Source organism: Epinephelus lanceolatus, chromosome 24, assembly GCF_041903045.1.
Source record: "Epinephelus lanceolatus isolate andai-2023 chromosome 24, ASM4190304v1, whole genome shotgun sequence".
Lineage (NCBI taxonomy): Eukaryota > Metazoa > Chordata > Actinopteri > Perciformes > Serranidae > Epinephelus > Epinephelus lanceolatus.
The window spans coordinates 16,944,329-17,055,550 of record NC_135757.1 but is presented as its reverse complement, the minus strand read 5'-3'; the positions used below and the strand labels follow the sequence as shown (position 1 = coordinate 17,055,550).

General features: G+C 41.7%; 3 protein-coding genes across 5 annotated transcripts; all 3 read left to right on the top strand.

The window, feature by feature from the left end:
* Positions 1-12,539: 12,539 nt before the first annotated feature.
* Positions 12,540-78,645, top strand: LOC117255406 (histone deacetylase 4-like). 3 transcript variants are annotated; one of them, XM_033624286.2, is made up of 26 exons: positions 12,540-12,825; positions 29,393-29,461; positions 39,461-39,771; positions 45,376-45,526; positions 48,948-49,071; positions 52,067-52,185; positions 62,495-62,623; positions 62,730-62,839; positions 63,532-63,666; positions 63,795-63,987; positions 66,628-66,851; positions 70,096-70,314; positions 70,756-70,951; positions 72,125-72,258; positions 72,363-72,465; positions 72,580-72,626; positions 73,700-73,807; positions 74,268-74,323; positions 74,581-74,668; positions 74,768-74,887; positions 74,995-75,092; positions 75,754-75,872; positions 76,072-76,205; positions 77,820-77,904; positions 78,017-78,161; positions 78,406-78,645. In XM_033624286.2, exons 1-26 carry the CDS (start codon positions 12,804-12,806, stop codon positions 78,443-78,445), a joined length of 3,279 nt encoding a protein of 1,092 aa, XP_033480177.1. In that variant the 5' UTR covers positions 12,540-12,803; the 3' UTR covers positions 78,446-78,645. The 3 variants fall into 3 exon arrangements, with proteins under 3 accessions (XP_033480177.1, XP_078021928.1, XP_033480178.1); XM_078165802.1 differs by lacking the exon at positions 12,540-12,825 and having other exon boundaries at positions 29,251-29,461; XM_033624287.2 differs by lacking the exons at positions 12,540-12,825; positions 29,393-29,461 and adding an exon at positions 36,171-36,312.
* A 5,528-nt stretch (positions 78,646-84,173) lies between these two features.
* LOC117255611 (ribose-phosphate pyrophosphokinase 2) lies at positions 84,174-95,131 on the top strand. Its single transcript, XM_033624702.2, has 7 exons — positions 84,174-84,459; positions 89,353-89,536; positions 91,449-91,547; positions 91,876-92,000; positions 92,207-92,380; positions 92,664-92,823; positions 93,911-95,131. Exons 1-7 carry the CDS (start codon positions 84,338-84,340, stop codon positions 94,001-94,003), a joined length of 957 nt encoding a protein of 318 aa, XP_033480593.1. The 5' UTR covers positions 84,174-84,337; the 3' UTR covers positions 94,004-95,131.
* A 6,149-nt stretch (positions 95,132-101,280) lies between these two features.
* On the top strand, positions 101,281-103,692 carry LOC117255705 (thymosin beta-12). Its single transcript, XM_033624849.2, has 3 exons — positions 101,281-101,419; positions 102,506-102,618; positions 102,775-103,692. The coding sequence occupies exons 2-3, from the start codon at positions 102,519-102,521 to the stop codon at positions 102,801-102,803; spliced, it is 129 nt and encodes a 42-aa protein (XP_033480740.1). The 5' UTR covers positions 101,281-101,419; positions 102,506-102,518; the 3' UTR covers positions 102,804-103,692.
* Positions 103,693-111,222: the final 7,530 nt, after the last annotated feature.

Here is a 111,222-nt window from a genome sequence, read left to right as displayed (position 1 = left end):
AATTCTTTTCAGCTTAGCAGCCCTTTAAAGCACTGAGGTTCACAACGGTAAAAATAGGCTTGTCACATCAAGGATACTCAACATGGCTGGATAAAATATGGGATGGCAGATATATATATTCAGGTTTAATCCCAGTCAGAAGCATAGGCTGTATATACAGTCTGGTCAGGAGGAACAGGAAATACCATACATACAATACAGCTGGTTTGACCTCAGAAAACATGTGATTCAGCCCCCAGAGGAACCAGGACATCCCATAAAACATCAGTCATTGGCTGAAAATAAGTTGTTTCAGTCCTTTTAGTTATTTCATATGTGTTTTCCTTTAGAATTTAAATATTTTGTGAGGTTATGGACAAATTTTCAATGTGCCTTTGTATTTTTACTTACAGGAGCAGTGTGGAAGATTTAGGGGGGCTTACTGGCATCTAGTGGTGAGGATTGCAGATTGCAACCAGCTAAAAGTTCTCCCAGGTAGACTTCCTCCAGTGTTCATTGCTCAGGAGGTTTTTACCAGCAGTGGAATTATCTGCAGGGATCTTTTCCTCTCAAAAACAAACAGACCAGGTGATTAAAACAGGTAAAACACTGAAGAAAGCAGCAGCATGTTACAAATCAGTGTTTGATGCTGTTTGGCATTTTGGAGATAGTCTGCTAGCCCATGATGCATGCCACATGCTAACCTATTTTCTCTAATAACTTGAAATCCAGACGTGCAGGAGGTTTTAAAGGGGAGTTGGATTTCTTCTCTCTTTTTCAAAACAAATTACTTAAACCGGTACAAACACAGAATAATGATGTAGAGCCAGTGTTTGCAACGTGCAACATGGTGATCTCCATAGATGAGGACCTGCTCCCTATGTAGATATAAACAGCTCATTCTGAGGAAACATAAACACAATTTTTATTTTCAGGTGATTATACACTGAAGAAAGATTGAAGAAAACATACTTATCATATACATTCCATTTCTGCCAATGTATCCCCTTAAATCCTATGCATCCCAATTCGTCAAATATCGCCACTTTGTTTATGGACTTTCACGCCTACATCTAACACTTCAGGGATCCTCCTGCAACTGTTGTTGACAGACGTTCTGGGACACGTTGGACGTGTCGATTTACGCCTGTTTCATGCAATGTACAGTTTCTGTTGGTTAGATGCATACAGTCTTTTTCAAAATAAACTTACAATGTCAGTAAAACACCTCAGATTTATGTTTATTTCCTTATGCAGCAAAAGCATGTGGTCAGGTTTAGAAAAAACATCATGTTTTGGCTCTACATTCACACAGGAAGTGAACAGCGGGCTCCCGGGTGAAAATCCAGGGTTTGTTGGACCCATTCACCTTCACTCCCGTCCTTTCTATAGGGACTTTCCAGCTCCTTTTATTATGTTGTAACTGGTAGCGTTGCAAACTGCCGCCAGCTGGTGCGTTCCATAATGCTGCAGAAAGTACCTTTGTGCGCTGGTTTCTTACGTGGATGTCCACTGACATAGCACCAGTATTTGACAACTTCGGTTGGTGGCTGCTGCTTCAACAACTGCCTCCACCTGGTTTGTATTATATCGCCGCAAAAGGTACCACTGTGCGTTGGTATCTAACGCCTGGATCTCAGACAAAGTGGTATCTGACGACTTCTGAATGAGAGAAGAATGCTGCTAAATCCTGCAATGGACCTTTAAGTGGAGTGGTGGATCATCCTGTAGGTGACATAGGGGACTGCCTTGGTCATTTCTTTAGACAGTCAAAAGAAATTGAACATGAAGGAGTAAATATGGAGAGCATTCGAGCAACAGAAGATGAAAAGGCACTGCCATCCAGGGCGAGGAAGACTACCTTTGAGAATCTGGACATACTGTATTCTTCAATTGTTTGCCTTTTAATGTCGTTGGTCAGCTAAGTTGTTTATTTGTGTTGATTTCTCAGTAGCACTTGTTCTTTTTCATAAGAAGTACAATACATATAAGGATGATAATATTTGGGGGGTGGGGAGGGTCGCCGAGGGAAGCTTGTCTAGGCCACGAATGTGCTAGGTCAGGCACTGCTTAAGTGGGATTTTTAATGCAGAACTTTCACTTGTAATGGAATATTTTTACATTGCTGTATTGGTTGTACTGGAATAAAAGAAGAGTATTTCTTCCAGTACTGAACATCAGCCCAATTATACTCAAATTTGTGATTCCAATAACACAGACAGGAACTTGATTTTCAATTATAAAAATGTGTTTAGAGAGTCAGGAAATCCTTTTAACCGCAAAAAAACGATGCCCAGCAAACTGGAGGATTGTTCAGCACTACTAGTCAGGTTTTCTCGCTCTGAGTGCTTTCCACTTTGGTTTTGTCTTTTGCCTATTTTTACCCAGACACTCTGGAACAACGCATTGGGTGGGCTTCGCTCTGCCGTCATCAGGACAGCAGAGACCAGGAGCGACCCGTCATAAAAACATTTCTCGGTATATCACTCCAGCAAGCTGGTTTATGTCTGAAAAGCAGGACACTCTGGGGTGCTGTAACTTTACAGGCACACACACATGGAAGCACACACGCTGTCTGACCAGGACACGGAGGCATATTCATCTATTTTGTGTGTGTGTGTGTGTGTGCGTGTGTGTGTGTGTGTGTGTGTGTGTGTGCGTGTGCAGTACATGCACCTTTACACACATGCACGCACACACAAACAGTATCAGTAATAAGGCCTGGGAGCTGTTGCTGTGTGAGAGGTAATTACTCCATGCAGCTCCGCGAGGCTTTGATGGAAAGTTTTAGACTAACTGGCTCGACTGTAAGTAGCCTTGACTCTGCTTCTTTTTAACAAGAACTCTTTATGGCTCCTTTTGCTCTCTTTTCTCTCTTAAACGCTCCAGTTTCATGGCATCCTGGAAAGATTTTATGTCTCATTTTCAAATATAACACAAGAAAAAGGCTTAATTCACGTAATACCATCGATTAATGTCGGAGGCTGTTGTTGCACAGCCCCATCACATGCTGTCAAAAGCACTGAGAGATGTTTAGAAGTGATTTCTTTCTTGCTGGCAAAGCAAAGCTCCTTTATGACGCTGAGGTCTGCCTGCTTTGTCTGCACACTGCGTCTGACTCATGTGGGACTATGTTGGGTGAGATGACGGCTTCCCTTCTCTAACCACTAACAGCCAGTTGTGTGTGTACTGCAAGTGGTCTGGTCCACAGCCTGTGTGTGATGTGTCTGCTGTGGTAGCAGAGCGGTAGTTTGCGCAGGCCGTACACGCTTGCCTGTTGACTTTCTAGCCTGATTGCTGCTCCTTTTTTCAGCCACCGGCCAAAAACATGAAGTATTTTTGGAACATCATCACTCAGGATCTGTGTTTTTAGCCAGAGCCATGTAAGGCACTTTGGTACAGATGCTTTTAAAGGCATCATGCTCTAAATAGAAAGACTTACAGCTACATAAACGGGGTAGAAACATGAAAGGGAAGGAGTTGATGGTGACTCCCCTGGATGCAAAATAGTTAAACTAACATAATCAGCGATTTGGCAACCCGAGTGTGATATTCACTGAATTGCAAATGTGCTGCTCAGGGCAATATAAGCCAATCTAATCCCTGCTTTGACATCACTGCTCTGGACACGCTCACTCACACACACACACACACACACACACACACACACACACACACGTATACACACACATGTATACACACATTTGAGTGTTTTTATGCATGTCTGCGTCAGCAAAAGCCCACAGACAAACAATACAGATGTCCAAGACCAATTTGTGCTCCCTGACAGAAAGGTATAAACTCAGGGCTTTAGTGTCACACTGACGAAAATGTCTTTCAGAATATAATGAGAGGGTGTGTGAGCTGTTTAACAGTTTGCAACTTACCCACAAAGAGTTATATTTGACATAAGTCTTCATATTAATACATGTTCATATTTAAGAGCCTTTTATTATTGGTTATATTGGTTTAATTTAATTTAATTTTTTTAGCCATGCTAATGCTGTTCACTAGACAGACTCAAATTGGATGGATTGACATTAAATTCAGTACGAGCACTCATCAAATATGAAAATAGATTTTTCTTTTGGCCAAAGATCCCCAAAACTAATGACATGCAAATCACTTTCAGCGTATTTACTGCTACTTCTAAAACATGTTAGCATGCTAACACTCTAAACTAAAATGCTATAATGGTAAACATTATAGTCACTAAAAACCAGGGACCAGTTGTACAAAACACCTTAAGTTTCCTCCTTAAGTATGATGCTTACTTTCTCCCTTGCTGAGGGACTTACACAGTTGCACAGAATCCCTTAAAAGATTTCCTTTTTAAGGACAAACGTTAACTCATTTACTGTGTTGAAAGAGATTTTACAGCGGTATTAGTTTCCGTGGAGATTGTTTGTTTGCTTGGACTCACGCTTGTGATGCCTGTAATCATTTAACAAAGTTGGCTTATAGTTAGATAGTAAAAAAAAGGGCAGAGGAAAAGAAGATAAGAAAACCATACTGGTCAGAAGAGGAAGAGATTATACTTCTGGAGGAATGCAATCATACTGCAAAGTAAATTCGATCCTCAAATACCAGAAAACAGAAAATGATTGTTAAGAAGAAATTGCGATAAAAATTAATTCAGTCAACGTGTATCCATTGGGTTCTCCTGGTCGCAGATCACACTTCTCAGGGTGTGTTAGTTTTTTCATTTATTACCATAAACTCTGTCATGTTGCAGTTAAGATAGAGTCAGAGGTACCTTAAGTTTTTTTAACCCTGCTTTGGTTGCTAAGTCCTTTTGTGCAATGGTCTAGGGATCCCTTAAGTATAAGACCAAGAAAACTATAAATACTTTCGTGAACATTTTAAGGAAATCATAAGGGAGAAGACATAAGGGTGTTTTGCGCAACCAGTTTTATTTTGAGGGAAATCTTAATTAGGACCTCAAGAAAAATCTTAACTTAAAGTGATTTGTGCAGCCAGCCCCAGTGTGCTAGCATCGTTACGATGAGCATGTTAGCATGCTGTTAGCATTTAGCTATGTCCAGCCTCACAAAGCTACTAGCATGGCTGCAGTGCCATGCAATGAAACATGAAAGAAGACCAGGATTCAGTTAATAGACAAATATTAATAGTTAAAATTAAAAAAATTAGCATGACCTTTTGTCAGGAGGGTCAGGGGATTCCCCCACTGGCACTTTTTTTTTTTTTAAATAAGCAAGCTGTATTTTTATGCTTACTTAATACACTCTGGCACCTTATTAACCTACAATAAAATAAAATAAAACAAAATAAAAATTCTTGCAGGATTTTATAGGTCCTAAACTATATTCTACACTGAAAACAATGAATGAATTGAGTGGTTGATTGCATAGATGGAATGGGCCCACCGGGCACTGGCCTGAGGGTCCAAAATGTCAGCCCCCCCTTAACCTTCACCTGCAAAAGTTACTCAAATGAACTCATACTGACCAAGGAAAGTATAAAAGAAACAAAAGTATGTGATGTCAGATAGTAGATGAAACAGCACAGATATGGTGGCTTATAGTGAGACTTGCCATGCCTGCCGCAATAACTTCAAAAGAAGTGGCTCCAAACTCTGTCTCCAATGCTGAATTCGAACACTGTCACTGACATCACATCCTTTATTTCTTTTCTAGTTTCTGTGGTACCAGCCAGGAAAAGACTCAAAATGACTGATGAAAACAACATACAAAATTGCCACAAAAAGACACAAAACCATATAAAAAATGATGACTATATAGAGTTGCAAAATAACAACAAAATAATAAATTAGAGAAAAAAGACGTGTATATTGTTCCATGCGTGAGAGGTGGTGGGGCCTTTTGCGTATCTGTGCCCAGGGGCCAATTGCCTCATAATCCAGCCATGGTTGAAAGTGAATATGGTGTCCAGCATGTAAACAGAAGGATTATAAATGAAGCCTGTGCCCTCTGTGATATGTATCTTCTGTTTGTGTTCATAAACAGCACATACAGTGGGAGAAGGTCTGCAGCCATATATATGTAGTTTAGTCCTAAAGAGCTTACTCAAGCACAGCAACATCAGAGATGCCTCCAAGACCGACCACCTTACGTAACCAATGCTCTGTAGCTCATCCACAGAAATTATAATCCTCCGTTGCTATGGATACGGCTGTCCCGACAGGCCTCCCCTGTACTCCAAAAAAGGAGCGACCTCGATTAATAAATGCAAGCACAAAGCTGGGACCGAACTAAAAATAATAATAGTGGGAAGAAAAGGTCTTCTGACAGTAATAAAAGTGGCGAAGTGACGGAGGGAAGGTCAGGGCTCAAGCATGTAAGTGTGCACCTGCTCTGCTGAAGTTCCCCTGAGCAGGGTGGGGAACTGCTGGTGGACCCTGACCTCTGATCTCCCTGTAGAGCAGAGTAAGTGAAAAGACGGTATTTGCCTTTTCACAGAACAAATGATAATGAACAATGTGAATATCAACATTTTAATGATGATAGTGTAATTGTGCTAATTGTGTAATAGAAGATAAAAATAGCTAAAACAGAAGAAAACAGGAGAATACAAATTACAGTGCAGTGCAATATATAAATAAATAGTTAAAATACTTTAAAGTCCAAGCTGAAAATAGTGGGTGATTTGTTGGAAAGTTCAGTTTCTTCCACTCCAAGTAATAGAAGTACAATGCAAACTTGAAAAACTCAAAGAAAATATGAACAGTGAAACTGTATGACTACATTATTGTAACAATATTGTCTTTTTGTCTAGCTTTAAGTAATCCAGTTCAGGTAGGGTGTCGACATCAGACCAAAAGTGAAAGGAAGCACTGAGGTAAAATATACCAACACATTACATTCACACTATATTCTATAAATAGCCACAGGATATTACTATGATACTCCAGCACCTGACCTTTGACCTTCTGAGGGTTTTAAATATGAAGGCAACATTTCACTCAAGCACAAATCTTGGCACTGATGAAGTTAAATCATATTTCAACTACTTCTACTCTTTGGTGGGTTGCCCTGGTCCATTCAGGCCCAGAATCTAATCCAAAATTTCTCTGTGAACTTTCCTGAGCCAAAGGCGCCTGGAGGTATGAGAGGAACCGGTGAGAGCAGAGCAGAGCTGTGTAGTCTACCTGCACTTGGTGAGTAACACCGTCTCTGCCTACAGATGTAACCCGTATAGAAACTGGTTAGCATATTACAGTAATCAAGTCAGCTAAACCAGGCGGTGGTGTTGCAGTTTTGCCTGTGGGTGGCTGCTGAGATGCAAAATCAAATATAAAGTAATGGAAATAAAAGCATATTGGATTAGAGAAGGCAGCGAGGAAGGCGTTTCATGTTGCAATGAGCGAGAATTGGATAAAAACGTTTGTTTCATTTTGCCACTACTGGTTATGGAAAGCGTTGAATAATGGAGGGAGGGTTAGTAATGATGCCTTAGATCTCAAGCAGCAAAGTGCTTTCTATCATTGGCAATTACAACACAAACGCTGTAATAACACAATGTGAAATGTGGAGTCGATGGGCATTATTTGCTCTCTCTCACTACTCTCAGTTTCCCTTAAAATGGCTTGTTTGTTCCTTATACAAATATAGCAAACAGTGGTATGTTAGTAGGAATGCTGCAGAAAAACTACAACTAAATCACATAAGCAGAATGTAGCAGCATTAGTCATAACATAGCAGATAAAAAGACAATATATGTATAGACATAACATAGGAGATACAGACATATATGTATAGTTATAACATAGGAAATATGTAAAGTTATATCATAGCAGATACAAACATACGTTATGTATAGACATAACATATGAGATACAAATATATATGTAAAGTCATGACATGGGAGATACAAACATATATGTAAAGTCATGACATAGGAGACACAAACATAAATGTAAAGTCATGACATGGGAGATACAAACATATATGTAAAGTCATGACATAGGAGACACAAACATAAATGTAAAGTCATGACATATGAGATACAAACATATATGTAAAGTCATGACATAGCAGACACAAACATATATGTAAAGTCATGACATAGGAGACACAAACATAAATGTAAAGTCATGACATAGGAGACACAAACATATATGTAAAGTCATGACATAGCAGACACAAACATAAATGTAAAGTCATGACACAGGAGACACAAACATATATGTAAAGTCATGACATAGCAGACACAAACATATATGTAAAGTCATGACATCCCATCATTTCTTTTGTTCACTATGTTGTCTTCTGCTTGTTCCCCCGTCTGTCACTACCCCTTTTGTGTTACTATGTAAGCGTCTTTGGGTCATTGAAAAGCTCTATACAAATTAAAATGTATTATGACATAGGAGATACAAACATATATGTAAAGTCATGACATAGCACACACAAACATATATGTAAAGTCATGACACAGGAGACACAAACATATATGTAAAGTCATGACATAGCAGATACAAACATATATGTAAAGTCATGACATAGCAGACACAAACATATATGTAAAGTCATGACATAGGAGATACAAACATATAAAGTCATGACATAGGAGATACAAACATATGTAAGGTCATAACATAGGAGATACAAACATATGTAAGGTCATAACATAGGAGATAAACATATATGTAAAGTCATGACATAGGAGATACAAACATATATGTAAAGTCATGACATAGGAGACACAAACATAAATATAAAGGCATGACATAGGAGACACAAACATATACGTAAAGTCATGACATAGGAGATACAAACATATATGTAAAGTCATGACATAGCAGACACAAACATAAATGTAAAGTCATGACACAGGACACACAAAAATATGTGTAAAGTCATGACATAGCAGACACAAACATATATGTAAAGTCATGACAAAGGAGATACAAACATATATGTAAAGTCATGCCATGGGGGATACAAACATATATGTAAAGTCATGACATAGGAGATACAAACATATGTAAGGTCATAACATAGGAGATAAACATATATGTAAAGTCATGACACAGGAGACACAAACATGTATGTAAAGTCATGACATAAGAGATACAAATATATATGTAAAGTCATGACAGGAGATACAAACATATATGCAAAGTCATTTCATAGGAGACACAAACATATGCAAAGTCATGACACAGAAGATGCAAACATACATGTAAAGTCATGACATAGGAGATACAAACATACATGTAAAGTCATGTCATAGGAAATACAAACGTATGTAAAGTCATGGCATAAGAGATGCAAACATATATACGTATTTAAATAAAATAAAAATAAAATTGCTAAAAAATCAGACCAACTATAAATCTATTGGATGACTACAGGGACATTCAAGCAATGTAATAGTGACACCATATTAGATATACCTATCATAAACTAGGATTAGGTAATTAGAAACCGATCTCAACTGTAAGTGACGGCCTATTATGATTATGACAAAGCATATATATTATTTGGTCACTGTAAAATAATCTCGGAGTGACAAAGACACCAATTATTTGTGTAAATATATTATAGGCATGTTTTATGGATAAAAACACTCATCATACTCATCATTGGTACCAAATAAATTCCAATAGGAGTGTTTAGAAACTTTGTTTTAGAGATAAAATACAATAAATAAGGCTAAAGGTCTCATAAAGTCACTATAGTGTGGCACTTAAACACTATAAGAGGCTATAACAATATTCTGGATTATAATAATGATGTAATAGTCTATAAAAATGCCACAATGCAGGGATATGTTATTATTGTGCACCACATACAGACTAATATGTGTGTTATAGAGCAGCTGAAGCATCAGGATAAAGTTATTAAAAACAAAGTATTGACTGAATCATAACTACATGTTGCAGTGATATTTCATACACTATAGGACACGCCCAGAGAATTTTTCCTTATTAATGGCCCTAACCAGCGCATATCAGGCTGTATACTAGTAGATAATCACATTTTCATCAGGCTAAGCCCGCCCCTGGTAAATGCAGGGGCGCTCCATGTGACGCTGGGGCTGTTACAAAAATCCAGTATGGCGGAATCTGTCAGGAGATGAATTTTCTCGTCTCCCCCCTTGCGCGGAGAAAAACCCCGGAGTGTAACATGGGAGAGAAATAAAAGCCGTGCGGGACACATGTTGGGACGACTGGCTTCCTCCTGGCCCGTATAGGTGAGCTGCTGGTACGTTTGTGTGCTCTCGGGATGAGTGTGTAGCCGAGCTGCGCCGCTTTGATGTTGATATTCAGGCAGGGATGCGATGCATAGACAGGATTCATCAAAACAATGTCCGGCTGAAGTTTCCACTCTGCTCCGCTTCGGCGGCGGCTTCCCGGTTATTTTTTCACCGCCTCCCTCGAGCATGAGTCGTATCTACTTGTGGTAGGAGCCATTTCACGTCTTAAAAAAGCATTTAGTGAAACATTTCCATACGGTTTGTGAGACTGTAGCGGGCGGGAAGTGTGAAGGCAGTGAAGGGGGGGGAATGGACAGGCGATGTTTATTATGCCGATTGTTGCTGAGCTATTTTTAGTGCACGGCCGAGCCTTAGGCTTTAATGCAATATACGTAGTGCCAACACGCCTCTATCGCCTTATACTCGTGTTATTGGCGAGAAAAATGCGTAAAATGAAGGTACAGGCCTGCGTAAGTGTGTGTTTGAGTGTGTGTGAATGGTTCGGGATGGGCGGTGGTAATTCTCTGCATGCGTCAATCTTTTTTTTTGTGAATGGGGGCGTACGGGTTGTTGGAGCTGTTAAAGCAACATCAAAGCAGAATATTACGGCTGGTTTAAAGTGTCGTTAAGCAGACTAAATGGTTTGTAGCAGGACATATTAGTCAGAGATGATTAATTTTTGTCGTTACGTGTGTGAGGGAGTTTGAGTTTGGGCTGGAGTGCAGGGTTAGGCCAAGTGAGTGTACCCACCTTCTTTGTGACAGGCAGCTTGTGTGATAATTAATGCATTACATGCTGTTTTTCTGAGAAATGCAGCTAATTTTCTACCATAACTGTGGTTTTAACCCATTTTCCAGGTCTGTGTTTTTATTATTTTCCCACTTTGGGCTTCAGGGCTTGTCTCCCCAGATCTGTCACCCTGCATCAAGCAAGCTCTTTTTAGGGACAATGGCCCAGGACACATACACACACACACACATGAATACCCCTCCCGAGACAGATGAGATGCCCCAGGAGAATGGTGTTGCATGAAGCCCCCCTGGAGTGTCAGCTACTCCCCATGACACACACGTTCGCCTCCCCCTCTGCCCCTCCTCGCCTTTGCTTTTCCATCACAAAGCACTGTGCAGTGACCGACTTTTTTGGGGGGGCAATTTGTCCTGCGGCTGCACTGTCTGGCCCTCTTGTCTTGAGGCCCACCCCCCTTAAATGCACACACACACACACACACATGCATCCATCCTGCTTTAGAGGACCTCTGAGACCTCTGCCAACACACACACAAGGGCGTGAACATGCACACTAACCCCACGCCGCTGCCGCCCCCACCCACCTCGCCCTCGGGCAGTTTACCCCTTCTATTCGTGGTGGTAAAGTCGACTTGATGCTTTGGGCTCAAGCCGTGATTACATCTGACACTCCTGCTCCAGGCTCGAGGAATTCAGGCTACTCTCCGAAAACAAAGAAAAGAACAATCAGTCATTTCCAGAAAAGGCAAAAGGACCGATCACTTCCAGAAAAACATAAGTTACCCCCAAAGCAAATAAAAGAATCAAACGTTTCTGCTAAAATTCACATGTTCATGAGACTAACAGGACTGTTCCACCCGTTTCTACTGTCAAAGTAATACATCATTCTTTTTCCATATTTTTTCTTGATCTTGGAGCGCCCCAGTCAAAAAGAAACTATGTCCGGGACAAGCAATTTATTGCCCGATTGGTTTACAGGTTCTTGCAGTGTAAGCACGAGGTCGAACTTGAGGTCGTATTGAGTTTTTGATGGTGGTCTTGGATCCGAACGGCAACCGTATTTTACTTTAAAAATGACCAGGGGTGTATTTCAAGGAGCGGGATTCCATAATTGGCCCGATTAAAAAAACAGGAAATAAATGTCTCAAAGGTGGCGATAAATTTTAAGTGATACTTTTGCGTATCTACTCCTGCCAATGTCAAAGACAATTTTTTAAAGTCTGTGGTTGCTTATTCAGCATTTCTGTCCTCCTAATAATCCTTAGTTACAGGCCTTGATAATATAATTGCTTTGACGGACATAAAACTTTATTTTATAGAGTTATTTTATCAGTTATAGACAATTAGGCCATATCAGCTCTTTGCTGTAAGTGGAATCCAAGACTTTAGTCAACAGTTGTCATCTCCAAATTAGTGTCACTGAAAGATCAATACTATAAACGACTGAAAATGAGCTTTGTGTGTGTGTGTAAGACTTTTTCTCACCTGATGCTGATTCCCTCAACTCGCACTGATATCAGTGCTCTCTTTTTGCAAATTCAAAATCTGTGTACCTCATGGTCCTTTTTCTCCTCTCTGATAGGTTGGTACCGGTGCTACACAGTGAGTCGCCAAATCAAAAGCCTCATGGGGATTGGCTGCCGTTGCTGGAAGTTTGCTTCCCGTTTCCAGCCTTGAAGGATTCTTGACCAACCGAGTTTTGGATCGGCCTGAGCTCACACACATTCAAACACACTCCCTGGATACTCCACAGTTTTGGCAGGATAACAGCCTCCCAAACGCCAACCTGTAAATCACATTTGCACAAACACACATCTGTTCTACGATACACACACCGAGCCAGGTGCTCACCTGCCATACAGAGTGGACACCCACCTGACCTACCTGTCAGCGATGACATCACACAGCCACCAAGGTATGATCGATGTCGTTACTGTTATACTTCTTGTTTCTTTGTCTGTCAGCATGAATCTGTTTTTGTAGGTGGAAATTAAAAAGCTGTACTCTCTTGTCTTGTGCTAATAACACATACAGTATCTCAGTTTGACTTCGGCTTGCAGCTCTTTGCTGCATGTCATTTCCCCCCGCTCTCTCCCCCCTTCACGCTTGAATGTCCTATCAATTAAAGGCAAAAAGCCCGAAAAAAGAATGTTAAGAAGTTTTTTGGTCTTCTTTCCAACTCATTCAGCAAGGATTTTTTGGAAATTAATTCTGCATCGAAAAGCCTAATGAATCAGTTGGAAAGGTGGAGTCGGTCACCCTGATTTAAGGATCTGCTAATGCCCCTTAAATCAGAGTTTTATTAGACTGACATTTAGTAAAGTTTTTTTGCATTCCAGGACAGTTTAAAGTCTCAGGAAACTTTAAACGCTTGTAATATCTTGACACAAAAAGTGTGCAAATACCAGTGTATGAAACTGATGAAATAATTATGCAACATTTAGCTTAGAAAATTGACAGAAAGGCAGACAGTAGACATCTTCTCTGCCTGTTCACTGACTGTTGTGTGGAGTAATGAGGATATAGCCCCTCCACACAGTCACATTAAGGGAAATCTCTCTGCAGCTGCATCTGCCATATTGATATATATGTGCACGTTTTGATTTTGAGTAAAGACAGAATGCGCCTCGCTAAAATGCAATAAAACATTTTGATCTGGTCTTATGACTGTTAATTGGCTTGATTCAATATGAATGAGCTCCAGAGGGTGAGAGGAAAGTCCAGAGCAGGGGCTCATTAGGAGAGCCTACTTTCCTCTCTGACACCCAATCAAGCTCAGTTTAGAAGCTCGGGTTTTAGTGAGCTGATAAATTATTCGGTAAGCAGCTGGCAGATGAAAAGGTTAGCTCCCTGCCCTGGTCGGTGTGGTACCTGACAGTGTCGACCGTGTTTACTTTTTACACTTGGGAATGTGTGCACTATAAATACCACAGCTGAGGTAACCACCGGGCTCCGAGGGATATGAACGAGCTGCAGCCTCAGCCGGCGCCCTCAGCCCTGCAACATCTCCATCACTGACACATCTGAACACACCGCAGACGGCAGAGCGGATGTTTAGTACTCTGCTGCACATGTGTTTGCTCTTTAAGTTGCATAGAGACGACACTTTGTCCATGGACATCTCGCTGTAGTATCAACTCACTCTCCCCATCCCCGAGTAGAGCCAATCGCATTATATTGTTAGATCAACCTCGGATTAGTGTGGCTCAACACCTACTATTCGACAGCCCGTTCTAATTCCTTTACATGTTCTCTCATCTCCGCTGCAAACAGGGCTGACAAAATTAATACCCTGCTAAGCCTTAGAAATGACTGACACATGCAAAGTGACATGTTAAATGGTCAGAGGTGTGTTCATCACCTTGAAATTAATACATTCAAGTCGGATGACATACTCAGATAATATTCACTCATCTGTTTCTGAGCATGTCCTGAAAAAGTTAATGGTTTACATCAAATCAAATGTCTTAAAGTGGTATTCCTACTAGTATTTTACTTTCATGAAGGGGTATTTTGGGCATGTAAGCATTGTAGCAACATGTCCACAGACAGAGGTTGGACAGTACTTGTATGTGTATGACTGATTTAATGAGACACAAATAAGACAGAAGTGCTAATGAACAGGTTATTATCACAAGCTTCTCAGTGTTTGTAGATGCATACCCAACATCGTAGCCTGATGCTGACGTGCAACTCCCCAGAAATGTAACATCTCGCTGCGACGCAGACCTCCTGTTTTTGTGTACCATTTCCTTCAGTAGTACAGTTTTTTATTTACTTTAATTTCACAGATAAGAAACAATAAATTGTGAAGAAAATACCCCCCCCCCTAAAAAATATATATATATATATATATATATAATTTTAAGTCTTATGTGTGATTTAATCTGGCTTCATATGAGTAGAGGAAAGTCCACTAGCCACTAGGCTAATTTATGCAATAGGGAGTGTCATAGGCTTATGCTAATAACGTTAGCATGTTGTATATGTGGAGAAAACATGTCAAGTTTTGACGATGAAACTTGTGAGTTGGAAAGGAGAGGAGTTTTGTAACGTTACCTTTGTTAAATGTTGCTTTTAACCCTGGCCTCATATGAGTAGATGAAAACTCTGCTAGCTGCCCAGCTAATTTATGCATTGTAAAATGTCATAGACTTATGCTAATATTGTTAGCATGCAGTATTTATGGGGAAAACATGTCCAACAAAAGACAATTGTTTTGTTTGTGTAATGTTGTCGCTATCAGGCCATGTTTTAAGTGTGTTTTAGGGGTTTTAGTTGAATCAATCAAACGTTACAGCAATCACAGAAACTACTGGCCTACTAGCGTTTTTGGCGATGTAATTTCAGAGCGCTACAGATATACCACTGCTAAAGTATAAAAGCTCACAACTGCATCGGCCATGTGTGTAGGCTACGGTGTAGACTCAGTGTAGAGCCTATGTACAACTATAAATCAGTCTTTTGAAGTCGGGGGTTGGTGAGGTTCTTCCCACTTTACTAGTATGAAATGACTTAAGGTTTTGTTCCAGTTGAAATTTCCAACTGAGAATTTCAACTTCCCAGTTCAAATGGAACACACCATTTGTCCCTAATATAGGTATGGCTCCCACATTTCCCATAATGAAACTCAATAGCATCTTACAATAGTTCCCCCTTGCTTTAATAAGTAAACTGAACTTAATAGGTAAAATTGGCAGAAAAAAGCCACCTTTAAGAATTAAATTAAACTATTCATACAGACTTGTGCAGTCTTTTTATAGATCAATAATTGCTTTTATTTTCTACATTTTTCCAAAATCATACCTGCATCATTATTTTATCACAGTATGATTCTGCTGGAAGAAGACAAACAGTAATATTGAATCAATGCCCAGATCTGAACACAGCCAAGGCAGGAAACTTCACTCTTTTCTGGCCAGGGGCTGCAGCAGCTGATAGAGCAGATAAACTAACGAGCTCCTGTCAAAATATAATAAGATTTAGCCGTTTTTAATTTCCCACACTGCCCTCCTCTACCTCTCATCTCCTCCGTTTGCTTCCCACTAGAGGGCCAAACTGGGCTACCCAGAATCTGCCTGTCACCCGTGTTAACTCACCTCTCACCAAAACAAAAATAGCTGTGATCTTATGTGAGTCCAGGGGAGACGATTCATAGCAGCAGCCGCTGTTTCTCACTGTCTTGTTTGCCTCTGAAAAGCCTTCAGAGGAGACGATCTCGGTCCACAGAGTGCTGCCAAGTGTGGGCGTCAATTTGAGGTGTTGCTTCTCTTGTTTGAATGACAGCTTAGAGACACACTTGTTGGATGTTGGTGCACAGAGAGAGACAGAAACAGGCAGTGGAGAGACATTTAAAGATATGAAATGTGAAAAATGTGCAACACTATGGCCTTGTGGCGCTTTCCGGGGCTTCTTTTTTTTCCCACTGAAATGTTTATGGCAGTGATATTTACAGAAGTGAGAATATGCAGGGAAAGGAATCAGTTCTGTTTAAAGAGATGCATCAATTGGACTCCTCTGTTGTAATTGTTCTTTTGAGAAGTACACGTGAGGAAATTGATCATGTAGCTTCAGGTTGCGTCAGGGTTGTCTGCCACTGCCACTGTTAAATTGAATGTGTTTGATATTGAGTGTAATTAAACAACACTGGCTTTGTTCTCGGGGTGAACAATGAGACTTTCAGATCCACGGCTTTGTTGTGCTCTTGTATTTGCAGTGCGATCAAAAGCTGCCAACTTTTTTTCTGAGCTTGCTTTGCACTTATTTCCAGTCATGTACCAGCCCTCTGAGTAAAGCCTTGATTGTGTGTGTGTGTGTGTGTGTGTGTATGTGTGTGTGTGTCCGCATGTTCACAGTTCATGCAGCAGCTCCGGGTGCTTGTGAGCGTGCGTGCCTGCCTGCTTGTGTGCCACTTTTGTAATCTGTAAATGAGCTTACTAGCATGCACGTTTTTGATCCAGGACTTACTCATTTTCTTTATTACAGCAGCAGTGGGATTTTTAGATTAAATATCATTTACCATAAATCTCTTCCTAGAAAAGTGAAATGTAAAACGCTTTGTCGGGTTTATGTTTCCCAGAACAAAAGGGGGTCAGGCTGGTAGGGCCTGTCACATCAGTCTTTTTGCGGGCATATCAGCAAACAGGCTGGAGTGTTTGCACAGGAGTGATTACTCTGTGTGCCGAGAGCTTTAGCACATTAGCCGGCAACATTTGTTCTACACTTGTGCTTAGCAATGAGCTAACATGTTTGGTTGAGCGGGGGGGTTTCTGTAAATGTCACGCTCGGGATGCACTTGTCGATAGCAGTTAGGCTTAATATGGAGGATATTCAATAGGAACTCAAGCTTGCTGCAGCACACACAAACAGAAGCAAAACAGAAGCATGATAATTAACTAGTGCCACCTGCTTGCCAAAATATTAGGCTCAGTCCACTCAGCAAACAATTGCAGAAAACAATTACAATTTTTCAAACACTCTGACTCATTTTGAGAGCTCCAATCATAGCAAGTTAGAGGCTGAGTTGACCAAATCCCCATAACGTGTAGAAAACTGGCAGGTGAACTGTGGAGATAGGTAAAATCGACAAACTTGTAGGCAGCGTTTGCACAGCAGAGTTTGATTTTATGTACGTGACGTGGGGGGTTTCTTTCAGAAAGTTATTTAAACGAACATTGTGATTTGATCAATAGCACATCTGTTAATGTTTCTGTGGTTAACACCCTGTTGAACTTTTGTTTTGAACAGAATCATAAAATGACAAACTTAGAGCAAAATAATTGAAAGCATGTTTTGTCTATTATTGATTGTCTTTGGTTTGTGTAAAGGGCAACTTTGCCGACATTATCCTTTACCCAGACATGTCTGAACTCTCACTGCGTCCAAAATTGCATACCTTGCACTAGATACCCAATATGTGTATTATCGTTCAACATCCTGATGTCACTGTTTTTTATCATTATGTGACTATCCAAATGGTTGGATATTTCAGTCAACGTCAAAGTGATCAAGTGGCCAAATTACATCCCTGTAGCCACACCACAAGTACCCAAAACAAAGCTCAATAATTATGTACTGTGTCATCCATCTGTAATGATAGACCTACCACAATACTTCCTACAGTGTTCCCCTAATTGCACACCGAGCAGTAGTGTCATGACCAAAGTTACTCATCTCTACAGAGGTATTTATCACTTACTGACATTACAGCGCTGCCTCGGTTGCTGTCCGCTGCTATGAACGTTGTCGTCACTACTAGGGTTGGGTATCGGTTGGGTTTTTTCCGATACTGGTGCTAAAATGCTACATCGAAAATAGTACTGGTGCCTAAACGGCGCCTGAACCAATACTTTGAAAAACATAAAGCACAAAACAGCAGATAATAATGACATTAAAGAACATTTTTTATTGCAAAGGCAAATTTAAACTATTCACGTTATATATAAATCCAAACCCAACTACAATAATTGAACACTAAACAACAGTTACAGTCCTAATAACTCAGGAGAAACATGGCAGCCAGACATTTCGCCCTTATCTGTTCAAGAGTGGCTGAGACTATACATTGAGAACAGCTGGTCCACCTTAAAACTCCACCTTAAGTGAGTCTGATCAGGTTCTAGTAGGAGGCTAACCTACAAACTAAATATACCTCACCTACTATATAGTGTGTTAGTATGGAATTTCGGACACAGCCAGGGTTTGTCATCAAGTGTTTCCCATGATTCTCTGGGGCCTCTGCGGTTGTGGTCGCTTGCCAGGCGCCCCTTATCAGTTCCTGGGGACAAGCTGGGTTTCTGTCCAGATAAAGGGGGAGACCACACAAACCACATTCTGGAGAAAAAGATCAATGTATATAACGTAACAGTTAATATTAGAGATGGTGGCCGATACAGTTACCTATAACATTATTTTACAATTGCAAGGCCATCTTTTGTTGCTCATATTTACAGGGAAAGAAAAGGGTTAACCCAAGTTTGTGGTATTTAAATCATTTTATATTCAGTGTTGTTATCCCCCGTTTTTCTTGGAAGGATTGATCCTTAGTCATCACTCATCTCGGTCGTTTACCACCATTAGAAGCCAAGCTGCTTCACCTCAGATGCCTCGTAGTGAAATTGATGCAGGCAGGATGAACTGTAAGTGGAAATGAAGACATAAGTTTTAAAAAGAGCAGGCAGCCTCCTCAGGTGTTACAGTGTCTTATTAAAGAGGGAAGGTGATGCCACTAGCTGGCAACGATTTGTTTTTGTCTTAGTCAGAAGAGCACCGGCTTTCCAGGAAAGTCTGCAGTGTTTACCACTGGAGCAAGAATTGGGTCTGCATATGAGTCATACACACACACACACACACACACACACACACACACACTGAGGCCAGTAAGTGGTTGGTAAGTAAGTGCCAGGTACTGTAAGTGATTATTTGTGAATGAGAGGTTTGAACTTAACATTGTTGTATGCAACAAAATTTAAAATGAACACATTTCCACGAACACTATGAAAAGCACGTCTGCAGCAGGATGCAAACTGTTCAGATTAGATTTTTTACTGCTTTATTTTGCAGGGTCTGCGTGGGCGTGAGCGCCTTTTATGGTTCTGAACCGGTGAACTTGACACAGTGCTCCTTTCCTCGAAGGCTCAGTGGTATCTAGGTTACAAGCGCAACTGTTTTGACGTCTATACAGCCTTGAAACACAACAAAAACAGTCAGGAAGATAAAGTAAAATAAACACTAATGAGTAAGGTCAGAAGATTGCATTGTTTGGGCTGGTACCCAAGATTAGCCTCTCTAGGCTACGGGCGCTGGTAGATTTATTTTATGGACACCGGTTAAAGAGAATACTATGTTTGTACACCCGCCAGCTTCCATTACGATTTCTCAAATGCAAGCAGTTTCTTTACTTGAACATATTTTTTACACAAACTGCCATCCCAGTCAACAGATGCACTAAATCTACTGTATGAAGTGAGAGTAAAGCTTGTATGGCTACGTGTTTATTTTCTGGTAGCAACTTAATTTCTTCCAGAGGGCACCAAGCAGTTGACGGTAATGTGATGAGACACTGATATGAAAACACAAACTCAACTCGTGCCACTGTGAAGTAATAAAGTAGAAATTGTGGAGCTGTTAAAAAAACATGTTTTGAGGCCGGTTTGCCAACTGTGCAACAGATAGCTGTAAATGATCTGTTGTAGAGTTGTTGTAGATGTAGTTGACACATTACAGAATATAGCTCCTCTAACTAGGTGAGAAAGCGAAAAAAATGTTGAACTATTCCTCTAACCATGATAATCTGTTAATTTTCAGAATCCCAATTTCAAACAAGGTCTGCTGCACATTGTGTTTGTGTGTGTAACTGTGAGCGCTCTTTTACTCTTCGGTCAGTGAGGAGTTTTGGCAGGAGTGGCGAGGGACTGTTGCTGACATAAACAGTACTACACACATGGCAGTGACACACATGTATACACCATGGTATAGGGTTGTTCCCTTGCTGGTGCTGGGAAATCGACACAAGGGACACAGAATGCTGTAACATGCTGTACAGTACAAGCATGTAAGCATATGTACTCATGCCACCTTTAAGAAATAGGCCCCAGGGGTGTTGTAGATGTTACAGGGGACCTATTATGCTCATTTTTAGGTTCATACTTGTATTTTGGAATTCTACTAGAACATGTTTACATGCTTTAATGGTCAATAAACATTTTATTTTCCTCATACTGTTGTATGTTGACTGTGTTGTACATGCTATTCGCCCTCTGTCTGAAATGTTCTGTTTTAGCACCTGTCTCTTTAAGCCCCCTCCCGAAAAGCCCAGCCTGCCCTGATTGGTCAGCATTTCCGGGTCTTTCGCATCTTAGCATCCTTGCACCATCATTGCATGACTTAACTAGAGTATAATGGCACTTTCTACCTTGAAAACTTACAAATAAAAGCTTTAAACCAAAATGTTCACAACCAGACATGTTCCTGCAGAAATATGAGCTGAAATCTGGGGAAAATTAACAACATCAGCAGCAAAGATTACATGTTTCCCTGATGTTAGCATGTAGCTACATGTAGCAGTGTACTTGCAGCTGTTGAATGACAGTGTATAGCGGCACTTTCTTCTGTTAAAAATCACAGATAAAAGCTTTTTAATACAACCGGATATGTTCCAGCAGAGATGTGATCCAAAATCTGGTGAAAATTAACATCATCAACAACCAAGATCACGTTTCCCTGATGTTAGCATGTAGCTACATGTAGCAGTGTACTTGTAGCCACTGAATGACTGTGTAAAGGGGCCCTTTCTTCTGTCAAAAATCACAGTTAAAAGCTCCTTAACACAACCGCACATGTTTTAGCATGAATATGATCCAGAATCAGGGAGAAATTAACTACATCAGCAACCAAGATTACATGTCTTTGATGTTTGCATGTAGCTACATGTAGCAGTGTACTTGCAGCTGCTTAATGACTGTGTATAGGGGCACTTTTTTCTGTTTAACATTACAGATTAAAGCTTCTTAACACAACTGGACATGTTCCAGCACGAATGTTATGTGAAATTGTGGGGAAAAAAATCACACCAGCGACCAAAATTACATGTTTCCATGACATTCGCATGTAGCTACATGTAGCCGTGTAGGCTACGCAGTGTAAACACGTGCAGTAGCATGCCTGGAGCAGATGACAATACAAAGAAATCCGTCACAAGTTGACGTCAGCTTGTCTCTAAAGTAGAAAGAAATGTTGGAAACATAGTATTTAGAACGATCTGAGGCCTGGGGTTTTTGCTCGCAGGGATTACGTCACGGATTACATATGTTGACTTCATTGTTTAAAATTTTGGCCACGTTTAATATGAACATCCAACACTGTAACATCATGACAGAAAGTAAGGAAAAGCATAGGCCTAATAAGTCCCCTTTAAATGCTCACACCTTGATGATTGTGACCTCTTGGATTTGCTGGCCCTCTCTCTTTCTCTCTCGGGGTCTCATACTTTGAAGGTTATTGTTGTCATGGCCAAAAACTAATCTTGTAGCTTTATTAGGGTAGGCTCTAATAAAACTCCTGCACCATCACCCTGCTGCAGACAGCCTTGTCGTACACGGCTGGGACAGAAAGAAGGTTTTGCATTACCATTCATTTTGACTTTCAAGTGCATGTTTTTTTTTTGCTTTGTGATTTTGGATTGTTATTTTTGACAACAAGCAGCTTTGGGTGATAATCTCTCCAAAGTAATTTGACGGCCCATCTTTGGGTCTCAGCCCTGTATTTGATAAACACTGCAGTACAGTGCGCTCACAGATCTCTGGATGCCTATAAGTCTATATTATGGATTTGCTTTTTATTACACCTGCCAGATACTATTAATGGGGCAGCAGTGGCATAGAGATTTAAGGAACAGACTTGGGACTAGAAGATCACTGGCTCGTACTGTCTGGTAAATGGAAAAAGTGAATGAAAGTGAGGAAACTCAGGTGCCCTTGAGCAAGACACATAATTCCTAACTGGTCCAGTAGAGCTGCCACAGTATGGCTGTGGTTTCCCTTGGCATATTTCAGATATAAAACTGTTGAGAAGAACCGTGAAAAGGAAGTTTCCTAATCAGTCGTCTTCTCAGAAGTTTAAAATAAGTCAAAGTAAAAGCTTCTCTGCAGAGATATGGATATAAGGCCGAAGTGTATGATAGTTCATGCATTAAATTTACATTTCTCTCATTCTACTCTCCATTCTGGACCCATACAGTGACCCCTTTTTATCCTCTTATTCAAATGCACGCCATCACACATCACACCGCTCAAATCCAGGGGTGAAAGGGTTAAAAGTTTTCTCTGCAATAAAGAGGGCCCGGCTTATCCCTGAGTCTATTTTTAGAAGCACACACACAAGATATGCGCACGTGCACGCATGGCGAACAAACAGTCATTATATTTGGTCTCCCGTGTTGATTCTCCTCTTCACGACTGAGCGGTTTGTTGCCGTGTGTCGTGCTGCTAAAAATGGAGCACGGGACGAGTGCATGCATGACACAACCTGCCTTTTTTGCGCGGCGGTCAGTGTGATATGAGCGTGAGCCTCATCGAGGGTAATTTCAAGCTTTATTGTCACGTTTTGTCTGCCATCCACTTGTGCTGACATGTTTCTCTCCTACAAAAACCAAATTACGAAATTGTGGCAGATTGCAGAATGCACTTTAGTGGCGTGTTCCCACCATTGCTGAACTGAGCTTAGGCTCCTGCCAGCCAGACAGTGCGTCAATTCTGTCCTCCCATGTGCCACCAACTTGGCTGAACATGACTAACAGTCCATCCCAGAACAGACCCAGGGGGGGTCTCTTGTGCAACGACCGACCCCCTACATGCACAAGCTCCGCTTTGTCCTTGTGCAAATGGAGCGCAGCACCCATCTCGTCCTGCCACACCCATCCCCCCGCCACAAAAACAAACACCTAATCACGGCCTTTATGCCTGTTTTTTAATTGATATTAGGACAGGGACAGCAGAGAGGGAACACGAGCTAATGAAAGGAACGGGACGCATCTTTTGTCCCTGTGTCTTTTGTCTCGTCCCAGCTGAGAAACAGGATACACTGTGTTCTGCCAACGAGCTGTCAGCGGCAATTACGGTTTACATTGCCTCCTCGGAGCCCTTTCCTTGTGCCTTTTGACATGTCGCTCCACAGTGCTTGACACAGAGCATGAATGTCTGGCCTGGGCATCAAGGAAATACTTCCGTTACACAAGTGGAGCAAAGTACGATCACTGCTGGGACTAAACACACTAGAAAAAGTCAAGAAAAATATACCAAATATAAAAAATAGTGCACCTGTTACTCTGTATGCATAGTAGCTGCAGAGCAACTGGCATCTCACATATTGTGGGTGTTTGTTGTTGTAAGGCATTAGGCCCAGCTACCAAGGCTTTACAGTTGCATCACAGATCTCCTAGCAACCATGTGTGGCACCATCATGGATGTCCATTAAGGAACCACTGTGTGAAAACAGTCACACAGTATAGTCACACAATATATGAAAAAAATGTGTGTAGTGTATGTTAAAAGCACTGCCTGCAGTCAGTTCAATCATTTATGCATTTATCCTTTTTTCTACCTAATTATTGCTGCTGAATGCACCGGGGCAAAGTCAGAGAAACACCTTTGAGAGATTGACTCATTTGGTTGGAAATGAATTTTTATGCCATTGATGCCCCGGAGCTTTGGACCTCCAATATGGCTGCCTGTTGGTGTGTTACAACACCCTCTACATAGTGTTTTGGCATTATTTAAATATGTTGCAAAGTCACTACCAACATGCTTCATATTAAACCACAAAATCTTTAATTTTTTTTGGATAATTAACACTGAAAAATAAGTTTTTACTGCAGTTTTAGATGTAGGAAACACAGATATCTGATTGTCACCAAGCCTGTTTACACCTGGTATTAACATGCATTTCAGTGACCCAAGTAGACAGCCCTGTTCACTGTTCCCACCTGTGTCTTAATGCGTCTACAGCTGAACACACTGCTTTCACACCTACCCTGTTTGGTTCAGTTCAATCGAACTCCAGTTTGTTTCCCCCCTAAGTGCGGTTTGTTTGGGTATTTGTGAATTCAGCAATCGCATTTGGTGCGCACCGAAACAACCTGACTGAGACCTTCTTGAAGAGGTGGTCTCGGTCTGGTTACAGACAAAGTTTGTTTGTGGTGAGAACGTGTCTTGACCTCGATCTGAACCAACTGCAGTCACATGACACATTGTTTGGGTTAAACATGAGCATGTTACAGTCCTGGAGGATTATTAATGTGCGCCTTCTCCTGTACTGCCTTAATATGCACATTCAGCACATCCAATGCATCAAAACATTGTTTTCTATTTGGAGCTGCGCCTCGTTTTCAAACTGTTTGGTTTGACTAAAATGAACAATGACAGCAATATAGTCCACGATGAGCAGCGCTAAAATCAACCTGCGTAGTTGTCCCTCCATTGTGACATTAGAAAGGGTCACATTTATCTTACAAGTGCACTCTTCTTCAACATTTTGTTTACTTCCTGGATTTTTCCCGCATTGAAATTCTGACCAACCAAGAGCAGGTTTCTTGACCAAGGCATTTGATCTGGTCCGCTTGTAAATGCTGCCGTGAGAACACGAACCAACTCTAGGCAATCATGCAACTTTAGAACAAAATTAGTCCCTGATTCGGACCAAAGGAGACAACTCTACGTCTGAAAGCACCCTTATGTTCAGGTTTTGTTACTGCCTACATCACTTATGCTAGAAGGTCAAAGGGCCCTGCACACACTTATAACATCCACATGTGATTTGTGAAACAGAGGGTTTGGGGGTCCTCCGCAAGAAAACTGAGCCATCAAACACATAGATTTTAGCAATATTTAGATGCCAGACAGCAAGATGGCGCCCATTGGGATGAATAGGCGCCATCTTGCCAGACAGCAAGATGGCGCCTATTCATCCCAATGGAGTTGCTCCCCTGGTGTGTACGCCTAGAAAGTTCCCTAGCTTCTGGGTTTACTTACACGATATGCAGCCTGCTGAATGCGCGCAGTAGTGTTTCTCCTACTGGCTGTACCCGTGAGTTCCCGCTTAACTCATAGACTTTATATAGTGATGACGTCATGGATTTTTAAACTGCTTTTTTCAACGTGAGGAAAGTTTTACAAATGCAGAACCGCCATGGCTCAAAAATTCACAACAGAAAGGGTCATTATTGTCTTTGTTTGCAGTTTGAGGTGTCCTTTCAAAAGTTTTACAGACATGTCTTACGCAGTGTTAACCTATGGGGAAAAGGCTTTTTGGGCTGCAGGGGATTTTTTGCCTGCAATACCACGAGTGGACACTGGGAAAAATTTGCTGCAAGGCTGAGCAGCTTCACTGGGCATCTGATCAAACACTTAATTTCAATTTGGGTGTAAATATCTTTCATTTTGTCAAAATCAATGTCCCATGCCACCTCCGTGTTTTTCATGACACCTTTATGACACCTATGGGTCAAGCAACACTTTGTCCAAATCTTTGTAAAATGGGCAAGGTATAGAGCGATGGCAAGCTGTCACCACAACAACCACCATGTCCTGCATTGGTGATGTAGTCTATGTCAGGGACACATCAAGACGCATTAGTGTTCACACCACAAACAAGCCTCTGCAAGTGGTTGAAGTAATCAGATGTCAATGCGTCTCGATGGTCATTTACACTTACATGCTGTCCACATGTGAGCGGATCGCCCAAGACGTACGGTAATACCAGGTCTAATCATATGCAAAGTTGTATTTCAGTTTGGTTTTACATAAATAAAATATGGTTAGTCAACGGTGAAGAAAAGACAGTCACTCTTATAAAGATGCAGCCTATTCTCATACATCCGCTTCTCTTTGAATTGTAGTTCTAAACTTGCATTCCTAAATTATAAATGAGCGACCAAATGACAAACAAATCGTTATCCAACAGTCACCGTCATATTAAATTCATTTTGAGTTCACTCCTGTGCATGTAATTGTGCCCTGGTCGATGCATTTCTAGCTCCAACGTCTGCAGTTTTCGGTCTCTTCATTGGTCTACTGACCTCATGACTGTAATGCGTTTTGGACGTGCAACAGACACCCGCAGTCTAATTACCGATTCACAGCTAATTTGTGATTTTATTTCAAATGACGGCATTCTCGGAGGAGCACAAAGAAGCACTCAGACACCAAGCCAAATTACATTACCGCTGTGTTTTTCCGACGCTCCCAGCATGAAATGAGGGTCAGATGGTTGCTTCCGACTGTTCACGGGACGCAAACTGTTGGCGGCTCACACAGGGGTCACCCATTCTCTTTTATCAGTCGCCATGACGTCAGCCGGTGCCCTCGGGAAGCAAATTTGCGACCCAGAGGAAAAGGCTCTTCAAGGAGAGGCGTGTTTGATTAATCGTATTGTTCCTGTCTGGTTCACCTTGCTCACTGGAGTCACCCTGGACGAAGCAGCCAGAACGGAAGTGCGCTGAATGTAATGAGGCCGGAGCATCCTTCCTCTCTTTCTCTCTGTCACTGTCTCTCTTTGTAAACGCCACAGTGGCACAGACAGACATCTCATTTCTCCTGCATAACAAAGGCCTCTGTCAACATACAGCATGCAATCCGGGGTCAAGCTCGCCTGCGTCGCTACAGCATGCTGTCACAAAACTACATTTAGCAATGCAGCAGACGGAGCTCTCCACCATTTAGCTCATTATTCCTGCATCCCTCCCCATTCACAGCGCCGATCATAACATGCATGTTTTTCAACGAGCGGTAGCTGCATTAGCTCGAGTTGACTGACTCTCTGCCTGAGGCTAGCTGAGGCTATTTATAGCTCCCTGTCTCCCGATGCGTGCCCAGTGGGACCAAGAAGAGAGGAGGATGGAGAGAAGGAGAGAAAGAAAGAGAAGGAGGGAGGGAGGAGAGAGGGAGCTGGAGGGAGGAGGGGGCTGCTGGGTAACTAGGCTACATTCAAGATTGATGGACCCTGTTGCCAAGGTATAGGGCACTTCTCTGCAAGCGTGGCGGTTGTGTATGTGGTTTGTTGCTCCATCATGTCGCTCTTTCTCCGTGGCTTCTACCTACGGATGTGTGTTTGTACACACCTGCGCTCCCTCTCCACGTGTGTCTCAGGTATCAGCCGCGCGGTCTGGACTGAAAGCTTACACGCTTTGTCTAACCAACCGCAGACAAAGACATCCATCCCCCTAATTCCCTACACTTGAGATGTAAAGCTGGTACCAGCACTTTGCGCAAAAGCCGGCGTAGAATTACTGCGAGCCACAGGTGTCATCACACACCTCATTTACATTGCAAAATCCGCCAGCGTGTGTGTCATTTGAATGGGCTTGTCAAGAGATATCAACTGTCATTGATGTGTTTGTTTTGGAGCAGCAGGGATGTGTGAGGCGGCGTGACCACCTGTCTGTTCTCACAATATTTCCTCACCTTTTACATAAAGTCTGACAGCGTGCATGTATATGAGACCGCACGTTTGACCTGCGCGCCGAGTCCTGCAAAATTTGAATTCAGTAGCACCTGTTTTGAGGTTGTTTTTTTTTTATCTTGATACATCAGGCGGTAAAATCTGGCAGCTACTGGTGAGAGGATTTGGTTTAAATAAACACATGTGCATTGACACTCATTTGAACAGGACCAAACGTGATGAGTCCACACCCAAGTCCTCGCAGGGATTGGTGCATCATGGCTGCAGCCATTCATACAAGGTGGTGCGAGACGAATACACACACATAATCAGCGAACGATGCATCCTCCAGCTTCATGGCTAATTAAGTGTGTGTGTATGTGTGTGTGTGTGTGTGTGCCAGTCTGGTCCAGAGAGAATTCCAGAAATAGATCATGCACAGTGAGACGCTTGCCTGTTTTCCTCTCTTTTATTCCTCCAAAGGGATTTTACATGGGTTTTCATCTCGCATCCAAAGGAATAATTGCATGTTTGTGCGCCTCAGATGTCTCTAAGCCTTGTGCTCAGAATATATATATATATGGATCAGGTGCTTATGATTGCTAAAAATACATACATATATGGAGAACGTGTGTCAGTAGTCACAGATTTGTATGCAGTCGCGATGCATGTCAATTCCATCCTCTCCTCCCTTTTTGCGCCTTTTCGTTGTTTTTCCTCCACCGCCTCATCCTCCTCACCTCCCTCCCCTCTCTCCCCTCCTTACCTCTATCTTCCCCCTCTCCCCCCTATGCCTCCTCCTCCTCTTCCTCCACCTCCTCCTCCTCCACCACCCCTCTCTGTCGCTCTGCTTTTTATAGCCATGTCTTCCCAGGGTTCGGCAGCTACAAAAGCCTTTTCATGTTGCCACTATAATTACAGCCTACACTCTTGCACACACACACACACACACACACACACACACACACCCACGGACACGCATGCACACAAACACAGGAGAGGAGCGCAGCAGCAGCACTGTGTCTTTGTGTCTGCATGTGTGTGCGTTCTCCACATGTGCTGTTATACACAAAAGGGTGAGCTATTTTTACCTCTCTCCCTCCCTCTCCTCCTCTCCATCCCCCCACCACCACCACCACCACCCCCCTCTCCATCCCTCTCTGCTGCTGCTGCCAACCACATTTGCTATGCTGAGCACAGGCAGTATCAGTCGAGCCCCAACATCCCTCCTCTCGCACACTGAACTCACACACAAGCACACAGGAGCCGATGAAGGCTGCTCCCTCGGTATCCCTCAGATTCCGAGCTTATTTTAGAGCACCTCTGCAGCCGAGCATCTCAGCAAATTCACAGCTCTCTCTCTCTCGCTGGTCATGGATCAGGCGGTCGCTCAGGTGGCGGTAGCCGCGGCGTGGCATGCGCTTGCGGCTCTGCAGATGACCTGAAGCCCGCTCACTCATCTTAACTGCCTGATTAGCAGGTTTGTTGCTGGAAGCTTGTCTCAATGTTGCGGACCATATTTGAAGCGGAGTGTGCTCTCTCTCCCACAGAGGGGATCCTGGGAAAGGAGCAGCCGCTGGAGGTTCTGAAGACATCTGCGCTCAACCACATCCCAACAGGTTGGACACTGTGTTTGTTTGTGTGTGTGTGTGTGTGTGTGTGCATGAGCTCCTGTAAACCAAAGCCTGTGTGTGTGTGCACCTACGTGATTTCACTGTTAACCACATCCTGTGTGACTTTGCATGCATAGGTGTTGTGTGTCCAATTGTCATGATTGTTTCTGTCCTGTTATTGTCCTCACTTTAAAGACAATCATCTGTTCTCATGTAGCAGCACTGTGACATCACTAATATGACAGCTAAAAGGTTTTTTACAAGTCTTAAAAGAGTCCATGCTTAGTCCTGTGCGCTTTATTTATGCAGTGCCATTTTGTTGAATGGAAATACAGCAATACAAATGTAGGCGCTCTGTTTGTGAGCTTATGTAAAAATTGTTGTCGGATGTCTCAAGAGAAATGGCTGCCAAAAATATATAGCAAAACAAGCATTTGTGCATATCTTGGTGATGTGTTTGCTGCAAGTTCCTGAGGCAGGTGCTGAGATAGTCCCAAAACAAATCGCCTTTTTTAAGGCTACCTCTTGTGAAACAAAAATATTCGGCTGTGTGTATCCTTTGCTGTGAGTGTACTGTATTTACAATACTCCAGTTCCAGTGAAAATGAAGATAAAAATCAAAGTAAATGAGGAAGAGGAAGGAGCAGAGATGAAGCTGTGTAGAGGGAGGTAAGAGTGCAGAAATGAAAGGGGCACAGATGGAGATGAAGTAATCTGAAGGAGAAATGAGTCTGAGGTAATATATGAATAATGCATTATCTAATTCCATAATGAGGAAGCTTAAATTGTTCTGTGCATTTCATTTTTCACCACAGAGAACAATTTGGATTTAGAAAATAATGGAATAGTAAAAGTGCGATTCATAACTTACTCCCCATGCTGCTCTTTAGCTCTCTGTTTCTGTGATGCCACAGAGCGGCAGTAAGCAGGAAGGTGCTGTTAAACACTCAGCCAGCCTGTTGCTTTGGAAGAACAAATAAATAACAACTATTTCCTCAGTCTGACCCAAAGTATCCTCCTCTTGTCCCAAACCTCACTGAAGCCTCACATGTTGTGTCATGTTGTTGTTGGGGTTATGTTCTGCGTGCCTCTGGCTAGGCTGATAAAATATTGAAATTCACTGGAGTGACTTCATCAGATATTCTCGAAATCTGTTGTCTTGGATACAGAGCTGCCGGGGCCTCCACGTTGGTAGCGTGTTTGACCCGGATTGTTTGGATGTGCTCCTCAAAGGAGAGTGCACCTGTCTAAGAGCATTTATACCACATCCTTCCACTATAGCCTGGAACTGTTTCCTCACAGAAAATGCAAAATGCAGTTGTTGCATTGTTAAAGACTTAAACGCTTTGTCATCTAATCTGTATGTAATCCGAGCCTGATGCATTTAAGCACAGAACATAAAGTGTTTTCTTTTGGGATGCAAAGCAGCGGTTGTAGAACCTGCAGGGAGCATCACAACTCAAAGTAAACACCTGAGTTTGGCTTCTCACAAAGTAGTGCAGGCTGATTTAAATATTTTTTGACACCTTGAACTTGACCCTATGACAAAGAAGGAGAAGCGCTAATAGATGGTTTTTGAAGTTGTGCTGAAACTTCAGTCAGTCAAGAGAAAATTGACAATTATTTTAGTCAGCTGTCTGCTGAATCATTGATCTCATCTATCAAGCAAAAATGCAAAACAGTCACTGGATGGAACCTCTCAGATTTTTCTCTGTTATAACTTTCATATTTTTGGATTTCATTGACTTCAAAATGTAGGGCTACAGCAGGTTAAATGAGTTACTCTGCTTGTAATGGACCTTTCTAGTCATCTAGTGACCACTCAAAGCGCTTTTTACACTACGAGTCACGTTCACCCATTCACACACCGAGGCCGAGGCTACCATACAAGTTTTAACACACTCACACACCGATGGAACAGCCATCGGGAGCAATTTGGGGTTCAGTATCTTGCTCAAGGATACTTCGACATGCAGCCTGGAGGAGCCCAGGATCGAACCGCTGATCTTTTGATTGGTGGACGACCCGCTCTACCTCTGAGCCTCAGCTGCCCCTGCTCTTGATCAGGGATGGGTTAACCGCTAAGAGTATTTTTGACCAGTTAAGCGTATTGGTCAATAGGTTGCTCCTCTTCAGTTTACTGCACTGCAAACCACACAGGTGTGGTAGCAGCTAGCTAGCAGCACCACTCATTTGGTGATTACCGCTACTGATGCTGTCCTGACCCAACAACATTGCTGTTGAAACATTGTGCCCACCCTCCGCTCTCCCCCCAGGTGAGTAAGCAGCTCAACTTTAAGACACAAACCCCCTTTAGCATTGTTAACTGTGTTATTACTGTTAGCGTCGTTAACAGTGTCAGCACAGCTAATGATACTAACATAGTTAAAAATTCTATAAAGGGTCTTCATGGCTCACCAGGGCAACGTGGGGGGAGATCGTAGGGTGGCCATCATGTTAAATCTCACCACCTTTACATGGATAGCACTTTGAAAAAGGCACTAAAGCTCTCTGAGTCAATGGAGCGCCTGACTAAAATCAAAAGCCTCTTTTATTTCACTTAATTTTGCTTTTTTCCTTAAAAATCAACTTGCAGGTTAATGGGTGTTGAGCTGTCGAAAGCAGCATTAACTGAACCTGACATCCTTATTCTTGACTGATCAGTAAAATGTTTGGTCTATAAAATGGCTTTCTGGGGTGCAAAATCCTTTATTAAGTCTGTAAAATGTCAGAAAATTCACAGCTTTCCAAAAACCTTTGGTCTTCAGCTTTTGTCTGACCAATAGTCCAAAACCAAAGTGAGTTTCAGCCATTAACTGTATGTGGTATGAGGATGGGATGTGGTCATAATGCCTATTTAATCTTAAATCTTCATCTGTTTGCACTGATTCAAGATTGGAAACCAACATTTGACTGTGGGGCTCACTGATCACTAAGGCCAAGTATGCTCAAAATACTCATTATATTCTCATAGACTTGAACACGTTCCTGCACGTATTGCACCCCAACCGTCACACGTCGTCCCCCTCTACGTCTCACGTGTTATGTCTCTGCCTCGCATTCACCCGTCTCCTTCCTCTTAAGCTGCCGTGCTGCAGACCGTTGCATGATGTCATTGAGACCGCGACAAGTTGGAGCTTGCTTTTGGCAGAACAAGACTCACTGCACCTCAACACGTCCCTCCGTCACACCCTCCCTGTTCCTTTCCCTTCCCTGTCAAGAGTTCTGTCTCGTTCTTTAGGAGGTCACAGTGATCACAATCAGCCTTTGCTGCAAGCTCATAACCAGGATTATCATCTCCAAGAGTTCGCATGGAGGCAAAACTCTAATTCACAGCAGCTGAGAGAGTCAGCGAGAGAAAGTAACGTAGGCGGATGTTCACGCAACCCACCCTCAGAGACCAATCAGTAAGCCGACCGCAGCTATTTTCCACCATCAACAGATGTGCTACTTGTTGCCTCTCATCTCGCCGTGCTGCTAAATTCACTGTGAAACCTTGTGCAGAATATCTCCTCTTCTTTGTCATCTCTTTGCGTGCTTAAAAAAAAAAGATCTTAGGCACATTTTACTGAGGCCGCTCTAAACAGCTCCGCTCGGCTCAGTATGACATCTATTAAGCTTAACGAGTGTGGAGCTCAGGCAGTCGGACCGTGGGATATACAGTCGGCGAACCGAGTCTCAAATCAGAGACGCCAGCCCTCTGCATTGTCTGGTATAAATAGATCTGCAATTGGAGCCAGAAGAGTTGTGGAGTGCGCCCGAGGGGTTGTAAACAGATTGTGATTTGTTGCGGGTAGATGGAGGGAAGAAGGTGGGAGGGAGCTACTGAGCAGGCAAGGACGCAGAGCAGGGCCAGAGGATAGGGCATGAAGAAGGAGGATGGAGGGATGTGAGGAGAGGAACCTGCAGAGAGGGAAGGTGGTGAAGGAGTAAAGGTTCAGCTGAAGGAAGAAAAAGCTTCCAAGGAGTTGAATAACCTTCAGTAATTACATAAATACACAGTGGAGAAGAGACGCTTTTGCGCTGAGATGTTCAAATCATGAATTATTATTATGCAACAGCCGTGGAGATTCCCTCTCATGCTTAAAAAATGTTCCATATCAAACTGAAGGAAACTTTTAAACGCTCAAAGGAAAGAAGAGAATGGGAACAGACGTGTGAGGTCTCTGCTCTGTTTCTGCTTCAGATTCAGAGGAAACGTTACCTTCAGTTTGACAGACTGGAATTGAACTGAAGTACCTTCTCTTGTCAAACTCGTGTTGATCCGGGTGTCAGTTGTGTAAGATTCCTGGAAGCTCCTCCGCTCTCCCTCGAGACGGCACGTTTGTCTTTGTTTTGGTTTTCTCCGAGTGCCCCCATATTGTCTTCTATCTGGCACACATCAGTGAACTGATGTACGTGTTTGACGTCACAGCTTGTACACAAAGATGTGCTGATATCAAAGTTTATCTTTGTCAAGTGGCAGCCAAGTTAGTCTGGTGGGATTCTCAGTGTTCCTCCATGCACGTCTCTGGGTAGTTCAGCTAGTGTTGTGTGTGCTTTGACCTTTGAGACAGCAGATTTCTCCACAGTCATTCAAGCCAAATAAGGTTTTTAATGAACTACACTGCAACTGCAGTGCATTTTATTGAGCTTGAACTGTGACCTGCTAATGATTATTTTCATTATTGATTAATCTCCTGATTATTTTTACTTGATTACTTGATCAACTGTTTGGTCACAACGCAGTGAAAAATGCATATTCAAGTTGCTTAAATGTGTCAAGCCAACAGTCCAAGACTAGAGCTTTGATCGGGCCCGAAAAATCAGACACAACCCTTCATGAACCTTGAATACTTAATGATCAAGCCCAAACTACGATAGCAGTTCTGGGCACATTTATTACAAGCTAAAGCCAACTTATTGTTTTTAGTTTGGTAACCAATATTTCTGACATAAGATGCGTTTGTAAATAGCTACTCCAAGCACTAGGGTGCACTCTGGCACAAAGTGGACTGTTGATAAATTTGGGGCGCTGTTGGAATATACAGTTCAGTTCAGAGCACCACACTCTTGGAGCAACAGAGCGTACTCTGGAGACAGAGGAGCAAACAGCAGTAAAAGTGAAACTTTAATATTTGCTAATTCATATGGAAATAGGATGGTCTAACACTGGGAGATTAGCGAGAACCCAACTCGATCCAAGTAGGGGGAACATTGAGAAATTACGGCCCAGTCTAAGCCCAACCCGAACCTGCCGTGCCAGGTTGGGCCCATCTGGGTGTGGCCAGAGAATCAAAACTTGATCCAAGACCCAAAGACATTCATTTTGTTATAAATTAAGACAAGAGAAACACGTACTAATCTTTCGCATTTACTGGTTAATTGATTATCAAAAATGACTAATGAATTAAATAACTAACATTTTGTCTCACAGTTATTCTAATTTGATCTGAACGATCTGAAAGTGAAGTAAAAGTTTTCTTGAAATCTTTGCAGCAAAAGATTTGCAACTGCAAACATTTTCTTGAAGGACTTTTCTTTAGAAGTTGTTGCTAAATGGTGACCACCAGGGCTTTAACATGAAGCCAATACAGAAGTGCCAAAAGATGCAGTTCTTTGAATGGCCACTTGAGGCTGACTCTAGAAGCCAGTCAGTCCCCATAGAAATTAACGTGTTTACAGCTTGGTTAAAAAAAAGTCTGTATAGCTGATTTCCCCGTTTTCGACAACTATGGGGGCAATTTTTTACATCACTCACTTGTTTATATTTTATTAAGGCTTAAAGTTATGCACAATTATGGCCGGGCCATTTTGAGTGACAGACTGTCTGTCAATAGTGTCCTCGGCTTCCCAGTCAGATCCACGCCTCACTCCTCCACAGCTCCACCCTCTCGCTCAAATATGGTCACTTCTGGCACCCAAAAACCAAGATGGTAACAGTCAGATGTCGAACTTAAGGCTTCAAAACAGGAGTCCACGAACCAAAGGTGGACATCACGGTGACTATGTCCTTTTATTTTTTTACAGTCTATGATTTGCACACATACACAACAGCATAAAACAAGATAATAGAAATTAAACAGATGTGACAAATAAGCCCAAATTTTATTATGATCCTGCATTATTTAAATATCTGGGGAGCCTCCCTGTGGGGAAAGTCCTTAATCGGCTTCACCTGAAACCATTTTGTGGTTTTATTTGTTTGGGAAATGCTGGCAAATTCCAGGCCAGGAATTTGAGCACACGGTATTAAACCACATGGGAGAGAAAGAGAGAAAGAGACGGTGGTTATTATAAGTAGAGGAGGGGGGGGGGGGGGGGGGGGGGCCAAAGGAGACATGCAGCTGAATGGGACGCCTGCGAGTGAGTGGGAGAAGGAGGCAGAGATATTCGATGCACTACAACCGGCGCAGAGGGTTTTCCTTGGCCTTAGAAGCAAGGAAAGCAGGTCGAGCGGGGAAAAGAGCAGAGAGGGTGAGGAGAGAGACAGTGTGTGTGTGTGTGTGTGTGTGTGTGTGTGTGTGTGTGTGTGTGTGACGTTGGTTCCTGGAAAAGCAGAGGGCTGCAGAATAAACAGGCTGCATGCCTGAGACTGCCCTGTGATGTCACCACTGGGCAAATGAGGGACGAGGGGAGGAGAGAGTGAGGAGCGAGGAGAGAAAGAGGACAGAGACGCCCATCAGGTTAAACAGGAGAGGGGATGAACGGAGAGCAAAAGAGGTAAGGAGCAAGAGGAGAAGACAGATGAGCAGGAGAAGGAGTCCCTCCCTGTAACAGACTGAGAGAAGAAGGAAGGAGAGAGGAGGAGGTGCAGTGATAAGGAGGAGGGGAGGCCGCTGAGAACAGGAGGAGGAGGAGGAGGAGAGCACTGATGGGTACGTTTAACGCCACCACCGATTCCCACCTCTCTATCCCTCTTTTGTGCGGGGAGCAATTAGCACCACTGGCGTGACAGAGATGCCACACAAGTGTGTGCATTTGCGTGTGTCACCGCCAATAAGTGCATGAGGCTGTTTGTGTTTGTGTGAGAGACTCAATATCCGTAGAAGAACATTTTGTACGGTGAGAGTGTGTGTGCACACATTTGTGTGGATGAGTTATGGATTCGCATTAGCCACGATTGGGTCCGCAACGCTTTGACAAGTGCAGCTCTCTGTCATAATCACATCTCTCCTGTCCTGTCTGTCTGTCCTTGTCTAATACCTCTGATGTAAAATGATTGTCCTGCTCTTATGTAAATGATAAAACTAATATTAGATCAGAAAAAAGGGGTGAAAAAGAAGACAAATTAGCCTTTTATTAACAGACGTCAGTGGTCACAGTGCATGTTTACCTTTGACGTCAGCCCTCAACTGACCCTGAAGTCTTAATATGGAGTCCTTGCTACTTTCAGCCTTCAGCCAAGAGTCCTTAATAGTCAGCAAGACATTGACTCAGGTTCTCAGAGTACAAAGTGACTCATGCAGATCTAGGTAAAATCGTGACATAACTGCAAAAAATAAGTTAGTGAGAAAAGCAACTTTAAAAATAAATTAAAAAAAAAAATCTAAATGTCATCATCACCAAGAAGTTTTCTATCATTGTGATTATTTTCAGATCTGACATCAAATGCAAACTTTCTCTACGGAGTGATTCACGATTGTAGGAGTCTGTCTGCGCTAACAAGCCCCCTCTCTGCTTCCCTTCTCGTCTCATCAACTGCCAAACTATAGCCGTCGTCGCCTCTGAAACGAGCAAGGGCCAGAGAACAGCCAAAACTGAGGGCGTCGCCGCATTTAATTAAATACTGGGTACCTTGTTAGTCAGATTCACAAATGCTCGAAGCTCCTTTTCATGGAGGGAAACTAATAGTGGAAGAAAGAGGGAGACTGAGGTGAAAGAGGGGAATGAAAGAAGGCATCTTATAACAGGGAAATGTCAAACCTCATGTCCTGAGGGTTGAAATAGACTAATTTTTCCTTTGGTCGCATTGTAAGTAGATTAGAAGACTGTGCCAGCCACTTACTCACATGTTGTCATCCCCCACATGACAGCAACTCCACAAGGACTCGTTGCATGTTGTTGCTATGTTCTCCTAAGGCATGGATGGCAATAGCCCCAGGGGTGCATTTCACCTGCTACACGAAAACACAAAAGAGGAAGTGGAGTGTTTAAAGGCGCCATATGGCTTTAAAGGCAAGTGAAGCTGTTTGGATGCACAGTTACAGTTCGTCTGCACTTAGAATACTGCTCAGGAGAAGACTGTTTCCAAGCTTATGTCTGCAATCTATTTAAAGGATCTCCTATGAATGCTTTATGGCTTTATTTTTCAAACGTGGCATGTCTCAGAGAACGATGTATCATACATCAAAATGCGGCCCAACAGATGCAGGGTACTCGGCCTCAAAACGTGGAGTAGAAATGAAAAGATATCAGCTATTTTCCAATAAAAGTGCTCCTAGCAAGAAAGATGTGTCTGTTTTTCAGTCTGTTTTTCAGTTTGTCACAGCGAACCATAGAGTGGCTATTTGACAAGTATAGTTTATTTATGATCATTGAAGCCTTCTTGAAGGTTCTTTGACACCTTAATTTGTGTGATTTTGTCAAAGGATTGAGTGCAAGTGTGTGTACAGTGTAAGTGCATCTGTGCGTTTGTTGGGGCATGCGTGTGGCTCTGCTATTAAGTGTGCCAGTGATGGCGTGTTTGCCTCTTTATTAACGCAAAGTTCCAGGCAAGTATCTCTGGCTCACGCCACACTCTCTGTAAACATGTAGGTAAATAATCAGCCAATCGACTCCTATTTATTCAGATTTAATGAGGAGGAAGCCGCGTGATTGGAGGGCTTCCTGTGCAGTGATTTGTGGGTGGCTGGCCCGGCTCAAGGTCTGCACCTCGCCGGGTCAATGCAATCTTTGTCAGGTGTCGCTGGGCTTCACGTGTAACTGTAGCATTAATCATGGGTTGTGTGTATGTGTAGCAGGGTGTCTTTGTTTTTTTTTAAGGCATCAACGTCACTCTTTGTGACGCTTTATCAGTTCCCATGAGAACATTATGTCATCACCTCGTTCACAAAGGGGTCAGAGGTCATAGTTAGCTATTGAAATACGCTCTGCTATGGTTTAAAAAATGGAAGATGGTTACCAGTGTGGGGGTTTGAAGTCGCTTTGAGCACCGCTCCACCTTTAAATGTCAGCTGATAGATTACTTTTGATAGATGCTAAGGATTTAGACCTTTGTTTGGAATGGCAGGTCAAATAACAGTCAATACTGGTGTTTTATTATCAGGTGAAGCTCTGCTAATTTGATGTATCTCTCTGATATCACTGTTTGTGTGTTTAGGTAAGAGTGTCAGCTAAATCTTTATTTTAATCTTTGACCCTTACACTGTCAATTCTAAATAAAGTAGTAGTCTAATTAATGTTAGTTGTACTAGGGTTGGGTTACGTTCACATTCGAACTGATACCGCTGCTGGTTGGGTACCTAAAATTTGGTACTGGGACCCAACGGTCTATCTGCTTGTGTTTATGTTTGAGTTTTGTGCATGTGTGTGTATATATGTGCATCTGCTCATCTATCAGTGATAGAAGCTATTACTAAAATAATACAGAAAAGAGAATAGACCAGACACTGAAAGTTTTGCAGCAAATTGGTGCTGCAGAGATAGTTTGGCTAGCTGGGAAGCTGACAGAGCAGCCGCAGAGCTCAGTGTCCCGCTTCAAGGCTTCAGGACACTTCTGACTCCTGCTTGTACACATGAGAGTGTTATCATCAGAATGAAAATCTGCAGCTATGTATTTCCGTCTCTAAAGTTGCATAAAAGCTGGTGAAAAATAAAGAACTTACTAATTAAGACCTCAAAGCTTTGAATCATTCAATGATGATGCTCAGTTCTGGATCTCTGAGCAGGTACACACTTCAGATAACATTTTTAAGGGCTTTGATTTATTCACATTCAGCTGTAAAAATTGACAGTAAGTTTTTGTCATTCTCAATTATGATTGCTCTGCTCTAACTTCCCTGTTTCTCCCTTCCATCCCTACAGTGGACATCAACACGGCGCTGCCCCTGCGTCTGCCTCCAGCCGCCATCCCCATGGACCTGCGCGTGGACCATCACCAGCAACAACAGCAGCAGCAGCAGGTGTCCTCGCTCTCCCCGCCCGGTCAGCAGTCGTCCGGCCAGGCCGGTGGGGGCGTGGTGGGGGCCTCGGTGCGCGAGCAGCAGCTGCAGCAGGAGCTGCTGACCCTGAAGCAGAAGCAGCAGATCCAGAGGCAGATCCTCATCGCAGAGTTCCAGCGGCAGCACGAGCAGCTGTCCCGCCAGCACGAGGCCCAGCTCCAGGAACACATTAAGGTATGTCATTTACATCATTGAAGGGGTATTTGATAAGAACAGCGGTGGGATGTTACTCTAGCCCTGGGTTGCTGTGTAAACATGGTGGCCACCCATGTGAATAAGTGGCTTTATTTTGAGACGCAAAACCCCTTTAGCATTGTTAACTAATGTTACGTTAGCACCACTAGCCGTGCCGACACTGCTAACGGTGCTAAAAATGCTAAAGGGTTTTTGTAGCTCAAAATGAAGCTGCTTACTCACCGGGGTGACCTTACAGAAGACCCGAAGGTGGCCGCCATATATATTTATATTCACTGGGTCAGGAATGAGTGGCGATGCTAGTTAGCTCCCACACAAACTGGACAGTGAGAAATATAGAGCAGTAGATAGCTTACCCGTTGCGTAGCAGAATTTACCCATAGACCAACTTGCGTACCTGGTCAGAAATTTTCTTGGGGGTTAAATGATTGTGAGTTAACTGTTGAGATCCCTGTTTTGACAAAATATTTTCAAACCATTTTCTTTCAAAGTTGAGTAATAGTTTACTTTTGTCCAGGGACTTGCTTACGACTCGAATTATACCTCTTAATATCCAGCATATCAGCCTCCTCAAAGATTGTATATTGAGTAAATTTGGCCTTTATTTTCAAGGAAAAACAGAATCATCAATCATTAACGCTGTGCACAGTCAGCAGCCAACAAAACACATCAACAAATACAGTTAAAGCAAGAGAACAAGTTTTAATTTAACTCCTCCAAGAGGCAACAATCCAAAAACACAGCAGCAGGCTTGCAGCCCGAACCTATTTAAAACTTTACTAAACAAAGCAGAGGCAGCTCTTGATTTAGTCTGCCACAGGATTCTTCATTAACAGACTGAACTCACCAACACAGAGAGCAGCTCCGTCAGCTTTAAATCACTTTGCTCCGAGTAAAGAGGGAGCGGAGAACAAGGAGGCACTTTGGCTTCATTTGCTTCAACTTCAGGGACGGATAACAGCAATATAAGGAGGTGTTTAGATCCAGAAAATGTGTGAAAGACGGAGTTTTGTAGCACTGGTGGTGCGTTACATAACTAAACCCTTATGCGCCAGTCCTGCTGTAACCTTACTTTAAATATCAGCATCCAGTATTACATACTGTATGTTCAGGAGCATGTTTTAATATGAAGAGCCAATGTTTGACGCTTCCACTGGGCTGTATTTGTTCTTCAGAACATAATGACACTTTGAGTCAGACTTACTTTACACGTCGAGCGATGCATGACATATAGCAGATGAAGCTGGGATCACACGCTCGTATCATAGTGACCTGGAAATACAAAGTGAATCTAGATCAGCACGCCCACACTCTGAAGCTTTAATACATCAGGGCCCCTGAGAGCAGCACACAGCTCCTTTGGGGCTGAAATGTCATGTAAAAATATTCTATTGTTTGTTCTCTTTAGAATATTACTGCTGTAATATGAATGGTAATGCACACATATTCAGCTGAACTACTTCTCAGAGTAAAAGGTCTAAAAATGGATTGTGGGGGCAGAAGATTTGATTGCAATGTGCAGGATTACATTAGTTTGAATTTAATGATTTTAATTCCTCGTGTGCAACTTGATTCATACTCCAGGTCTGTCTTTCTGTTCATTTCTTTCTTGTATACTGTCTTTATTCTCTCCTTGTGTCTTTTTCTTTCTTCTCGTCCTGCTTCATTTTTTCTTCCCTTTTCCTCTTTTCCTCCTGTCTACCTTCTTTCCTCTGTTTATTCCTTCCTCTCCTACTTCTTCTTCAATTTAGTCCCTTTCCTCCTGTCTTCCTTCTTTCCTTTTTTATTCTCCTTCTCCTTTCCTTCCTGTATTCTTTCTTTCTCCACTTTCTTCTTCCCTCTGTTCCTTCCCTCCTCTCTGACTCCTTTCTTCTATTTACTTCCTGTCTTTACATCTTCCTTCTTTCCTTTCTTCCGTAACTGCTGTCTCTGATTTTCTTTTTCTTTCATTCCTGTATTCCTCCTTTCTCCTCTTCCTTCTTCCCGCCGACCATTCCTTCCTCTCATACTTATATCTTCTGTTTACCCCCTTTCCTCCTGTCTTCCTTTTTTCTCTTCTCCTTCTTTCTTCTATTTACTTCCTTTACTCTTGTCTTACTTCTTACCTCTCCTCCTCCCTTACTGTCTTTCTGATTTTCTTCTTCTCCTTTCCTTCCTGTATTCTACCTTTCTCCACTTCCTTCTCCCCTCTGTTCCTTCCTTCCTCTCCTACTCCTGTCTTCTATTTACTTCCTCTCCTCTTGTCTTCCTTTTTCCTCTCTTCCTTCCTTACTGTCTTTCTGACTTTCTTCTTCTCTTTCCTTCTCGCATTCTACCTTTCTCCACTTTCCTATTCCCTCTGTTCTGTCCTTCCTCTCCTTCTTTCTTCTCTACTTCCTTTCCTCCTGTCTTCCTTTTTCTTTTCTTCCTGTTTTTCAGATTTTCTTCCTCACCTTTCCCCTGTTTTCTTCCTTTCTCCACTTCCTTCTTCCCTCTGTTCCTTCCTTCCTACTCCTACTTCCTTTCTTTCCATCTTCTTTCCTCCTTTCTTCCTCCCTTACTGTCTTTCTGATTTTCTTCTTCTCCTTTCCTTACTGTAGTCCTCCTTTCTCCTCTTCTTTCTTCCCTTGGCCCCTTCCTTCCTATCATACTTCTTTCTTCTATATACTTCCTTTCCTCCTGTCTTTCTTATTTCCTCTCTTTCTTCCTTACTCTCTTTCTGTTTTTCCTCTTTCTTGTCCTCCCTTCCTACCTATATTTCTCCTTCCTTTACATCATATGTTCCCTCTGTTCTTTCATTCCTCATTTTCTCCTCTTTCTGCTTTCTTGTCTCCCTTCATTTTTCTCTTCCTTCACCACTTCCTGTCCTCTTTCCTGCCTCATTTTTTGTCTCACTAACCCGCTTGGTCTCCTTCTTTTCTTTCTAGCTTCCTTACTGCATTCTGTCTTTCCTCCCTTCCTCCTCTTCCCCTTTTCCTTATTTTCCTGTCCCCTTTCTTTCTCCTCTTCCTTGATTCCTCCCTGTCGCCCCTCTTGTCGGTCTTACTGTCATGTTGTCATCCTTCTCCTTGTCTTTACTTTTCCCTTAAATTCCTCCCACCTTCCTTATTGTCTTCCTGTTTTCCTTCTTTTCTCCATTCCTCCATGTGTTGCTTCTTTCTTGACTTCCTAAGTTCCCTTTGCTCTTTCCTTCCTCTCCGACTCTTTTACTTCTTTCCTGTCTTCTTTCTTTTTTCCTTTTTTGTTTTCGCTTCCTTTACAACTTCCTGTCTTCTTTTTGCCTCATTTTTTTTCTTACTGCCCTTCTTGTTTTCCTTCTTTGCTCTTTTCCTTCCTTACTGCCCTTTTGTCTTCCCTCTCTCTTCCCATCTACTCTCTTTTTCCCTTTTCCTGTCTTTTTTCTTCTTATCCTCCATCTCTTCTTTCTTCATTCTGTCTTGCTCTTCTTGTCTTTCTTACTGTCATCTTGTCTTGCCTCCTTCCCTTCTACTTCCTTATTGCCTCCGGTCTCTTCTCCCTTCTTCTCTGTTCTTTCCTTTTTTCCTGTCACCTTTCTTGTTCTTGTCATTTTGTCTTCTTTCTTTCTTATTTTCCTTCCTTCTATTGTTGCTTTCCTGTTTCTTTCCTTTTTTCTTCCTTCCCTACTGTCCTCCTGTCCTCCTGTCCTCCTTGTTCTCCCATCCTCTTTCTTCTTTGCACTTACCCTTCTTTTTCTGTCCTTAATGTGTCTTATATCCTTCCTTTCTTCCTTCTTTTCTTCTGCTGTCTTTATTCCTTCCCGTCTCCATTCATTTCTTCTGCTCTCTTCTACAGACCATCTGTAATGTAAGAGTCTGTTGCAGATGCTTCAGGCATATTTCACATTGTGCTTTGCTCCTGCAGCTCAATGGTATTTATGAACTATAGTTTCCACTGTGCGTTTCCTCTTGTGGGACTGCCGTGTCCCTTCTGTCAGGTCGTCTTGTGATGTTGAGGGATGAGCGATGCTGTCTGAAGGGCTGTCTGGCCTGTGGTGGGGCTGCAGGACCACTCAGGTGGAGGCCAGTGACGCACAGCCTGAGCAGGGAGGCCCGTCCTCAATCAGCCCCATTCACAGTCCCTGTGTACACACACACAGACACACACCGTGTTGTACAGGCATTAAAACATACACATCCTCTCAAATGTCAGCAAACACACAGTCACATGCATGCCCAGTTTGCTCCCACAGGCAGGGTCAGCAGCACACACTTGCATTTACACACACTCTCACTCAAACGTCGGCACTTTTCTTGTCGACAACAGGGAACCCTCATGAAGTGAGAGCTACCCTGAAGCTCTTCACAGTTTTCGTCAAAAGGGGAATTCTGTGTGTTCATCTCTGGTCTGTTGAGCCACAGGGGTTTTGGGTGCATGTGTTTGTGTGTGTATGTGGGTGGGGAGGTTTCTTTGAGCCTTCCCATCCACTCAATCCCCCATCCCCAACGTTGATTGAAAGGCAAAAAAAAAAAAAAAAAAAGGATGGAGGCTCTGGACTGGAAGCGGGCCAGAGAGCTGATGTGCTTTTCTCACGAGCCTTGCCTCACCTTCCTCTCACCTTCAGCCACTAATTTATTCTCAGACTTGTCTCAAACATTTGATTTGCCCTCACGGTAAACACAAGAGCATGTCCCAGCTACTAGCATCTATTTACTGTGTTTAAAAGCACCATCAGAAGTTGATTACATGCAGTTACAGTAAACTGATCAAATATTGCCATTGGGTGTGTGATGATAAGGGGAAGAAGAGGGTGTCGGTTCTTTGGCACGTCAGAAAGAGGTCATTATGGAGCTGGCTGAGAGCAAGCACAGACAGCTTGCCTATTTATTGTATATTACAGAGACATTAAAGAGTAATTGGGACTCTTGATTTGGTGCCTTAGGTCGAAGACATGTATTAAGGCTCCGGAGAAGTCAAAAGCAGCTTTCAGTGTGCATTTGTAGCATTTAATTGATGCTCTTATCCGCGGTGACTCACCGTGAGTTCTGGGTCTCATTCAAGGACACTTCAATGAGACGAGTAGGTGTTTGTGAGCACATTTTGGCTTTCATGTGCATTTTCTTTTTGACCTTTTTGGTGACAGGACAAACCGTCGAGCCACACTTGTGTTTGTTCCTCCAGTGTAAAGGCCTCGGGAAGGCAGATTTTTTTGCATTTAAAGCATTTAACAGATGCTCTTCTCTCTCTTTTCCGGAGTGATGAGGAAATGAGCAGATTGGATTATGTGTCTTGCTAAAGCCTCATCCCCAGTTAAATTGTTTATATTTATTTAAAGGCTTAAGCTCGTGGCCTGAGGTTTTTATAGAATTGCAAAGGTTTTATTTTATTGCTTCAAACAGCTGTCAGACTTAATTATTTCAGATGGCAACTTAAGCAGCCCAGGAGTTGAATGTAAATAGATGTTTAAAGATGAGAAAGTAATGAATTAATTACATTTAGATCGGAACGCAAGAAGTTATCTCTAAGTGATCTTATCTCGCAGCTGAGAGGGATTAAGAAGAGTATCCTGATATATAGGTTTACAAAAAGTTTTAATACATGGCTGGAAGTTTTTAACTGACCTGATTCGGATGTGTCTTCCCACAGCAGCAACAAGAGCTCCTGGCGTTGAAGCACCAACAGGAGCTGCTGGAGCATCAGAGGAAGATGGAGAACCACCGTTTGGAGCAGGAGCTGGAGAAACAGCAGAGGGAACAGAAACTGCTGCTGCTGAAGAACAAGGAGAGGGGACAAGAGAGTAAGTTGCAGATACAGTACTGTGACAAGATGGGAAACTGAGAAGCGCTAAATCCAAAGTAAAGTTTGTCCACCAGACGTATTTTGGAACAGCTCAAACGTGTTTTTTCTGCACATCTGATAGTTGAACATATTTTCCAAAGTACACAGTGTGTAGGATTTAGAGGGATATATCGGCAGAAATGGAATATAATATAATAAGTATGTTTTCTTTAGTGTGCAATCACCTGAACACTCGAAATGTTGTGTTTTTGTTACCGTAAAATGAGCCGTTTATATCTACACAGGGAGTAGTTCCTCTTCTACAGAGATCGACATGTCGAACTGCCATGTTACTACAGTAGCCCAGAATGGACAAACCTTGACAAACACTGGCTCTAGACAGGGACATTTGCGTTTTTGTGTCAGCCACCGTAGTTTGCAGCCCCTCTGCGACAGGCAGCATTGGAAAAACAATGATTTTTTTCAACATGAAACTGTTTGTTTTGGAGAGGAAGAGACCTCTGTGGATAATTCGGCTCTTGATAAAAACCTCATGAACATGTAGATCTTGATGAACAAATATTAGCAGGCGCCATGCTAGCGGTTCGACTGCAACGAGAGAAACAGCCACTAGATGCCACTAAATCCCCTCAAATCTTACACACTGTTCCTTTAAACAAAGTCTTGAAAATTCAACTCAGTCTGACACCTAATTCAGATAGTAAGGTTTTATTTTGTTTTCTCTCACCCTCGGTGCAGCATGTATTCACACGTTACCACATAAAGAGCACCAACAACTACTGGAGGAAAGAAAACAAGAGAATAGCAGTTGTTGGAAAAATTACTGTGAAACGTTTCACACCTCTTCTCAGAAATGATGTACTAAAGATACCAGGGAAAACAGTCAGAGTAAGCAACAACTCCTCTGTCACTGTTATCACCTTTTAAACTGAGCTTTTCAAACTGAATGCATTTGGGAACATTTCTGGGACCCCCACACATCACCGTTTCCCTGTTTGGTGGTGTCTGCCAGGGGTCTGGACCATTTAGCAAGAACTCTGCATTCAAAACGCTCCATGGTTGAAAGGACCGTTGAGATCAGTATTCACAGTGTGTGTCTGTGTGTGTTTGCATGTCTGTGTATTTCCATTTTACTTGGAGAACCTGTGTATTTACTGTGGTAAACGAGCTGTATTAGCTGGTGGCCTTGGCGAGGGCAAAGCCAAGTTATTACCGCTGCCTGCTGGATGTCTCTCAACAGTTCATTGAAAGCGAGTGGACAGGAGTCCTTGAGAGCAGTTTACACACTATATGGAAAGTGGTTACAGATCCAGGCTGCATCTGTGCGAGTCGTGTGTGTGTGTGTGTGTGTGTGTGTATTACTCATGTTGTGGGGACATAAATCTGTTTTCACGGTCACATTGTGGGGACTTGCCTTCCTTTTGGGGACAAAACACAAAACCCGTGACGTAAATCAATAAAGTTTAGGGTGAAGACTTGGGATAATGTTAGGCAAGCAGTGGTTATGGTAAGAGTAAGTCTCCTGGAAATGAATGTAAGTCAATGTAATGTCCTCTGAAATGATGGAAACACAACAGATAGCTCACGTGTACCTGTGTGAGGACTGTTTGTGATCAATTTTCTCAGCACTTTTCATTGTTTTCATTTCTTTATCTTGCATTTATGTTTCGAAATCCCACCTTGGGATAGGTGTAAAGCTGATATTTATTTTCATTATCAATTAAAGCTGGGGCAGGTAGACATTTGGAAAATGTAAAAAAAAAAAAGGCAGAATTTGAACATCAACCCTCCTCCTGCAGCTTCCCCCTCTCTGTCCTAAGCCCCTCCCACCAGTGACCACAGGTATATCCACGCGCTTCATACAGTAAACCTGTATTTCATGTACAGTGATTTAATCTAAGTTCATCATAGAGTTACACACAGTTAATTTGCTCAGCTCCATCTTGCCCTTCTCTCTCTCTCTCTCTCTCTCTCTGTTTATTAGACCACAAATGAGACAAGAATTAGCTAGCTAACATTAGCCAACTCACTGTCCCTCCATGTAACTCCCCGCCACTGTGGACTGCTTCCTTGGGAGGAGAGCAGGCAGCAGCTCTGGAGGTTTACTCGGTGGCTGTAGAGGCTCAAATTTGGCCAGCACAAATACACAAGCACCGGATGTCACAGCAGGCGGGTGGCCAGCAGCAATGCCTGGTCGAAACTGTGTAACAGCAGCAACAGAAAGTTTGCTGCTCTGGTAGAGAGTTGGGGCTGTCCGGTTCCTGGCTGAATTCAGATTATTTCCCCTCCTTGCAAGTTGGTCAAAAGTAGCAGGGAGTGAGGAGGATGACACACTATGATGCGAAGCTCTAGCTAACATAAGCTACATACATATGTGAAGCCACGGCCGTGAGCCTTTGGCACCGGTTAGCAGAAGCAACATTTTCTCTCCAACTCTGGAACACCTCACTGATATTTACACATTTTATTTTATTTACTGTCAGACTCTGTTTGAGACTCTCTTGTTGATAAGTCAGAAATGTAATTTTCTCTCAGACCACTTAAATTACAATATGCTCTAAGTTTATTATGGGATTTTTGCCCAATGGTGCCAAAATGAAACTGCCTAACCCAGCTTTAATCTGCTGGTTATTCTCTGAATTGATTGATGAATTGTTTGGTCTCTACAATGTCATTACAAAGTATAAAAATGTCAGTTTCAGTTTTATAAAGTCTAAGACGATGTCCTCAAACAGTCAAAAGCCCAAAGAATTAATTAACAATTATATTAAAACATAAAAAAGTAAGAATTTCTCAAAATGGAAAGGCTCAAGCCCAAAGAATGTTTGGTTTATTTGATTAAACTGTCATCAAATAGTTGTAGATAGATTTTCTGCCAGTCGACTAATTGCTTCAGATAAGGGCATCACCTGATATTGTACTGTGCTGTCAACTTTGTAAAAGCAAATATGCCCCTCAATTATTTAAGAATTGTCCACATGGCTGTCATTATTATAAAATTAAAAAGCTGTTAAACCTCACTGAACCACTGGTGGGTCAGTCATTACAAACTCCCGCAGTGCAGCCAAATTTTGGAAAGCCTGAGTTTCCTTTTTGGGGTTTTGATTTATTTCAAACTTAAAACTACCTGAAGGGGAATAAAATGGGAAAACTGGATGTTGAGTTAAAAATTAAACTGTGGAGTATAATTATGGTGAGACATTTTATTACAGGAAGCATGTGCCAGCTGACTGCCCGTGGTAGCTTGGCCTTTTTCATAGACGAGCACAAACCTTCTACAAGGTCTTGACAGTCAGTTGTGGTGGACAATTCTGGCACACAAAACGCATTGAAATTTTGTCAAATTACATGTCCTTGAAAAATATTAATGGCTTTTTTTGGCAGTTGGTGTATATCTCATTTTCCTCTTCTCTCCTCAGGTGCCGTTGCGAGTACAGAGGTGAAGATGCGGCTTCAGGAGTTTGTCCTGAATAAGAAGAAGGCGCTGGCCCAGCGGAGCCTCAACCAAGGAGGGCTCCACAATGATGCCCCCTACTGGTACCGGTGAGCAGCCGTTAATGCTCCAATTAACCCTTTGAAACCTGGATTGACATCACTTTTCATGTGCTGTGTTCTTGTACAATTAAAACACAAAATAGGCAAGAAAAGTGAATAATGAAATACAGTGCAGGGAGAGGCAAAAAACCCAGAGGGCTTATTTGAAGCCGCCAGTCTTTCACACGTATTTAAACTTTTCAACCCTGAGCAAATTGGTTTCATTTCCTTTGAAATCAGGGGGAAAAGGTCATAAGCAACTTGGCAAGAAATGTCCTTCAAATTGTAGGAAAATATAAGATTTAGAAAATAAAAATTCTATAAATAATAAGAAGTAGTACTTTGTACTTTTTCTTTTCTGTATTGCCAATTTTCAGGTAAGTTTTTCTGTACTTTCTGCTCATTGACTTCTTCCCATGTTTTTCACAGAATTCCAGACCATTTTCTCAGGTTACAAAGGATCAGTAGAGGCAGAAAAGAAAAGCAGACGGTTTATAGCATAATTTAGATTTAGCTCTCAGTGTGTGGTTTTTTCATTATACTCTAAAGGAGAATCCTTTGACATCAATAAGTCACTATCACTCCTGTCAATTTGCAAGCTGAAAAACAATTTATATGTCATGGCTGCCATTTTATCCTGCAGTTATTTGTAATGACTGTGAGCAGTTGAATACAGTAGAAGCTAACTGCACATCATTGTCATTTCTCTCTGATTGCAGCTGAATAATGTATTAGATTGTGTCATCCCCTCTTCCTCACCTGCCTCACTGTGTGAGCCTGACTGAGAGACAGATCAAGCAGGGTTATGAAACAAAGATGGGAACATACATGCACACTCACGTACACATGGGAAGCAGGATATTGGAAGCTGATGATAGGGGCTCTTACACTGAAGGCTTGGCCTTGAATGTTTATTGTAGCATATCTGCAGCCCTTTGCAGGTGTGTACACTTCGCTCTGGTAGTCGCGTGTCATGTGCTTTCATTGTGTGAGTAACGTGGAAACATGGTTATGCAAACAAATGGAAGTTATCTGAATTAAATACTTCATCTCTTTTTGTATTTGTACTGCTTGTCTAATGGGAGAGATTATTGGTCTCCCTGGTATTCAGATTCTTTGCTTCAGTAAAAGTCCAAGTTTTGGAAGCTGTTCATATGTTTTGTATTAACATAATTACAAACAACAATAACAAAAAAAATAGTAACAACAGCTGTCAGATGAGTGTAGTGGATAAAAAAGTACCACGTTTCATATTTATTTGAGTACAATTATACTGAATCTAAGAATCACAGTGTTTTTGTTACCTTAAAATGAGACGTTTTTATCTACACATGGAGCAGAGAGTTCACCATGATGTTCTGTAGTAGTCCAGAATGGACAAACACTGGCTCTAGATGGGGACATTGGTGTTTTTGCATCGGCTGCTGCAGTTCTCCTACATGCTTGGCACACAGGAGAAGCTCCAGTTGGTTGCAGTCTTCAGCCTCACCACTAGATGGCACTTAATCCTACACACTAGACCTTTAAAGACTGATTGTTGCTCCTGAGTGAAAGTTGAAGAAACCAGATGGTTAGATTTGGTTTGAAGTCTTTGCTGTCAGAACATGCCAAACACTAATTCTGGTCAGCAGCAAGTCAAACCCGTTGTGAAGACAATGTAGACAAAAGAAATAGACAAAAGAAAAAAAATCTCAAGTGAAGTCAGTATTTTTTTATTACAGTTATAAACACATGTTATGTAGTCAGTCAGTCATGTTAACTAACTTGACTGACTGACTTACCATTAGCATCAAATGAGTCGACTACCCATACAGCTACTATAGCTAACGTTATGTGGTGAATTCAGTCGTGGGGCAGCCCAGTGTTGTTATCTGTGGCCAAAACAATCATGCAAAAAATAACTTCATAAGTGTGATGAACGTTGTAACGTTAAAACGTTACTATACCCATTAGCATAGTGGCTAGTCCCATCTTCTTCTTCCTTTGTGAAATGGTAGGTGGCAACTAGTGTTTGAGGTGCGTTAGTGGGCCTCTTTAGCGATGTACGGCTGGTTTAATTGTATTGAACATTTATTTTACATTTGTTATATTTCTATCAAATTATATCAAGATAAACCCTTAAATATTTAATGTATATTGCAGTTAAGAAGAAGAAGAAGATACACTTTAATTCCATTTTTCACTCTGTTGTTACATACCCACAAGCTTGAATACACACACAAACCCAAACAGGACATGCATTAAGAGAGATGTCAGAGTGACTTGGACAGGTGCCCTGAGCAGTTGGGGGTTCAGTGCCTTGCTCAGGGGTGAATTGGCACATCTCCAGCTGCCAGTCCACACTCCGTATTTGGTCTGGACAGGGACTTGAGCCGGCAACCTTTCAGTTTCCAAGCCAAGTCCCTATGGACTGAGCTACTGCCGCCCCCACAAGCGCTGGACATAATTTCCAAAGTATTTTCTCCATGATTATGCATTTCATTTGGCACAATAAAAAGCACTTAAACCATAAAATGCAAGCACATAACCAAATAAACAATGTTACATAATCTTGATGTGTGACCCAATGAAACACCCACAAGCGTTGACTTTCAGCAGCTCAAAGTGATACAAACTTTCTCTTTCTATATCTGCCTGTCTCTGCTTTTCTATGCCTTTCTCTCTCCACTCATTGGACTCATCTGCCCCCTCAGTTTTGGAAGAGATGAGTGTGTACATCCGCTCGTCAGGAACATGCATTTGGTCTGAAGCCAACTCGGCTTAACTTTGCCTACAAACACCACCTTATTCTGTAGGCAGTGAGCAGATGGCAGCACATGTCTGCGGCCTTGCCAAAGGATTTGCATGATGCGTTAATCATACAGATCTTTGACAGCCATGAAGTTAGTTACTTTGTTCGGATTACTTGCAGTCACATGTCCACTAAGTTATGAGTGTTTGGCCTTGTTTCACATGATTTTGGTATCTTGGTGTCACCTTTTAATACTGTGTTTTTGTTCCATAGCAAAACCCAACACAGCTCTCTGGACCAGAGCTCGCCCCCACAGACTGGTGTGTCCACCTACAACCACCCTGTGCTGGGTGTCTACAACCCCCGGGATGACTTCCCACTGCGAAAGACCGGTACATCACACACACACACACACACTCTTGCACTCTTAGTTTTGGCAGTGCAAAGCTGGCTATTTGTCCTATGCAAGCTCACGTTCAGAGAGGATTACACACACAACTGTAACGTCCAGTAGCCGCTATGCAGACTCACGTCTAGCATAATTTAGATGGCATCAGAGCGGTGCACCATTAATCACATCCACATTAGGCTGTCAGGGTCTCCCAGCATACCCCACATGAGAGTGTTAGAGAGAGTAGAAGCGTAGGTGGTTCAAGAGTTCAATAGAGTGTGAGAGTTTTTTTTTTGTTTTTGTTTTTTTACATTTTAGCACCTGATGTTTTATTAGATTTTAACAGTTCCTTATCCTTAGGGGTTGTTTTAAATCAGCTGTTGTTCAGCAGCATCTTCAAAAACTTGTTCTTAATGCTGACAGTGGTAATAATTACTGATTTTTATCAAAATTGCTCCTCTCAGACAAGAATTTAGGAAGGACAGTACATATATGTATATATATATATATATATATATATATATTTAGCATATATTTAGCTTAGGTTCTTTCAGATTTGAGGCATTTAGCAACACTCTGATGCTGGCTGTTGTACAATTTTGTGTTGCCAGACCTTACTGCTGCCTTTAATTTGTTCGATGATTGCATATTAAAACTAACTGGCTCTAAAAGATCCTATTTGAGGGCTGTGTCAACTGGGAGCATCTCCTCTAGCAGTGCAACAATTACTTTTGGGGTTCCCCAGGGCTCTATTCTTGGCCCTTTATTGTTTTCAATCTGCACGATACCTCTGGGTCAAGCAATTAACAACTGCAATATTTCTTTTCACTGTTATGCTGATGATACACACACACACACACACACACACACACACACACAGTGAACCCATCACCGGTCCACTGTTTACTCACAGTCTTGGAAGTCCAATATTTTTTTTATATTAAATGCTGATAAAAGCTTTGGACCTAAAACAAATATTGAGCATGTAAGCAGTGATCTGCTTCAACATGGTTTATGCTACAAAACGGAAACTTTTCATGACACACAAACCTTTACTTACTCTCTGTGTCTGTCTATTTAACTCATAATTAATTTTACTTTCTTAAGCTTGGCATACACTGTTCTAAGCCAATTTCTCCAAGATTTTTGAGCTGCATGACTTTGTTTTAGAGTTCGACCAAATTTCAGCTTTGTTGGGCTTTGTTGGGCATAACACATTTTGGTAGGCTGTTGTCAAGCTCTCGCAGAGTTGAAGCAGAGCCATGAAACAGCAAGACCATTGCCTCTTTTCTCTATCAATCGTACTGTGGTGCCTATACCCAGCTAATTTATTGCTGCTGGTAACTTGTGTGTGTGTGTGTGTGTGTGTGTGTGTGTGTGTGTGTGTGCATATGAGAAAAAGAAAGCGAAAGAGAGGGATACCAACAGATGGAGGAAATCTAAGCTTGGACTGACCTTTTTTTTTTGTAAAAATGGACTTATAAGCTTTTTTTTTGGACGTCTGTGTCTACATTGTAGTGAACTATATCTCTGCAAGCAACTTCTACCTGCCTGCCTGAACTTTTAAATGAATCTTTATTGATAATTGTCAATAGCCAGAACACTGCAGGGGCCAACAAACCATTTTATTGTATATTTTACGTGTACAGTGTGAGCACTCGGGACATGGCCTGACGATTAGACCGCACAGCGTGGGCACATAAATTAATACCTTTGGCTTTACATTGCAGACAATTACTTGTACAGTGGGAGTTGGATTTAAATAACATTCTAAAACAGGCTCAAATGGTAGTGTATGCCCAGCTTGAGAAATTAACCAATCTCTGTCAGCTTGTAAAAACACTTTTCAGCCGATTTCTGGTCCAACAGGAGCCTGTAAATCCGTCTTTCCGTGGTTTTTGAGACTGATTTAAATTTCACAAAATATTTTAACAACAGCCATTTGTTAACTCAGGAGCCTCAGTAAGAATGAGTAGTTTCTTAAACTTTCTTTAATTTAAACTTTTATTCATGTTTTCTGTGCCCAGCCATGTAACTTATAATTATTTGCTGTATTTTCCAAGAAATTAATTGACCACCTTCGGCTTCGAAAACACAGCAGGCAGGGTAATTACAGTATCTGACTTTAAATTGGCTTTTAATTAGTTTTACTTTCACTTTTACTGCTATCTTATTGCCCTTTATCTGTGGAGGACTGTGTAATCTTGTGCTATATGTAAATAAAAGTGATCCCAGAAACACTGTTGCTTTAAGCAGTAGCTGTACCACTGCATAGAGCACCATGTTTTCTTTTAAATGGGTGACAAATCTTGTCAAAACCCATTAGAGCTTCTACAATGCTGCAGAGTGCACCACTGGAATAAAGGTTTCTTGTGGCCTACAATCTAACGTTGTCTGGCTTCAAAGTACAGAAGCTTTTACAGAGTAAAACCAGCTGTTTGCAGTGTGTAATTGTCAGGTGTGTGTATGTGTACAGCTTTGTGTGTGTAAAGTGTGAGTGGTGTGTGTGGTGGTGTAGCCGTGAAGCAGCGGTCGTCTTACAGTGCAATTATTCACTTAGTGCAGCAGCGGCAGGCGGCTCCAGCCAGCGCTCCAGCCCTGTTGACTCTGAGCCTTCGGGCTGCTGGCTACGACTGCAGATAGACCACAGTTGACACTGGCCCACACAGCCACATTCCACCCTGGGAGAGGAGAAGACGAGAGGGAGGAAGAGAGGAAGAAAGGAGGAGAAATTGAAGAGCGAAAAGGGAGGGAAGTCGAGATGATAGAACAGTGACAAACAGGAGGATGGAGAGAGGATGATGAGAGTGGGGATGCTTTTGGTGGCTTCACTGACCGTTCAAACGACCTCAAAACACTTTTGTCTTGTGAAGAAAAACATTTGAGGTAGATGATGAAGGGAGTGTTTTAAAAGCAGAGAAACAGAAGATGAGAGCACAGAACTGGGGAGCTGGCAAGCAGGATTTAAACTAAATCCAGCAAGTGGCAAAATGACAACACACTCCCAATAACTTGCTGCATGTAGAGAAAATAAAAAAGGCGGGAAGGTGGCGGGGAGTGAAAAGATCGTCCCTGGAGTGTCAGTTCGTCGCTTCATTTCTATAAGGCTTATGATTGTGTTTGCCTGCCGAGAGAGGAGAGAACCTGTGCCACCCTGATATTTGCCCACAGCGATGACGTGCTTTGCGGGGTTTACTTATGGTAATGCCAGCTTGGGAGAGGTTAGAGGCTCTTTTATATCACCGCCTGGCCATAAAATAGAGGACTGGCACCTGGGGCTCCCAGCAACGGTCAAAGGAAGCAACAGCGCTCTTTTGTGCATCTCCCATCTCCCGTTCTACATTTTAGAAATTTAGTGTAGCCGTTAACTCTCATCCACAGCACAATGAGAACAGCACAACAACAGATAAATGTGAAAACGTTTTATGACAGTAATTGGATACAGCTCCGATATGCTCTAAGTAGAGTCAACAGTAAACAGTGAGATAAAATTACAAACAGTAACGCTGAGTTATGAGCTGCATTGCTCTCTTTCAGTCCCATCAACAGTGAAAAATACCGTATAGAGAGGATATTACAGAGTATAAGTACATTAAATGGCTATTGCTATTGCATGAATTGTAGGAAAATGGAATTCATAAATCTTAAAGGGACAGGTCACCCCCAAATTCATATTTTCTCTCTTACCTGTAGTGTTATTTATCAGTCTAGATTGTTTTGGTGTGAGTTGCAGAGTGTTGGAGGTATCAGCTGTAGAACTGTCTGCTTTCTCTCCAATATAATGGGACTAGATGGCACCAGCGCCAAAAAAAAAAAACATTTGAAAAAACTCAACAACAGTGTCTCATTCCAGAAATCATGACCTGGTTACTCAAGATAATCCACAGACCTTGTTGTGAGCAGTTTCATGTGGGAATTAGGGATGGGCATTTTAAGTAACTTCCATATTGGAGCACTCACATTAAATTATTGTAGAGTTATTATAAAGTACTCAAGTAATCGCAAAAATAATCGAACACAGTCTAAGTTAACATCAGAAAAAATCAGCAAACTTTCTGTTGCTGTTAAATAGGTTAGACACAACGCTGAAGGACCATCTCCAGGGTCTGCAGCCACTGTCCTTGCGGACAACGCTGTTCAGTTTCAGATGTATTTCTTGGTGCTTTGAGCACCACAAGCTGAATGTCATCTAGTTTCATTATATTGGAGAGAAGGCAGACATCTCTGTGGCTGATTTCCAACTGTCTCTTTAAGGATTTTAACTTACAGTACTTCCAGGATTTCATGATTCAGCCAGTTCTTGTTAATTCTGAGCAACCTTGCAGTTTTGTCCAATTACCACAATTTCACCGCAAATTTGACTAATTAAAAGAATAAAATCTCATTTCATTGTAGAGCTGCGCACAGTGTATTGATTCGCTCAGCCCCTCCTTACCCCACTTTCTCTGTTTATCATGAGACTGCTGCTGCTCCTGGGACAGAGTAACACACAGTGACAGGGATTAGTGATGCGGGGGTCGGGGTTTTTTCCAACCCGTGGGTCCTGCATTTATGAAATAATTTGACCCGCTCCATCCCGCCCGCACAACCGCATCTATTTTCACAACCCGCCCCACCCCGCCCCTGCCACTATTAACGTACCCGTCTTGTGGCTCTCATGCTTGTATAGCTTATCACAGGAATCGTACTTCACGTAGCCAATGCTGCTGTCATCTGCTGCACTAACTACCTCACAGAAATTGTCCCAAACATGAGATTTAGCAGCTTGGCCTTCTTTTCTTTTAACTCTGTACTCTCCCGACTGTAATATTTCCCTCACTTCTTCTTCCATCTTCACCGCTTCATTGATTCTGGTTTGTTGTGGCTGCTGCTTGGCGATTTTGTGATGTCAGGTCGCAGGTTACGTTACGTAACATGCATTTACCTAACCTACAAGAGTGTTGTTAACAAGTAGGCTATATCCGACATATTTAATCTTTAATGACCCGCCCCACCTGCCCCGCCAATAAAGTGAACATTTCTTGACCCGACCCACGGGTAACCTGCGAGACCCGCGGGTTATGGGTTGGCCCGCGCATCACTAACAGGGATGACTATTAGCATCACGTGGTTAATGTTACCCAACATTTACTAATGTGACAGAGTTTGGTGTCAGTGTGAGCAGCACTATAATGCAAACATGTGAGGTCCCCTCGTAGCTTACACTGAGTGGGCACCTCTCCTACAGCACAGGGCAGACAAATTTTAACATCTCTCATAGTGAGGACACTCATCATTTCAAACACACAATGAACTTTAACAGACCACTTTAGAACACTGGACACTGGATTATTGTAGTGAGTAACTGCTGGAGCTTTTTAACGTTACAAACTATAATGTGTCACAGTAACAGTGAGAGCTGTCAAGCTGTCGGAGGCACAGCAGGCTTCCTCACACCTGACGGTGAAGCTGTCGGGGGTCGGAATCCCAGGCTCTGTCTCACCTGATGCCTCAGCTGTGAGGTGCACGGTGGTCTCTGTAATGTGATGCTAACACTACTGTGGTGTCTGCCTCATCTGTAATGTAGCCTGTTCTTCCTGTCAGTCACTTCACTGCTTTATCTTTGCCTTATAAATCTTCCTGAATGGCTCTGACATATATAACAAAGAAAAGTTTGGACTAGAAAAGATTTTTAAAAAATATTTGTTTTATTTTTGTATCTAAAATCTTATTATAGAAAAAATGCCTAAAAATATTTTTGAAAAGCTCCTGTGAAGCTTCAGCAGGACTGACTTTAATGCCCTTATAATAAATGTGATCGTCTAAATGTGTAGTGGGAAAAGAGTTGCGTGACAACTGTTTCCTGAAAACCTGAAAGCCTTTAAAATCATTAACTGGTCTTATGCAGTGAACATTTAGGGATGAGAGAGCATCACATGAACATACAGTATGCCTTGTCTTGAGCATGTTTGCACATACACATGAATGCATCCGAAAGATGTTGACGGGTGGGAAAGTTTGAGTCCTTTCGACTCCGTGCTCTTTGATGGAGGCAGAGGAAGGCATAGTGTTCCTTTCTTTCCACTGATGAGCGAATGTGTCTTTTTGTAGGCTAACTGGGGCAGCTAGTCCTTCACATGGACACAATGGCACATAGGCAGACTGGTACTGTACAGTACATGGCGTCAGTTGATAAGCAGACTGAGCAGCTCACCCATGAATACAAAGCAACATGAGGCTGAATGCAGGATGTCGCTCACATACACAGCCTTTCACCTCTGTTGTGAGGCCCATTTTAACATGGTGACAATGCACAATCTGTGCATTGATATCATCTGTGATTGTATGTGCTCATGCTTCCTAACGACCTGTAACAAAGCCTTTATGAATTAGTTCAAAATATACCAGCACCAGGTCACGCAAAGGCTAAACACTGTGGGTTTAATTTCCAGTTATAAACTGCAATGATATTCATGCAAGTCATGTAGTCAAGCTAATGAATCTACCAAAATGGAAATATATGCAATGATCAGATAATTAAGAGGAGATGGGTCGAAGACACACTCACTGCACAGTCACACAACCTCTTTAAATATGACTGATACACTGTTTTCTTTCTGAAACACTACTTTGTATCACTTCAGTTGCATTTCTGTAAGCACCACATTATGTTATTTCTCTTCAGTCCACTCAAAAGGCCGAGAAAACCTCTTTTTACTTTGACATTCTCCACATCGATTCTGCTTGGCTTTGACCATACCTTTTCTGTGATGATTTTGGGTGCATTCATACTTTTCCAAAACCTAATTAGTCATCTTCACAAGGCTAATTACTGTCCTCAGATTAAAGTGTGACTAAATAAGTCTTGTCATTACTTTTAGGAGCTTTAAATGAAATGTCTAGCGGCTTTTGCATTGTAATATCAAGGTCATGATATTATGATATTCAGCCTTGATCACAGCCATAGATTTAAAACTAAGTTTCTTCTTTAAAGTCTGGGTAAATTGAAAATAAATATGTTCTGAATTTTTTGCACGCAGAAAAACGCGATCCTAACCATACTATATGATTGTGGCATTTAATGAAGATGTTTGTCCATGTATTTATTAGAGCAGTGGTTCCCAACTGGTCCAGCCACGGGGTCCAGATTTCTCCTTAGTCATTAGTTCAAGGTCCACACAGTTTATTCAGCATCATACTTGCGTTTGGCCTTGTCATCGAGCTAGTTTGCTGTCTCTGTCAAGTAGTTGTCCGTTATTCACTCACTCTACAGCAGGAAACAGCACTTCAAAATAAAAGCTCTGCGCTGGAAATTCACTGTACTTCTTTTACAAACTTGATAGGTTTGCAGTACGACGCAGTTCCCAGTCTTTTCACATGTTTTTAACAAGTATTGTCTACCGTCGTCTGCTAAGTAAGAAGTCATTGATTTTGCTTTACCCAGACTTGAAAATATTGAAACACAATTTGAAAGTCAGAATTATGTTTAATTTGTGTGACAAAAGAATCATTTTGAGACCCTCTTGTCATTTTTTAATGAAAACTGACTCTTGGCTCATCTTCATGGATGTGGCTTCAACTTTTATTCTGAGATTGAATTAAGGAAGATGTCTTACATTAAAAACTTTTTCATCAAACTTTAATTTGATAGCAGTAACTACAGAAACAGTTAAGTTAAGGACAAAGGTTGGGAAGTTTGAGGGCTACTTAGCTGAAAGTGTGTAACAGCCACGCAGGGTTGCAGCAATATACCGGTTTTAAGGTATACCGTAATGTAAAGGTCGACAATAATCATACCGTGTACATTTGCTTATTTATGATATTGCAAAAAAAAAGCAACTTGACGGAGAATCTCCCCTTTATGTTAGTTATTTTTAAAGGAAAGACTTTTTACACAGACTTCCATTAATGGTTTCAAGTTTCACTTATAGTAACAAAATTTGTTCAACCAAGAATAACCCTTCTATTTTCGTTCCTTTATAAAATCTGTAATACGCCACAATATTTTCTGCGACGGTTTACATACAGTGAAAATCTCATACCGTTGCAACCCTACAGCTACAGTATATACATTGTAAAACTTTAGTTTTATGCTTTTTAGGATGAAAAATAGGTAAATATCAGATAACAGCAGATACTACTGTATACGTTTGGACAATCTAAACGGCTAAAGCTAAGCTTTTGTCAACGGCAGGAAACAGGTTGGGAAAAAATTGGTAAATCATCTTTATCTAACTCTCGTGTTTTGTAGTTCCTGCAAATTTAACATGTTATTATATAAAATTCCACATTTTATGGCATATCAATTTTATATATGTCAAAAGTCGGATTCTGGTCTCAATTTTGACAAAATATTTAGTTACTAGTTAGTTTTTCACCCTGTTGGTCTAGATTCTTGCAGTTCTTATTCTTTTCTTTTTCACAATAATTTCATTTTCATTGTCTCCAAAGATCTGAAAAACAAATTCACAGACAGGGAGCCTCTGAAATGCAATGAAATTTGTAGTAAACTGCCTCCACTGACATTAGTTGGTTTGACTCCATCTGCACTGATCTCTCCCTCCCACTCTGTGCTACTGTACCTTCACACTTTCTTCACACTTCACTGTTTTCCACACATTTATTTTTACCTGACACTGTGAAGGGAGACGAGTGTTTGATGAATGTTTCCTAAAAGGATTTTTCGAGGAAGTTTGAACCATGTAAAGTAGCGTTTCAATATTTGTACACTCAGTTTGAAACTAAGAAATATAGTAGCAGATTATGTCATTTTTAGAGTTAGTGGAGTACCACTGTTGGATTTAGCTCTCCTTTGATGATTAAAAATGGGATAATGAAGAGTGAAATTATCCGAGGCTGATGATTGGCAGGGCAGAGTATTCATTATCATTCATTGTTATTAATTTTTTTTATACTGAGCATGAGCCTCCATGGCTGGAGCCAAGGTGACATGCCGTTCCCTTCTCCCTGTCTCCATTCACAACTCTGTGACAGCATTCACAAAAGACCAGAGGGCCTTTAGGCAATCAGACATGGCTCCCAAATTGGAGGTAATTGCTTTTTAGCTGCAGTGTCGTTGGGAAAGTGGATCAGAATTTGGCGTGTTCGGAGAGCACTTAAATAGGAGGGAGGAAGGGTACGGTAGATGAGCAGCGGCATGTAACAGTTTGTCCACCAAACAGGTTTCGTAACAGAGCGGCTCTGTGGAAGGCGCTCCGCGACAGATCAATGTGCGGAGCTCCCAGTTTAAGCTGAAAGCCTATGAGACTGTAGCTCAGGTAACTCTCCCACCCTTTGGATTGATTCGTCTAAAGCTGCACAGCTGCCTGCTATCTGTTGAACATCAAGGAGGCTTGACAGGGGTGTTGGCGTCTGAGCTGCAGCTGGCAGGAATCAAAAATCACCCAGTTATCAGAGGTGATACAAGTAGATGGCAATTTTGTAATTTGATAGTTGAATTGGCACACTGCAGATCAAGTTTATCCGAGAATAAACTTGTGTGAATTCTACAGAGTGTAATTATTCACACAAATAACACAGAAGCTTTTCGTTCTCAGCCTGCAACAAGAACAAAAGACACACCTCGTTATAAGTACAGCAGGTAATCAGACCCAGGCGTGGCTCCTCATTAACGATCATTAGGTGGGCCTGCATTTAGCCTTGTTGGAGACGTTAAACTGTAGAAAATAATGGACGTAGCTACTGTGACGTCATTCACTTGTTTGTCGGCGTGAACTTGAGGACTGCACTGGGATTGGGATCCCACGGGTCAGACTTTTGGAAGAACTTATCAGGAATATTACAGATAACAAGACCAACACTGAACCCCAGAGACACCAGAATTACTGCAATTATGAATGTAATTAGCGACAGGTATGCATATCTTTCTTTATACCGCAGTAAAATAATGTGTTTCCCTGCGGGATGGAAGAAGACTTAATTTACTGATAATCAATCTATTGTACAGGCATGTATGATCAGAATGTTTGTCGGTGCAGGCAGGAGCTGACACACCCTGCGGTAATGGGCGGGAATAGGAATCACTGCAGGAGCGGGCGGTAATGGTCAGAAATCCAGCGGGTGCAGGCAGAAGAGGGTTAGGAAAACAGTCCTGACGAGAGGGTGGAGCTATGGAGGAGCGAGGGTTGGATCAACTATGATCCTCAACTGTATCATCATGATGGTGTTTCGTATGATTGTGAAAAGGCAGGAAATATAACTGCTGAGTAAATTCTCTCCACCATGTTCTGCAGCAGTTCAGCACTCAGACCAAGAATGAATGTATGAATCAATCATGATGTTTGGTTCGTCTCTCTCCATCCCTCTCTCAGCCTCCGAGCCCAACCTGAAGCTGCGCTCCAGGCTGAAGCAGAAGGTGAGCGAAAGGAGGAGCAGTCCGCTGCTGCGTCGTCGAGACAGCCCCATCACCACCGCCAAAAAGCGCTCGCTCGACATGGCAGGTGAGGGACACAGAACATACAAACACACAGCTGTCTGATGTTCAAAAGTTGTTGTTTTTTGTATGTTCATGTGACTGTATTTAATTCATGTGTGTGTGTGCTTCAGACTCTGCGTGTAGCAGCGCCCCCGGCTCAGGCCCAAGCTCCCCGAATAACAGCTCCAACAACATCCCCAATGAGAACGGCATCACTGTGTCAGTCTCCAACAACACTGAGGTAACACACATACATAGGCTGATATATTGAGCTGTTATTTGTAAATTTATACAGTTTATTCTTGAATTCCTACTTCATTTAAAGGCAGATCTATAACTCTCTGGTCCTGAGGAGCATCCTGGGAGCTGCTACTCATAAAGATTTGCAATTTTTTGGCTTTTACTGAGGAGAGAGACATTATAGCATCAATTGATGGCCAACGTGCTGATTAATTTCTCCCCTGCAGCAAATAGAATAGTTGGAAAACTCTAAATACTTTTCATTTTTGGCATAAAACTTTCACAACATTTACCCCTTTGAAACCCATATCAGTGTCAGGTTTCCTATGCTGCCTTCAAACCTAAATTATAAACACATTTTACTGCTTTTTGCTGTCAGAGTAGCCTCGCTTTTGTGTGTTGGTGTGAGCTACAGGTGCTTATTGATAGCTTTCCAACTTAGCAGCCTATAGCATGTACAGAGAGTGAGGGATGATGGGTCTGTGGAGCAGGAAGACAGCCAAGGAGCTGGCGAGATGCTATTTGTGGCAGCCATTAGGGGCACTCAGGCAGTGTGTAGGAGGCTGATGGCCATGACGCCAGCAGGGTGCAAGCGTAGCTCTTTCCCCATGTGTGGACATCTACTGCTCGAGTGTTTGCCACTGCGCTGTTCTTCTTCATGATTCAAATAAATCATTTAAATGTGCTTCCCAGGCGTCTCTGGCTCAGAGGCTGTGCAGCGGTGCTGAGCGGGGCTCCGTTAACCAGCTGTCCCTCTACACTTCACCATCCTTACCCAACATCACCCTGGGGCTGCCCGCCACTGCCACCGCCACTGCTGCTTCCAATGTAAGGAGGAATCTGCTGCCAAGAAGGCAAAATTACTTGCAGACTGTTTATCTGTGAATGTGTTTATCTGGAGTGCGAGCGTTTATTTAAAAGCAGCCCTCACCCTCTCTGCTCTGCCTCTTTTCAAGGTGACTTCGGCCCAGCAGGATGGAGGTCTGCAGCCGGCCCTCTCCCTCAGCCCACCCTTCCTTTCCGGCGGCCACTTGACCCCCTACCTGGCTGAGGCTGGAGCGGGAACAGGCGGGCACGGTGCGCACAGTCCACTGCTACAACACATGGTGCTGATGGAGCAGAGCCCGGCACAGAGCCCCCTGGTGACAGGTAGGAGTAGTTTTACTAAAGCTAAGGTTTGATAGTCATAAAAGTATCAGTTAGTTTTTATAAAACGGATAGTGATGAGAGGAAAAACAGCAAATCCATCTCTGACTAGAAGTATTATTCAGTTTTGAGATGTGTGTCCGTGGTACACTGTGTGCCCCCTCTCACTGACAGACGTCCATTCACAAGCTCAAACTAATGAGCTCCTTTCAAATGTCAGCGTATGCTACAAGAGTGTGACATGGTTGCATTGTGCGCCCTTTCCCATCAGCTCATTCACTGACTACCACTTCGCTGCTATTTTCAGCGGCATGCTAGCACAGAATGGGCAGTGACGCACATAGTAGACGCATGCATGTGTGTATCCACGCACAACAAACGTACGGACAAGGACATGCGCACGCCCACACGCGGGCCGAGAACAGACAGTGGATTTTAACAGCTCGGATGCAGCAATTTAGTTCTCAGCTCAGACGGGGTGTATGTCATGTTGTAGCCATCAAAAAAAACCTCTTCATATAGCGCCGCTGTGCCATGTGGAAGCGATGCATCAAGCTTTTTTTCAGAAACAATTTGAAAACATTCTGGTTGTTAAGTCATTTTCTCTGATATTCACACAGTAATCAAGCTTCTCGGATAATTTCCCCGGCTCCACCGAGTCTGTTTTCCTTGCTCTCCTCACCCGGATGATACACTGTAAAATGGACTAATCTGTTCACTTCTCCCTGCTCGGATCATCACAATAGAAGAAGCGCAGTATGGCAGCGCAGATGGCAGTTTTTATTTGGTTCACAAATACATCTGCTGACTAATCTTAGGTCCAACACCATTAAGAGCAAAAGTAGGGATCCATGTGTTGATGTGAACGAATCGTATATTCATCTTGCATTTTAGTTATTTAGCTGAAAGTCTCATCAATACAGCTGACAAGAAAAGGTCACATTCTGCTTCAGTGTCTCCTAAACACTCAGTCAGTGTTTGTCCTTGCTTGAAATGAGACACCGCATGTTTACAAGCAACGTATTTAGGGAGATCTGATAATTATAAATGTGTGTGAAGTGATTTTGGTGCTACTACTGTATAAAAGTGAAGCTATTCCATATTTTTTCTAATAAAAAATCCCCCAAATGATGCAAAATCACAGAAATCAACTAAGTGCAATGCTTGTTAGAAAAGTCTTTTCCATGAAGACACCTCTAGAGTTTTGGCGCGAAGAAATTTAGGGGCCACCTCGTAATTTTCTAAGCAGGAAAATCCCTGCTCACTCTTGCTCATAAAGACAATATAAACCTCTTCTGACTGGACGACCACACTGAACAGTCATTTCTCTTTGCTTCCAGTTGTAATCCAGAAAAACATGGCGGCTGTTCTGGAAATGTCACATTTCTTTAAAGGAGTCACCTAAGTGGGCCTTGCAGACACAGACTCATGCATCACTATGACACACAGTCTAAATACCTCATGAGGTTGGGTTTTTTGGAGTGGCGGAAAGTCAGGTCATCATCGAAACACTCACCATTGATTGCTGCAGCTTTCCTAAACAGCTACATGACTGAAAGTTGTTTGGACTCAAGGTTTAGCAAGACCTACCTCACCCAAACTAAATGCTTTTTCTGTTATGGTGTAAAAGCCAGATAACATCTTAGTGTTGAAACAGAGCTGAGTGGTCACTGATATGATGTCAGACATATCAGATTCATCACGACGTCTTTGCAGCCTCACCTTCAAAGATAATATATGTAACTTTTGTACATTAAAATGTCTTAAAACAGCTAGACCTATTTTATATGTTTTGTTGAGTTGTGCGTGTGTGTCATTTGTTCGCTGTCGTCCATCATTGGCTTCATATCCCCCTTGCATCTTCCGGCAAAAGATGTCATGACTTGACTTTTTATCCAGTTTTAAGCCACATTTTTATGATACATGTTTAAGTTCTTGGCTGTTTTTCCCAGTTTGTTTTAACTGGAAGAATGATTTCAGTCATCAGATGTCTGGATCTTAAGTTATCAGAGAAACAAGCTGAGGAAACGTTAGCTGCAGCTCGGCTCCAGCCCGTAGTGCCAAACAGTATTGGAAAAACAATGATTTGCAACATGAAACTGCTTTATTAGGGGCTTCTACTGGTTTAAATCACCAGGTCGGTTTATTTTGGAAAGTAAAAGACCTCTGCTAATAATTCGGCTCCCAGTAAAAGCCTCCTGAACGTCTGGTTCTTAAGTTATCAGAGGAAAAAGGTGAGCACACGGTAGCAGGAGCCCCTCCACGACGAGTCAAAACAGCATCGGAGAAACACAGATTTTTAATGTGAAACTGCTTTAATTAGTGTTTTTACGGGTTTTAATCGCCTGGTTCATTTGTTTTGGTGAGGAAGAGAAGTCTGTGGATAATTCGGCGCCTGATAAAAACCTAAACAATGAACACTGAAGGAACTCTGACCGAGAGAAACTGACTACAACTAGAGAATTCCTCTGTCTTTTGCCATTGTTTTAATTGAGACCCCTAGCGTCAGAAAATTATGGTACATTTAGTGTGTACAAAGTTTATAGAGTGTTTGTTTTTTGAATGAAGACGAAGAAAGAAAGCTCTCCTGAAGGATATTTGTTTATGCTCTGTGGTCATCACCTCTTCTTGTTTGTGTCCAAGGTGTCAGCGGTCTGTCTATGTCGCCAGCAGCGTCCATGGCCAAGCTGCAGCGGCAGCACCGGCCCCTGGGGCGGACCCAGTCTGCCCCCCTGCCCCAAGGGAGTGCCGCACAGGCTCATGCCCAGGCCCTGGCCCTGCAGCAGCTGGTGGTCCAGCAGCAGCACCAGCAGTTCCTGGAGAAGCACAAGCAGCAGTTCCAGCAGCAGCAGCTCCACATCAACAAGGTGAGAGGTGGAGACACTTCTGTCTTTTACTTCGCCTTTTCTCCCCTCCTTTCTGCTGCCACATTGTTGTTAAAGCGTCACAAAACAGGGAGACTTTTCTGCACTTGGGCATCGTGAAACTGTCAGGCTAAAAATAACAAATCTTAAACTAGAACATTGAGCCTCCAGTGTACAGGATTGTCTATACTCCCATGATTCTCTTTGAATGCAAATGATGCTCACTGTGCTGATGGAAGAGGCCATAGATCTGACATCACATTCAAATAAGCTGATAATTAATTAGAGCTATAAGCCACTGTGGGCCAGCACAGCAGCTGTAGTGTAGTTGTTTGTGTAGGCGGCAGCCAGTAACACAGCCAATAACGTGTTAGTTGTGGATGTCTGTGAAGTCCTTGATTTTATTCTGCTGCTTTCTTTCTCTCTGTAGTATTTTTGTTTGTGAGTAGGCGGAGGCAGGTATGGGTTAACATGTATAGCACTGTGTGTGTGTTTGCATCCACATCTCTGTGACCATGGCCGAGACAGTTGCCACGGACTGCGAGGTAACCGAGCGCTGCTATGGCAACAGAGCGGAAGCTGCTGCCTAACATGGTCACGGAGGGAAGCGAGCAGCCGCCGCTTTGGACGGCTTTACCTATTCGAGCAGAGTACTCGCTGGAGGAGAGGTGGGTGGATGAAACAAGGGATTTCCTCTCCTCCTCCTCCGCCTCCCCCTGCTCTGCTCCGCTCTTCTCTCACTCCCTCCATATGTTTCAAAGCTCTCCAGTGGCAGCTTTTCACACAAACATCTCTATAACAGCCTCTGGCGCGGCAAGGACGGATTATGCGGGAGTTTTTGTGAGGACAAGAATGAAAATCCACATTTCAAACAATGTTTTATTCTGTGTAATGAATTATGATACAAGATTTGATTCTGAATTCTCTGATGTGAGAAGTCGTGTCTGTTTAGTTGCTTTCTAGAAAATAAATTAACAGCAATTTGTATGATAGCATCATCTGGCTTCAGGCGCTAATATGTGAAAAGAAGCTGTTTTTCCATGATTATGTCACTGGACACTGAACAAATCTTCAGGTTTCAGACTGACAAACTAGGGATGCAACAATCTGACTTTTTCCTCTCTCCGTAAAGATTCAGATACAAAAACTTGAAATATTTTTGCCCAGAGTTTGATTAGAAAATTGATACTGCTCTACAGTGACCATAAAACTACAGCCAGCAGTCAGTTAGCTTAGCTTAGCCTATCTTAAAGACAGGGGGACACAGCTCACCTGTCCCTGTCTGAAGGGAACAAATTCTGTTTTCCAAAACCTCTAAAGCTCACCAGGTAACATGGTATATCTTGGTTGTTTAACCAGCACAGTTTTCATATTCATCAACCAAACAATTAATCAAGAAACAGGGTTTGCACTAGTGGTTGAGGTGCATGAATTTTAGGGGAAAAAAATCAAGCACTGGAATACAATAAAAATCGCCTGTTTTTTAACAAAGTGCTTGAAATTCAAATCAACCACATCATGCTATTTTTATTTTGACGAATGTTTTGTTCATCAAGTCATTATAATTACTTTGCTCAGATGCAGAAATCGCTTGGTGTTTGTTTGTTGTTTTTTTAAAAGCCTGACGTGTCACCAACTAACAGTGCAGTCTCCCTTGATGATGCCCCACCATCGATTGTTGATTATTTTTACTTTGCTCTACTATTAAAACCCCGGCAAAACATTAGCCTTTGTTGACATGGCTGAACTTTACAAGACTGAACTTTAAGTACACAAAAAACGTCAGCCATTATTAATTAACTAATCATTAATTTATGATTAGCTTCTCTATCACATTTGATTGGGAGCTACTCATGAACTGGCCATTAACTAATGGTAAGTTACTCATTTGTTCCTCAATAAATACTTGTTTTTTGTGTACCTTATTGTGTTACCCTTAATTTAATGGAGGCATGTATTGCTGCATCCACATTTCGTTTGTAGCCAACACGTCACACCCCTACAGACACGCCCACCACTAGTACAAGACAATCCCAACGGTTATTTGAACCCTGCCAAAACAAGTGACGTTGAGGCCAAATGTAGAAGTAATCCACTTTATTGCCGAAAACTAAAAGTGAAACTTAAGTTCCAGCTCGCACCGTTTCTTTGTAGTGAGTTCCTATGGTTATGTTGATGCTCTCGCTCTGAAGCTCTCTGGATTGGAAAGTTTCTAAGCGTGAGAAAGTGGTGCAATATAGTAATACAAGCCCCATGGCTCTCAAGCCATTCAGATATTTAGTTGAGGATTTTATACAGTTACATCTAAAGAAGAGTGTGATTAGTATCCCTTCACTGAAAAGAGAGACATTGATCACATCATTTATTTATGTTTAATGAAAAATAGATTTGAAAGTGAATTATCTGCTGTGAGAGAAGTCCTTGAAAATAAAAAAAAAACGCTTGAAAAGTTTTTGAATCTCATTTCCTAATGTCTGTATGAACCCTGAAGAAAATAACCTGCAAGTAATCACAGATAATCTACATTTTAGCTTTGTGATGCATCAACAGACAGTAAGACAAAGAGGTTTCTGGGAAAGTGCAGCAGAGGAGGGCAGCAGGGTCAAGGGAGGAGGTGAAAAATTGGGGGGGGGGATCTGCTGCACCAGATCTGTGCCAGGGGACCCAGAAAGCTTACAGCTCTGGGAAACACACACACACACACACCTGTAGTGATAGCCTACTCCTGAGACTCCTCATTCTCATAACTCTCATCACATCATAAACACTCACACACTATGGAGGCGAGTACTCTGCAGCCTTGAATGGCACTTTGAATGGTCCATGTCAGCGAGAGTGAATGAACACACAACTGAATCACTACCCGGTTAACAGCAGGCCCCAGAATGAGTCGATGAAAAGCAGCACAACAGGGAGTGTGGAATGTCTCTGTTCAACGAGACACATTTTGCCCCCGAGTACAGACGGCAGAGTGGCCACTCACATTCAATTACAACGGATAGGTTTGAAATGAGCAAGACACCAATCTGACTGAGTAATCCAAATTAAGCTTGTTAAAAGAAGAATGCTCCAGAGAAAGGAGTGATTTGCCAGGAATTTGATTCAGAGGAGAGCGTGCCCGCTTGTCTGAATGTAGCCTCACACGTCGGAGGGGATTTGTCACATCCTGCTGTTTGATTGTGAAATAAATTTCACATCGTAGCGTCATCCTCTTCTTCTCCTTTCTCCCCCCTGCTGTTTCAAGCAGATGATGACCAAGCCCAGCGAGTCGCCCGTGGGCCGCCAGCACCAGAGCCACCCGGAGGAGACGGAGGAGGAGCTGAGGGAGCACCAGGACGGAGGAGCTTTGCCGCCGGGGGTCACCATCAAGCAGGAGCCGCCTGACCCGCAGGAGCTTCAGGAGGAGGCGCTGCAGCAGCACAGGGAGCGGGAGAGGCAGGCGGAGCAGGAGCTGCTCTTCAGACAGGTAGAGGATGGGGAGCTGGAGAAGTTAAATCTGCTGGAGTGTACAGCTGTAAAACAGCGTGGGCTGAGAGAATCAATATGAAGTTTGGGAGAACTGATTCCGACTCGACTTGGCACTAGTGTATTGTGTTCCTGGGGAAGTCCTGCAGAAGTGAAAACTCAGAGAAACAGACACATAAATGTATTTAGGGCTGTGAAAATGCCGCTCTTTGTCCTGTGACATCTCTGTGATTAAATGCTGAGGGAAAATCGAAGCTGTATCATTTGTTTTGGCTGCCATCTTTTGGCCATAAGTTGCACTTGCACTATAGAATATATTGAAGCAATTTTTCTTCCCCCGTTGTTCCCTAATGTATTTACATTTTAGGCGTTTCACTAAACAACTCAGCATGATGACTGTCGAATTCATCTTCTTTATTGATGTTTCTGTGTGTATGAGCAGCAGGCCCTGTTGTTGGAGCAGCAGCGGATTCATCAGCTCAGAAACTATCAGGCCTCCATGGAGGCTGCCGGCCTGTCAATCTCCTTCCCAGGACACCGCCCCCTGTCCAGGGCCCAGTCATCTCCGGCCTCAGCTCCCTCCTTCCCAATCAGCGTCCCAGCCCCTGATCCTCCTGTCAAACCTCGCTTCACCACAGGTCAGCATCACCCTCCTCTTTCATTGGACTTTTTCAAGTTTCACTTTTAAATAAACTGCTGTCAAACTGCCAGTTGTATTTATTCCCACAACTGTAGCTTCTCTCTGGTCTGCCTTAAGCATTCATTTGAGAGGTTGTGGCTTTGAATTTACTTCCTTCCTAATGCACTGGGGACTGAAAGGAGACATTTGCATCCAAAAAAGCAGGTGAATTGGCCAAAAAATGGTGTAATGGTTCCAGCCTCCATCTGGTAGCAGTAATAGTCGAGTTCGAGGAGCTAATCTTGCCAAAACCATTTCTGTCTTCACTTTTTCTTCCTCTTAGACATCTGACTCTGTGAACAGAGATGAGGATGACAAAGGGAAGAAGTTGCTCTTGAATAAAGAATGAAGCTCCGACCACCAAATCTTGTATTCCTCTTAAAATAATGTTAACACCACAATGATGCCACATAGTGTGGCAGTTTGTGTGTTCATGCACCAGTGTTAGAGATATTTTTATACCAGTTTGGCCTACTTTACTCCCACTCTGTTCCAAACTGCATAGAAAATTTAAGAAAGTTTCAGTAACTGTTTCATATTCATGTGAATTCAGGAAGAAATTGAAATATTTAGCCAACTATAATTACATTAAAATTTACTTTTAAACACCAGTCTTTCCCTTATATTTATTTAGCAGCGCCACTGCTATAAAGAAAATCTCCCTGAATGTAATTGACTTACTTTCTTTACTTAAAGGTGCCACTATTGGGGATGAGCAAGGATTATGAATTGAACAGCCCCAAATAAGGGTGCTAAATAGCTTCAACAGTGATGAGATGATGCAGAACACACAAGACAATTTCTCTAAGTGCTGCGAAAATAGCGTCTCTGGTCTGGTGGTTCTGACAAACTGAACGTTCTCTGTTACATTAATGGTTGCTAACCAGATGTCCAGCTCACCTGCCTGTCCCATGCTTAGCTTGCCACACACACCCTGCACTGAACGCTTCTGTCAAGGCTGAGATACACACCACTGACAGTGTTTTCATTTAGCTTTGTTCTGTCCTGTTTTGTGCACACACTTTTGCAGATAATCGAATCTAAAAATATATACCAAATCATTTTCCCTCGGTTGACCAACTGATTAGTGATTTCATTGTCAATGAGTGCATGTTTCTGTGTGTGTCCTCAGGCCTGGTGTACGACTCTCTGATGCAGAAGCATCAGTGTATGTGTGGAAACACCAACAGTCACCCCGAGCACGCCGGCCGCATTCAGAGCATCTGGTCTCGGCTGCAGGAGACCGGGCTCAGAGCGCAGTGTGAGGTATGTTGCAAGAGGAAAAGACTCAACACTGAACATTACACTAAAGTAGTAAACTGCATATGAGATTTGTATCCCTCTGTGTGTGTTTGTGTGTGTGTGTGTAGTGTATCCGTGGGAGGAAGGCCACTCTGGAAGAGCTGCAGACGGTTCACTCTGAAGCCCACGTCCTGCTGTACGGAACCAACCCTCTCCGACAGAAACTTGATTGTAAGCTTACACACACACACACACATGCACGCACGCACACACACTGGAATTACTCAACTGCTATTATCCAGTCACTAACTGTCCCTAATTCAATGTTTATTTCCTGTTCATCAGGTTCAATCACTCCCATGTTTGTACGGCTACCGTGTGGAGGAGTGGGGGTAAGGAACACTCACATTCAGACAGTGAATTAAAACAGTTTTCTCAAGTGATGTGATTTATCCAATAATAATCAAATAATATGCAATATAGTTTAGTTTAGTTTAGTTTAGTTTATTAGGATCCCATTAGTGACTGCAAGACAGCTCCTGTTAATACAATAATGATTTAATTTGGTAATTAACTGCCAGATTGGGGCTAAATTTTGCTCTGATTACCTGATGATGCTCCATTATTATAATATTAAGTATTTACATAATACTATACATTCACATTTGTATATTTCTAAACACACGTCACAAGTGCATTGAAAGGAATAGTTCCCAGGAAAAACATTGGGTCTCATTCATGAAACATTAGTAAAACTGTGAGTATATTTTGCACATAAAAAACCTTGGTACTAAAAACCTACCTCAGCTTCATGAACACTGTGGAAAACTCGATCCGCAGTGATCATAGGTACGTGTGTATGTTCATGAATGGCAATCAATCATAAACTGACAGCGTGCTCCTACTAGTCAGTAATTAGCATACATCTGCCCATGAATAGCCAGTGATCACCATATATGGAGGTGATAATTACTATAGATGGGTGCATCCTATCGACCTGTGAACATGGAGTAAACGCTGAGATTGAAGTTATTTTAGGTGAAGTGGGGCTGAGAAAACCTTTTTTTTCCTGTTATTAGTAATGTGACAGGGACAGGTAAATCAAAGGCTTGGAAGGAGGTAACAGGTGCCGTTAACTAACTTCTGAAAAATGATAAAACAGGGACAGGATGGAGAGACAAGGCAAGGTTTTTTGGTATTGCACCTTTTAAACATAAGACATTTCCAAGGGCTTCACATAAGGCAAATAAATGCATCATGGCTTTTTAAAAACTGCTGTAATACGCACCAGGGTGCCCATCCTTTTAGGACTGGTTTATCAAAATCTGTAAAGTAGCCTCTTATGAGCAGAGGTCTTATAAAAGCACAGATTAATTAATTGGTAATCTCTTAATTTCCTTCACTGTCTTTCCAGATTGTGGATTTAGCTCAGGTGTGAGTATAACACAGTTCTTATGTTTTTTAGGTGGACAGCGACACCATTTGGAACGAGGTCCACTCCTCCAGCGCGGCTCGACTCGCTGTCGGCTCCGTCGTGGAGCTCGTTTTCAAAGTGGCGACAGGAGAGCTGAAGGTATCACTTGTCTGGTTACTTGATTTCTCACATCACCTGTGCGCTTCTTTATTATCTTAAAGACATGATGGGGTTAGCAGAGGCTTTGAAAGGGATTGAAAGTTTGTTGAAATACATTTCCTAGGACATTCCAAATGATTCAGCACAATTTGTTGTGTTGTATTGATTGTAACTGCAAAACTAGGCTCAGGCTGCTTATTTAAATGCTATACCCAGCTCACTTTCTCAGTGCTGCAGCTGTAACAGTTGTGCTCTTAGTGCTTGAAGTGCTTTATACAGGATTGTTTCCCACTCAGAGTTTCATTAAAGTCCCCCCTCTTTGTGTCTGGAGTGCGTATTTGGCTCAATCACAGTGTTTCTAGCAGTGGTTTGCCACTGCTCAGTAAACAGAGGAAACATTGAGTGGTGATCAGTGCCGCTGTGGCTAAAAGACTCCTGTCACTGCTGTCTGTCTCTCCAGAATGGTTTCGCTGTGGTCCGCCCTCCTGGACACCACGCGGAGGAAAGCACTCCCATGTAAGGCCACAGCCGTCACCACACTCAGCTGGAGACACTTAATCTATGCATATACAAATACCAGCGCTGTAACAGGCTCGTCTGGAATAGAAATTACATAAACCATTGAGTTTAATGCTGAATGCCTTGATTCTGCTTTATTTATTTTTCATATCCTCCTGGAGCATATTTTAAATGTTCTATAACAACATGAAAAAGGGAAGTGCTTCGTACCCAGCAGGACGACTCAGCCCTTCCTGTCTTTGCTGCTGTTTCAGGGGTTTCTGCTACTTCAACTCGGTGGCCATCGCGGCCAAACTGCTGCAGCAGAGACTCAATGTCAACAAGATCCTCATCGTTGACTGGGTCAGTCTCTCTCATGTCTGTTGTCTGACGTAGTGGGGAAGTAAAAGGCACACAGTGAGGCGAATATGTAATTTTATTGTGTGTACTATCTAACCTCAGGATGTTCACCATGGCAACGGCACCCAGCAAGCTTTCTACGACGACCCCAATGTCCTTTACCTGTCTATTCATCGCTATGATGACGGCAACTTCTTCCCTGGAAGTGGAGCACCTGATGAGGTGAGTGTGTTAAGTTAATATGGAGTGATACAGAAAAACAGAGGCAAACTTAACACCTCACAGCGAGTTGACGTATGATTGTGAGTCACCCGTGTTTCTCTCTGCAGGTGGGCAGTGGGCCCGGAGTCGGTTTCAATGTCAACGTTGCTTTCACTGGAGGCCTCGATCCACCCATGGGAGATGCAGAGTATTTGGCTGCCTTCAGGTACCAGAAAACAACATCACCACATCACTTAAAGGCAAACCAGCTTCACCAGAGTTTGTTTTCACAGCTTCAGTCCTAATTATACTTTAACTGCTTTTTATTGCCGACATCACAGTCGTCATGCAAGTGTGGAAAACATATTAAAGGGGCAAAGGGTAAGCTAGCAGGTCGTGTAGATTCATGAAGGAACTATTTTCTTTCTACCACACTACACCCTCCAACTGAATCACCACACAGAAGGAAGCGTGCATCTAGCTCACCTAGCACCACTGAGCTAGCTAACGTTACAGCTCAGCCGAGGAGGACACCATTAACGTTTATATCTCGCACTGTCATGAGCATGAGCTTTTCGTCCATGAGTAGGTGCACACTTCCTTCTGCGCAGTGATGCAGTTGGCGGGTGTAGTTCGGTAGAATTTATCCTATTTTATCACCATATCGTCCACCCCTACTAATTTTTCTAAAATTGTAGGTGATGACATCAGATGTCTTGGTTTCAAAACTCAAAGATACTCAGTTTAGTGGCTCATAAGACAAATAAAAGCAGTGAATGTTTGGTGTTTTTGCTTGAAAAATGAGATTAACACATTATAAAAATACTTGCTGGTTAATTGATTAAATGAGGTGGGTATAATCTTCACACTTGACCTTCCGGTTTCAGGTCAGTGGTGATGCCCATAGCCAATGAGTTTGCCCCGGACATGGTGCTAGTCTCCTCTGGCTTCGACGCTGTGGAGGGACACCCTCCACCACTGGGCGGCTACACTTTGACGTCCAAATGTGAGTACAAGATTACCTTAAGTGTTCTTCTTATCTCGCGTTGCAGCACTTGACCACACAAAAGTGATAGCTGGGCGCTGAGATGAAGTTTTAGTTTGTGAGGGTGACAAACTGCTGAAGTGAAAATGAAATTCAGCCGCTGTCTCACACCGCACATTCATTTGCATACATTCACACGCTTCATGTCACCTCCCCTCAGGTTTCAGCTATCTGACCAGGCAGCTGATGACCCTCGCCGGAGGTCGGGTGGTCCTGGCTCTGGAGGGGGGTCACGACCTCACTGCCATCTGCGACGCCTCTGAGGCCTGCGTGGCCGCCCTGCTAGGCCAGGAGGTAAGGAGGTCACTTTGACAACACGCAGGATGTGAATCCTAATTAAAGGCCCACATGTCATATCAAAGGGTCGCTGCTGGAGAAAAGTGGAGGGGACAAAGTGTGGCGTGTTTGTGTGGCTGTCAGCAGTGCTTTCCTTCTCATTAATGAAAATACGTTTAACTAAATATGCTTGTCAACAACCTTTTCCCACAACTAAGACTATAAGAAGACGATACCAACATGCAGTATCATTGAGGGAAAAAGCAAAACTAAAATGTAGTTTAAAAGATAAAAATTTTCTTTGACAAAAAAAGACAAAAAAATGCATTACTGTATCAGAAGGGAAACAATATGGCCATAAAATAATAATTTTGACTCGACCAGATTGACTTAAATATTCAATATAATCTGAGGACTAAAAAAGACAAAAATGTCAGTTTTCACTGACTAAAACTAAAATAGTTTCTGCTTTCTTTGACTAAGATGAGACTAAAATGCTCTGATTTTTAGTCAGCTAAAACTTGACTTAAAAAAACAGAATGAGGTTGAATAATATGATAAAAACTAACACAGTACTAAGAGAAAATAAAAAATAGCTCTGTTCTTATCCCTGCTGTTCCAGTATTTTAGACCAACCTGTGGAAGTGAAGTAATTTAATCCAGTTTTAATCTGCTGTGTTGGCAGTGTCATGGAAAAACCAACAGAAAACAAAAAAACAAAAAGTAGATTATTATTGAGGACAAAGCTGCACTTATTACATTCAAATGTAGCATTACTTCAGCTGTAATTTGATCTCCTCCTTCTTAATTTTACAAAGCATGAAAGCAGTAGTGGAATCATCTTGTGGGGAATTTTAAATTACTTTTTGTTTTGATAAATGAGAAAGTGACAAATACAGGTCCTTAAATGTTTAATTGTAATTCAGGAGGTGTTAGTTGTTGAGGACTGGTGAATGGATGTAGGTGGGGGGTGAAGGTGGAAGACGGATGGGATAAGCAGAGAGAAGGATGGGGTTGGGAGGATGATGGATGAAGAGAAGGGAAAGGGAGAGTAGGTCGTGATGATTAGTTCACGATTAGTTGTCATGTTTTGTAGGGTAATGTGTATGATTATAATGCACATTGCTACACATTTCAGCAGCATTTAAAAATACTATTTAGTTAATTAAAATTGTGAAGAACAATTTCAAATGGCTCTTATAAAATAGAGAGAGTTTTTTTCAGAGAGTGTTTAACATTATAGATTAAATTGTTCCCAATTTTGACTGTTTTATAAGTGTTTTCTTACTTTTAGGTGACTAGTCTAAGTTTAAACTTACTTTTAAATGTCAGGGAGATTAATCATCAGGAGGATCCTTATTTGTAAGAAACAATTGATACATAACTATATCTATGTACAAACATGCACAACTAACATGCACAAATAAAAAATAACATAAAAATAAGTAAATACATGAATAGAAATAAAATACTAGAGGTAAGAAAATAATGACGAAAGAATGCTAATAAAAATGTGTAAAACATAAAACTGTTTGGATGAACTGATGTGACATTATTTCCAGGTCAGCCCCTCTTGTGGAAAGTTTTATAAATGCAGCTTGTTCCATTCTCATGCGTTTTTGTCTCGTGCAGCTGGACCCGCTGCCGAAGGCTGTCCTGGAGCAGAGGCCCAACCCCAATGCTGTTCGCTCTCTGGAGAAAGTCTTAGAGACTCACAGTGAGTTCACCCTCAGCAACTCAAACACGTGACACTAATACACACAGTACTACTTTGTGTCATTGTCTGGAAATTGAAACGTATCCAATAATTCACTTTCAATACCCATCAGGTAAGTACTGGCGCTCAGTGCATCGCTACTCCCCGCGGCTGGGACTCTCCCTGCTGGAGGCCAAACGAGGAGACTCAGAGGAGGCTGAGGCCGTCAGTGCCATGGCCTCTCTGTCCGTGGCCAACACCAACACCATGGATCAAAGGTAAAGGATCTAAAGTCACTGCTTACCAGAGAACACTGGGAGAATCATCTTAATGAGTTAACATCTTCATATTCAGAAGCTTTCACCTTTCAGTTCTGTGAGCCCTGTGCTCGTCTATCTAGTCATTTACTTCTGCCTGTAAAGTGTAGCTGCAGTGCAAGATGTTAGGTTGCCGGTGGTTTGGAGGAAACATGACGAGCTGCTTGGGATTTAAAATCTGTAAATGTGTGTGTTTGTCCGCCAGGCCAGAGGAGGAACCCATGGAAGAGGAGGAACCACTGTAACGGAGGGAAACATGAGGGTGTTACCATTGACCTCTCCGGAGAAGAGTCTCGACTGATCCCTTCATTTAGTCCCCCTAACCCCACTCACCACGTCAGTCACCTTGATTGGCGGCCCCTCGGCCGAAACGAGGGAGAGGGGGTGGGCTCAGCCTCAGAGTAGGGAGCCAATCAGGAGACAGAGGACTGAATTGGAAAAAAAATTAAACATAACAGCGCTGCTTGGTGGCACTCGCGCAGAGACACTCATTTTTTTCTGTCAGTCTTCGCACCCCCACGTTAGCCCATGGCGGCTAACCAAGTGACCACTGCAGCGGGGAGTGGGTGAGTGTATTTGGAGTTGGGGCGAGATCAGGTCTCGCCACAGGAAGGTGTGACGAACTGCGGAAAACATACGGTGCTTTACACAGCTGCCCTCTGACCACAAGGACACCAGGGACAGCAGACGTCCCCAGCTGTCAAACACAGCTTGGGACTTTCTTTTCTCTTTTCTCAACTATTTTTCCCGACGAAACAAAAAGGGCATCGCGGCAACTGAGATAAATATTTTACAAGTTCACTGTGGACTTTGGTCGGCCGAAGTTTGAGTAGGCTTTTACAAAGATTTGATGACGAGACTGTTGCCTCGCTGGACCAGCCTGTCGTTGAAGGTTGACGAGTGAGAGGAGTGCCTTGGTGAGGGTCTGCTGGATTTCAGGATTGTTCAGGAAAAGATTGCCTTAAGTTAAAAAAGATTTTTCTCGCTGAGGAGTCGGTGCAAGGGAGGGAGATGGAGCGTTTCCGGTCCTTTCAGGGGCGAGAATGACAAAGCAAACAATCTTTCAGCATGTTTACTTGGAACGTGACGAAGACAACATTTATGTCTCTCACAGCCTCTCTTGAAGACTTTACTTTTGGATGGATCTATTTTTCTGTAAAAAAGGAGAAGCGCTTTGTAAAGGTAGTTGCCAGCTTAGGTCGAGAACGGTGCGAACATGGAGACCTTCAAACAAGGAAATTAGATTGAAAACGGTCAAAAAAAGGTTCAGCCTTTGATGTAGCTTCCCTTTAACTGAAGTCATTGCTTTGTAAACACATGAAGCATGCATTGAGCAGAGAGACCAGACATTTTCGCAAGATTTTTGAATGTTATCCAAAAAGAGAAAGCCAAGCAAGAAAAGCCAAAGCATGAGTTTGCATATACAGTAGTACTTTCACTCCATGTTAGCTGACAAACATTTCTCGTATTGGCCCTTTCAGATAAGGCTCCCAGTACCCAGTTCAATGTTTACTAATTTAATCTCCACACATCCAGTGAGCATTTCTTTACCCGTGCCGATCGGCCTCCCATGCTTTGCTGGTTGGCAACTACCTTGGTTGCTAGTGTGAGCTCAACATTAGTCATGTATATTGAATTGAATATATTTTGAGAGGCAGTAATCGAGTATTGCCTGGTTGTATCTACATGTATGATTTCAACATCAAGTTGTCAATTTACAATATCAAAAAAGAAACGTGTTTGGTAAGCGTGTCCACTTTTTATTTTTTATCGTACAAGATTATTTTTCTAACTTTTTTCATCCATAGATTTTGTTCTGTGTTTTTATCCGTTTTCTGGATAGTTATAGGGCTGCCATTCACACACTTAGTACTATCATCTTCAGAACTTTCTTTCTTGTATTTATCAGAAATAAGGAGCAACACTTTCTTTCTTTCTTTCTTTCTTTCTTTCTACGGCTCTCTCGGCCTTCCTGCATTTTCATCAATTGTGTATTTATAACATGTACTGTTTATAGGAGATTTGTATATGGAAAATTTATAAATGTACTCTAACTAATGACAGCTATGATATTGTGAGCGAAAAACAGTATGGTGTATGATATTACTCCATGGACTTTTAAAAAAAGCAGCATATTTAACTCGTCATCGACTGCACTGTTTTCAAGTTGCCCTCAAGTGAGATGTGGTCATTACGCAGCACTGCAATTGACTTTTGAACACCTTCAGAGAAAAGCATTTGATCACTTTGTTGCCTAATTGATACATTTTCCTCTTGTGCATGGGTGATAATGCACTTATGTACGGAAGCAAATAAGAGACAAAAGCATTTTGATTTTAACAACCGCTGGATACTGATTATTAAAATTTAAAAACAGCTGAATTCATAGCATTGAAATATTTTTACTTTTAAAAAATATGAAAATAAGATATGAATTTTCTTCTTTTTGAATTTGATTTTTTTCTCTTATGTTTACAAACTCAGATCCGGAAAATTCAAATTCACATGTATAAAATTAGTTTTAATTGATGTTCATTTTGATTTGATTTTAATGATTTTTCAACAGCTGAAGTTCAGATGCAAAAAGATTATTCAACAGTTGTCGAACAGTTGTATTTGGCTGAGGTTAATTTTTTTTTAACCTTTTTTTATTATTATTTTTAACTTTTTTTTCCCTTTTTTTTTTTTTCATCTGAATTTGACCAATCAAATTTGAGCAACCTGAATCTATTTTTTTTTTTAAATTCTGAAACCTAAAGTTTTTGGGATCTGAATTTGTGAACATTGACAAAAACTTTTAATTTCAAAGCACTGAATTCATAACAAATAAATTCAAATACATGGTTTTTAAAAGTAAAATATTTCAATGCTATAAATTCAGTGTTGTTTGAATTTCAATATCAAGTATTTAGTGGTTGTTGAAATTAAAATACTTACGTCTTGTAATTGCGTCTGTCCTTACCTTTCGACTGTGACACCATCACACATCTAAAATGAGGTTTAGAGGCCGTTTTATGTAGCTAGCTGAATTTTCCTTGGCGGGAAAAGAAAAGAAGGGGACACAGATGTCCAATAAAGTGGAATTTTAACTAGTTTTGGATGGAAAACATCGGCCAATAATTTAAAAATCTCTCTTGAGCATGTGTTGCACTGTCATGTTTGACTGTCCGTAACATCCGTATCTCTTTCTTCCCTTTTCCTGCGTTGACTGAATTAATCTGACACCAATCGTAGATCAAACTACGTTCAAATTATCCCCCATCCGTCAGATGCTTTATCAAACACCGGATTAAAGACGACTATCATGTTTATTTTATATCATTTTATAAACTTGTAAAATTTGAGATTAAGTTGATATTTTTTCATGTCTAACAAAACATTCCACTTGTTACTCGTTTAATTTGGCTTAACTTTTTTATTTGAATGATTTTTTTTTTTTTTTTTTTTGGTAGAAACTTTAATACTATGTTTTTTTGCCGTCTGCTCGCGCCAACTTTAACTCTTTGCATGGTTTGTGAGTCAGCATGCCTGCTTGTCTATGTAACAAAAATGTATTTGCACAATAGAAGAAGAACACTGGAGGACTTTTGAAACTAAAAAAAACCAAACCTCCCACGGCAACTCCCAAGAGCACCAGGCAGGGTGATTTTCTTCCTCTCTGGTGTGCAAACAATTCAAAAGACTTTGTCCAAATGACTCCACTGAGAAACATTTGATATTGTTCTTATTGAGTATCATTTCCAATAAGTGATTTTAACATGTTTCAGCACTTACAACATGTATGGACTGTGTTAAAGAGAAACATGCTCTGCCAAACCTCTGCTACATCCACACTCACAGACTCTTCCAAAGAATGTTCCTCTTTCAAAGATTTCTGAGCGGGCACTGTAGAGAAATGGCGGTTGAGAAAAAAGGTTTGGAGAAAACAAAAAGGGCATCGTCGTTTGATTGTCACACCCACCTCGGCCAGTTCTATATATATAACCACTGTGGCTCAAGAGCAATTCTTGGTTTACATGTAAATGGATAAAAACGTTATTTTTTGTTTGTTGTTTGTCTCTATTGATGAAAAATGTTATCTTTCTTTGGGACCTACGCTTTGGACATTTCATCTCTGACATCATCTATAAAATATATTTCTGAAAAATAAAATCTGCGCTTGTGTTGTGTCTTTTTTTCTCTACGTAAAAGCTGTACAGAGGTTAAAAAAAAGGTCAGGATTGGGCAACTTTTGGTGCGAGTTCAGGAGTTTTTCCTCTTATCATCTGATGCTGCAAAATCACATTATCAGCCTGATAGATACCTGAGGTGTTTTGCTGTCATTCTGCCACTATCACTTCAGTGAAATGATTACTCAAAGTCCATGTTAGTGCAATGCAAGTGTAAATAATGAATGCTGCTGGCTGCAGTTGAATTCCTTAATGTATTTAGGATGACAGGGCAGCTGCTTAACCTTTATCTCATCTGAGTAACCCTCCTTGATATCTCCAATACAAATCTCCCACTCTCTGACCTGTGCTAGATCTGAGCAGCGAATTAGCCGTCCAGCACATGACAGACGTGATGGTAGAAAGTGTGTCACCACTGAAACAGAGAAGAAGATGTATGGAGGAGCATCAAGTCTCAGCTGACTTCTCACTGAGTGGAAAATCTAATTACAAGATCGAAAATCACAAGTGTGCAAAGCAGCAGCCATCAGGTGACCTCCTCCTCTCTAAAAAATAAAAAAAAAATCCTTTTATTTTTTAGTAAAAGTCCAAGCTAAAACATTTAAACAGCTCATTTTGCTCTACCAACTATCCTAAACTTAAATATATTAAGATTATTATAATAAAAGATTCAGAAAATCAGCAAAAATTGTCTTTCAAGAAGCTAGAAACAGATAATTTGTTTTTTTTCAATGTAGAAATACTAAAAACAAAAACTGTATGAAAGGAAAAAGAGACATAAGTATTTTAATTTTAACCACGTAATACTTAATATTGAAATTTAAATACCACTAAATTAATAGCATTAAAATATTTTACTTTATTTGTTCTGTATTCATAAGTATTTTCTTGATTAGCATTTTTAAAAGCTGAAATTTATTTTATTTTATTCATTGTTTATGAATTCACACCCAAAAAAAATTAAAATTTAAAAATTAAAATAAATAAATAAATAAAATAAAAAGATGTTTTGGATCTGAATCAAATTTGAGCAACAGGAATCTATTTTTCTTTCCTTTTTTTAATTTTCAAAGTTAAATTTTTGGATCTGAAGTTGTAAAAACTGGCATATACATATATATATATATATATATATATATATATATATATATATATATAGTTTTGTTTTTTGTAACATTTTGTATTCTAAGTGCGTGAATATTTTTTTTTCAAAGAAAAATATTTAAATGCTATGAATTCAGTGGTGTTTAAATTTCAACATTTTAGCGACTGTAAAAATTAAAATACTTATGTCTCTCCCATAAAATAATAACTACAAGCAAAGGGTCAGGAGGAGAAAGAAAAATATATATCACGTTTCAGGATTTTATTCTATCACAAAACATGACAATAATATAAAAAATACTGTCATTAATGAATAAATTATTGAATAGAGCATATTAAAAATGAAAGCCAACATATGCGTGTTTCTATTGTGATGAATAATAGCTGCACAATGAGTAAATCATAAAAATGTTCAATTAATAATTTGTTTGTGGGTTTTAACAGGCCTGCATCCTGGATACAAAATGATTTACAAATAGTAAATTAAAAATAATAATAATAAGACAACACCCAGTTAAAAGCACATTTTTTCACTTTGTTGTAAACAGTAAAAAGTGTTTGTTACTGTTGTAAATAGCGCTTTCTATGTAAAGTAAACAATAGTGCAGTGTAATAAGTGTACATGTGTCAGTGGAGTCCTCCTCTGTCCAATAAGAGGAGGGCACTTCCCTTTTACCATGCAAATACTGACCTGATATTTCCTCTCTGCCCACTGTCTCCACCGCTGCACCAGTGCAATGCCTGAGCTGCAACAGTAGCACGCTAATTTCTCCCATTTTCACAACCCTTAAGTGGGGCGACCTGTCGTCTTTTTTACCCTCCTTTCTTTTCTTTTCTTAAGCAAACTGCAGCGTTTTTTCGGACATGCCTAACATCGTGCTTTTTAGCGGGAGCTCGCACCACGACCTGTCCCAGAAAGTGGCTGATCGGCTGGGACTGGATCTGGGGAAAGTGATAACCAAGAAATTCAGCAACCAGGAGACATGGTGAGCAGTTTCTTTACTGATAGTCGACGCTTAGTGTTCTCTTGGCTGTGACATTAGCATGAAAGGCATGTTTTGTTGCTGTGGCGGAGAGCTGTCCATGTTGCTCTAGCCTCGGTATCACATGTGGGGAGGTTAGCTTGAAGCTAACAATAGTTTACTATTTAGCGGGTAGAGCTGTGAAGTCTCCACGTGACTAGCTAGCCACATGTAAACACACCAGGCTAGTAGCTGATAGCATGCTAACACCAGTGCGTCCTTTATCGGACAGCGTTGCTAGCGCTGGTGGTAGTGAATTATTTTCGTTGAGTTTTTTACAACTGTGTCTTCCATTTGTTGCTGTGAAAATGGACCCGACTGGCAGAACCACAGCCGTTGCGAAATCACGTAACGTTGCATTTTGCTCGTTGCGTATCGTCGTATCATGCTAACTACGCTAACGTTACGTATGTTTCCTGTGTGACGGGGTGATTTATGGAGGACGCACCAAAAAAGTGAAAGGCCGTATTTTTTACTTGTGTTGAAACGCGTCCCCTCAAACCCAATTTTTAGTCAAAACTATGTGGAAAAACCCTTTAACACGAGAAGAGTTAATTCTGTTTTAAAATGTTAGCGCTGAGCTAGCAAGTTGCTAGCTTTGAAGGGGGAACAGGTTGCACGGTAATACGAAGTTTGTCGTTACACCTGCATTTGTTCTTCTGCTAGCTAGGTGGACGCTGTCAGCTAGCTGCTGCCCTTAAACCTGATGTTACTGATTAAACACTGTGGTTTAGGCACAACTTGGCCAGATTCTTCCAAAAAGAAGTATAGAAAGCTGGGGAAGAGAGTGCTAAATATTGTGTCCAAATTATGCAGATTACTGGCAGTTAAATAAGAATATTCCGTTAACTAAAACTTAACTAAAACTAGTTTGGGGGGGGGGGGGTTTAGAAAAACTAAAACTAATTGTAACTAACAGAAAATGTCTTTAGTTTTAGTCTTATGTGTATTTCCTTGCACATACAAGTGTATATCAAAGACAAAACAGAAAAAAGTTTGTATTTAAAAGCTAAAATGCATTAAATGTGATGGAATTAGAGTCATTTCTGGTTGTTCCAAATAGATGGTTTTCGGTGCTTAAATTAATATTGATGAAGGGATGTCCAACATCAATGAGTGAATGCTCAAGGAAGACTTAAAGTTCTGGAAAACACTTGGCAAGTCATGAGTAATGTGAACATATTTGTACATGAATACACAAGTCTGCTATATGTTCACATTAAAACTTGATATAAGTTGATGCATCTTTTAGCAAAGCTTATTACCCTCTAAACTGTCTTTTTGATTTAGAAAAATTGTATTGAGGTAAGTGGGGCTTGTGGCTGTCTAAGCAGTATAATAGTACATAATATGACTTAAGCTGTAATAACAGGTTATGTCAGTTTGTACAAATTTGTTAACACAACAAGCCTGAGGAGGCGTTGGTGTCTATATTTATTTAGACTGGGTTGTTTACAAGGCAGTTGCTTTCACAAAGTGAAGTGTTTCTGATAGTTGTCTTAAATCTTGCCCCTGACAAATAGCCCTCAAATTATATTAAAACAAATCAAATACTGGATCTTATAAAAACTTAACTAAGACAAAACCTTTTTTTTTTTTAAATAAATAAAATGAGCAAACCCACTCTGGAAACTGAAACTAAACTGAATTGAAAACAGAAGTTAAAAACAAAATGAAAACTAGTGAAAAATTTGCTAAGCCTCAATCACATGCACTTCATTTGTGATCCTCTCCAAAGCCGCCAAGAAGACCGCTCTTTGAATCACTGACTGCCTTGTTTAATATTAGCATTGTAAATGACTTTACTACTTTCACTGCCTCTCCTGCTGCGTGGCTTTGATCAGAGTCAGTTAAGGTCATGTAGCTTGTAGGCGTGTGGGTAATGATTATTTTAATTATCCATTATCCATGTGTTTGCTTTTTTTGCTTTAAAAATGTATGAAAACAATTATTCAGTGATCATATTAGTTGCCAGTTATTTTTCTGTCAATTGACTACTCGTGGCAGCTTGTTTGAGCCCTTTTGGAGGATGAACTTTTGGCATTATGCTGCCTGATTTGACTATGTTGACCTGAACTTGCTGCGTCAGATACAGCTTTAAACTCAGCATATATCTGAATGTATTTGTGGCTTTCTAACGTCTCATCTAAGTGCATTTTATACTCTTTAAATCAGTAACATGAACTTCAGTGAGTAGGCCTTTAACATTGTCAGAGTTGGATTTCCACTCTGATGCACTCCCCATATTGTAATGCACTCTGGATAAAAGCTTGATGTTGTTTTAATCTTCCCTCTGCATGAAACTAAAGAGTGCTTTCCAGCAATGGTTAAAAAGGGCATGTAAAAATGTCTTGACCCCTTTATCTCCCGTACGACCCTCTCTGCTGCTGATGTTTTCAACCACGACTCTGAAATCCAGGGAAAACTCAGATTATCCGTGCTCGGGTTTCTGTCTAGGGAACACAGCTGTTCTGGCGACGCAATGTGCAAAACAAAGATTATTTTCCTGTCCTCGCAGACTAACAGGGAGGTGAGAGCGACACGCTAATAGCGACTCTTCTCACGGCGCCAACACAGGTTTTACCAGGTGACTCGCAGAGGTCAAGGACCAAATGCAGAGGGAGTGCAACCCTGGGGAAGATGTTTTGTGGGTGAAACGTCCAAATAAAGACTTTATTGACACTGCCTTGTTTGCTCTTGTGTGGAGCAGAGATCCAGGTGTATATGTCAGCTGAAAACACTTCTACATAAAATGATAAACACAGAACATACAGGAAACCTACATTAATAGTACGTCCCAGATATTGTCCTTCTTTTCCGACTTTCTATTATTGACGAAGTGACTTTTTGTGTCCTGTGTTGTGGCACCTTGACTGCTGTTTAATTTGACCACCTGTGGCAGGAAATGCTCATGGTGGTGTCTGTCCATCCCAAATCCCTCGACATACAGTTTGAAAATGTATATTTTCCGGTTTTGTCTTTCCAGCTCTACAATAGAGTATTAGCTTTCTTGGTACTGACCAAAATGTGCATAGAGAAAGAGACAGTATTGTACTGTTTGTTATTCAGGGTGTCTGCAGGTCCTTAAAAGGTCTTAATGTCTTAAATTTTCTGAATATTAGGCCTTACACATCATTGAACAGTTATTTTATTTTTTATTTTTTATTGTTTTAGATATTTTTTGGGCATTTTTTGCCTTTAATGGACAGGACAGTTAAGTGTGAAAGGGGGAGAGAGAGAGGGGATGACATGCAGCAAAGGGCCACAGGCTGGACTCAAACCCGGGCCGCTGAGGCAACAGCCTTGTACATGGGGTGCCTGCTCTACCACTAAGCCACCGACGCCCCCATTGAACAGTTATAAATTTGAATTTGTGAGGTCTAAACTGCCAGAAACCTTTCAATCTAATTTATTTTGACCAACGTTGAATTTTTTTGTCAAAATGAGGCAGGCTCTTCAGTGTGGAAGTCACATATAAATCTTTAAACCTTCCGCTAAACCTCATACTGTTTAAGCACTTTTTACTTGCACTTACCTGCTGGCAAAATGTAGATTAACCACATTCCTACATCAAACGTACCTCTGCACAGGATCTAGTATTGCAACAGCATGAGATTTTCATGGTACGATAACCATCTCAGACAATATATCGGTATTACAGTTACTGTCATTGTTATCAGTCACAATGTCAATGTCCATAAACATAGTTATCATATAAGATTCTATTTCTGCCATTAAATCCCCCCTAAATCCTACACACTGGACCTTTAAGTGTCTGATACCTGAAGACGGAACTCAAAACTCAAGATAGCTCTGATTGGCTGAAATTGGCAACTATTTTAACACATTTTGTGCTTGTTTGAGTTACTGTTCAAGCCAAATAGTCAAACATTTGCTTGCACCAGCTTCTAACGTGTGAGGATTTGCTGCCTTTTGGCTTCGGCCTGAATAATAAGTAAACTCAACTTGGGTTTTTGGACTATTTGTTGGACAAAATGAGACATTTTCAGACTTTTTTTCTGTCACTTTAAGACAAAACTAATGATTAGGTGAATGTATAAGGAAAATAATCTTTAATTGCAGCCACAGTTTAGTCAAAATGATCTCCGAATTTGCCACACTGTTGCCTTCAGGTGCCACTACGGCCTTTGCTCTCCATGAAATACCTCCCAAGCATAATACAAGTTCAAACAATGCAAGTGGCGTCCTTTATTCACAGCGTTTAACGACCTTTACAGATTTGTACATGTTGGCCCCTCTTAAAAAAACCATTGGCCTTGTGACTGCACATACTCTCACCCTCTACAACTGTACATGTCCAGTGATCACATGGCTGAAGCCGCGGAGGACCTGGTCATCCCCCCACACAGGAATGTTTCACACACATGCTGTCTGCCTCAGCTGCAGTGTCTGTGGCAGGTTGACAGCGCTGTGTGTGTGTGTGTGTGTGTGTGTGTGTGTGTGTGTGTGTGTGTGTGTGTGTGTGTGTGTGTGTGCGCCTGGCAGCACAGTTTTTACTTCCATACAAGTTTTTTTTTTTTTTTTTGCAGACATCCACACATAAGCGGAGGGACTCGGCCCAAACTTGTTTCTGAACATTCACGTTAGCTCTGTCATACATAACTTTATAGAAGCAATGAAAACTCACTGCTTAGAGATGTGTGATTGTGATTGTAATAATAAACTATATGACCTTTTAATCTGGAAAGGAGTGTTGCTAAACATTTATGCCGCTGTTGGAGGTGATTCAGTGGTGATCAACAATTTGTCATAACTTGTTTTTATTGAAGATTTCAGTAAGAACAGGTTTAACATGTTACCTCCGCTGACACATTTCCCTCTTTGTCATTCCAACAGTGTGGAAATTGGGGAGAGCGTGCGTGGCGAGGACGTGTACATCGTGCAGAGCGGTTGCGGCGAAATCAACGACAACCTGATGGAGCTGCTCATCATGATTAACGCGTGTAAGATCGCCTCCTCGTCCCGCGTCACCGCCGTCATCCCTTGCTTTCCCTACGCCCGGCAGGACAAGAAGGACAAGGTACACACGCCTACACATACACACACTTCATCACTGTTGCTGGAAAATATTGAACTTCACTAAAGATTTTAAAGTCTTAAAATCTGACACATTACAACTGGTAATAGAGCATTTAATAAATGTTAAAATACTCTGTGTTAATGCTCAATATATCTAAGAATGTATAAATAAGACCAAGCATGTTGTTGTGGCTTCACCTTTAACATGAATGTTGAAAATCAGTTTCCCTTCTAGCTGCAGGTTGGCATGTTACATAACTTTTACAGTGATGTATTAATGGGAGAAGTCAAATGTACACAGTGTACACATTGTTACCGCAGCGCTCCGCTTTGCAACTGGAGCAGTTCGCTGCTCTCGGGAAATCTGAAATTGACACATCAGACATTCCAGCGGGCTGAGAAACTGGTTCACACAATCCTGCTTATCTTGTAAATCATTATCTTGTGTTGCCTCAGTTGTTTATGTAACTTAAAACCACAAATCAGGTCCATGTGAAGCAACGGGAGAGCTCCAACGAGCCAGCACCTGGAGAGAGAGTTTGAAAATGAGTTATCCTCCTGTTCCTCCTCTTTTCTTTCACTCCGCCTGCACATAACTTATCCAGTGTGTTTGATTTCATTTTACTCACATGAGGGTGTAACATGTGAGGGTCAGAGCTCTGCTGAAAGTTTGGTTAACCTCATCCACATGTTGACTTGAGGCAGAAAGGTTTCCCTCGGTAAAATGTGCTGCTTGCAGGTGCCTGCAGGACTGGTTATTCTGTATACAAGCTCACTTAAACTTAACAAGAATACACAGCAAAGCCATTTAGTAAACAACAAAAGTGTTTCATCTCTGTGAGGGAGTAGGAAGAAGTGAGTACTTATCATGTCCTACCCCCTTCTTTAATATTCTATCAATAAACTTGATATTAAACATGGGCTGATTGGCTTGATTTTGAGCTGCAAGCCCCCTTTTGAATTAACTATCATTGTTAGCATTGTTAGCAACATCACCACAGCTAGTGGTGCTAACATAGTTAATGCTAGAAGGAGTTTGCAGCTCAAAATGAAGCTTTTACTTACCAGGGCAACCTGGGTGGCCACTGTTTCTATAGCAATGGCGTTACCAGCGGTTATCACAGACCGAGCAGAGCCGTTGACCTGCTCCCGCCAGGCCAGCGTGCAGTGCGAACCAGTGAAGACTGGAGGGTGGGCAGTGGGCATCACGTTAGCCAGTTGCAGCTAACTGTCTGTCTGTCTGCTGTCTGTCAGCAAAGCTTTGTCTGTCTACAAGAAAAAAGCTTCAAAATGCAGCACTAAAGCTCACAGTCATCAGAGCAGTGGACTAAATGGAAAGCACCTCTTGTGTATCACATCATTTTGTATTTTTTCCAAAAAATCACCCAGTTAGCTATGGGTTAATATGTGCCAGGCTATCAAAAGAAAAATTAACTGAAACTGAAGTCCCTAGTTTAGACTCAGGTTCAGTTCAACCTTTTGCAGTAACAGCTCGGTGGCCTGAATCCCCAAACTGCATTTTGTCTGACACACTCACACAAGCAAAGCTCAGCCATCGTCTCCAGGTGGCCGACTGTTGTGTCAACAAACCCTGAGGCTTCAGGGGTGCGTCTATGTGGTGTTAGCTTTTGAGTGAACAAGCCTGTGGCAGCAGAGTAACAAACCGTAAGGGAAAGGTCACAGGTTAAGTCCTGACAAACTGTCCTTCAGGAAGTTTCCTACTTTTCCTAGCAAACAGAGGCTCTCCAATGTGGCCTTAAATGATGAGGAGTAAATCAATTTTGGAAGTTCACACAAAATAATTCTGACTATGGATTTGCATTAAAAAACAAAACCTCGCAGTGTTTTTAAAGTTCCAATATTTTTTTCTTAGTTACTTACCTCAAGCGACTGTGTCTTGATGCTTGTCCCAGAGTCGAGCACCCATATCAGCCAAGCTGGTGGCAAACATGTTGTCTGTGGCCGGCGCCGACCACATCATCACCATGGACCTCCACGCCTCACAGATCCAGGTGAGTGTACAGCAGAGTGATTGTAGCTCCCTGTCTGGGTCTAAATGTGAAAAGAAGACATTAAAGGTGTTAGTTTATTGAAAGTTTCTGTAACAATCTACTGTAAGTTTTTATTTCATCAGCGACATTAAAGAACTTCAGTGTGTAGCTATCCATCAGAAGTGCTAGCTTAGCTTAGTGAGGCTTTAGTTGAGGCAGTGAAGACAGAATAGTGGGTATGAATGAGTGCTAAGGTGCCACAGACATGAATATTCCTGGACTGACTTGTTAAGAAATATGTCTATTAGCTGTTATATCTTTGTTGATAACCGTTGTGTCTTTCTATAAGGGCTTTTTCGACATTGCTGTAGACAACCTTTACGCAGAGCCGGCTGTCCTGCAGTGGATCAGAGAAAACATTCCTGAGTGGAAAAACTGTATCATCGTGTCTCCAGACGCTGGCGGAGCAAAACGGTAAGATACAGTGAGATTTCAGGGACAAAGAGACACCTGCATGTGCATAAGTTTCTTTAGACGAATGCTTCGTGTCACCATTGTGAAGGTGAGCTCCAGTTCACTACCTCTACAAGGTCAAGAGTCAACAAGTCATCTTGTTTGAGGAGCAGTTAAAGGTTCATTCCTGGTCTAATTGCTCTTTTTTTCCCTGCTCCTCTGTCCAGTGTGACGTCCATCGCTGACCGACTGAACGTGGAGTTTGCCCTGATCCACAAAGAAAGAAAGAAGGCCAACGAGGTAGACCGCATGGTGCTGGTGGGCGACGTTAAGGACCGCGTGGCCATTCTGGTGGACGACATGGCCGACACCTGTGGCACCATCTGCCACGCTGCCGACAAGTCAGTATCATTCAAATGCGTTTGTTTTGTCTGTAAAGTGGGCAGAGCTTTAATCTGAATCCAAACTGGGATCAAACTCTGTTACCTTTTGCACAAGGATGTGGTAACTGCAGCGTGTTGACATGAGCCTGATAAGCTGCTTTTATCAATTGAGACATTGCACCTTTGATCTATTAAAGAATTCTCTGCGTCATGAAAGCTTTGAAACCAAAAAAAGACATTGGTTGAGAAACACATGCATTATAAAGCATTACATTTAAAATTATTTTCCTTTCTCCTGTAGGCTGATTGATGCTGGCGCAATAAAGGTCTACGCCATCCTCACACATGGCATCTTCTCCGGTCCAGCCATCTCCCGCATCAACAGCGCCCCATTCGAGGCCGTGGTGGTGACCAACACCATCCCACAGGAAGAGAAGATGAAGGCGTGCCCAAAAATACAGGTACACATCACACACACTTTGGCCTCGGATACATGCCATGTGTTTTGTTTTCAAGGCCGTACCAGCGCTTGAGCAAATGGCGTGTTAGCATGAAAACAGTAACTAGCTTCTTGGTCACTTCCAGTCAGTTTATTACTTTACCGTTATGACAGTTTTTACCTCAAATACTATCACTGTGTGCTCAGCTGAAACTGGGCTCTGCCTCTGCAAACACTGGCACCTGATGCAGGGTAATGCTTGACCTCACATTTGTAACATAATGTTTTCAGTTGCAGCATTCATTCCTGGACAAACCCTCACTGTACATTTAATAAAAGAAGTCAACTTAAACGCTGTTTTCTTCTCTGGTTTTATCGTCAGCTCATCCTTCGTCATGCTTGAACACACACTCACTATGCACACATGATGTAAGCTTACGCAATGCAGTACGTATGTAAACCCGGACTCACCCATTGCCACACCGTAGTATTGTGAGCATCAAAGCTTTCGCACAGCATTTTACAAGTTGTCTTCATATGCTCTTGTTTACATATGTCACATGGCGCGTAGGGTGGAGTGTGTGCAGGTGACGCCAACAGGGCCAGGTGTTTCAGACTCTTAGGTCTGTTATATTGTGTGGCATTGACTTGTGGCTTTTGCTATTTCAAAATGGCACTCTATTAATTGTAACTGTATTAACTGTAACTGAGTAGCATGTTGTACAGTAGTCTCAGCCACCAGTGAATGAATGTGTGTGTTGAGTGCAGGTCCATTCACCATTTAAACTGATGAAACCTCATCAAATATAAACATGTGGGATCATACAGCACTGTAAATGACATCACTTTGTTTGTCTTTTGTCCATTGATATCATAGGCCGAATTGTACTTTATAATTAAGTAGCAGCTGCATAGTGATGAATAATGGGGACAACAGTTACATCAAGTGGTTAAACTATGAACTATTAAGTCCCCTTTTTTGTTTATTGTTGGCTTTGTGAAGGGTTTTCTTTTTCAGACATGCTACAGATGTCATGTGCAGAAGAGACAATTTAAATTAATAAAAATGAGGTTTAATTTCCCTCACACTTTTGTCTCGTTTCCTCCAGGTCATCGACATCTCCATGATCCTGGCGGAGGCGATCAGGAGAACCCACAACGGCGAGTCAGTGTCCTACCTCTTCAGCCACGTACCCTTGTAATGAACGGCGGCCCTTTTTCTCTCTTCCCTGTCGGGCCACTCGGCTGGCACTTCCTGCCTCACATCCTCCAGAAAGGCTTGAATAAAAGGCCCGATGGTTTTTGGCCAGCCCCATGTGACTGTTTAAAGGTCACGCCCACACATTGTCTTTGACAGTTTCACCCAGGAGACAGAGGGAAATATCACTTCGTTCCCTGAAGACCAAGTTTGTATTTATGACTATCTTTTTTTTCCTGTTTATTCTTTTTTTTTTTTCCCTCATGTTTTAGTTTTGGTCTTGCCAGCCTTGATCACCCGAGGCCTGGCCTTCACATCAACCAAAGGCTCCGTTATGTGACTCTGTATTATTTGTACCTCATATTGAACTTACTTTAAATAAATCATTCCACAGTGTTAAGTGATTAGAAATATTTTGGCCCTTTCTGCTTCACAAAGTCATAAAAATAGTGAAAAATATGCACCTTCCCCCCCTTAAGTGTTGTGCTAACAGCTGCTGAAAGTCTTAAAATAATAGAGGCTAACTGTAATGAGCTAATGCTATCTGGATTGTAATAGTTAATGCTAAGTGCTGTTATTGGAGCAGAGTTTAAGGCTGCACCACGAGTGGAAATGTGTTGACACAGACAGGAGTAAAATTAAAGAACACGCTTATTTTACTCACTTTTTTTTCTTAGTGAATGTGCTGATGCATTTTACCTCTGCAACGTCATTCCTCCCACAGTAAGCTGCTGTCACCCAGTTGTGGCTCATCTGTATGACAACTTTCTCCTTCAATAATCGTGCTTAAAAACAAAAACAAAAAAAAATACTATGAAATTAACTTTTCCAGCTCTCTGATGGGTCTGTCGTTGAGTCAGAGTGTTTAATACGAGGTGTCCTTGGGTGCTTCACCCATGTTTCAAAAGGTCATTAAAAAAATAAATTGAGCCCAAAGCTTGTTATAGTGTTTAAGATTTCAACAATAATGAAAGTGGTTTAATTGTTATCATGTTTCGAGTGAGGCACGTTTCACTTGTTGCCTGAAGATGGATTAAAAAAAAGATGGTGGAAAAGCGTGATTTAAATTTTTTTTTTACATGTAACACTTCAAGCTGTATCTTTGAAAATAAAGCTTTGACAATGGCTTACAGATGCACGACTTTCCTTTTCAGCAGTAGATTTAAAGGGACGTTACAGCAATTAGTATGCTTTCCAATGTTAGAGAACTTGTGTGGAATATGAAAATATATATATATATATATATATATATATATATATATATATATATATATACACACACACACACACACACACACACACACACACATACACATACATACAGTACAGGCCAAAAGTTTGGACACACCTTCTCATTCAATGCGTTTTCTTTATTTTCACAGCTATTTACATTGTAGATTCTCACTGAAGGCATCAAAACTATGAGTGAACACGTGGAGTTATGTACTTAACAAAAAAAGGTGAAATAACTGAAAACATGTTTTATATTCTAGTTTCTTCAAAATAGCCACCCTTTACTCTGATTACTGCTTTGCACACTCTTGGCATTCTCTCGATGAGCTTCAAGAGGTAGTCACCTGAAATGGTTTCCACTTCACAGGTGTGCCTTATCAGGGTTAATTAGTGGAATTTCTTGCTTTATCAATGGGGTTGGGACCATCAGTTGTGTTGTGCAGAAGTCAGGTTAATATACAGCCGACAGCCCTATTGGACAACTGTTAAAATTCATATTATGGCAAGAACCAATCAGCTAACTAAAGAAAAACGAGTGGCCATCATTACTTCAAGAAATGAAGGTCAGTCAGTCCGGAAAATTGCAAAAACTTTAAATGTGTCCCCAAGTGGAGTCGCAAAAACCATCAAGCGCTACAACGAAACTGGCACACATGAGGACCGACCCAGGAAAGGAAGGCCAAGAGTCACCTCTGCTTCTGAGGATAAGTTCATCCGAGTCACCAGCCTCAGAAATGGCAAGTTAACAGCAGCTCAGATCAGAGACCAGATGAATGCCACACAGAGTTCTAGCAGCAGACCCATCTCTAGAACAACTGTTAAGAGGAGACTGCGCCAATCAGGCCTTCATGGTCAAATAGCTGCTAGGAAACCACTGCTAAGGAGAGGCAACAAGCAGAAGAGATTTGTTTGGGCCAAGAAACACAAGGAATGGACATTAGACCAGTGGAAATCTGTGCTTTGGTCTGATGAGTCCAAATTTGAGATCTTTGGTTCCAACCGCCGTGTCTTTGTGAGACGCAGAAAAGGTGAACGGATGGATTCCACATGCCTGGTTCCCACTGTGAAGCATGGAGGAGGAGGTGTGATGGTGTGGGGGTGTTTTGCTGGTGACACTGTTGGGGATTTATTCAAAATTGAAGGCACACTGAACCAGCATGGCTACCACAGCAACCTGCAGCGACATGCCATCCCATCCGGTTTGCGTTTAGTTGGACGATCATTTATTTTTCAACAGGACAATGACCCCAAACACACCTCCAGGCTGTGTAAGGGCTATTTGACCAAGAAGGAGAGTGATGGAGTGCTGCGGCAGATGACCTGGCCTCCACAGTCACCGGACCTGAACCCAATCGAGATGGTTTGGGGTGAGCTGGACCGCAGAGTAAAGGCAAAGGGGCCAACAAGTGCTAAACACCTCTGGGAACTCCTTCAAGACTGTTGGAAAACCATTTCAGGTGACTACCTCTTGAAGCTCATGGAGAGAATGCCAAGAGTGTGCAAAGCAGTAATCAGAGCAAAGGGTGGCTATTTTGAATAAACTAGAATATAAAACATGTTTTCAGTTATTTCACCTTTTTTTGTTAAGTACATAACTCCACATGTGTTCATTCATAGTTTTGATGCCTTCAGTGAGAATCTACAGTGTAAATAGTCATGAAAATAAAGAAAACGCATTGAATGATATATGAATATATGTATATGTATATGTATATATATATATATATATATATATGTATGTATGTATGTATGTGTGTATATATATATATATATATATATGTATATATATATGTATATATATATGTATATATATATGTATATATATATATATATATATATATATATATATATGTATATATATATATATATATATGTATATATATATATGTGTGTGTGTGTATGTATATATATGTGTGTGTGTGTATGTATATATATATATATATGTGTGTATATGTATATATACAGTACAGGCCAAAAGTTTGGACACACCTTCTCATTCAATGCATTTTCTTTATTTTCATGACTATTTACATTGTAGATTCTCACTGAAGGCATCAAAACTACGAATGAACACATGTGGAGTTATGTACTTAACAAAAAAAGGTGAAATAACTGAAAACATGTTTTATATTCTAGTTTCTTCAAAATAGCCACCCTTTGCTCTGATTACTGCTTTGCACTCTCTTGGCATTCTCTCCATGAGCTTCAAGAGGTAGTCACCTGAAATGGTTTCCACTTCACAGGTGTGCCTTATCAGGGTTAATTAGTGGAATTTCTTGCTTTATCAATGGGGTTGGGACCATCAGTTGTGTTGTGCAGAAGTCAGGTTAATACACAGCCGACAGCCCTATTGGACAACTGTTAAAATTCATATTATGGCAAGAACCAATCAGCTAACTAAAGAAAAACGAATGGCCATCATTACTTTAAGAAATGAAGGTCAGTCAGTCCGGAAAATTGCAAAAACTTTAAATGTGTCCCCAAGTGGAGTCGCAAAAACCATCAAGCGCTACAACGAAACTGGCACACATGAGGACCGACCCAGGAAAGGAAGACCAAGAGTCACCTCTGCTTCTGAGGATAAGTTCATCCGAGTCACCAGCCTCAGAAATGGCAAGTTAACAGCAGCTCAGATCAGAGACCAGATGAATGCCACACAGAGTTCTAGCAGCAGATCCATCTCTAGAACAACTGTTAAGAGAAGACTGCGCCAATCAGGCCTTCATGGTCAAATAGCTGCTAGGAAACCACTGCTAAGGAGAGGCAACAAGCAGAAGAGATTTGTTTGGGTCAAGAAACACAAGGAATGGACATTAGACCAGTGGAAATCTGTGCTTTGGTCTGATGAGTCCAAATTTGAGATCTTTGGTTCCAACCGCCGTGTCTTTGTGAGACGCAGAAAAGGTGAACGGATGGATTCCACATGCCTGGTTCCCACTGTGAAGCATGGAGGAGGAGGTGTGATGGTGTGGGGGTGTTTTGCTGGTGACACTGTTGGGGATTTATTCAAAATTGAAGGCACACTGAACCAGCATGGCTACCACAGCATCCTGCAGCGACATGCCATCCCATCCGCTTTGCGTTTAGTTGGACGATCATTTATTTTTCAACAGGACAATGACCCCAAACACACCTCCAGGCTGTGTAAGGGCTATTTGACCAAGAAGGAGAGTGATGGAGTGCTGCGGCAGATGACCTGGCCTCCACAGTCACCGGACCTGAACCCAATCGAGATGGTTTGGGGTGAGCTGGACCGCAGAGTGAAGGCAAAGGGGCCAACAAGTGCTAAACACCTCTGGGAACTCCTTCAAGACTGTTGGAAAACCATTTCAGGTGACTACCTCTTGAAGCTCATGGAGAGAATGCCAAGAGTGTGCAAAGCAGTAATCAGAGCAAAGGGTGGCTATTTTGAAGAAACTAGAATATAAAACATGTTTTCAGTTATTTCACCTTTTTTTGTTAAGTACATAACTCCACATGTGTTCATTCATAGTTTTGATGCCTTCAGTGAGAATCTACAATGTAAATAGTCATGAAAATAAAGAAAACGCATTGAATGAGAAGGTGTGTCCAAACTTTTGGCCTGTACTGTATGTATATATATGTATGTATATGTATATGTATGTATATATATGTATATTTATATTTATATATATATATATATATATGTACAGTACAGGCCAAAAGTTTGGACACACCTTGTCATTCAATGCGTTTTCTTTATTTTCATGACTATTTACATTGTAGATTCTCACTGAAGGCATCAAAACTATGAATGAACACGTGTGTGTGTGTGTGTGTATATATATATATATATATATATATTTTTTTTTTTTTTTTTTTTTTTTTTTAATTGTTAAACCAAAGCAGTAGAGGCTGAGTTATCTTGTCTGTTATGCTGTGTTCCAGTCAGTCTGAGGTTGGAATATCCGAGTTGAAATTTTCAATATTCCAACTCCAAGCGTTCCAGGTGCACAACGCCAATCATAAAAAAAACATGGATGACCGTGGTTTTTTAGCAAGTGCACACAAAATTGAACTCCCAGCAGTGCAGCCTCCAACGCATGAGGTAACTCATTTTACTTTAAGGCGCCTATTTGCTTGGAAACGTATCAAAATTTCTAATTTCAATTAGCATTAGTCTCTAGCATCTCCAAAATGCTGCAACCTGCACTTCCCATAATGCAACTCAACAACATCCCTCACTGGTAAAGGCCAACGTGTTTAAAATCCACATCTGCAGTCTGTCACATTAGACCTATAAAAATTTGTAGCTGAAGCTGAGACAACCCTGATGACTTCACTATAATGATGTTATCGATATGATGTCACCAGGTGTATTTATTTAGACTTGATCAAGTTGCTTTATAGCTACCGCAGATATTATACACTTGTTACAGATTCATTAGCGCTAACTATGACTAGCAAATTGACATGTATGTGTAAAATTGTAATTTTCCTATATTAGAAATACAATAAACTTTAATTCATTTTTAAGGCTATAAAGTCTTATTTATCACATAGTAATGCATTTGAGTTTAAGGATAAACTAAACAAAATACAAGATGTGACTGAAAGCTCTGGAAATTTTTCAGCAATTGGACCCCATGTAATTTTTTAAAATTTGATTATTGAAAGTTAATTTCCAACACTGCAAGTCATTGAAGCGAATCATTTCAACATCTCTTACTAAGTTCCTTATTTGTACCTTTTTAAATAGGGTTTCATTTAAATAACTGTTCAGGGCTCAGAGAGGTAGAACTTCAGTTTGAATGCAGAATTCTTACTTACAGACTAGTAAACTGTTATTGTATGGGAATTTACTTGAGTAAAGCATCTGATGTAAGAATCCAAAAAGAGAGGAAATGCTTGATGAATCAAAGTCACTGGGGTCCATGTTAAACAACAGCAAAACTATATTAAAACATCTGTTAACGTAGTCTCACTCAAAGCCAGACTGCATTGACAAAAACAGCAATTTTAACTCAGTAAACGCGGGAGCTGCTGGTCTACCACTGCCTCGATCAGTTGGTGTAATTGTTTGACTTCTGTGTTTTAAAGGGTTTGTTCGGTTTCACGGAAGTCACACAATAACACAAGCACCTTGACTGAAGCAGTGATAGACCAGCAGCTCCTGTGTTCAGTGATGTAAAATTACTATTTTTGTCAATGGAATTTGGCTTTGGAGACCATAGATAAGTTTCCCATCAGAAAGAGCTGTCTGTTTGGAAGGTACTGAGCATATGACTGGATAAATGACACTTGGATTATACTGCACGAGTTGTGTGAGAAACAGGAGTTTTGACATAGTTTTGCTGTTGTTGAATGTGGACCCCAATGACTTCAATTCACTACAAAGTTCTCAGTTTTTGGTTTTGCCGTTCATTGCGGAGGCATGCGAGAAAAACAAAATTTTGTTTGTGAACTCAACCTAACACAGGTTGAGTAATTAACATACAGATTGTCATTTTGCTAGTGAAGTATTCCTTTAATTTATGGCTTTATGCACCATGCAGATTTGCAGTGTTGAGGGCAGAAGTTCTGGAAGGTAAAAGTACATGCTTTTTATTTTATAGTCGTACTTTATCTGTAAATACAGGACAATAGAAACACTGACTTGTCTTCATCAGGCAGTGATGCATGAAGAAGTGAGTATGTAAAGCTGCCACCGGGGGGCGCTCTTTCTACATGAATGTGCAGCCAGAGCGGCTGCAGACAGATCAAACTAATGAGGAGAAATAATGTGCCATTCAGTCCAACAAGAGAGTCATTTTCACATCAGATGCAGTTAAAGTAATGGCACATTTTAAGTCAAACTGTTGCTGTGATGTGAAACTGAAGTGCGGGGGTGCCACGCTGACATTAAACAGCCACAACATGAAACCAGGAGCGTGTCATTCGGCTCCACATGGCGACTGTAGCGCAAAGAAACACTATAAACCCGTTTATTTACATTTGTCTTCAGTGGGAGATGATATGGGGCTCCTTTCAGAGGGGTTTCAGTGTTTGGTTTCAGCACGAGGATGGAGGGTTCGTGCCTCTCCAGCAGGGGGATACGGAGGATGGGAGCTGGTGATGTCAGATGTCATTAGCATATTTCTGACTATATCTAATGCTTGCGCAAAGACGCGCCACTACTGCTGCAACGCACTGACCAGAGATCATCCAGCCAACAGACACCACTTCGGTAAGAGCCATACAACAAAATGTATTTCTATTGTTTGAGCTTTATTTCCTGCAGATAGAGGAGGGGAATGTGAGGACTGTGGTCCAGGCGAGGAGAAGAGATGCTGCGCCAAAGCCGGGATATAAGACAAGATAATTAAAGTTAAAGTCAAAGCAGCTTATTTTTTCAATATTAATAAATAATAAGTGAGTGTGATGTGACAGCAGGGGAGTTACTTGTGTCGTGCCTTTGTCTTAATCGCGCACAATTACGCATATCAGCCTATTTCCTTTGTTTGTGCTCGAGCTGCATGGTTCCGTTATCCGTAAAATGATGCTCCAACGCGCTTTATGTGGCTGTGGGCTCAGCCTGGAGAGTATTTGTGAGTGTATTGTTGAAAAAAGTGGAGTTGATGTTGGATTTTTAGACTAACGTGAATGTGCCAAATGCCAGTCTGGGCGGTGGTTCCTTCAGATCGCACCCCAAGGGGAGAAGTACGTGACAAGTGAATTTGCGGATGATGCACAGCTTCCATGTGGAAAGCCCCACTCATAAATCAACACAAGATCTCTAGATTGCATCGTTTTTAATTTATCTTTAATGTGTTTTTTATAGAATATTTGCACACAAGCATGCGACCTTTCTCCCTTATTCCATATTTTTTCTCGGTCAGCGCAGCTTGGGAACTCCTGTTGTTATGTAAATGTCGAGTTTGGACTGGCTTCATTGTCTGGAGCAGCCTGTCCCCCCTGTGTGCAACATCCCGGGCTGTGTGTGTTGGATAACGGGATGGATGGCAGGCGAATCACGCCGGGGCTGAGCCAGCCGCAGGCGAACAAAAGGAGGCGGACGCACATTAGAGGGAAAAGTAGTCCGCGGTTGCGCATGTAGTTTAACTGATTTTTTGGCCACTGAGATTTAGGCAACGCCCTTCGGCTGGTAAAAAGTCATGGTGATGGTGGACCACATGCTCCTGTTTAAAAAAAAAACAAAAAACATTGCTACTGCTTACTAAATATACATTAGATGATATTTAATCTGTTGGACTGTTTCTCAGATGATTCATGCACATGCTCTCTGTTAAAGTGTCTCTTTCTGATTTTTCAGACTATCTGCAAAAATGAGTGACAAGCCTGACGTGTCAGAGGTGACCAGCTTCGACAAGACCAAGCTAAAGAAGACGGAGACGCAGGAGAAGAATCCCCTGCCTACAAAAGAAAGTAAGGCTCAAATTCCTGGGGAGGGGTGGGCATTACATCATTGATTCTTGACGTGTGTCTGTGCTGTTCATCGACACCTGTGTAGAAAATGGAGGCTGGCACAGTGCGGTTTTTAATCCAGGAACCTCACATCTGCTCTCTCTTTCCTTCCCACAGTTATCGAACAGGAGAAAGCCTCGTCGTGAAGCCCCTTCCTCCCGTCATGCACTGTACACCCCCTCCTCCTCCCGCATTGCCTTGTTTTCAGTCACTTCTTTTAGCTGTATAACTTTGTAACCGAAATTATGGAACAACAACGATAACCAAGCTGCACAGCCCGTGGACGGGTGATGCTTTCGCCAGGGCGGTCGGCCACGTCCCCTCAACAAACCCCGCCTCGACCACCTTCATGCTCGTCTATGTGAGGAGGATTTGTCTGAGGCGGAGGAGGGGAACTGCAGAAGGTGCATGTCTCCTCTTCACCTTAACATCGACGTGCGGCAGATAAGAGAGGCCTAAGGGACGGGGCGTGGCCTGCGTCCCAGGAAGCTCATCAGCGTCTCACACATCACCACCGACACCCAACTTCCTGTGTGGCTGCTTTTGCGCCCCAGCTGTGGCGTCAAGCTTTTTTTTTTTTTGTTTTTGTTGTTTCTTCGTCTTCTAATTTTTGGAAATGCACAACTTTGTTTGTACGCTGGCCAAAATGTAAATGCCCCAAAAATTGATACTGTTGTCTGTCACAACATTTTTTTTTTTCTTTTTGTATGTACACAAGGATAAAAAAAAAAAAGTGTAGCGGATTCCATCTAGATCTGGGAGATGATCAAACTTACGGACCTTATTTACAGTTAAATTTGACCACCCTTTTGCCAGAGTGATTTGGGATAGTTTTTGTGTTGCAATCTGTTTCTGAATTGTCTCAAATGAGGAAAAGGAAAACAAAAAAATACACCGGCAATTGATTCCATTAGTTTGCTTTCGACAGATGAAAATTTTTTGGAGTTCCAGCAGTCATGTTACTCTGCCACAAACCATTACCAGAAATGGAAAACCGTGAAATGTTGTAATAAAAAAGAATTTGTTACTAAAGAATTGCTGCAGAGTGCTTTTTCTGACACACAAATCCTCACACACTTGATCAAACTCACATTTACAAATATTGTAGCTTACAGTTGGCCCATCTTAGTCTAACCCACTTCTTCACGCTATCTTACACTCTGCAGATGCCAAACAATCCTTTAGCATTACTCAAGGGATGAGGCTGTGCACTATTAAAAGGCTTAAATGTCTCAAGCCCTGCAGGGATTTACCAGCACAGGAGATGAATTTTGTATCGCTGTGTGTCTGTGCAGAAAGAGGCAAGGAAAGGAAAGCAACTTGTTGGACCACCTGTCACAAAGGTCTTTTCTTGAAGAGGATGTGATCACAACTGTCAACACAAAGCTCACTTTAAAGCCAGTGGTTATTGCAGAGAAGCTAGTCTTGCAGTCCAGCAAATAGACTTGTCCTACTGAGGACCTCTGCCCTGTAAACGTAGGGATTACTTCCTGGCTGTACCCTATTTTTTGAAGGACTTGCAGTAAAATGCATCAAGAAAATAGGAACAGAAGTGTATCAGTAACAGTTGCTCATGCATCTATTGTGTAGTGTCATGCACTGGTGAGCAGTGGCTTATGGGACAGCATGCCCTGACCCAGAGAACAGCCTCTGAGGGAGATTTACTCAGCCCTATGTCCTAAATTAGCTACCACCTACAAAGCCTTAATGACATTAGCATGACATCGGTAACATTTCCTGTAAACGCCTTGCATTTATAAAGTATGTACTTTAATTCAATTGAGATGTGGCTGAGCTTTAAGGGAAATGCCACTTTAGGTTTGGTCAGCATGGATGTAGCATTTTGAATGCTAAAGCTATCAGCTAGGAGTTTGATCACATGGGGCATGAATTGACATTTTTAAACACCTCAGTTTACTTGAATCTTGTGTTTCCGAAGCATGTTATCGAAGCACGTTATCGAAGCAGTTTCCTCCCAGGCTGATGGCAACATTGATTTCAGGCCACGTAATAGTCCGCAGCTCGTATATGTCCGTGTAAGTGGATTGGCGCTAAGTCAGTTGCTCTTAATAAGGCATTAATCTGCGTGGAGGAGGAGGGGCAGACGTAGAGGTTAGTGGACTAGTGCAGCGAGCCTAGGCCAAAGCCTCGCAGGTCCTTCCTCAGATGGGATTAACACGTCCCTGTGCATGCTGCATGGCTTCACACAGGCCCACATCACAGCTTCCCAGAGGAAAGTGACGGAGGATTTAAGGTGGAGCGGCAGATGGGGTGGAGTCACTGTCCACTGCCTGGTAACCCATGGCAACAGCTGCTGCTGAGTCACTCATGGGCTTTGGGCGGCGGATGCTTGTTATCCTCGTGGAGTCTGTTTCTCCCTGGAAAGCGTTCGTCATTAAAGCGGTCCTGTTGTGTGGAATCATTAGGAGATTATGAACGCAGCACATTCTGCTCTGTATGAAGACATGTTTGACCATCTGTCTGCTACAGCCTCTTGTCTCTACTAAAGACATGTCAGTGAAACTGGCCTGATTAACCAAGCGATTGATTGATTATTTGTTACAGAATGTGTCACTGTTAGCAGGCTGTTGCAGTATGGGTTCAACTGTGGCCACAAACACTGTTTACAGCCTCGCTGGTGTCACTCGGTTCTCAGCAGCTATTTGATGGATTGACATAAAACTTTGGTACATATTCATGGTTTCCAGATGATGAATCCATATCACTGTGGTAGGGCTGCAGTCTCCTGGTCAACTAGTTGATTATTTGGTTGCTATGCTCTCATCACAAAAAATTGTTGTTTTTTAGTGAGACATTGGGAGCATTTCTGGGTGTCTTTTTGCTAGGCATCACAGCATTTCCAGCAGTAACTGTGGCACAAAAACTGAGTGTTTTTTAGCAGGATGATAACAGCATTTCCAGCCATGATTGTGCCTCCAAAATTGTTTTTTTTTTCTTTTTTTTTCTTTAGGAAGACATCATGTCATTTCCCACCAAAAACAGATATTTTAAGCAAGGCACTGGCTGCATTTCCAGCCATTTGTGCCACCAAAACCAGCTGTATTTTTAGCTAGACAACAGCAGCATTTCCAGCCATGATTTTGCCACCAATTTTTTTTTTTTTTTTTTTTTTGCAAGAGATCACATCATTTCCACCAAAACCAGATATTTTAACCAAGGCACTGGCTGTATTTCCAGCTGTGTTTGTGCCACCAAACTGGATGTTTATTAGCAAGACATTAGTGGCATTTCCAGCCACAATTGTACCACCAAATCAGATGGGGTTTTCTTTTAGCAAAAACAACGGCAGTATTTCCAGCCATAATTGTGCCACCAAAATCTGATTTTTTTTTGCAACACAGATATTTTAAGCAAGGCATTGGCTGTATTTCCAGCAGCCAGTGTGCCATCAAAACCAGATATTTCAAGTGAGACATCGGCTTCATTTCCAGCTTTGATAATGCTACACAACTTGGTATTTTAGGCCAAAACATGATCTTATCTTAAGCACGACCAAGTGGTTTTTGTGCCTAAACATAAGCATAGGTTAACCACAGTGTGGTTGAAAAACAGCTATGTAATAATGTACAAATGTGTATCCATGGTTTGCAGAAATGTACAATGCCAACATTTATTCTGACGATTGTGTTGGATGCACACAACTTCAATTAATCCAGTATTCTGGTATGTGACCACATCCCTATAAAACTAATGCACAAATCAGGCTCAGCTACACTTTGTATTTGCCGTTAATTAACAAATCTTAGCATGCTAGACTTCTAAACTAAGATGACGAAGCTTTTAACATTGAATCTGCTCAACATCAGCATGATAGCACACATCTTAAAGCCTCACAGTGTCACTCACATGGCTGCAGACTCAGTCACCAGCTCCATTGTTAGAGAGGAACTGAATTAACAGCCACACATCAGTATAGCTCATTCACCAAGTCTTTCTCTGTTATCTGTGTTATATATTATCTGCAGGTTGGTTTTCCACAGAGCCAGCCGACTGAGTCAATTATCTTCCTATCGCTTGCTGGCAGAGACAAACACAGGGTCTGCAGTCGATTTCCATGGCAACTACCCACCCAGGAGCTACATTTGGCTTTGCTAGAGAAGAGGGATGTGCCACACGTTAACACCTGACCATTAGCTTTAATACACTCAGATATATCCACAGTGTCTTTGGCTGCAGACATATGACCAAAGACGTGGCGACCAAACAGGAAAAACATGTTTATAGCAGCATGTTAGTGTCATTATTATGGTTTCCTGTCCAAACCATATCTGTCTAGATTGTCTGTGGTGTCATTGTTGAGGGCTGGCTATCGCAGCTGTCAGCAGACTGAAAAAGAAAACATATAAAGTTAGCTACACCCTGCACATATGCAGCATTTGTTCCCCCTCTGCATCTGTGATAGGGGTCAGCGAGTACAAATGCTCACCACTGCTGCTTTTTATCGACACATGGCAATGACAAGCATATGAGGTATGAGCAGCCATGTTTTAAAGGCTGAGGGCCATGTGTATGTTAGCTCATAGGATGTAACCTCAGAGTGTAATTTGATACAGCCTGATAAAGCCCTCAGGGAGTCTGACATTGTCTTACTGGTGAAACAGAACCTTAAATGACGCAAAGGAATGATTGTCTAAATATTCATACATCCAAGCCAGTGCTGTTTCAGATGTCTATTTTCTTAGGTACAAATTAATCCAACTTACCAAGTTAGTAAATGTAGGATCAGTCATGTGATGATGTTTTTTAGGGCATCGTTTTCCCATGAAAACTGTGGACCTCCATGACGTCAACAGCTCTGTCTTTAGTAATGAGATAATGCATTTTTCAGATATTACAATGTGATTAAGTTTAAGATGCAGTATCCTAACCCTAATCCTTCAGTTTATCTCACAAATTCTAACATGATTCTCACTTGAGCACCGTCAATATGCTACATTAAAGGGGCACTGCTGTATTTTACAACGAATACAGCTATTTTTCTCTCTGTTTTCCCATGTTTTTGTGTCTAAGTGACTGATATGAAAAAATATTTTTGAAATTGGTCCAGTACTGAGTGAGACGTATGCAGGCTGCAATTTAACCACTCAGGGCAATTGCGTGCTGTCAATTTATGTCCACCAAAACTGCTGGTTTTTGTCACTGACAGGCTCAGATTGTTATTTTAAGTGTCTGACAACATTATGGAAAGGATCCCTACAGAGATAGACCTTTTTGTTAGAGAGTAAAATCCTTTTTGTTTGACCAGAAACAGCCCAGAAATTGCCTTCGCCAACCTCACTAGACTCCATTTGAATAATCAGTAATTTTATTATCGTAAAGCACACTTCATTCAAAGTTGACGGAAACAAAATAAAACTCATAGAACAAAAAGGATCCTACTCTTTAACAAAAAGGTCTGTCTCTGTCGGGATCCTTTCCATTATGTTGTCAGACACTTAGAATAACAATCTGAGCCTGTCAGTGGCAAAAACCAGCAGTTCTGGTGGACATAAATTGACAACGGGCAATTGCACTGGGTGGTTATGTTGCAGCCTGTTTCCCTGGTGCTGGCTGCAGCAGTCTCGCTCAGCACTGGACCAATTTCAAAAACTGTTGTTCTTGTTCGTCACTGAGACACAAAAACATGGGAATATAGAGATCAGGTTTAAAAACACCTAAGCTACCATTGAACTTAATATATTATTATTATTATTATCTATTAGCCCTGGGAGATCATTTCCTTTTGTGATCCTTCCTGCGGGGTTTCCTTGATTCTTGTCTAATGTGGACCTGTGAGTTAATATGATGATGGGCTAAGTATAAGTGATATTATGAAACAAAACAGGGATTTATGCCAGTCTGTTGATTCAAGAAAGTTCACTGGTTCAACTCAATGAAAACCTTATCTATCCCGCTTCTTTTGGAATCACTGACATACTGAGTACACACATTAATATGTTTTTATACAACAAAACAGGCCTCAGAATATTTCACCAGTCATGTCCTCTTTGTGCAATGTGTTTACAGATAAGTGCTGTTCTGCGTCCGGAGTTAGCAGGAAAGCAGGAACTAACTTTATATAGCACTTCTCTGAACAAAGACACAAAGTGCTCTGAAATAGAGAGCAACACAGAGGACACACACATGAGGCGACACTCAGCTGTAAGAAAGAGCAGACATGCACGGTTGGCTACAGGAAGCACAGTGTTGGGAATAGAATGATTTTATGTGTTTTACTATAAGTTGTGTTTCACTATATAAGTTTTAGATGTGTGAACAATGAGAATACTGAGATGATTTCAGCTGATCTGAATGTGTTTGCTTTGCAGAAGTGGAGAAGTACAGGAGAGGAAGAGACATGAAGTCTGAGGAGCACATACCGCAATGCTTAGATAATTAGTTTCATATATGGTAAAAAGAATAGAAAGTGATGTACAGATAGTAAGGTACAGCACGTGTAGGGAGTTGTGTTGTTCTCTTGTCTTTCAAAACAGGAACCACGCCCCCACCGCCAGCGGGAAGGAGTCAGATTAACACGAGGCAGGGGCGTGGTGTGGTGAAGGAGGAAGTGGAACTGCCAATGAGAAGAGGACAACGCCTTGCGTGCACAATGACACTCTGTTACGCTCAAATATACTGGGTCAGGGAAAGGACAGGAGGTCAGACTTCGTGAACTGACACACCTTTCTTGTTTGTCAGGGACGTGAAGTTGAGACCCAGAGCTCTGTAATTTTATTCCTTTACTGCTTAATAAACTACATTAACTGAGACCGAATATCTTCTCCTATTGCTTCATTAAAGAACACGCAGGACTGAGCTCACACATAGCACACTGGAGAGTAGGATGAGCCCCTAGTCCATCAACAGGAACAGCTCAGAACCATTTGTAATGTCAGTGCTGGCTCTCTTGTTGCATAAATGATAATTACATAGATCCTAAAGTCAGTTACTTTAATTACACCATCAAACTGATGCATAAAAGTGCAGCTGGCATGTTAAGAATCAGTGGGGCAGAGAGCGGGCGTGGTCCTGCATTACAGCAGAGCTGCCTGTCTATAGCTTGGGTTGATTATTCCAGACATGCTCTATTAGTCTGGCCCCAGGTGGGGCCTGATCAATGCTGTCTAAATGGTGTTCCCCATTGCTTGTAAATGCATTAGTCGAAGCATTGCACAGAATCGATGCATAGACAGCCGAGCAAAGAACAGTACATCACAGTGTGTCACATCGACTCATTGTGACTTGATGAGGTGGTCCTGAAAATATCCACTCTGAGGTGATGACCGAGAGTGTGAACAAAAGAGTGAGTGTGACTTCTGCAGCTTACAGCTGTGCATGCACGGGCACACATGATCCAATGAACAGATGCATGTGCGGCTCGCCTTGCATGCATGTGTGCGTGAGTCACCTCGGTGCATCCGTGAGGTGTAAAACACGGAGAAGCTCTCAGTGGCTGCTCTCCTGAGGACTGATACAGAGCGACGCTCCCTCCCTCGCCGCAGGCTCATATCTGGGCCACTCTCTGCATCTCTTCTTCCTCCTCCTCACAGGAGGTGATGTTGCTGCTGCAGACACCTGGCACTTTTGGTTTCTCTTTTACAAAATGCCACAGAGAAAATGTCTGCTTATAGAGTATTGTAGCAGAACCCTCTAGATAGCAGAAAATGTGGTGCTTCCTATGTTGCAATTTAATTTTCATAATCTAGAAGATTTCCAGTCCATTTAGAAATATGGGATGTTGCATTTTTGATTGGTTTTACATTTGCAAGGAATCAAAAAGGTTGACCTAAAAAGACCAATTTTCCAAATCTTTAAAAAGTATATGTAGCTCTACTTTGCCTTGCAGCATCACAAAGAATACAAACTTCCCCTTTTCACATATCTCAAAATAAAGGATGAAGGCACATGCTGCTTTGGATTGACTAAAAGTACCAGGAGGCCTTGAGTAATAACCTCTTTTTCAAAAAGGAAACTTATCACACGTAAAAATATTTTTATGAAATTAAAACCTGAGAGGAGTGCATGGCTCCCAGAGACTCCCCAGGGCCGTGTTAATGGCTGGAAGAATGTTGATCATGAGCTTTAATTACCCTGGTCGTCCCAGTAGAGAACAGCTTAATTACTGCCCCCTTGCTAATAACAAGCCTATTCATGTCATGTCCTTGTTTGAGTTTTATTCATCAGCATGAGAGCAAAGGTCGGGAAACTGCTTCTCCACATTCAAACTCTCAGCTCTGACTGAAAAAGTGAGATCACAGACACAAGGTGGATGTTCCTGGTGTGTGGGTACCTTCTTTTTGCATGGGGTTTAATCACACAACACAACGTCACAGGTGTTTACAAGTTTTAAAAGGAGCATGCTGACTGCAGAAATGTTGACCAGAGCTGTTTCCTCTGAACTGAATGTTTACTTCACGACCATAACACGTCTCTAATGTCATTTCTCTCACAACCGCAGACCACGTGTAACCACACTAGCTCAGGACTTCCACATTCAGCATCTTAACCTGCAAGATCATCTGAGTTCAGCCACACGTACAGCTGATGAAACAAGTGGTTTGCACA

Bases quoted from the DNA above. Each gene is read 5' to 3' on its own strand.
- LOC117255406 (XM_078165802.1), top strand. From the start codon at position 29,347: ATGTTGCGGACCATATTTGAAGCGGAGTGTGCTCTCTCTCCCACAGAG. The intron at 45,527-48,947 runs GTAAGTTGCAGA...TTCTCTCCTCAG, and splicing joins CAAGGAGAGGGGACAAGAGA to GTGCCGTTGCGAGTACAGAG. The intron at 75,873-76,071 runs GTGAGTACAAGA...ACCTCCCCTCAG, and splicing joins CTACACTTTGACGTCCAAAT to GTTTCAGCTATCTGACCAGG.
- LOC117255611 (XM_033624702.2), top strand. From the start codon at position 84,338: ATGCCTAACATCGTGCTTTTTAGCGGGAGCTCGCACCACGACCTGTCC. The intron at 84,460-89,352 runs GTGAGCAGTTTC...TCATTCCAACAG, and splicing joins TTCAGCAACCAGGAGACATG to TGTGGAAATTGGGGAGAGCG. The intron at 92,381-92,663 runs GTCAGTATCATT...TTTCTCCTGTAG, and splicing joins ATCTGCCACGCTGCCGACAA to GCTGATTGATGCTGGCGCAA.
- LOC117255705 (XM_033624849.2), top strand. From the start codon at position 102,519: ATGAGTGACAAGCCTGACGTGTCAGAGGTGACCAGCTTCGACAAGACC. The intron at 102,619-102,774 runs GTAAGGCTCAAA...TCCTTCCCACAG, and splicing joins TCCCCTGCCTACAAAAGAAA to TTATCGAACAGGAGAAAGCC.